At 37.7% G+C, this 129401-nt stretch overlaps 1 protein-coding gene across 1 annotated transcript; it reads right to left on the reverse strand.

Annotated features, from left to right (window-relative positions):
* Positions 1 to 54701: 54701 nt before the first annotated feature.
* Positions 54702 to 120917, reverse strand: COG6 (component of oligomeric golgi complex 6; the record flags this gene model as incomplete). Its single annotated transcript, XM_079721910.1, has 19 exons — positions 54702 to 54849; positions 79673 to 79752; positions 82639 to 82692; positions 83722 to 83829; positions 86548 to 86715; positions 87270 to 87401; positions 93860 to 93977; positions 95409 to 95500; positions 96617 to 96681; positions 98555 to 98646; positions 98725 to 98853; positions 103592 to 103685; positions 106640 to 106710; positions 107094 to 107176; positions 107545 to 107656; positions 113421 to 113479; positions 114767 to 114838; positions 118840 to 118983; positions 120765 to 120917. The coding sequence occupies 19 exons, from the start codon at positions 120915 to 120917 to the stop codon at positions 54702 to 54704; spliced, it is 1974 nt and encodes a 657-aa protein (XP_079578036.1).
* Positions 120918 to 129401: the final 8484 nt, after the last annotated feature.

Here is a 129401-nt window from a genome sequence, read left to right on the forward strand (position 1 = left end):
GAATTTAAAATCAGGGTTCTTGGGTTCTGGTTCTTCAGGAATTTCACATTGGGTCTTTGGATGGTTTGTCTCTTATCCTCACTGGGAGTCATCTCGTGATACTTGAGACTCTTCCTTCCGCCAGAGCCATATTTCTTATGGGTGTTCCCTTTCTATAACTACATCAGCCTCTAAGATTGTAGAGGTCTGCTTCAGGGGTCCAAAGTCTAGGGTACATATCTGAGTCCTTTAGTGTATTCTTCTCCAGGACAAATATAAAGAGGACATAGTCACCTTCTTCCAAAATGTCTAATATTATATATCACCAAGCTCCTTATTTTTCTGAGTTAGAATTTAATCTAGCATCATCATTCCTCATCTTGCTTTCTCTGTTTCCTCTTAGATCTAGCAATCTCTCAAAAATGCATCATCGTATCTTGAACCCTACAGAGGGAACCTCCACCTCCATTCCTTTTACTTTTTATGAAGGTTCTGGAAGAATTGGGGTACGGAGAAGAAGGACAAAAGAAAAATAGAGGGAACAAGAGTCCTGCAAACAGGTCCTTTAAAAAAAAAACAGTCGCCTTTATAAAGTGGTCACTACTGTTATATAAAAAATTCATCATTAAAAAAAGTGTAGGGGACTTCCCTGGTAGCGCAGCGGTTAAGAATCCGCCTGCCAATGCAGGGAACACGGGTTCAAGCCCTGGTCCAGGAAGATCCCACACGCCGCGGAGCAACTGAGCCCGTGCACCACAACTACTTAGCCCGCGTGCAACAACTACTGAAGCCCGGGCACCTAGAGCCCGTGCTCCACAACAAGAGAAGCCACCGCAATGAGAAGCCCGCGCGCTGCAACGAAGAGTAGCCTCTGCTCGCCGCACCTAGAGAAGAGCCCGCGCGTGGCAACGAAGACCCAACGTGGACGAAAATTAATTAATGGATTAATTAATTAATTAATTATGAAAAGTGTAATACAGATTAGGGGCCATATAACCATAAAACTTTTAACACTTTCCTTTTTAAGGCAAGAGGAAAATAATGTTTGAGAGCCAATAATTTAGAAAAATTGGTCTTAATGAATAAGTGCCCCAAACAATATTGTATTTCAGCGGTTCTCTGCCAGGAGCGATACAGCTCTGCACCCTTACCCCAGTGGGCATTTGGTAATGTCTGGAGACATTTTTGATTGTCACAGCTAAGGGGGCGCTACTGACATCTAGTGGGTGCTAGCCGGGGACGCTGCTAAATTTTGTTCAATGCACAGGGCAGCCCCCATGACTAAGAATGATGTGGCCCCAAATGTCAGTACTGCCAATGTTGAGAAACCCTGCTCTATGTTCCTGACAGACAAACAACAAAAAGAGGAGGAGCTGACTCATTAGGAATTGGCTTCACAGTCCTTAAAACGGGTGGTTTCGGGCTTCCCTGGTGGTGCAGTGGTTGAGAGTCCGCCTGCCGATGCAGGGGACACGGGTTTGTGCCCCGGTCCGGGAAGATCCCACATGCCGTGGAGCGGCTGGGCCCGTGAGCCATGGCCACTGAGCCTGCGCGTCTGGAGCCTGTGCTCCGCAGCGGGAGAGGCCACAACAGTGAGAGGCCCGCTTACCGCAAAAAACAAAACAAAACAAACAAACAAAAAAAAAACAAAACGGGTGGTTTCAACTCCAGAGGAGTTGGCTGCTCGGGGCTGGACTTACGGACACAGACGTCCAGAGTCCAGTCTGCCTGCGCCTCTCTCCTTCACTCTTTGTCTCCCTAACTACACGTGTTTCTAGAGCCTCCATCTTCTCCATCAATAGGACACACTCTGCCCCCTGTCTATGACTTAAACAGCTGGAAGCTTGACGTTGATACACAGAAATCAGGACTCCTGAAGCTCGAGGAAGCAAAAGTCTGTGCAGATGCTTAAAAATAGCTTGGCTCAAAGAGTGTCAAGAGGTAGACACTCTAATCATAAACACCTGGGAGCAGATTCTAAAACTGTTCCAAGTAGAATCTTAAATCTGACAAGTCCTTTCTTGGTTTCATTTCACATGAAAATCAGAGTTTGAGGTGGTTGAGTTTATACCACTGATTTGTAAAAACTTTCAACAAGAATGCTGTCTTCCTCACTTTAACTTTTAACAATCACCCCCTCAGTGTTTTGGTTCTTTTGTACACATTTACTACCATCACACGTCTGCTTCTGTTTTTTTCTCTGATGTAATGTGGGGGAAAGACTTCTGTGGACATTCCTACTGGTAATATTTGCATTTTTGAACATTATCTGAATGACACCATGTTCCTCACACAATTGAAATCACAGAGACTTGCAGGTAGAAATCAGGATAGTTTCATACAGATAGAAATTATTACGCTGAGCAGGAAACCATAGTAATGGCACTCTAAAGTAGAAAGGAAATCAGCTGTAGAAGGGCAATAAGAAGCAAACGTTTATCTAAAACAAACAAACAAACAGAAAAATTAATTTAGAGTTCTATTATTCTACTGGAGCCATTTGTATTTTTCTTTTGTTTTTTAAATAACAACAATGGTATTGAGCACATAGTATTGTTATTTTTTTAATTAATTAATTTATTTATTTATTTTTGGCTGTGCTGGGTCTTTGTTGCTGTACTCGGGCTTTCTCTAGTTGTGGCGAGCGGGGGCTACTTTTCATTGTGGTGCGCAGGCTTCTCATTGTGGTGGCTTCTCTTGTTGCAGAGCACAGCTTCTAGGCATGCGGGCTTCAGTAGTTGTGGCTTGTGGGTTCAGTAGTTGTGGCTCGCGGGCTCTAGAGCGCAGGCTCAGTAGTTGTGGTACACGGGCTTAGTTGCTCCAACACACGTGGGATCTTCCCAGACAGGGCTCGAACCCATGTCCCCTGCATTAGCAGGCAGACTCTCAACCACTGCGCCACCAGGGAAGTCCCTGTATTTTTCTTGTATACAAATGTATGTTTGTTTATACATGTGTGGATATATATGCATGCAGACTATATATATATATATATATATATACACACACACACATATATATTCCTCTTGAAACTTCTCAGTTATTGATATTCATATTCTTATCAACAATAACTGTAGGGCTTCCCTGGTGGCGCAGTGGTTGAGAGTCCGCCTGCTGATGTAGGGGTCGCGGGTTCGTGCCCCGGCCTGGGAAGATCCCACATGCCGCGGAGCGGCTGGGCCCGTGAGCCATGACCGCTGAGCCAGCGCGTCCGGAGCCTTGCTCCGCAACGGGAGAGGCCACAACAGTGAGAGGCCCGCGTACCGCAAAAAAAAAAAAAAAAACAATAACTGTAAAATATGTAGTTGTGGGCATTATAAAAATGAGTCCCTACTTTAATATTTCCATACTAAAGTAGTGTTCCCTAAAGATTATGTTTTCTTTTCTGTCAGCCCAGAACCCAAAGAAGGTAGTACAGTTGACCCTTGAACAACACAGGTTTGAACTGGGTCCTTTTACATGCGGATTTTTTTCTGTGGTAAATATTACAGTAGTTGGTTGAATCTGAGGACATGGAACTGTGGTTATGGAGGGTGGACTATAAGTTATATGTGGATTTTCAACTGCACGGGTGCTGGCGTCCCAACCCCTGAATTTTTCAAAGGTCAACTGTATAAGTAATCAATTCTCAAGTTTCTGCTGTCTCCCTTAATCAATATCAATAATAACTGAGGTAACTCTGCCCAAAAGAAAAAAAGAAAATATAAGAGATGAAAAGAAATAGCTGTGAGAAGAGAGTGATGTCCAGTAGGACCTGATATTAAAGAAAAGGCCACAGGGCTTCCCTGGTGGTGCAGTGGTTGAGGGTCCACCTGCCGATGCAGGGGACACGGGTTCGTGCCCCGGTCCGGGAAGATCAGAGCGGCTGGGCCTGTGAGCCATGGTCCCTGAGCCTGCGCGTCCGGAGCCTGTGCTCCACAATGGGAGGGGCCACAGCAGTGAGAGGCCCGCGTACCGCAAAAAAAAAAAAAAAAAAAAGAAAGAAAGAAAAGGCCACAAAGTCATAGGGAAAAGTTTTCTAGCATAGATTTCAAAATATCTGTATTTTACTTCAGCTTCCCCACCCCTTTCCTTTTTTCTTGGACAAGCCACTTCTTTGAGTCCTAATTTCCTCCCTTGTAAATAGGATAAGTGAATATATGTGAAAGTGCTTTGAAAGAGCAACACACACCCACGAGGTTACATTCAACAACCTGAGATTATTGGAAGAATATGAACGCATGCCTCCTGCACCTCATAGCCAGCCTTAAAACACTCTGCCGGCCAAACTTCATTTCACAAAATCAGCATTTCCATTTTAATGGGAAGGGTGTGTCCAATTCCAATTTTGAGGACTCTCATCTAACTACCTTACAAGCCCCAGAGGCATCAGCCGCTGGGGGTCGAGCATGGGGGGGGGTGACAGATACCTGAAGTGTGGTGGCAGAAACAGCTCTCTCCTGGCACAGACCAAGACCAGCAGGACCTGTGGGTCCTCCCCAGACGCTGTCATCTGCAACTTATCTTCTCAAGAAACACAAGGCGCAGATGTCCTTCCTCAGTGGTGACCTCTGGGTGGCAGGGGCGCTGTGTAAGAAGCAGAGGCAACAGAGGGCTCAGGGGCTTCCGATGGGGAGCCTTGGAACTTTGTTAGACTCTGTCACTTGGTCTGGGGGGCGTGGCGTCACATAAAGAATGTGGTCATTGAAGTGGCCTAGAGAAAACTCCCTAACCTCGCTGAGACATGAGGTGCCCTGCCTCGGACAGGCAGCTCTTCAGAAGGACTGAATGTGACAGCGGACGTACAGCCCCCGGATCGTGATGATCACCTGGGGACACCCCAGCCGACACTGGGCTTGGGCTTCTTCATCCGCATCTTCCCCTTATGCACTAAGCTCGTTTTAAAAGGACCTGTCTCAGGGAATAGCGAATATCAGGGCGGCTCATGTACTGGGCCCGCTCTCCACGAAGGCTTGCGGAGGCAGGAGGAGGAGGTGGGTGTGAACTTCCTGGGATAAAGTGAGTGGTGATGGGTGAAGACAGCTGAATCTTCCCTGGTGGCTACAAGGAACGCAGGGAGAACGGGCTGAGCCTGAGGAAGCGCCCCGCAAGTAGCACTATATCCTGCTGGGGGAAACCTGGGATGCCTAGAGCCCACACCCATGTCTCTATGTACATGCTGCCCAGGACTTTCTTCCACTTCCTACTTCCTCCTTTGCTCCACCATGTAGCTTTCTGTGCTTGTCAAAGGACAGGTTGGGAAAAAATTAAAGTACGGTGAAACTCCAACTAACGCACTAGTCCAATGACTCGCTGCTCAGTTAAAAAGATTTACTGAGTCAGGAAGGTCAAACAGTGGTCATTTTTTAAAAAGTTATGTATAGATATTCTTCATCAATGTTTTCTCTCTCTTTACATCAAAAAAACAAAGGCTGGTTTTATTCCTTTCCACACAAAGCATCTGTAACAAAGCAAAAGGAGGATTTCAAATGACAGTTTCACCGTGGGGAGTGGCGGGTCTTTCGAGGACATTTAGCTTTTATGGACAAAACCCACTGAAGGTAAAACACATAAGGGCTTAGATACATAAAAATTGCCAGCATCAAGAAAAAGGCACAGGCTCATATTATCTGTGCTTATTTGCGGTATTACATAATTTATTGTACTTTTCATAAATATGCTGGCCTTGTGAATTGTCTTCATTTCACTATAGAAATTATATTGAGTCATTTGCTATCTTGGTGCAGGATTTTCTTTTCTCTTTTCATATTTATACATTTGTCCTCCTGGAAAATATCAAGGTCAATTTCTGCCATTTGTTGCAAAATGTAGAAGATTTAACTGAAGGTGATGTTGATTATGCATGCATTCAAAGGTAGATCTGGGTCTTAAATATTTATTTAAAAACTGAAAACACTTAGATAGGAACACATACAAAGGAACAAAGTAAACAAAACAAAAAAGTGGAAAATGAAATCTGAAATATGTTTTCTTAACCCTCAGTGTCATGCTATCTCAGGCGGAAGGATCTAATCTCTGCAAACACTGGTTTTTGGTTAATAATAACAGTCTAAGATGAAAATTATGAAGGTAGCATAATAGCTAACAAGTTAAGTTTTCAAACAAATAGAGGTTTTTATTTAGTTGCTGTTTTGTCCTTCTGGGGATCTACTTTTAAAAAAAATTTTAAAGACCAGAAATAGCAAATCCAACTCCAAAGCTATTCTGAAATGAAATAAAAAGTCAGGGAGAGTTAAGACTATGGACAATTTACAAAGCCGCTTTTTATACAGTTGGGTTATAGCTCTGGAGTTCCAACGATTTCCTGGGCACAGCAGGGAGCAAAGGATTGAACCCAGTAGGTAAACATGGGAAGAAAACATCAGTGAACGGTATTCACCAATTGTCTTGTTCATTTTACAAAAACATGTAGCGGGACACAGTCTTCAAGTCAGAAATCAGATTCACTAAAACCTACAAGATAGAGATGATGGACAGAGGTTGAGGCATAAGGACAAAGGGGTGATGGAACAACTAAGAAAGAACTGCCTTGGAGGCTAGAAGTAAATGGAGAAGTTCTGAGGAAAACCGAACCACAATTTAGCTAAGGGCAAAAATAAAGACATTCTGGAACACACAAGGATCCAGAAGATTAAATACCCATGCATCCTTTCATAGAGAATATTATCCACCTAAACAAGGAAATAAATCAAGAAATAGATTAAGGAAGCAGTGGCCCCAACAATAGAGCTGGGCAGGGGAATCCCTGGATGACCACTGAGTCTCTGGAGATCATTAATGCATCCACATTAGAGAAAAGAAAGGAGGCCCCCAGGAGCAAGTTTTCCAGGAAAAAAAAGCAAATTTGATGGGTCATCTGATCTAATAAAGCTCTTTCTTTTTAAGATTTGACTCTTTTCTGGCATTATTAATTTTGGGGGTAAAATATACATAACAAATTGTACCATTTTAGCCATTTTTAAGTGTACGGTTCTGTTGCAATAAGTACATTCACATTATTGTGCAACCATCAATTACTATCCATCTCCCAAACTTCTTCATCTTCTCCAACTGAAACTTTCTACCCATTAATCATTAACTCACTATTCACCCTTCCCTCAGACCAGAGTAACCACCATTCTACTTTCTGTCCCTAAGAGTTTGACTACTCTAGGTACTACACAAAAGTGGAATCATATACAAATTTGTCCTTTTGTGTCTGGCTTATTTCATGTAGCAAAATGTCTTCAAGATTCATCCATGTTGTAGCATGTGTCAAAACTTCCTTCCTTTTTAAGGCTGAATAATATTCCATTGTATGCATATACCACATTTTGTTCATCCATTCATCCATTGAAAGACACTTGTGTTGTTTCCACTTTTTGGTTATTGTGAATAGTGCTGCTATGAACATAAGTGTACAAATATCTGTTTGAGTCCCTGATTTCATTTCTTTTTCATATATATCAGAAATGGAATTACTGGACCATATGGTAATTCTATGTTTAATTTTTTGAGGAATCACCATACTGTTTTACATGACAGATCCACTCTTAACATTCCCATCAGCAATGCACAAGGGTTCCAACCACTCCAAAAGCTTGTCAACACTTGTTATTTTCTGTTTTCTCAATAATAGCCAACCTAATGGGTATTAAGTGGTATCTCATTGTGGTTTTGATTTGCATTTGCCTAATGATTAGTGATGCTGACCATCTTTTCATGTGCTTATTGGCCATTTGCATATATCTTCTTTGGAGTGATGTCTATTTAAGTCTTGTGCCCATTTTTTAATTGGGTTGTTTTTTGTTGTTATTGTTGAGTCGTGAGAATTCTTTATATATTCTCTGTAAAAATCCTTTATCAGATATTTGATTTGCAAATATTTTCTCCCATTCTGTGGGTTACCTTTCATTCTGTTGGTGTACAAAAGTTTTAATTTTGAAGTCCACTTAATTATTTTTTCTTTTATTCTCTGTTTCTTTAGTGTGATATCCAAGAACTCGTTGCCAAATCAAAAGACACAAAGATTTTCCTCCATGTTTTCTTCTAAGAGTTTTATAGTTTTAAATCTTATGTTTAGGTTTTAATCTATTTTGAGTTCATTTTCATATAAGGTAAGGGTCTAATTTCTTTCTTCTGTATGGGGGTATACAGTTTTCCTAACACCATATGTTGAAAAGACTGTCTTTTCTGTTTTTCTATTCCTTATTTTATTTATCTCTGATTTAATCTTTATGATTTCCTTCCTTCTACTAGCTTTGGAATTAGTTTGGTTTTTTCTAGTTCCTTAAGGTATAGAGTTAGGTTACTGATTTGAGGCTTTTCTTCTTTTCATGTATTTATAACTATAGATTTCCCTCTTAGAACTGCTTTTGCTGCATCCATTAAGTTGGTATGCTGTTTTTCTCATTTTCATTTGTCTCAAGATATTTTCTTTGTAATTTCTTCCTTAATCCATTGGTTGCTTAAGAGTATTTTGTTTTATTTCCACGTTTGTCAATTTTCTAGCTTTCCTTCTGCTGTTAATTTCTAGTTTCATTCTACTGTGATCAGAAAAGACACTTTGTATGATTTCAGTCTTGTAAGACTTGTTTTTTGGCCTAATATTGTCTATCCTGGTTAATGATCTATGTGCAATTGAGAAAAATGTCTATTCTCTTGTCACTGGATAGAGTATTCTGTAACATTTTTATTAGGTCCAGTTGGTCTATAGTGTTGTTCAAGTCCTGTATTTCCTTTATAGATCTTCTGTCTGGTTGTTGTACGCATTATTGCAAGTGTGATATTGAAGATTCCTACTATTATTGTAGAGTTGTCTGTTTCTCTCTTCAATTCTATCAATTTTGCTTCATATACTTTGAAACTCTGATGTTTGGTATATAAATGTTTATTAATATCTTCTGGTGAATTGACCCGTTTGTCATTATATAATGTCCTTCTCTGTGTCATAAGTTTTTTATTTAGTGTGTTTTATCTAATATTTGTATAGCCATCCTGCTCTCTTTTCATTACTATCTGCATGGAATATCTTTCTCCGTGCTTTCACTTTAAACTTATGCATGTCCTTACATCTGAAGTGTAGACAGCATAGAGTTGAATCTCATTTTTTTATTCCAATCTATGTCTTTTGATTGGGAAATTTAATTTCTTTACATTTAAAGTGATTATTGATAATGAAGGACTTACTTTTGCCATTTTGGTTTTTGTTGTATTTTCTTTTTTTAAATTTATTTTATTTTATTTTTAATACAGCAGGTTATTATTAGTTATCTAATTTACACATATTAGTGTATATATGTCAATCCCAATCTCCCAATTCATCCCACCATTTTGTTATTTGTTTTCTGCACGTATTATAGCATTTTCCCCACATTTCCTCCATTTCTGCATTTCTCTGTGTTTAGTTTTTTGTAGTGACACACTTTAATTCCCTTCTCATTTCCTTTTGTGTGTATTCTACAGATATTTTCTTTGTGGTAACAATCAGGATTACATATAACATCCTAAATTTATAATAATCAATTTTAAATTGATACCAACTTAACTTCAATCACATACAAAAACTATTCATTTATAGCTCATTTATAGTGGTCTTTTATTTCAGCTTAAAGGACTCCCTTTAGCATCTCCCGTTGGGCAGGTCTAGTGGTAATGAACTCTCTTAGTTTTTGTTTGTCTGGGAATCTCTTAATTTTCCCTCATTTTTAAAAGACAGTTTGACATATATAGAATTCTTGTTGACAGGTTTTTTTTTTTTTTTTTTTTTTTTTTTTTTTTTTTGCGGTATGCGGGCCTCTCACTGTTGTGGCCTCTCCCGTTGCGGAGCACAGGCTCCGGACGCGCAGGCTCAGCGGCCATGGCCCGCGGGCCCAGCTGCTCCGTGGCACGTGGGATCCTCCCGGACCGGAGCACGAACCCGTGTCCCCTGCATCGGCAGGCGGACTCCCAACCACTGCACCACCAGGGAAGCCCAACAGGTTTTTTTTCTTTCACCACTTTAACTATATTATCTCACTGCCTCTGGCCTTCAAGGTTTCTGCTGAGAAATCTGCTAGAAATCTTACTGAGGCTCCCTTGTGCATGATGTCACTTTTCTCTTGCTACTTCCAAGACTACGTCCTTGGTTTTTGACAGTTTAACTATAATGTGTCTGCATTTGGATCTCTTTAGATTTATCCTACTTAGATTTCAATGAGCTTCTTGAATTAGTATAACCATGTCTTTCCTCTAATTTTGGAAGTTATCATCCTTTAATTCTTCAAATAATCTTTCTGTTCTCTTCTTCTGGAGTTCTCATAATGCATATATTGCTTTTTTATGGTATCCCATAAGTCCCTTAGGGTCTGTTCAATTTTTTTATTCTTTTTTCTTTTTGCTCCTCAGACTCAGTAATTTCAAATGACCTATCTTCATATTTGCTGACTCATTTTTCTGCCTGTTTGAGTTTGTCTTTGAATCTCTCTAGTACATTTTCCAATTCAGTTATTGTATCCTTCAGCTCCAGAATTTGTTTTTTAAATCATTTCTATCTTCTTGTAGATGCTCTCATTTCATTCAAATATTGTCTTCCTAATTTCCCTTAGTTCTTTGAGCATACTTAAGATAGTTGTTTTAAAGTAAGTCTGAAGCATATGCTTTTTCAGGGACTGTTTCCAGATATCTATTTTGTTTTTTTGAATGAGTCAAATTTCCTTGTTTCTTTGCATGCCTGTGATCTTCTGTTGAAACTGGGCATTTGAAAAAACAGCTACCTTTTCCAGTCTTTGCAGACTGGCATGGAAGATCTTCACCAATTTGCAGGCCCCTGAGCCTTGAGATCAGTCTAGAATGAGAGCTTAAGGTCTGCCATGTAAGGACACAGTGAAAAGGAGGCCATGTACAAGCCAGGAAGGGAACCCTCACCAGGAAGTGATCACGCTGGTACCCTGACCTTGGACTTCCAGCTTCCAGAAACCATGAGAAAATAACTTTCTATTGTTTAAGCCACCAAGTCTATGGTATTTTGTTATGGTAGCTTGAGCCAACTAAGATAGTGTTTATTGAGCACTTTCTATGTGCCCAGTACTGGGTTAAACCATGAGAGTGAAAGAAAAAGAAAACATAGTCCTTGATCTTAGAAATCATGGAGTCCAGCTTGGGAAACAGACATATAAACCAATCATTTCAACATAAAATGATCAATACTTCTGTAGACACAAAACATAGAGCACCATGGGAGTACTGAGGAGGAAGGCTTTAAATCTGCTTATCATTGAATGGATCTATTTCATGTTTGGAGAGGTTCTTTTTTTTAAAAAAAGAATTGTGTCTTATTCTTTTTTTTTTTTTTTTTTTTTTTCTGGCTGCGTTGGGTTTTCGTTGCTGCACATGAACTTTCTCTAGCTGTGGTGAGCGGGGGTTACTCTTTGTTGTGGTGCGTGGTTTTCTAGTTGCAGGGGTTTCTCTTGTTGCAGAGCACGGGCTCTAGGCACATGGGCTTCAGTAGTTGTGGCACGTGGGCTCTAAAGCACAGATTCAGTAGTTGTGGCTCACGGGCTTAGTTGCTCCACAGTATGTGGGATCTTCCTGGACCAGGGCTCGAACCTGCATCCCCTGCATTGGCAGGCGGATTCTTAACCAGTGCACCAACAGGGAAGCCCTGGAGATGTTCTTAAGCCCTTTACATTTATAAAATCCCAAGGTCCTATGTAATAGTGAGTTCCCATGTTGTGAGTTTGGGGCTGTTCTCTTCCTGTCCTTTAATGGGAGGTGCATCGGTGCAAGAGTCAGCTGCTCTGCATTTTCTTGTCACTTTGGCATTTGATTTAACTCTGGGACACAGTCAAACCTCTCCAACTTTTTGTTTCTCAGTTTCTCCATCTATAAATTGAGACGCTGATACTTGTCATGAACTTCTACATAAGAGTAAATTCAATAGAGGCATAATGCTAGAAGTGAAAGGGAAAAACAAATGTGTGTTCTATTACAGATGATAAAAATGACACGGGACTATTACTAACAAGTATAATCAATAAGGCTAATTCTCTAAGTCAGTGCTTCTTGGATTATAGTGGTCACAAAAATTATATGGGGATCTTGTCAAAATGAAGGTTTTGATTCAGAAAGTCTGGGTGACCCCAAGATTCTGCATTTCAAACAAGCTCCTGGAAATTTTATTGCTCCTGCTACATGGATTACACTTTGAGGAGCAAGAACTTTAATGATTTTAGGCCCTACTGTGAGTGCAGATGTAAGTTTCACAATTTCTAAACATGTATTTACTAACCAAAGCCACCAAAGCATCACTTAAGGTAGCAGTTCTCAAACTTTTGGTCTCAGAACCTCTTTTATCATCTTAAAAATTATTGTGAAACCAAAAAATCATACCCATCTGTATTCGCAATATTTGAAATTAAATCTGAGAACATTTTGAAACACAAGAATACATCAGCATATATCCTATTATCTGTCAGAATGATAATGTCATTCTACAATCTCGAAGTCTCAGGAAAACTCCACTATCCACTCATGAGAGAATGGGAATAAAAAATCAAATAATGTCTTTTTACTTGACAAAACTGCTCATTTAAGACACTGATTTTTTTTTTTTTTTTTTTTTTTGGTGTACACAGCTGTACTACAAACCCTACTAAATGAATCAGATAACAATTTAGTTTCTAATTCATTTAAAGATGTACTTATTGGGGACCTAATATACATAACTCAGCATGTTAGGTGCTAAGGCTGTTTCTCAACCCTGGGAACTTTTAAAAAATACCAGTTGGAGCCACATTCAAACAGATTAAATTAGTATCTTTGGAAATTAATACTGTTTAAAAAGTTCAACAGGTAATTCTAATGTGCAGCCAGGACTGAAAACCATTGGGTTCAGAAGGCAGGGTATAAATAACAGAAGCCCAAAGTAGAGGAAGTATACACACAGGGTAGGCATTGCTTAGTGGGGTCATACGGGCAGGTTAGACTATTGGTTCTAATGCTAACTAGCTTACAATGTGCTTATCCTCCCTCATCACCAATTTCCTTAAATCAGAGATTTAATTTCCATAAATTGGGTTGGTAATGGTTCCATCTTAATAGAGTTGTTCTGAGGATCAAATGAGGTAAGGCATGGAAAGCACAGCTCCTGGCACACGGTAAAAGCTCATTAAATGTAAGCACTAGTAATTGCCCTGCAGAATCTTACCAGATAAGATGTGAATTAAGCCAGTCTTGCAGGGTGGAAACATTTCATAAGAACACTGGAGGAAGATAGAATTAATCTGAATGCAATCAGAACTCTCATTCTCGCCCCAACAGAAATGGGCTTAACACAGCTCAGGGGTGTGATTCAATAGGGTGTTTTTGTTTTTGTGTTTGTTTCTTTAATCCTTGATGGAGGAAAGGACCCAAACTAGTACATGTGGCTGGATGGAGAGGGTTTTTGGCTACTGTTGATGGGTTCTGAAAGAGTTTATTAATCTCTTAACACTAGAGCTTTCATGTCCTGAGAAAAGGGCTCCCCTGAAACCATGACAAGCCAGTCTGGCTATACTGCATAAACAGTCCAGTTTACTGTTAGTATATAAACAGTGCTTTGGCATTAACATAGAAAATCTGAATCAGAGTGTCCTATTCATAAATAAAATATTTGGATAAGAAGTGAAGCCACCACAGAGTTAATTTTTCTGTAAAGTCAAGAAGAAACAAGAGGAATAAATAGAAGAGCTGGTGTCAGCACCAGGTAATACTTTGGATATATGGCAATTACCTGGTTAATGTAGTCAGCGCAGAAAAATTCAAGAACGCCTCCAAATTGGCTATCCACACAGACTGAAGTATTCAAACAATGAACAAATCTCTACTTTGTGTTGGGTAGATGGGTAATGTTCAAAATATGTAACAAAATAGTATGGTACAGAAACTAAAAATCAGAACAGATACTTGCCCAATCCAATTCAATGTCATCTGTAAACATGTGGTTCATCTGTACCTATGTGTACCCACTGACTATCAGCTCTGGGGTAATTACCCTCTCTTGTCGCTTTTTTCTTACCACTCCTCCATGAAAATTGACTCTTCAAGATGTTTTACCTAAAATTTTGATGATCCCAGCTGCCTCTCCACACCCATCAGTTTAACCACTTCACATCAACAAAAATTTCTCCATTTTTTTGTTGCAGAGATATCTGAGAGAGGAAGAAAGGTTTTTTTAAATTATTAATGTTAATGCTCTGGGCCCTTTCAAAATAGGCCACTTAGAATAACACTGGAATTATAGAAAAAGTGCAGAGGAAAGCAACAAGGAGCAGAAATAGAAATGCACACTCCATTGATGGCAAACAAGGAGGTATAGTAATCCTGAAATACAGTACGTAAAATAAGCTGACAAAAGCAATAAAGATCAAGTACCAAGCTGGAAGGTTCACAGCTGCAGTTCTCAGAGAATCAACAGAGTACAATTCTAGGAGGTTTGTCCCTTAGAGGTACAAAACCAGCCATCTCTTGTTTGAAACAAGAAGCATAGATACTCTTGGTAGCTTCAGGAAGCATGGAAGGTAAGATAAAATGAGGAATCGCAGAGACAAGCCACCTTCCAGGAAACAGTCTATGAGACAAGGAGGCCGAGTACTGAGTTTCTGAGTAGTTAGACAGACACAAGGTTTCAACCTTTATTCACTCACAGACACACACAACCCTGAGTATTAGGAAGACTTTCCGCTAGCCTGAAACACGGAACTCACGCATCTTCCACATAAAACGATCACAAATAGCTGGCCCAGAAAGAATTCGTCTCCTTCAAAGATACCACAAAGGGGGGCAGATGGATTAAACAGAAAGTTAAAGTATACAGAAAGCACTTACACCAGGAAAAAAGAGGTGAATTTAACAAATGAAAATGTCAACCAAAGATATCACTGAAACAATTTTAACTCATGAAGAAGCAACCACATCTCTAAATCAAAGGCATAAAGCAGAAATGTAAGAGCTCAGAGAAGTCATGGTTGGACAATAGAAGGAGGTGACACATGAGCTGATATAACTCAGAAAAAAGGGAAATCAGGAAAAAGAGAAATTAAAAACTAAAATTCTCCCATAAACAAAGCCTAAATTGAAGCAAACAAATGAGAAATACAACAAGGATTATAGAGAGGAGAATTGAGAAAAGCAAGTTTATATCCATATATATATAAAATTGAGGAGGGTCGAAAAGGTATAACTGATGTCCTTAAAGAAGGGAAAACCTAATGGAAGTGGAGAATATTTATTGAATGTTAAATTTTTTTTAACGTTCAGGAATTAAGTAAAGATTTGATTCTACAATTAAGGTGATATAGAATGCCCCAGGAAAAACTGACATAGCAGAATTGATTTTGAGACAGTAAAGTTACTGATTTTAAAGATAAAATGTCAAATCACCTATAGTGGAGGAAAAAGACTCACACCGTTCTCAAACTATTTTATTGTTATGTTCACAGCTAAAGGTCAGCAAGGCCTACAAAGTCTTCAATGAATGACAATTACCTAAGAATTTTATTCTTAAATAAGGTGACCAACCTGCCCTAGTTTATTCAGGGCAGTCCCAGCTTTTGCACTGTTAGGTCTTACGTCCTGGGTACTCTTTCGGTCCCAGGCAAACTTTGGTCTCAAGTGTCCATGCAACACTCACTACAATGTCATGTATTAGGCCACAATGAGAAAATCCATTAATTCTAACATGTAGAAATAATACAAATAACATTCTCTAATTACATGAAATAAATCTAGAAATTAATATAAAAACTAAAAAGTAGGAAAATATCTCTACCACCTGCCAATCTAAAAAAGAGAAATTTAAAATGAGAATTGCAGAATATTTCAGAACATAAGGATATAAAAACACCATGTAGGGAACTTCTTACTAACAGGTAAAGTAATGCTTCATAAAAAAGATTTGTGACCTTAAATACAAATAACAAAAAAGGAGAAGATTAAAAATAATCATTTAATGTTCCTCAAACAAAGACCCAAAAATTTTTAATAAAACATTAGCAAATAGAGCTCAGTAACATATACAAGAATGATACATCAAAACTAAGTAGAGTTTATCTCAGGATTGTAAAATTGGTTTAAGATTTAAAAATCAATCAATATATGATCATTTTTAAAATGCAAAGCAAAGCACTGAACAAAACTCAACACCCATTCAGGATTAAACAAACAAAACAAAAACAAACAAAATACCTCTCAGCAAACTAAGACCTTAGAAGATAACTTCCTGAATCCCTCATTTTGACAAAGGACATATGCCAAAAGCCAACAGTTAACATCACACCTAATGGGAAATTTCAAAACTTTTTCTCCCCATAATATTGAGAACAAGGCAAGGATGCCCACTCTCACCATTTTGATTCAACTTTGTATTAGAGGTCCGAAACTTTACAATACAACAAATAAACAAGCAGAGGCATAGTATCAGAAAGGAAGAAGAAAATCTGACTGCATTTTCAGGTAGCTCTGTTTGTATAGAAAATGCTTTAAAATCTATAAAACTATTACTAAAAAAATAACAAGACTAAAAATTATTTTACCAGAAAATAAGATAAAATAAAATTCCATTTATCTTAACACCAAAAACAAAACCCCATAAAATACTTAGGAATAAATTTAACAAAAGGCATGCAAGGTCTCAATAATATAAACTACAAAAAATCCCTAACAGAAAGTAAAAATGCACAAAAGACTTGAGCATACACTTTACCAAGAAAGATACATAACTAATCATTAAGCACATGAAAAAGTCCTTAACATCATTAGTCACCAGGGGGTGCAAATTAAAACAATGAGATAACATTACTCTTCACCAGAATGACCAAAATGAGAAATTAAAAATTAAAAATACCACAGCAAATGTTGGTAAGGATGTAGAACTGGAATTCTCATATATTGTTGATGGGAATATGGTAAAACCACTTTGGAAAAAGTTCTGGCAGTGTCTTGTAAAACCCCAACTCCTAAGTTTTGACCTAAGAAAAATGAAAAATATATTCACAGACAACACTGTTCACTGTAGCTTTATTCATAATAGTCACACTCAGGGAAAAGCTCGGTGTCTGTTAATAGGATACCAGGGAATACTACTAAGCAATAACAAGAAACAACTACTGATATGGGCATCAACATGGATAAATCTCAAAAACAGGTTGAGTAAAAGAAACCTATGCAACAGAGTACATGCTGTATGAGTACATTATATGAGTTTCCAAAACAGGCAAAACTAAGCTATCTTGAGAAAAGATCAAAATAATGGTAGTCTCTGAAAGGGATGTGAGGCAGTGATTGAGTTGGAGGGGCAGGAGGAAAATTCGGGGGTTATGTTCATATTCTACATCTTGATAGGGTCTTAGGGTCTTAGTTACACATATGTATATATCTGTCAAAACCCAGCAAATGTATATTTAAGATATGTGTTTTTCATTGTATGTAACTCTTACACCAAAAGGAAAAATTGTAGCAAATGTTTAACCATTTTATGATATGTATGTGAAACAGGGGAAGTGAACTGATTTCTGTAATTTACTTTGAAATGAGTCAACAAAGTAAGATGGATTGCTGGATGGATAGACACCTAGGTCATAAAATGAGCATAGAAAAATGTTCTTGGTAGACTCTATGAGGTGAGTAAATCTGTACATTCCTTGTAAAATTATTTCAACTGTGTTCTATGTTTAAAGTTTACCACAGTAAAATTTTGGAAAATAATTTATCTCAAGAAGCTAGAAAGTAAATGACAAAAGTAGAGCAATAGGAAAGATTGGATAAGTATGAAAATTGAAATTAATCAATTCAAAACAAAAAATAATACAGTTAATAAATTCAAGGGCTACATATTTTAAAAGCAATAAAGTGAATAAACAATTACCTAATTGAATAAAGAAAATAAGTATTAAGTAGAACTAATAGAAAATGATCACAGATACAAAGACTTCAACGGAATCATAGGAGAGTATTTCAACTCTCTGCAAATAAATTTGGGAACCAAAATGTAATGCATGATTGTTTATTAAAATAAAACTTTCCAAAATTGACACCAGAAGAGATTTTAAAAAACCTAATTAATTTAAAAAATGTTTCCATTATTTTAGTCAACATTTTTATGTGCTCTGTAATGAGAAGTTATTTTCAGATATGGAACACACCATTTTTCTTTTTTTAAGTTTTTTGGCCACTCTACACAGCACACAGGATCTTAGTTCCTGGACCAGGGATTGAACCCGTGTCCCCTACAGTGGAAGCATGGAGTCTTAACCACTGGACTGCCAGGGAAGTCCCACACCATATTTTCATAAATAGAAGTCTGTAAAAATTTCCTGCAAAGCTAAATTACAAAAATTCCACAAAGATGACATACAAAGAAAGGAAACCTAGACCATGCTCAATTATGAATACTGATGCAAAACCCTAAATAAAAGATCAGCAAACAGAATCCTCCAGTAATGCCCAGATCATTAAATATTAGGAAATCTATTACTATATTAATATAGATCATCATATTAATTGGTTAAAAGAGAAAACTCTTATTATCATCTCCATAGATGCTTAAAGACCTTTAATATAATATCCATTGTAGATAAAAAATGTTAAATACTAAAAATAGCTACTTCTTAACATGAATTACACACACATACACATATCTATATCTAATGTCTATTTAGATATAGATATAGTATATATCTAGATGCAGAGATAGAGAAAAAGGGAGAGGAAGGATGTGTGTATGAATGTATTTATGTACGTATGTATGTATGTATGTATACCAGCCTCTTGCTAAAGCATTATCTTTAAACTCTGCAACAAGAAAACATGTCCTTTGTCTGCAATATCGTTTATTTTGTTCCATAGCTACCAGTCACTGCAATTAGACCATAGGTAAAAACAGAGATATAAAATTTAAGGAGGCAGAATTATTTTTGCAGGTGATGTGATTGTTTTTTTGGAAACAACTGTTTTCTCTGGAAAACCTAAGGGAATCAGCTAAAAAGATATACCATAAAAAGTAAGAGAATTCTTCTGGGGGAGAGACTTTGATGACTAAGGTTCTCGGTGAGGGGGAGGCTACATTTTCACTGTATATCCTTGCGTACCTTTGGAATTTTTTGCAGTATACATGTTATTACCTACTAATAAGTAATAAAATTTAAAGCCAAAAACTACAAGTGAGGATATTTTAATCATCCCCTGCATAATACTATCTCTGCCAACTGAAGTAACTTTTGTGATAACACAAAAGGGAATTGTGATGTTTAAGAGAAAAGGAAGAAGTGACAGGGAAAAAAAGGTTGTTCGATAAATGGATCTCTAGGGCTTAATTTTCTGCAGTTCATTCTATCTTTTAATAATCTATGAAAATTAAAGTCATTTAGAGAACAACATACATTTAAGACAAGAATATCAATAATAATAATAACGAATGTTTAATTAGTGCTAACAGTTTGTCAGACACTATGTTCAGTGCTTTTCGTATGTTTATTTGTTTAATGTTCACAGCAATCCTACATGCTGTATCCTACGTGCTGTATGTGCATATTATTGTCTGTCTCAGTAAATCTGAGTTTCCATTTGGTTCATTCCCATCAGAGTACAGTGTAGACAAAGGCTGATGACAAAACCATCTGGCCACGTTTCTACAAGCCAGGGCACCGAGCAGAGTTTTCCAAGACCTCATCACCTCCCACACCTGGAACGGTTCCAGAAGCATAAGGTCCTGCACAGGTCATAAGATGATGATGATGGTCCCTGGGGTGGCCTGACCTTGAGCAAGTGTCAACATTCAAAGACAATGTTGCTGATGGTGCAATTTCCTGCATGGAATGCTCCACATTCCTGAGCACTCACAGTGATGGCTGATGGAAAGGCTCATCCAGGACCATGTACTGAGGGCCATGTGAGGGTGGACCTGTGAAGATGGAGAGGGCAACTGGGCGCTCTGCTTACAGCAGTTATTGGGTAGTGGTGACAGCTGTCACACAGGGGAAGCTGTAAGCATGGCACTTTGAGAAAATCCCACTCTATCTTTTCTCCAAACCTCTGTCCTGAGTGCCTGAAATTCCAGAAGGAAGCATTGTTGTCTGCCAACTCCACTATTTAAATAAAAATAAAATTATATACATGTGTGGCTAACGCTAAATAAAAGAGTGAATTATTTTAAAAGTGCAAAAGCATAGAAGTCTGTGTCAGATGTTTGTTCTAAATCTTACTAGTCCTTTAATAACTCTGTGCCACCAGGCAAGTTTACTTAATCTGAGTTTGTCTCCTCATCTGTAAAATGAGACTACTAGTTCTCATTTCATAGGGTCGTTGTGAGAATTAAATATAGACACACACACTCCATCTGATACAGAATCGAGTTAAATGCTAAAGCACCCAGTTAAATGTTCCACTAACATCAGTTTCCTCCTCCGCTTTCCTACCTAATTAGCCCCATCTTCTTGGCAGGCAATGCAAAAGCCCTTTGCTGAAACCAAACTTGACCCCCTTGCCAGGAGCTGGTCCTTTGTGCAGGGACCACCACGCCCTTTTGTTCACTCCACTCCCCTGACCCTTGACCCAGTCTACTCACTTCAGTTCATAGAGTGGTGAGCCAATCTTACAGTGAAAAGAGACATTTCCTACCTTTGAAAAAAAAATGGGCAGAGAACCAGCAGACTTGTGGTGCCTTCCATTTCCCATCTGTAAATTTCTCAAAATACTTTCCAGTAAGCAATCTCCAGGGGCTCATAATGTGATTAATAATATTGTGTCTCAGTCGCTTCTAGTATTTCAGATGAAACAGTGTCTTAAGAAGGTACAGTTGGTGAATTGTGAGTGGGAGGCTATGTGATCTGTCTTCTTTCTATTCACATCTATGCTAGACGCTCAGAGGGGTGAGTGGGAATCGACTGGTCATTCAACACGTTAAAAGTTTGCTTGAATCTACCAATGAATTAAGAGTGCTGCTGTGGGTAAAATCCGATGTCACCTCGGGAATCTGGAGACCTCAACTCAGCGGGGCTAAAGAGAACGGACATCACAGAGCGGCTCTTCCTGGGGGCGCTTTAACACATGATTCTCAGTTTCATGTTTGTCTGAAATTCTATTGCCGGAAAGTTGAGTCTCGCAAGTGCAAGCGTTGAGTACGGTTTTCTCTCTGCAAAGCCTGTTTCAGTATCACTGACGGGAAGGGGGTGGTCGTTTTCCGGAGATGTGATTCCTAAAGCTTCCAGTCCGAACACCCGCGCCTCCCGCCTCCCCTCCCCCCGCCCCCTCCCCCACCACCGTCGTCAGAGCCGCATGCCCTTTTCCGGGCTTCCACTATTCTTCACTCCGTGTCAGATGGACGGGAACAGGCAGAGCCGGCGTTCCAGCCACCCTCTTTATCTGCCTTCACACTTCTTCCTCTGCCTATTCATGCCGCTGCGGAGGTCTGGACCAGCTTCCTGTAATCTTGGAGGGGAAAACTTCTCCCTTTAGCACAGCCTGTGAGCCTAGTTGTTTTGGGTAGCAGGTTTCCTCCTCTCTTCTCCCTTGAGTTCATATAGCTTCCTCTGCTCAGCCTGCTAGCCCTCCTCCAAGGGTGAGGACTCCCCTCTAAGCCCTAGGGTTTCAGCGAAGAGCGCAGGATTTCCCGAGCCAGGGATGTATACACAGAGGAGGCACTGCTGGGCTCTACCGTGACGGCACCTCGCAGGGATCATCCCACTCTCTGTACAACACGTCGTATTGCTAGCCCAGGGCACGGAGGCCGGTCCTGGCTTTGATATACCATTTCCTTCATTCCCCGAAGCTGAGCAAAGCAGAAAACCCTTCACCCTCCAAGTACGCTAGCCCCCTACTCTCTTCCCGCTTTGCCTTGCTCTTCCTGCTTCAATCCCTAAGCTGGAGGAATTAGTTAAAATTATAGTCGAGTTAATAGCTAGAAAATCAAAATGCTGCATGAGATATAATCTTCCAGCTGAAATCTCTTCTGAGTACCGTAAATATTTAAAACATCAAATAATTTGAAAATAAAAGGGTTGGTAGATATACTTGAATTAGGGTAAGTTCTCTGATCCTTTTTGATTCAGACGGAGAAGTTTAGGTAGACACACCAATTTAAAATAGGGATGGCGTATATGAAAAAAAACTCCTGAATAGTCACTAGAAAATGATCATAGAGATAAGTCCACTTTAAATCTGGAAAGATAACATTTACCAGTGGAGACCCATAATAAAATACTGCATTTCTCACGTGGAAGTCCAGTCTCATTACTTCCAGCCATCCTACATCCTGTCCCCTCATCTCCCTACCATATACCCTGATACAGCCCAGAATTCCCCGGTGTTATTACTAGCAGTTCCTGGTTTTCCAGCCTCACGACCAGAGCAGGGACTCAGATGCATCCCTCAAGGTCACCTTCAGCGCCATTGCAAGATAACCACGCTGCCACTGGACAGTCCAAAGAGGTCTTCTGTTGGCCGTGCAGTGGCCATGAGGCTGAAACATTGCAGTTGGTCCTGACCAAAGCTATGGGCCTGAAACGGGGTCTCTGCTCCAATTCCTGCCCAATCCACGGCAGGTCATGAAGCTCGACTCCAAAGCACCACTCCTCCTGCAACAGCCAGCTCAGAAATGACTCTCTTTCTACCCTCTCGGGGAATTTACCTGGAGGGACTCACTGTTCTCTCCTGGGCCTGGGCCTTGGTTAAGACATCACCTTTATCCACACAGGTTTCCTTAACTTTGAATCTAAGAAAAAAGGAGTTGGAAATCTTACAGGCATATGGACAACTGCTGTATGAATCATTCACTTTCTCACAGTAAACTTAAAACTCTGGTTATTTACAGTTTCAACTGATTCCAACTCAGTGGAGAGCCTGCTGTGTTCTAGACTGTGAACTCCTTGAAGGCAGTCTTCTTGACTTCTGGATCCAATGCTTACAACCCCTAGAGCAGAATGTATGTTCAGCCAATACTGGATGCTTAGATCTGGTGCCCAGGGGCTACCTGCTCCTTCCAGGTGGCTGTGGTCTCGTCCAACTCTCTGCTGGAGTCTCCCAACTAATCTAAGCCTCTACTTCTCCTGGATTTGACCACTCACTTCTCACAGCTATTATCAGCAGCGCCACTGCCCTTGAGGTATGTTTGCCTGAAAGGTCCTGCAGCTGAGCCCTTCTTTGCTGGTGAGGTCAGATGGGCCGTACTCTGACCTAGGCAGACTGGTGCTTACAGGTATCTCCTAAGAGCTCCATGAATATAAGCTCCCAGCTCACCACGAAGGTAATGGCAACTTTTCCAGGCACAGCCTTCTCATTACCCTTCCTTGACGCTAGATGTCCTGCCTAGAATGGACCAGATTGCGCCAGCTCTAAGTCAAGCCACATGGCAACCACCTTGCTTCTCTGTCGACCACACTTTCAGTCCCCAGGCTCCATGCTGTTTGGGAACACCTCCAGCCCAGCTTCTGCTTTTTCTAGGCTAATATGAAAAATAATCTCACCTGGCTTGGGGTTACTTTTATTTCCAAAGATCTTCAACAATATAAGCATGAAAAATTCCTCTCTCTAAACTCAGAAGTCGCACTTGTATATGAAAATTGTATTATTATGTGTATGGGCTACTCCTAACTTGAGGGGGACCCAGGTCAACAGATAAACCATGTCCAGATGTCCTGGGATTAAACTGAGATAGATTCTAGGTAATTTGCTGGCATGGAATCAGAATCCAAACTGGAGACTGTATTGCATAATATGGAATATCTGGTTAGTTTGGATTGGTCTGTAATCTAAGAAGCCCTCTGGGAAGTATTGTTCAATCTCACAAGCACATGAGTAACACTGCTAACTGTGGCATCATTTTGAAACAGAAAAGACACAGTTCCTGACTTTAAGAATTTAACATGAAACACAGAAGACAGTAAAACAACTTTAAAATAAGATATTGTGTTCACTTATAACATTTGGAATGAAAAAAAGAAAACTAAAGAAAAAAACCCAAACGAATATTAAATAAATAAATATTAGTCATGCAGTAATTGAAAAAGCCAGGTTTTTATGTTGCCGATCATCAGTAAATTTCTAAATAATCCCACCCCACTAGCCCCATGGCCACCATGCTCTTGTTAGTGAGAATATTTATTTCTGTTTGAGAAGTAAAAGTTTCCTAACAAAGAGCACAGGATAGAATAATATAGCTTTGTCTCCACCTGCAGGAATGAAGAGACTGAATTCTTTTGTTGTTGTCGTTATCTGAAAATACGTAAGGCCTTTAGAATCACCATTAAAAATATGAGGTAGAATCAGTACTCAAGCTTTACTACACATTCTTCTGTAATAAAGTAATAATTGGATCAAAACAGGGTCAGTTAAAAGAAGTACATAATTAACGTGAACGACTGTGCTTATTTCTATAACTTCTTTTTTTTAAACAAATTTTATTTATTTATTTGGCCATGCCACTCAGCTTTCAGGATCTCAGTTCCCCGACCAGGGATTGAACTCGGGCCGTGACAGTGAAAGCACCAAATTCTAACCACTAGACCACCAGGGAACTCCCTCTATAACTTCTTAATGAACTTATACACAGAGAAAAGTTCACCATGACCAGTGTATACCTTGATGAACTATTTCAAAGTGAACACACTGGTAATCATCATCCAGAACAAGAAACGGGTCATCGCCAGCACCCCAGAAGCTCCCTTACAAACTGCACTTATTTTTTTTTTAATAATTCTTTTTTAAAATTGAAGTATAGTTAATTTACAATGCTGTGCCAATCTCTGCTGTACAGCAAAGTGACTCAGTTATACATATAGAGACATTCTCTTTTTATATTATTTTCCATTATGGTTTATCACAGGATATTGAATATAGTTCCTTGTGCTATAGATAATGTAATAATTCTTGAATTCATCTTATTTTTTAAAATCTTTTTAACTCATATTTTTAAAATTTACTTAACATCTTTATGGGAGTATAATTGCTTTACAATGGTGTGTTAGTTTGTGCTGTATAACAAAGTGAATCAGCTATACGTATACATATATCCCCATATCCCTTCCCTCTTGAGTCTCCCTCCCACCCTCCCTATCCCACCCCTCTAGGTGGTCACAAAGCACCGAGCTGATCCCCCTGACTGCACTTATTTTTAAAGCCAGATTTGAAAACCTTAGCCTTTAAGCTAGTCCGCCTAAGAGAGAGAGGAAGCCACAAGCCACAGACAGACTCCTGCTTCCCAAGCAGCCTGGTCCAGGAGCTGCCCCTGAGAGGCCCATCGCCAGCCCTGCTGTGACGGTGAGAAGGCAGCAGCTCCTGTCTTTCACCAGGGCTCCAAACCCAATCAGCTCATGGTCATGTCCAAGGATAGGTCTGCCCTCATCTTCATTAAGCTAAGGCCCTATGAAAATGAAGCAGATCGAGGTTTGTCCTCAGAAAACCCCTTCCATGTATACTTCTTGCAGAATATTGGTGTGTAGTGCTTGGGGAAGACTCCTCTCTGATTTGGACAAGAGTGGAGGTGCCCACTGGTCACTACAATCAGCATGGGCAGCATTCTACACCCATGCCAAGTAAGAAATTAAACTCTTTTATTTATGACCCAAACTACAACTTCTAACTAAAATACATCTCCATCTGATTTAAATTACCCTAAGCTGCCCATTGTCTCGAAACTATTATTTCCTATAGTTTTTTTGGATTTGGAGTTGTTTCAGACAGGAGGGTACATCCAGTCCGTGTTACTCCATCTTGGCTGGAAGCAGAAATGTGAAAAGTTACTCTCTAACAGTCCTCCAGCCTCCAGAGAAGAATAGGTTTTTAGAAATACAAAGCATGTGGTTATTCTTATGCTTTGCTATATAATGGGCACTGTTTTTTTCCCTTTACCACATATGTGTGGTTGCTCGTTTTGTGACCACAAAGTCTGTAGATATTGTCAGGATTAGATTTAAAAGCAATTAACCATCCCACCGGTTCATCCGGGGAAGAACAAATTCACATCTTCATGTTAAGGACCTAAGGGAAAGGGACACCAGAGCCAGGCAGAGTGGAAGGGAAATTATAAAACTGAACAAACCATGACAGGATCGATTTTCTTTTTAGGTTTTAACGGGTTTGTTAGTCTGTTTCTAATATTTGTTAAAATCACTGTAACATATATATTTGGACATCTGTCACTCAAAGAGTTAATTAAGCCAGACTCCACCGCGGAGCTCTGGAGGCTGGTGACCCCGCCAGGTGCTTTTAGTAAAAGGGAGGTAACAATGTGTCTAGTACATACATATTGTGGGCACACTTCGGCTATTCAAACCCAGACAGAGGAAACGGGGGAATGGAGGTAGGGAAGGGGGAGGGCTCAGAAAAGGAATAAAAAGAGAAAATGGCCCAAAACTCTCTGCTGTGGCTCTTCATGTGATGAAAGCCTGCATTGTGTGAAGCTGTGAGTCAAAAGAAGAAGGTTATTCAGCTATTGCAGACTGCATCTAAAATATGAAATAGTTCTCTTCCAGCCTCTTTGCTTCTCATGCTACAAAAAAAGTCCTTCTCATTAGCTACCACTTTTCTTCTACGGCACAAAGTCATTTCACATTTTCAGGGAAAAGAATTTAATTTTTTAAAACCTCTCTTCTCTAACCTGTCAACCAAATTTGCACGTTCCAGTGAATTGGGGTGAATGCTTGGTCCTAATTTGATGTTTGCCAAAAGCGTCCTCCAACCCTAATAAGCATCCATGGATTCTGTGGGGAGCGGTCCTCACGGCCCCTTCTTCTCTAAAGCAGCTCCCCTCGGCGTCCCCAGCCCCCAGGTCCTTCACCACCATCTATTTTCCTTGGATGAGAGCCTCCCAGTGAATAGGAAACATTTTTAAGAGGGGGTGGGGTGATGTGAAAGAGATTTAGAGGCCAAATGGGGCCTTCGGAGGAAAAAGAATTCGGCATCCCTGGTATAACTCAATGGCATTCACTGTTGCAGAAAGTAACGAACTTTTTACTTAGTTAGCAGCAGTTCACCTCGCGTGCTCGTCTAATTGGAGAACGTTTTCCAAGAAGAAAAGAGGGGTCGTGGTTCACAGCCACGCATCTGTGCGTGGTGCTGAGGGGCCACCCGCCTTTTCTTGTGTAGACTTTTGTGCAGGGAAAAGACTCTTCTCTTTGTGTCTCTGCCTGGTTCCTTGTGTGGCATCCTTTCATGGGAATAAACACCAGGGGAAATTATGTAGTGTATAATCCATTTTCAAAAAGGTAAATTTTGCCTGAAAATTCTGTGCTAGCACTTGATCATAATATTCTATGTCCAAATAGCTTCAGAACTCCCTAAGTAATATTTGAGTGTATATAAATTTTCCAAATATTCATCCTGAAGCTGCGTCTTCTATTAAATTAGCTGAAAGCGTAATACCTTGAGAAACTACATTAATATGAATACCCGACCAGAAATAGCAATTTTCATTTGTTGTATTAAAATCTATCAATTACTTCACCCCGATACCACCTTTGAATAGAAGGGACATTTCTTTCAGGGAAGGGTCAGCCCCAGTGCATGCAGGCCTGAGGGTGACTTTTCTGCTTCCTGGGGGTCTCACCTTCCATGGAAACAAGTCATTCTGTTGCTTTATATATTAAAAGTTCTGAACTTTTAACTTTAATTTGGTTAGCTATCAGACTTGGGATATCTGTACACCCTATCAAATTTCTTCTTCTCTCTTTTTGAAGGCAAGCTTGCTGGTGTGAGGGCTGTTCCCGTGAGGAGTAGGTAGTGATTTGGGTTTCTAGTTTGAACAGTGTGTTTGTAAGTAAAAAATTCAAAACTCTCTCCTTATTTAACTTCCTGACACATGGTCTTGGAATATCTCTGTGAATTTGACTGTGGCAGACAGCAAATTAATCTTTCTAATATCCTACACAGGTTAAAATGCTAATCATTCTTTGGCCTTCAGAAAGTTTCTTCCAATTTAGGAAACACTGTGACTTACTCATACTAGAGACCTAATAAATACTTATTAATTTGATTTAATCTAGGATAATATCTCTAAGGACTATTTGGAAGCCAGATTATTGAACATTCCTGCAATGTTTTTTCCTGATAGCTCAGTTCTCAGGAACCGAGGTGGGTAATTTTGAAGTGATTTCTGGCCCTGGATCCCTTTCCTATGATGTCAGAGACACAGCTTTCTGAGGTGACTTCAGGACAGAGCTCTGGAGAGGCCCTTCCTCAGGGAAGCCACCCTAAGAATCTGATAGGATCTATTTAAGGGTTCTTGGGTGGCTCCTGATGGCTCAGCTGAGATTTATACCTTTGGTTTCAGCAGGACCCCAGGGTGCCATTTGGTTTTCCTCATCACCATGCCATTGAACCTGAGAAGCCACACAGTCTGGCTGGCACCTTTCCAGACCACTTCCTCTGGTGAGAAAATAATAAGTCGTTTTCATAACAAAGAAGAAAACATACTGCCTGTCTTGAATCCCCAGCATAGGCAAGAACAGTGTTGAGGTTCATCAAAGCCCAACAGAAGGGTGTGGAGATAACTCTCTCGCTAGTAGGAAGGATCAGTTTAAGGGGAAGCCATGACTGGTGCCAGCATACATTTCTCTTGCTTTCAGATTAGCTCCATCCCAGGCTAGAGGGTCTGGAATAGAGTTAGTGATCAGTGTAACAGCTGCTAATACTTATTGAGCACTTATCGTATATCCTGCACTGTTTCAAGGTCTTTCCACTAATTCATTTTATTCATACAACTCTATAAGGCAGATACTAATATCATTTCTATTTTACTGATAAAGAAACTGGAGCACAGAGATATTAGATATATTGCCCAAGGTTACACAGTGTGATGGTGTAAAATTGTGTGCACAATTCTTGGAAAGTCCTCTTTTCAAAAAGCGGAGTATAATTCTCCCCCTTGCTTGGTTTGAATCAGACTTAGAGACTCAATTCGAATGAGTAGCATGTGGTGTAAGTGATGGAATATACTTCCTAGGTTAGGATAAAAGACATTGCCCCTTCTTCCCAGCTCTCTCTTGGATTGCTCACCCTGGGGAAAGCCAGCCATCACATCTTCAGAACTCTCCCCACGTGGGAAGACCAACAACCAGCACCGTGAAAGTGAGCCACCCTGGAAATAGGTCCTTCTGCCTCAGTCAAGCCTTCAGATGACAGCAACCACACGACAGACCTTGAGCCAGAACTGCCCAGCTTAGCCACTTCTAAATCTCTGACCTATAGAAACTGTGAGCTGTTTATTGTTTGGAACTGCTAGGTCGGGGTAATTTGTTATGCATCAACGGATAACTAATACACATAGTTTCTGAGGGTCAGAGCCAAGATACCAGCCCAGGGGGTCTGAAGGCAGAGCCCACAGTTTACCACTGTCCCATTCCATCACTGCTCACACAAAGGAGATTATCTGATGAGCTCAGATTCCAGAAAAAGTGTTCAATAATTGGGAGGGCAATTTAACCCAAGCTCCTGAACATCCTGTGTTTCTAGACCCTTAGAAACCCAATGATGGCAATGCACACATCAGCTACATACAGTCACTCCTTTCCTTGGATGTTCTGAATGAATCCTGATAGAGACCTTTTTTTGCCTTATCCTGCTTTTTCTAAACTTCAGACAGACATTATCTCTCTACTACTTCAGACAAGTTTGTTACAGTATAATTTATCAGACTGAAGCTTCCTTTAGTGCCATTTCTATCCTGAGGCTATACCATAATCACCTTAACCAAATTGGATACTGACCTCAAGTATTAGGCTTCTTTTATCTTCTATTACTTTTAGGCTGGGAGGAAAATAGAAACAACTCATCTCTTAGATCCTACCTAAGTGATCTTAGATAGGATCACTTTTGCAAGTGGTTGTTTCCCATTATGTGTTGATTAGGACTGCTTAACTTTCAGAAGGTTGACCTTCTGCTGCCACCTTGCTGATACAATAAATGTTAATGCCCATAGCACTGGGCTTTGCACAGAGTGGATGCTTAGGAAGCGGTAGTTCGTATCTCTCTCCCATCACACCTCACATGTGCAATCAAGAGAAAGTTACTCTTCCTCAGAACTTGTTAGATAATTGTCAACAAATCACCATCATTTGACATAACCCCACTGGCTGCAGCAAATATGTGTTCTCCATTACCAACTTTTCAGTATCAAGGTATCTGGAGCATCCATTCAGGGATTCAGAAGGGACTTGATTACTTAGAGTCAAAGGCGACAGGCGGCCTTAAATATATTCCAGCCAAGAACAGCTAACCTGACCCTGGAATCTCAACACTCATTGCATCTCACCAGGGCAGAATCCACAGTCACAATCTCCTGCCCCCACTCCTGGAGGCTTTCGGCAGTCACGTCATTTCCCTGCTTAAAATCCAGAACAAAGTTCAAGGTTTTCACACCAGGTAATACAGAGTTTTCTACAAGTGGACCCTGGCCTAGCTCACCTCCCAACAATCCTCGTGATTTTCAACTTAAAAACATTGAACTCTATGTAATTTCTCTCCAACTTCACACGCCCTTTCTAACTCTTTAAGGATTCGGTGTAGAGTTCGTCTCATCTGGGATATCATCCTCTCACCCCACCTGACCTCCACCTTTGTCCCCTTCTCTTCACTGCTGGACTGGACATCCTCCATGTTCCAACAATACTCTGAAGATAGCCCCATGTACTGGGTACGCTATGCTGACATTACCTGTTTGAATGCTTGTCCCCTCCAGTACATTATAAGCTTTGTCAAAAATGTAGGATCATATTTAACTTTGCATTCCTGGTATCTGGCGAATAGTAGGTACTTAATAAATGAGATAATGTATACAAAGTATTTAATACGACATCTGACATGCGTGGTAAGTGATCACTTCACATTGTTGTTGCTGTTGTGAATTTGTTGGATGATGGTTACTGCTCACCTATCCACAAGCAAAAAATAAAAATCTTTGCTCCCTTCCAGGCAAAAAGTGAAGAGAGAAAGGTGAAAGAAATGAAAAACACACTGTTTCATAGAAAACAATGAAGAATCTAAAGACACTAAAGATGAGCAATTAAATAGGCTAAATCAAATGAGATTAATGAGAAAATCAAACAAAGCAAGGGGAATTTGTCAAACTTTCCTAGCAGGCCAGATAGTCTCCACTTGGAAAGCAGCTTTGAGGGAAGTGGTAAATTCCCTACAACCTGAGTCACTAAAAACTAGACCAGACAAACCACTTAAAAGTATACAGCAGTAGACTTCAGGGTACCGGCAAGAGTTAGTGGGCTTTTCATCTTTAATTTATCTGATTCATTCATAAAATATTTATAATAAGGCTGCAAAACATTTGTTACATCTTTTCCCATTGTTCGCCTTCATTTTTCCAAGGGGAAAATGAACAGTGTTAATGTTTACTCAGCTAAGACTACCAGGCAAGGGGGCTGTGCAACTCCACAGTGGCTAGTATTTAACAATAACACTGGAAAAGATAGAGACAACCATTTTACTGGAAACTTTTTTGACACAACCTGATTATTTTGATTAGGTCTATATTGGGGAAAAAAATCTTGGGGCAGATTGCTACTTGGTATTTGTTGATTTATTCTTTGAATAAAATTGGTCAGAATACATTTTCTTAAAATAACAACCACACATGACACACAAGTTGTACTTTATTTCTCTTGTTCCCTCACTCCCTCCTCCTCCTCTTTCCTCTGCTTGTTTGTTTCATCTAATGGTTCCTAGAAACAAAGCCAGACACTAGAATAAAAGAGCTGATATTACTATTCCCTTGCAGTTGTTTTCTTTAGCTTTTTAAAAACAGTCATATTTTCCCAACTCTCTGTTGATCAGAATTTTGCCTGAAAAATATCTTTCAGAGTATCTCTGAAAACACTGTTTTAGAATATTTCCAGCTCTCACTTTAGCTGGCATCTGGATGCTTTTTTTTTTTTCCTCTCTCCCCACCCCACTAGCCCACCTGGATGCTTTGTTTTGATGTATTAAGATGTAATACTACATGAAAAAATAATTAAATTCTTAGGGTTTTTTTGACCCACTAGAGCACTACCTTAGATGTTAGAGGTGAAGGGAATGGATCTCCACTACAATCCTCCCATTTTAGTGCTAAGGAAACCAAGCCCCTGGATGTGCAGTAGGGTCACAGAGCTAGAGTGAGTCAAAGCCAGGACCAGAACCCAGATGTCTTCACTCTTTGTCTAGACCTTTGTCTGTTATACCAAGGACTAAATGGGTAGAGATCACTGAGTGGTGTGTGTTTTTTTTCTTTTTCTCCAATCCAAATTTCAGCAATATAACTGTAATGAAACTAAGAACAGCTAATATCTCGTGCACTGCATTATTCTACACTTTTTATGAGTTTTAGCTTGAGTCGCAAAACCATTATCCCCATCTTGCCAATGAGGAAAATGAGGCACAAGAAGGCAATGTTACTTTGCCAGGGTAACCTGCCTTAGGTTACCCTGACAGAGAGAGGATGGAACTCTAAGGCCTGAGCTCCAGAGGCTGTGTACCCACCACTACACCTGATGGCTTCTCAGTAAAAGCAGACCTTCCTTGGGGGCTGGGAAAGCAATGGAAATGCCTATTCCCCTGTCTAAGTGTTGATATTTCATTGATGCTTCAGTGTCATTGTTGTAGCTTTGCATTTTCATAACCCCTATTTTACATAATCATTACTAATGAATTTGCAATCTCACTTCTTCGGAATTTCCTGAATATAACTATGGTGATTTCTCAATAATGTGAAAACACAAACTTTGTAAATTTTGCATCTTTGTAAACTTTCTAGGTGTAAAATATTAAAAAGTTTGCCCCAAACTGCTGATAAAAATAATTATAAACAAGAAGACTGACAAAAGAACCAGTATAAAAATGTATAGGAAATAAATTTCTTAACATCCAAATACACAGAGCAAAGAGAAGAGCTTTTGAGAATAATGTAAGTTGTACCAAACACTAAACATAATTCTCAGAGTTTTTCAAAACCGTATTTAAGGGCTTCCCTGGTGGTGCAGCAGTTAAGAATCCACCTGCCAATGCAGGGGACATGGCTTCGAGCCCTGGTCCAGGAAGATCCCACATGCCGCGGAGCAACTAAGCCTGTGCTCCACAACGACTGAGCCTGCGCTCTAGAGCCCGCGAGCCACAACTACTGAAACCTGCGTGCCTAGAGCCCGTGCTCCACAACAAGAGAAACCACCGCAATGAGAAGCTCCCGCACCACAATGAAGAGTAGCCCCTGCTGGCCGCAACTAGAGAAAGCCCACACGCATCAATGAAGATGCAACGCAGTCAAAAATAAATAAAATAAATTTTTAAAAAAATCTTTAAAAAAAACCGTATTTAATGTGTACTTTATATTCTGTTCTAAGCAACAGAAATGATTGGTAACAACTTATAAAAAATAACTTTCTATTAGAAGAAAGGAGTCTTCAAAATGTACACTACATTTATAAAGTTTTAAAATTATATGAAGTTTGGGAAAAAATAGAGAATATGGAAGACTTTGAAAGTCGAGACTAAGGTTTTCCTTTGGCAGATATGAACTTGGGGCTTATTGGTGAGCATTCTATAAATAGAATGCTCTGGTTTGCCCTATTAATACAGTTAGGGAAGCAGTTGGCTGGGCCCTTTCCTGCAATTAGACAATCCCGCTCTGGGAACCGAGGGACCACTTTGGGGTTTGTCCACTCAGCACACACCACACACACGTGGGTGTTCACCTTACCATTTTACAGTAATCCACCCAAACTCCTTACCACCTTCGTGGTCCCCTTCGTGATTCATTTTTAGGTACATTTCAGCCAATAGTTAGATATCATGAAGCAAACAACAATGTCAGTAGATTCCTAACTTCCATTTCCAGCTGGACTGACAGAGTACAGCATGATAGGTTTTACACAAGCTATCACAGCGTTTCTTATTCTAAGGAATGCATTTACTTTTAAATAATAAGCAGCTGATTATTAGGTGGATGGTGCTCAAGTCATAGGGAAGAATTAACCTAGTTCTACAAAACTACCAGCATTAAAAGTATCCTGATTGAAATTAGGCTGGGGCAGAATTTCTATAGTCCAGTGACTACTATACTCCAGATAACGGACCAAAGATAGTGGCCCGGCTCTTTACTGACTGGGCACTGCCAATCTAAAATCAGACAATCTTCAGTTCAGAGTTTGTGTTTTGTTTTCTTTTCCTCCTGTTCTAATCAAAGCAGACGTGGAAACAGATAATCAGCTTCTAATTATTGAAAATCATTGTGTCCCGGCCTCTTCGGTTGTTAGTGGGAAAATATATAAATGGCATAACATCTTTTTTTCTTTGTCAGAAGAAAAAGAAAGAGCCACTGCTCAAGGCTCTCACCGTTAGGGGAATCCAGATCACACGAAGCTCTCTCCCCTCAAACAGCCTGGGAAGTCCGTTTGGAAAGTGCTCATTGCTGCTTCAAGCCCAGCCCAAGCCTCTTCCCAAGAAACAAGTGTACATAAATATCCCAAATGAGCTGCACTCTCGGAAGGCCACCCTCCTTCCTCTGGTTGCCTTGGAGACAGATTTGCTATTTCTCCCTTCCTGTAGCTAGGATGGAAGAGTGGAGAGGTAAGAAGAGCAGAGAGGGGACAGAATTGGCTTGGATCCCTGCTCTGCCCCTGGGGAACGAGCCTCAACCTCTCGGACCCTCCTGATGCTCACTGAACAGCAGCAATGCCGATGTCTGCCTTGTGGGGTTTAGGTGACGGTGAGACGTGAAATATACAAAGTGCCTGGCCCCAAACTGGTGATTCAAAATGGCAAGTGTAGGGCTTCCCTGGTGGCGCAGTGGTTAAGAGTCCGCCTGCCGATGCAGGGGACACAGGTTCGTGCCCCGGTCCGGGAAGATCCCACATGCCGCGGAGCAGCTAGGCCCGTGAGCCATGGCCGCTGAGCCTGCGCGTCCGGAGCCTGTGCTCCGCAATGGGAGAGGCCACAGCAGTGAGAGGCCCGCGTACTGCAAAAAAAAAAAAAAAAAAAAAAAAATGGCAAGTGTATAGAAGGAATTTGGTCCCTGGGAAATTGACAGGAGTATAGGTCTTTACTAGCTGGTTGCTGGTCTGACACTAGGACCTCTGGCTAGAGTAATTGGTTGCTTTGGAAAACCCTTCAGGTCCTCAGCAGGGGCAAGAGAGCCCAGGGTAATTGGAAGAGGGATGTTTTTCTGTTTTCTAAAGGGACTGTAAGTGGAGTCAAGTACTTGTTTACTGGAACCATCCATAAAAGGTCAAGAACTGAGTTCTCAGGCCAGGAAGGGGAGTGTGAGAAGGGTCTCAGAGACAGGAAGTAGATGGTAAATTATGTGACACCACAGTGCCAGGGATTAACTTTAGCAAAGTCCATTTCAGGTGTTTATTGAGAACTTCTCTGAGATTCAGAGACCAAGTCACTTCAGCTAGTATTCAGGGGCTGGTGCCCCTGCAAAGAACACAAAGTAAGAGCCAGCTCTTGCCCTCAAACAATGAAGAGCCGGGGAAATAAAGACGATAAGCTCCTTGAGGGCAGGAAACATGTCTGTAAGAACAGAAAGGGCCAGTGAAGTTACATTTACTCAAATCAGGGCTTAAATCAGGACTCTCCTGCAGAGACAAAACCTGGGCCAATGCGCTTCCTCAACTCCTTGCTCCAGGGTCCAGTCACCGCTCTCTGTGATGACCATGTGACAGGACTGACAGCAGGGCAGGGTCTTACTGGGGAGACCTGGGGGAAGACTGAGGCTCACCGCACACTCTACCTCCATCTGGATGCCTCTGGGACAATCACACCTGGCTGATCTTGCTCGACATCAAGATGGTGCACAAAGAAGTGCCTGGAAATCTTGCAGTGTGACCTGAGCGGGGCGAGTGCCTTTCAGCATCTGTGGGAAATAAGCCAGAAAGGCTGTTGGATCTGTGACCTGCTGAGTGAGATTCCGGAGGGCAGGCGGGGCCCTGAGTCACTGGGAATCGGGGTGGTTCTCATCCCTCAGTCTTGAGTGGAATGACCCAAGAGGTGGCACTGTGTCCTCTTGCTGGCCTGTGCAGGCGGTAGAGCAGGGCAGAGCCACAGCTGGGCCCTCACCATCTGAACGGCAGCCAGACAGACATGAGGCCCAGTCACTGAGGAGCAGCTGATGCCTGAGCCCAGAGAAGTTTTTTTTTAGTGAAAGTGAACATTAAAAAGACGATTAAGATTATCAAGTGAGGTCTTGTAGAAACAAGAGGAGAAGATGATGAGGCGGTGGTGAAAATGCCTGGTGAAAAAGCTCCTCGTGCAAAAGCCTCCCAGCAATAAAGATGCAGCAACTACTCGTTTCAGCTGTTACCAAACTTTTCAGTCATTAAAACTTGGAGAAATTAAAGCCCGTGATCTGAAGCCTTTTTCATTATGAATGAGCCTCTCACAATTTAATTCTTGAACTGTTCTGAAAGCAAATTTGACAGTGAACTTTGTTCGGTATCCTGGCTATTGGCTACAGCCACCTCCACAGACACAAATGGATTTCTTTTTGTTTTTCTATAATCGAGTGGGTTATATTAATAACATAGAAAGGAAAAATGAATGCACACGTACTAGGAGCATGACACAGTAAGACATAGTGAGGAGGTGGGGAAAGCACTGGATCCAGCGACAGAAGATTTGGGCCTCAGTCAAGCTTCTGCAATTTACATGACACAAGTCACTTAATTGCCTCTAATGCTCAGTTTCTTTATCTGTAAGACATGGGGAAAGAAATAACATTTAACTATGGGGACCTCAGTGGGGGAGACAATGATAGGCCTTACAGAAATGTGCTTTGTAAAAGCCCGGTCCTAACGTTACTGCTTGTAGCATCATCACTGGCTGTCTCTGAGGGCAGCTCCAATGAGAGGGAGTCTTGGTGTAGCTCGCGCTGTCTGTGGGGCTCTGAGGGCACAGGAGTTCCACTGACAGCCCAGAGAGAAAACCCAACTGATATGTACGAGATACCAGCAGTAGTGGTGGGTGTTAATTAGGTAAATCACCAAATTACCACCTCTGATACAAACCAGAAAATGTTTATACCTTCTGATATCTTACTGATCTCTCATTTTCTTTGCAGGACAGATTTAAATTGTGAATGATACTAAGTAGCTAATACCCTGAACAACAGCGCAGGGGATTTTGGTTTGCTCCACTTGGCACTGGGTTGCTGGGGGATGCTGCATTTTCATTAAGGCAAGGAGTTTGCCAAGGTGAACTGTACTCAAGTATTTCCCCACACTTTACAGATGAAAAAACTGAGGCTTAGAGAGAACAACTAATTTTTGCAAGGGCCCAGAGCCAACATCTGGAATTCATTATCCAAATAATGCTCTTAACCGTTGTGTCACATTGGACATAGAACACTTCGGAATCTGAAAAAGCACAAAAGATACTGCCTGGCTGGAAGGGCCACGAGTCGGTTGAACCACTTTAGAAAACAATTTGGCACTCCTTTATAATTTTGAACATTTTCATGCTCTACAACCCAGAAATTCCAGTCCAAGAGAGAGGAATTCTCGTGCATGTGCACTGGTATATGTACACAGGAATGTATGGAAGCATTGTTCATAATGAAAACTGAAAAAACAAAACAAAAAATATCAAGAAAAGCCAGAAGTTCCTTTGATGGGAGAATGGACAAATAACTTGGGATATTATACAGCAATGAGTATAAATGAACTGCAACTCAACACAGCTGCAAAGATGAATCTTTAACATTACACTATGTGGAGAAGAGTAAGTTACAGAAGGCTACCTGTAGAAGGACACCATTTCAATTAAACTCAAAGCAAGCAAAACTAACAAATAACGAATGCAGATACATACATATGTGATAAAAGTTTGAAAAAAACCAAGTGAAAGGTAGGGACAAAATTCAAGCAAATGGCTCCCTCTAAGCATAGGCAAGGGTGGACTAAATGGCCACAGGTAGATGCAAAAGTATTGGAAATATTCTAGTTATTAAGCTGGGTGGTTAAGTCCATGGGTGACCGCTTTGTTATACATTGTGCTACCACATAAATTAGATATATTACTCTGCATGAAGCAGATATAATTAAAACCTTCTTTTTTAAAGTTGCTACTGGGACTTTCCTGCAAAGGTAGGATGGCCATACAGCAGCCCCCGTCCCCCACCCTCACTCCTAGGTACCTAAAGCCTAGATGACTATAGAAAAAAAACCCCAGACCAAGGTGCATGGCTCCGATTACCCAAGTCTGTTTTTCTGGTCCCTCCAAGCTTGAAGGCTACCTGGGGCTCTGGGGCCTGGATAAACAACCCAGCCAGCACAGCAGAGCAGATGGGAAAGATCTAGGCCACCCACACAGCAATCAAGAGCTCCACTGGGTGGGCCAGAAACTGCAGTTGTCCCTGCCCTGTGGTAGCACTGAGCCACCTGTGGAGAGTGGCGGGGCGGGGGGCAGTGGGAGTGTCCGCGTTCCAGCATTCAGAGGCCCAGCCACCAAGCTGCCCCCAGGGGCCAGCAAGCGAGTGCCAGCGGGACCTCAACACCAGGCTCTCCAGCTGAGGCAATTGAAGTGAGTGGATAATTGCACATAATAGAGTTAAAATATAATTGCCTCATTAAAATGGGTTACTAAATCTCACTGTGCCTGGGTGTGAAAGAGAGAGATGGAGATGCGTGTGTTAAACTGCAAGAAAAACAAAATTGCATAAATGAATGTGAGTGGGAGCGATCCGAGAATGCCTGACTGTGCCACGAGGTCAGAGGAAACCCTGGTGACCATGGGGTCCTCTGAAGGACTGGTGAAGCCCACAGCTGGTAGCTGCTTCAGGCAGTGGTGACTCAGAGCGGGACCAACTAATGGTAAGCAGGTCTCACCTCCTGCTGGGGCGTCTCCACTTTGGAAGATAAAGCTCTAGTCTTGTAGAGGAGAGATCCCTGTCCCTCCACTGTCTCCAGAGTTCCTCCTGGTGTAGCTACCCAAGCAAGCTGGACAACTGGCACTTCTCCTGCTTTCCTGGCAGAATTCAGAGCAGGAATGGGAGCCGTCTGCCTGTGTGAGAGGGAAATCTAAGAATCAGAGAATGACTACAGGGGGAAACACCCCCAGGTAGAAGCACAGTCCTTGCCAACCTGTAAGGAAGCCCCTACAAGTGACATCTTCCCCTCCTGCCCTGGAAGTGTGCACACGACTCTGGTGAGATCCGTAAACGATCCCCCCATGAACACACAGAGAAATAACACTTTTCTTCCGTCACAGGTGGGCACTGACCACAGTGCTTCCTGCTGTTGCCCCCTCCAAATCCACCCCCCAAATCACCAATGCCCCATTGAAGAGCTCCTCTAGGGAGAAGACCCCAGCTCCTCGGCACTTTTAGAACACTTTAAAGAAAAAAACAGATATTTGTGAAAATAACTCCAAGTTCTTATTACCCCAAGAGCCGCAAGTGGTCATGCCTCACTTTGTTCTTAAGTTTCTAACATGCATTCAATCTGACAATGAGCACAACTTAGTCCAAAGGAGCAAGTTTAAGTTTTTTCTCAGAACACACACACATTAAAATATCGAGACTAATGACTTATTTTATTCTTTTGCGTTATGCAGGCCTCTCACTGTTGTGGCCTCTCCCGTCGCGGAGCACAGGCTCCGGACGCGCAGGCTCAGTGACCATGGCTCACGGGCCCAGCCGCTCCGCGGCATGTGGGATCTTCCCGGACCGGGGCACGAATCCGCATCCCCTGCATCGGCAGGCGGACTCTCAACCACTGCGCCACCAGGGAAGCCTGACTTATTTTGAGTATTAGAAAGCAGATAAACATTAACAATCTGGTGTCAGTGTCACTAACAAGACCCAAAACCCACTTCAGAATCCTGCAGTCAAGGGGTGTTTAGTGTAGGCGCAGCTTAGGTGAGGGACTGAAGATGCAAACAGAGGGGAAGGGGTGTGACACACCCCAGCCCTAACCGTGCAGAGAACACTGGGTGTGCCCCATCGTCCTAACCAGCCTGCGTGACTCATCTCTGCTGGTAAGCCCTTGACTTCAAATGCAGATCTGCACTTATACGGACAGATTTGTCTCTATGCATGATTAAACCCTCTCTTGATTCCTCAGATAAGTTCAGAAGTGCAAAAGAGGAGGAGGAGAAGCTTTTTAATTACAAGCCAGTCAGCCTGGCAAATAGAACTCTCAACCTGTCCAAGTCCTGGACTTCCGAACCTCGCCAAGATCCCCATCTGCTTCTTCTATGGGGCCTGGGGTGGCGGGTGCTGATTCAAGTTCCCACAGAAAGAATCAGACAGTCTTGGACCAAATGCTTAGCTCTAACAAACAAAGAGCCTCAGTTCTGGATAAAAGTCAAATTGTTAAGAAATTGCACCGCTCTGTTTTTGTTTTTTTTTGGGGGGGGTGACGGTTGTGGGACAGGGCAGGATGGGGAAGTGACAGAACCAGACTTCAGCTCATCGTGATATAATTTTGGAGTTACAAATGCTACTCTCATTCCGTCTCCCCAGGTTTTGTTGGGTGCAGGCCAGGGCTTGCCTGGATGTCCATAATTTCCCGTGTGACTCTCCCTCTCCCACCCCCATGCTCAGTTTCCTTGAGTGCCAGGATACTCCAGAGCCTCAGAATGGAGCCCTTGAAATGTTATGAAACAGGAATTGGCAATCCTTTCCTTTCAAGCTGCCAAGCTGGAGAAGGGGCTTGGGGGGTATGGAGACACAGGAAAGGTGAATGCAATGTGTCAGCTGGTGTCATGACTCAACTTGTAAGGTGCCTCCAACTGTGTGCCCACCCCTCAAGTGGCAGCCACATGGAGGGCAGATGGGCAAGAAGAGGGAGGACAGAGGCAGTGATGGGGAGAGCGTGTAGAAGCCAGCAGCAGCCGGGTGACAGCTGCTGAGTCTCAGCCAGGCTGGCACGGCGATCAGGAAGCCTGGAGTGCCCCCCTCTGGTAAGTGAGCCAGGGGTTGGTTGCTAAATCCAGTAACAGAACCCTCCCTACAGGCACTTGGCATTTGAGCCTTAATGGTTTTGGCACTTGGCCTAATTGCTCAGAATATGTGCTCAGTTAGATAGAGAATGATTCCTTCATCACACTCAGTAAGCATCTGCACACAGCACAGAAGCTGTGATATTTCTATTCCAATAAGTCCTTTGCCGACCACCAAAATTCCATGGAAAACTCTCAGAAGCTACTGGATATAAACCAAACTGAATTTTACATTACGTGTGTGCTTCAGGTTAAGGAGGATTTTATAAATAGCAGAATGTCCACCAAACAAGAAAACTGCCTCCTTATTTTGTTCAAGAAACCATCTACAATGAATATTACAATGTTCAGTGATAAAAAGGATTCACATTTTATTATCTCAAAAAACTGGGAGCTGGAAACCAGTGTGATATACTTGCTTATACTTGTTAACGTTTTTATTTACCATAACTCACTTTGAGATGAGGTCATTTTGGTCAATTAAATCAGATTATCTCTAGTATATAAGATATCAAGATCTCTTAGAGATTAAAGTCATAGGCTAGTATTCAAAAACCAGTAAAAGCCAACAGAATCCACGTCACCCAACCCAGGGTTTGAGAGAGAAGGATAGAAGTGAACAATACGAATGTGAGGATTTAGCTGAATTCATCATGGGATCATAGTGACTGGTGCTGCCACCAGTTCATACATCAGCTTAATTGGTAAGTCTATAGTTTACGTTTATAACTGCGGAGTAGGACACAGCCAGCGGATGCCAAAGGAGCGTGGCAGAAGGAAATCGACATCATCATCAATAATTCTTTTTTTTAGATTTTTTTTTTTTTTTTTTTTTTTTGCGTTTCGCGGGCCTCTCATTGTTGTGGCCTCTCCCGTTGCGGAGCACAGGCTCCGGACGCGCAGGCTCAGCGGCCATGGCTCACGGGCCCAGCCGCTCCGCGGCATGTGGGATCTTCCCAGACCGGGGCACGAACCCGTGTCCCCTGCATCGGCAGGCGGACTCTCAACCACTGCACCACCAGGGAAGCCCAAAAATTCTTTTTAAGAAATAAATTTTACTGCCTCATTCCCTTGCTAAAAACTTTAATAGCAAAAATGCAAATAACGTATTTCTAAGTAACTAATGGTTCAAAGAAAAAATTATAATGAATAAAATTTAAATATTGAGAAATAGCTTCAAAGCATATAAAGCATAAACTGACAAAACTAAAAAGAAATATAAGCCAATCCACAATCACAGTTAAAATTTTTTTAAAAAAATATCTCTCAGTAGCTGATACAACATGCAGATCAAAAATCATGACTATAGATGATCTGCACAAGATTAACAATGTTTATCCTCTTAACACATGTGGAACGCTGCACCCAATAACTACAGAACACATCATTTTCAAGTGTAAGGGGGATATCGTTCACTTAAATAGGTCATATGCTGGACCCTAAAGCAAGTATGAACAAATATAAAAGGACTGATATACAATATATATTTCCTGGCTACAGTAGAATTAAGCTCAAAATCAATAATAAAAAGATAACCAGGAAATCTTCATATATTTGTAAATACATTTCTAAATAATTCATGAGTCAAAAAAGAAATCACAATGGAAATGAGAGAATACTTTGAAGTGAAAGATAATAAAAATATGACATAAAAAGTTATAGATATAGCTAAGTCTGTGTTAGAAGGAAATATAGATGAACATATTTAAGTGAATATATTACAAAAGAAGAAAATTTGAAAACTGATGATATAACTTCCACTTCAAGAAGGTAGAAAAAGGGAATTCCCTGGTGGTCCAGTTGTTAGGACCCCACACTTCCACTGTAGGGGGCATGGGTTGGATCCTTAGATCCTGGAGAACTAAGATCCTGCAAACTGAGCAGCATGGCCAAAAAAAAGAAGGTAGAAGAAGGAGAGCAAACAAAATACCAATAAAGTAGTAGGAAGGAAATAATACAGATAAGGAAAAAAATCAACAAAACAGAAAACAAACATAATCAATCACATCAAAAACAGATTCTCTGACAAGACTAGCAAAGTCCATAACTCTTAGCAAGACTAAAAAAGAAACAAAAAAAGAAATAAAGAAAACACAAATTACTATTACCAGGTCCACAGACATTAAAAAAGATAAGAGGATGACAATAAATTCAGATGAAATGGACATATACCTTGAAAAACAGAATTCAACAAAACTAACACAAGAAATAGACCATATGCATAGTCCTATATTTTTAAAACTAATCCTGTAATTTAAACCCTTCCCACAAAGACATCACCAGGTAAGCTGGTTTCACCTGGAATTCCTCTAAACATTTAAGGAAGAAGTAATAACAATTTTACACAAACTATTCCAGACAAGAGAAAAAGAGAAAACACGTCCCACTTTGTTTTAGGAGGTTTGGTTACCAAAACCTGACAAGGACATTGAAAAAAAAAGGAAAATTACAGAGCAATCCTTCTCATGAACATGATGCAAAAATTCTAAATAGAATATTAGTAAAACAAATCAAGAGATATATAAAAAGAGATTGTACATTATGCCCATTGGATTTATTCCAGGAAGGCAAGGTTATTTTGACATTTGAAATTCTCCACATTAAGCAAATAATGGGGAGGGGTACCATATGGTTATCTAAATAGAGAAAAATTTTTTTTGATAATATTCAGTACTCATTCATAATTTAAAGTAATTAGAACAGAAGTGAACTTTATTAATTTGATAAAGCTTATCTACAAAATATCTACTAGTGAAAACTTTCCTTCCTTCCCCACATTTTAGAAGGGTGACTACCCTCTAAAGGGTAGTCAAGGGTGACTACCCTCACTGCTTCTATTCAACACTGTAACATCATACTGGTTAAACATTATACAGTACCATAGAGCTAGAAAAATTAAAAGAAGAATCAAAACTCCCATTAATCACCGACTATGTGATGGAATGTATGGATAAAGTTTACAAAAGAATCTACAGATAAAATTTAGAATTAATTGGTAAATTTAGCAAGGTCACTAGTCAACATACAAAAATAAACAAAACTAAATCCAGTGGTTTATACAAAAAGAGAAAATAATATGATCAATTTAGGATTATCCCAGGAATGCAAGAGTTCTTTGTCATCAGAAAAAATATGAATGTCATTTACCAGATTAACAAGTAAAAGAAAAAAGCGACATGCACATCTCAATAGATTCTGAAAGTCACTTAATAAAATTCAACACTTATTCGTAATTAATAACTAAGAGCATGTAAGAATATAAAGAACTTCCTCTCTGATTAAACAACTAAAAACCTAATTCTTAGAGGTGAGATACTGCAAGCATTACCTTTAAAATCAGAATTAAGTGTCTATTATCATTGCTATTAGTTACATCGTGCTAGAGGTTGTAGTCAGCACATTAAGGCAAGGAAAAGAAATAAAGGGCTTATGGATTGCAAAGAAAGAAACAAAAGTGTCATCTAGTCTCAAATAATATAAATGTCTATACAGAAAACCCAAAGTAAAATCATCAGAAATAAAAAGTTAGTTAATGCTTCGATCTAATGTAATCAAAACATAAAAATCAATTCCATTTCTATATACAGCAACCAATAATTTAAAAATGTAACTTAAAAATAGATACCACTTACACTATAAACAAGACCTATAAGTTTCTTAGGAAAAAATATAACAAAATTTTCTTAGATTTATATGGAGAAAATTATACAAATTTTTCTAAGGGACACTAACCCTACCCTAACTAAATAGGGAAAATTCAACAGGTTCATAAATTGAATTATTTAAGATCATAGAGATATTAATTCTATCCAAATTTATATATAGATTCAAAGTAATCACAACCATATTCCCAATTGCTGTTTGAGAAATATAAAGTTGATTCTAAAACCTAAGTGAAATAGCAAAAAGCCAAGAATGGCCAAAGCACTCTAGGTGAAGAAAATAAAATGGAACACCCTACCTGATATCAAGATTTATTATAAAGCTCTGACAATTCAAATATCAGTTATTGGTGTGCAGGAATAAATACACCCATGAGAAGAATGCAACAAAGATCCAGAAATGTATCCACATATGTGGAAATTAGATATATGAAAGAGATGGCACTAGCCTCACCCCACCATGATGACATACAGAAAGTAGGAAGCAATACTAATTCTGCACCATCCCTTAGGACCTGCGGTTACCAAGAGCAACACCACTGCTAATGATTTACCACTTGCAAAAAGAGAGTCTTTCAGTAAATCATAAGAGTGAATTTGCACATTTTTGGTTTCTGCAAATTCCATCATGGTTTAATATTGTATGATTCATTACCTTAACCTGTTACTACTCAGTGGATAAGTGATTTTCTTCTTTGTAAGATTCAGAATAAAAGCAGGGTACCTTGATGTTTTTCTTTTTGTTGTTTACTTTTGTTTTTAACGACAGCCTTTTGGCTTTTGAATGCTTGCTTTGCTTACATTTTTGTTTATGAAAAGGAACTAATACAGTTGTTAAGCAAGAAAGATTCCTGATCTGCTATTAAATACATATTACAAGTCTGTGGAATACTAATCAAATCTTTGGTTTCCTTTTTAAGACGTGGCTTCTAAGGCAAGTGCATTTTTCTACCTCAGTTCAGTCCCCATTACCATTTTATATTCCATCAGAGGCCTGGCTAGCAACAGTAGCCAGCTCTTGTCTGAATCCTGCAAACTAGGCTCATACATATGACACCTGTAGAAGGGCTGGGCTCTACAGAGGAGACCTAACTTTTGATGATGGCTTGCATAAGGAAAATCACTCTTGTTCCTTGTCATTTTGCAGTTAGTCGGCAAAAAACTAATGCTTGTTTCCAGGGGAATTTCAGATCTTGACATTAATGGAAATAAAGAGCATACTCAAGTAAATTAATTTCCTGGTGGCAAAGCTATAAACTTTGAAAACTCTAGATTGGCTTGGACTTTCCCTCTTTAAAATACACAATGACAAAACACTTTGTCAAAAAATGATATATCCCCTCAGAGCAAGCAAATATTTCATATGGATATTTTTGGCCCTATCAAAAATTTTCCCCAATTCATCTCATTTTTATAAACTTAGTACAATTTATTTTTACTTATTATGTTATCAGTGCTAGGAAAGTTTTTATTTTTTAATATTAACTGGCATTAATGTTAGTTGAATTTGATAGGCTAGCATGCTGTTATTAATATGATTATTATATTCATTTCATAGCCAATTTATGGTAGTTTTATATTTGGATCCATAAAAATAATTATATTATCCATTTCCAAAAGCACATTCTCTCTGAGGAGGAATAAATATGTATTTTCCAGATAGTTGTGCTTAAATACAACTATAGCCCAAAAGTAACCATATGTAGGCCTATCTATTTATAATTGTTAACAGCATATTTAACTAATAGGAAAAATAAACTGACCTACGGCAAGTATTCAACATTATTATGTGACTCTGCATTTTACTTATATTTTTATTTAAAAATCCATTATTGTATAAAAGATGAAAACTTGTTGCTTAATACAAGGCCACAAAGATTTACACCTATGTTTCCCTCTCAGAGTTTTAGTTTTTAGCTTTTACATTTAGACCTTCAATTTTGAGTTGCTTTTTGGATATGGTATGAGATATAGGTCCAGCTTCAATCTTTTCCATGTGGTTTTCCAGTTGTTCCAGTGCCATTTGTTAAAAAGACTATTCTTTCCCCATTGAATGGTCTTGGCAGCCTTGTAAAAAAATCAGTTGATGATGGATGCATGGGTTTATTTCTGAACTCTAAATTGTTCCATTGAACTATATGTCTATCCTTATACTACTATCACACTGTTTTGATTACTGTGGCATTGTAACAAGTTTTGAAACTGGGAAGATTCAAGATTGTTTTGGCTATTCAAGGTCCCCCGTATGGCCATATGAATTTTAGAATCAGCCTGGAACACAAAAAGGCAGATGGAATTTTGATAGAGGTTGCACTGAATCTATAGATCAATTTGGGGAATATTGCCATCTTAACAATCTTCAGTCTTCCAATCCATGAACATGAAATATCTTTCCATTTATTTAGGGCATCTTTAATTTCTTTCAACAGGGTATTGTAGTTTTCAGTGGAAAAGTATTTCACTTCTTTGCTTAAATCTACTAAGTATTTTATTCTTTGTGGTGCTACCATAAATGGAATTGTTTTCTTATTTTCAGATTGTTCATTGCTAATGTTTAGAAATACAACAGACTTTTGCATACTGATCTTGTATACTGCAACATTGCTACATTGTTTATTAGTTCTTACAGTTTTTTTTATTCTTTAGTATTATATATAGAGAGAGACTATATATATATATATATATAGAGAGAGAGAGAGAGAGAGAGACCATAATCATCAGCAAATAAACATAGTGTTTCTTCTTCCATTTCAATCTGTGTGCCTTTAATATTTTCTTACCTAATTGCTCTGCTAGAATTTCTGGTATAATGTGGAATAGAAGTGGAAAGAGTGTACATCCTTATCTCATTCATAATCTTGGCAGGGGGGAGTCCAGTTTTTCATCACTAAGTACAATGTTAGCAGTGTGTTTTTCATAAATGTCCTTTCAGTTGAAGAAATTCTCTTCTATTCCTGGTTTGTTGAGTGTTTTTTTATTTGAGCATGAAAGGGTGTTGGATTTTACTGCATCTGTTGAGGTGATCATGCATTTTTTCCTTCATTTATTCTATTAATATGGTATAGTACATTGACTGACTTTCATGTTAAACTGACCTTGCATCTGGAATAAATCCACTTAATCATAGTATATAATGCTTTAATATGTTGCTAGATTGTTTGCTAGTATTTTGTTAAGGATTTTGTGTCAATATTCACAAAGGATATTGGTCTGTAGTTTTCTTGTGGTGCCTTTTCTGGCTTCGTCATACCAATAACAAATACTGGGCTCATAGAATATGTTAGGATGTGCTCCCTGCTCTTCTATTTTTTGGAAGAATTTGATAAGAATTAGTGTTAATCCTTCAAACATTTGGTAGAATTCACCAGTGAAGACATCTAGTCCTGGGCTTTTTTTAAAATTAGAAGTGTTTTTATTATTGACTCAGTCTCTTTGCTATAGGTCTCTTCAGATTTTCTATTTCTTCCTGAGTCAGTTTGTTTTTTTAATAATATTTGTCCATTTCATCTATATTATCTGTTGACATGTATTTATTTGTAGTATTGTTATCATTTTTATTTCTGTGAGGTAGTAATATCCCTTCTTTTCATATCTGATTTTAGTAATTTTGTGTCTTTTCTTTCTTTGTCCAGCTAAAGGGTAGTCAATTTTTAAAAAAATTTTTTTCAAAGAACCAACTTTTCTGTTCTGTATTTTCCTATATTTTTAAATATATAAACACCTCTCTACATGCAATACTGATTGGTCAGCACATCCAGTAACTGAAATAACATTATTCTTAACATGATGAGCAGGGTGCACTCCTAGAAACTTCTTCTTACATGTCTTTAAACACCTGTCTGCATGCATTACACAATGGTCAGCCCATACATTCTCAGAAATAACGCCCTTTTCAACATGCAAACAATTTTTGAAACATCTTTTTTACATGTGTACTCAAACACATCTGTACATGCATTACAGAATGGTTAGCACATCCATTTGCTGAAATAACACTGTTACTTCTCTATTCTATATTTTCTTCTGTCTGCTATAATCTTTACTATTTCCTTCTTGCTTTCCGTTGTTTGCTTTTCTTTCCCTAGTTTTTTAAGGTATAAAGGTAGGTTTTTAATTTATTTTTCTTTAATGTAAGCTATAAATTTCCCTCTGAGCACTGTTTTTGCTGTATCCCATAAGAATTGATATGCTGTTTAATACCAAACTTTTATCTCAAAGTTTTCTCTAATTTCCTTATTTCTACTTTGACCCATTGGTTATTTAAGAGTATGCTATTTAATTTCCACATATTCATTTTCAAAATTTCCTTTTGTTATTGATTTCTAATTTCATGTCATTGTGGCTGGAGAACACACTTTAATCTTTTTAAATTTACTGAGACTTGTATTGTGGCCTAACGTGTGGTCTTAGATAATACAGCATGTGCCCATGAGAGGGCTGTATACTCTGTTGCTGGATGGAGTGTTCTGTAGATGTCTATTAAATCTAGTTGGTTTATAGGGTTGCCCATGTCTTCTATTTCCTTGCTATTCTTTATTTCTTTGCTAATTTGAGTTACTGTCTAGTACCATTTCAGCCTCAAGAACCCATAAACATTCATGTATGGTAAGTATGATTGTTTTTTTATCTTAGAATGTCTTACTTTCTCCTAAATTTTCAGTTTTGCTGGATATAGAATTCCAACAGTTGTTCTTCCATCATTTTGAATGTCATCCAGTGCTTTCTGGCCTCTGTGGTTTCTGATGAGAAATCAGGTGTTATTGGGGATCACTTGCAAATGATGAGTTCTCTCTCTTGCTTTCAAGATTCCTTCTTGGTCTTTGGCTTTTGATAGTTTGTGATGTGTCTTGGTGTTATTTCTTTGAATTTATCCTACATAGAGCTTGGTGAATTTCTTGAGTGTGTATATTAAGGTTTTCATCAAATTTGTAGTTTCCTGCCAATATTTCTTCAGATATTCTTTTGGTCCTTTTCTCCCTCTTTTTTCTTTCTGAGACTCCCATTGTGTGAATATTGTTGATAATATCCCAAAGGTCTCTGAGGTTCTGTTCCTTCTCTTTTCTTTCTGTTCCTCAGACTGGATAATCTCAATTGACCTTTCTTCAAGTTTGCTGATATTTTTTTTTCTGCCTGCTCAAATCTGATGAACTCCTATAGTGAATTTTTCATTTCAGTTAATATACTTTTCAACTGCAGAAGTTTTTCTATAATTTTTATAAAATTATGACTAAATTATTTTTGATTATAAATTTATAACTATAAAAACATCCTTTTTGAAATTTCTACCTCTTTATTGATATTCTCTATTTGGTAAGATATTGTTCTCATACTTACTTTCAGCCCTTGAACATATTTAAAAGAGATGTTTTAAAGTCTTTTGTCCAGTAAGTCTAACATCTGGGCTTCCTCAGGGACAGCTTCTGTTGACTGTTTTTTTTTTTCCTTCTGTGTATTGGCTATACTTTGAGCACCTTGCCTTTTTTTTCCTTCTTGAAGCATAAGCATTTTTAATATTATGATGTGACCATTCTGTTGGGAAATCAGATTTTCTCACCCCATCCCTCAGAGTCTGCTGTTGGTGCTTTTCGTGGTTGCTCTTGCATGTTTCAGTGACCTTCCTGAACTAATTTTGTAAAATCTATATTCTTTGTTGTGCATGACCAGTTAAAGTGGTCCATTAGCTTAGTTGTCAGCTAATGACTGGAGATTTCAATGTCTGGAACCAAAAAAATCTCCCAGTCTTTGCTGAGATGTTGTGTGTGAGAGTTGGGGCATTCCTTCAACATTCAGCCAGGTAGCTTCTAACTTTGCTTCAGCCTTCACTTTCTGCTTCCACAAAGCCTCAAGGTTACCCAGAGGTGAGTGCTTAGGGTCTTTCTGGTCTTTCTTGAGCATGCACAGTGCTAGACATGTGCACTAGATTTCTAGATTGCCAAGAATGTCAGAGTGTTTCAAAACCCTTATTAAGTATTTCATTTCTAACTTTTCTTCCCAAGCTTTTACCTTAGTCTACCATTTCTCCTAACTTCAGGCAGCAGAGAAGTGTCCTCCCCTTGACTGGCCCCTCCCCTCAACTGGCCCCTCCCCCTGGGTAGTGGCTTTAGCACTGGGCGAGTTCCAAGTTAGGCAAGAGAAAAATAAGCTTTCAAATGGGTCTCCCAGGGAGGCAAGTCAAATAAGGACAATCTTTGCAAACGTGGTCCATTCTGCTTTCTCCAGTACCAGGAAATGTGCGATGCTGTTTTCAAGGCTATTGCTGAGTTTGGGAGCAAAGTATAGGACTAGCCTAAGTTAAATACCACAAAGCATACCAAGACTCAGCTTGTTTTGCTTAGTTTTTTAATAAGCACAATCTAACTGCTATTAGTTTTTAGTTGGTTTCTAGAATTCTGAAAAAGTTGTCTTGACAGTTTTTGAAGGCCAGTTTTATTGTTTCTTTTAGGGAGAGGCAGAATTTTGGAATTCCTTAATCCAACGTTTTTGTTGATGTCCCCAACCTATAAGACAATCTTGCATCTTAATCAAATAGCTAATTAATGTAACCCAGTCATTATGATCATCAAAGAATTAAAAATGTATGGTTGTGTTTTAAAACTTTCTTTTCTATGCTCTCAGCCTCTTCAACCTCAAGTACATACATGTGGCTTTCATAAAAAATGATGTTAGTTCATTTTATCCTCTTACCTACATGCACAAACACCCTATCAAACTGCATTGTGTCTACTTATAATACATGTGATATCTGTGCAAGACAGGGAATTCAATGACAGAAGCACATCTTAGTGGTCTTTTAAAACCTTGTTGCTTATCACAGAGACTGCCCCAGTTGGTACATAATAAATGTGTTTAATAACAAGCACAATGAAAAATATTAGCTAACACATATTGAGTTCTAACTTTACCCCAGGCCCTGCGTTAAACAATTTTTTTAAACTCTTTTTAAAATTGTGGAATACATAGACAAGAGTTCACGTCACATATATGTAAATTTTAGAAAATAACAAAATAAATATACATATGCCAACACTCCATTGTAAGAACAGAACATTAGTAACTTCTAAAGATCCTGTGAGATAATCTTGAATTCCGTGTTAATCATTTCCTATATTTCCTTATAGCTTTACCACATGTGTATCCATGAATAATGTATAGATTTGTTTTATCTTTTATTTTAAAATTCTATAAATGGACTCATACTATATTATTCTGTGATTTTTTTTTTTTTTGTTCAACATTATGTATTTGGAAATTACTTCATTTTTCACTACTGTAGAGTATTCCACTATATGGATAGACCTAAGGACGTGAGCTAATAGCAGTCAGAAAAGGCCAGGCTATGTGAGATAATAAAAAACTCCTAAGGCAAGGAAAAAAATTTGAGGATCAAGCCCTAGAGTATGTGAAATTTTAAAGGTCACAAAGAGGCAAAAGAACCAGGGAAGGAGGTTGAGAGGGGTTTGGCTAATGAAGTGGAAAGAAAACTAGCAGAAAGTTGTGCTGTGAAAGCCTAGAAAGTATAGTATTTCAGACATAAGTGTGTGGAATACTATTGAAAGTTTAATAAAATAAGGAATGAGAAGAAACCATTGGATTTGACAACATAAAATACTATGGAGATCTCATCAGGGTTAGTTGTGTTGTAGTGGTGACGCTGAAGCCATATGGGGCTAATTTAAGACATAATGGCAGCAGAAATGTAAGACAGCATGCATAGACAATCATAAAAAAGAACAGCTGAGAAATGGAGGTGTGAGGATCTGGGAGGTGGGAAGTTTTAAAAAATACTATCAACACTAGAGCATTGTGTATGCTGTTGAGAATAATCCTACAGAGAAGTCACAAGTTGCTGAAGCAAAAGAGAGGGATAACTCAGAAACATCTCTGAGAAGGTGAGAGAATGGAGTCCAGAGTCCAGATGAAGGGAACAGCCTGTCACAGGAGGAGGGGGACTGTCTCCAACACAAAAGGAGGAAAGATGAAGATGAGTGCAATATATAAGGGTAGAAAAATGCAGATTAGCCTAACAGCTGTTTTCTCAATTAATTATGAAGGTCATTAACTAAGTGAAGGTGGAAAAGTCATCTTGAAAAGTGGGGAGGTGAGTTTACCAGAGACAGAGTAGAACTACAAAGCAATATTCAGTGCCATTTGAAGACTGTGATCATGAATTTAAAAAGTCAATCAGTCTATTTGTGTGATTTTTCTCAGATAATATTCACCTGTTCAAGTACAAGCACAAAGAAAGAAATGGAAACGTTCAACCAGAGGGGGTTTTGGTCAGGCAAATACCTTTTCTCTCTGAAGGAAAGGCTGACACGCATTACCTTAGGTTATACTTACTCCATCTCAAAACAGTTCAAGATGCAAACTATGAAGTAAATAGCAAATACAGTGTTAAGCTAATGAATTAACACTTACAATGGTTTATTTTAACTATGTTTTCAAGATCACACTGATATCACATTCTGCTCATCAATCTTTCATTGGTTATCTCAATTTGGTTATCTAATTGGTTATCTCAGATGTATAAAAATACTGCAATGATTGCTGCTCTAAAAACAGTTTAATATTTTATTTGAAAAAATTATGTAAAAAACTAAATATACTTTTTTCCTAGAAATCAAAGGAATTCACTAATAGTAAGTAAGCAATCTTTTCTCACGATATAAATTATATAAAATTTAAGCTCTTGATTTATATCATACTTTATTTTCTATCTTTTATATATCACATATACTCATTGAAGGAAAAAGACTAAAAATACAGATTAAATACCAAAAGAGATGATACATAATCAATCACTCTTGCTCCAAAAAAATCATATTTCAGATAGATGAACATGCCATGTTCTGTAAATACTAATTTGTTATATATTCTGTATTTGCTATATAAATAGTAATTTTATCTTACTACTTTTCAAAATATTTTAACCTAGTCAATTTTTTCCTTATGCCTCATTTTCTCATTTATAATTTAGAGACTTAGCTCTTTTTATGGATTTACCAGAAATTAAGATATTTTGCTAATAAAAATCTGTCCTCAAAATCTTACCAACAAAGCCAAAGTCAAGTCACATCAAACACATTTAGATGTTTTTTTAAAAAAAAAACAAAAATAAAAACAGTGATTTTGAATCTTACTCTTGGTACAGTTCTAAAGTCAGAGCCCAAACAAGGGGCCACAATAGGGCTAGACATAATGTCAATTAGCAATCGCTACTCTGGCATTTTTCCTGCAGGGTTAGAGTATACCTTATTTCTTTGGTTTGAACACCAAAGTGTGTAGATGGTTGAAGTTAGAGTCCACATTGTACCACAAATATTCTTTTTTAAACACTAGATTTACATGCAGCACAGGATGCCTACATCCCATATGAAGTGCCAAACTTCACCTTGAATTCAGTCTAGGGCAGACACAGAGTAGAAGTCACCTTTAAATTACTTCTCTCTTTTCCTATTTTTTTTTTTTTTTTTTTTTGTGGTACGCGGGCCTCTCACTGTTGTGGCCTCTCCCGTTGCGGAGCACAGGCTCTGGATGCGCAGGCTCAGCGGCCATGGCTCACGGGCCCAGCCGCTCCGCGGCATATGGGATCCTCCCAGACCGGGGCATGAACCCGTATCTCCTGCATCAGCAGGCGGACTCTCAACCACTGCGCCACCAGGGAGGCCCTCTTTTCCTATTTTTGCTGAACGTACATTTCTGCTCCTCAGTTTAAGTATACCTACTCACAATATCTAGCAAAAAAGCAAATGAATTTTTAGGTAAAGAGATATTTATTAGGTCATATCTTCAAACTAATTCCTAAGTTTATTTTTTAATGTACAGTTAATTTAGAACTAATCTTGTAAAAAAAAAAAAATCCCTCAAACCTCTCATACTACTCTTTTCCCACGTATTTATATTCCAGAATTGAGAGGAACTGCAGAGCTGGAGAGATGTGGAGTGCAGATACAGAGCAATGCCAACTCAGGTCAACACGTGTTACTTACTTTCACTTTACTGTGACCAAAGCAAAGCAATTATTGGGAGCTGCATTCTTATGATACAAAGAAAACTGTAACCATCAAATTTCAAAGTAAAGATTAAAAGACTAAAAACCAAGAAAACCTTCAGTGTTTTAGGAATGCAATATTTTGCTAACATATTCAAAGATAATCAGGAGAGAAGTGTCTGCACTTGCTGCGGCGATCGGTGTAGAATGCTCTCTGGATCTTTGTATTCATTGACTGGATTCATCACAGCTGCATACATTTCACCATAGGCTCTGCAGACTAATTCTGTAGACTGTTTTATGATCTGCTCTCTATTGATAAACAAACAAAATGTGAACACATAATCTGAGAATGAAACACTAAGCATTGTAAGAAAGCTCAATACATGAACCAACGAATTTCGTTTTCATAATTATCACATATATATTATTAAAAACCATTGTACAACTACATAAGTTAGTTATTTTGGTTTGGGGATAAAAGGTTTTTTTACATTTATTATTTCTTTATTAAATCTTCTCCATTAGTATGCAGGTTGCAGGAGGGCAGGAGCTGTGTTTTGTTCACTGCCTTATCTTTAGGGCTAGAACAGTGCCTGATATACTGTGGATTACTAAACAAGAAACAGAAACCGTGACCCACCATCAATGTACTGATTTTGCAAACATGACTGATAACACATTAACCTTAAAGAGGCTTATAATTATTCAAATTTATCAATACTTCAAATCTCAGAATACCTTACAATATACTGTCCTTTCACCTATAGCTCCTCAAATTTATCAATACTTCAAATCTCAGAATAACTTACAATATACTGTCTTTTCACCTATAGCTCCTACACTAATAACCATATCTCCTAGATTTCTTATCTCTCGCAGAAATGTGACACTTGCTACAACAAATCACAGCATTTTCAAATACACATTTCTACATAAGTACATAAAAGAATAGAAATAGTTTAAAATAAACTGAAGCAAATGTTTTTAGAAAATAATAACACTGGGCTCATTAAATCTGCATTAACCCCTTATGTTTTCATGACATTTACTTCATCATCCCCAGCTACTTCTATTTCTATATACCTACTGATGAAAACATCTTTTTCTGATTTTTATAACTAAATTAAAAATGTGTCTTTAAAGCTTTACTCCCAAACCTACTTCCCTATGTCTCCTGCTTCTGTCAATGGCATAACTATGTCTCATCACCTCAGTTCAGGCCCTAACAAACTTTTGTTGCCTGGGGTATCTAAGAAAAACTCCTACCCAGTCTTTCCCCATCCAGTCTGTTTCCCATTTAACATATCATGAGCACTGCTCTTAGATTAATCTTTCTAAAGCAAACCTTTTATCGTGTCTCCCCCCTACCCAGGGCCTTTCTTCAAGGAGGCTCCACGGCTTCTTCTGGTTTCAGAGAAATCAAAATTCCTTACCCTATCACTCAGAACCCTTTATAACACCTTCTGCATCACTATTCTAATGCTGCAATCCAGCGCAACTCCTGACTGTTCTATCTGCCCTGCTCTTCCTGACCTCAATTCCCTTGCTTACTCACGTACCTCCATTTGCATAGAATGTCTGTCTCATCCACTTTAAATGCCCTTAATTCTCAGTAAAAATGTACTCTCTCATCCAAGAAGCCTCTCTGATCTTCTGAGCTAGAAATAATCCATTTTTAGAACATCCATGACCAAACTAATACATTTGTAAAATTATCTTCAGAAATAAGTGGATCTGTGTTCTAAAAAAGAACAAAACTAGTTAGATGGAAAGAGAAGGGGAGTCCACTTGGATCTTGAGTCATCAGCACACTGTTCTCATGGGCTCTCAAACTCTTGATTTAAGCAACTTTGATTTGTTGGAGCAACCTAACATTTTCCCCAAATTGCTAAAGCTCCCAAAATGAGACTGGGTAGAAGGAAGATATGCTGAGCAAATTTTCTGAGCAGAGTGGAGTAATGCTATTGGCTGTACCACCTTTTTGTTGGAAGGGAGGATGGTAGAAACTGGTTTGGAAATCTACTTATCCAGATGAGGCTTTGAGATTTTTTTTTAATCTGTTGATTAGTGATTGTTCCTATAACTAGAACTAGAGAAAGAAGAACAAACAAAACCCAAAGTTAGCAGAAGGAAAGAGCACATAAAGATCAGAGCAGAAATAAATGAAATAGAAACAAAGAAAACAATAGCAAAGATCAATAAAACTAAAAGCTGGTTCTTTGAGAAGACGAACAAAATTGATAAACCATTAGCCAGACTCATCAAGAAAAAGAGGGAGAGGACTCAAATCAATAAAATTAGAAATGAAAAAGGAGAGGTTACAACAGACACCACAGAAATACAAAGCATCCTGAGACTACTACAAGCAACTCTATGCCAATAAAATGGACAACCTGGAAGAAATGGACAAATTCTTAGAAAGGTATAACCTTCCAAGACTGAACCAGGAAGAAATAGAAAATATGAATAGACAAATCACAAGTAATGAAAGTGAAACTGTGATTAAAAATCTTCCAACAAACAAAAGTACAGGACCAGATGGCTTCACGGGTGAATTCTATCAAACATTTAGAGAAGAGCTAACATCCATCCTTCTCAAACTCTTCCAAAAAATTGCAGAGGAAGGAACACTCCCTAACTCATTCTATGAGGCCACCATCACCCTGATACCAAAACCAGACAAAGACACTAGAAAACAAGAATATTACAGACTAATATCACTGATGAATATAGATGCAAAAATCCTTAACAAAATACTAGCAAACAGAATCCAACAACACATTAAAATTTAATTGATATTTATAGGGTTAAAAGGATCATACACCATGATCCAGTGGGATTTATCCCAGGGATGCAAGGATTCTTCAATATATGCAAATCAATCAATGTGATACACCATATTAACGAATTGAAGAATAAAAACCATATGATCATCTCAATAGATGCAGAAAAAGCTTTTGACAAAATTCAACACCCGTTTATGATAAAACTCTCCAGAAAGTGGGCATAGAGGGAACCTACCTCAACATAATAAAGGCCATATACGACAAACTCACAGAAAACATCATTCTCAATGGTGAAAAACTGGAAGCATTTCCTCTAAGATCAGGAACAAGACAAGGATTTCCACTCTCACCACTATTATTCAACATAGTTTTGGAAGTCCTAGCCATGGCAATCAGAGAAGAAAAAGAAATAAAATGAATACAAATTGGAAAAGAATAACTAAAACTGTTACTGTTTGCAGATGACATGATACTATACATAGAGAATCCTAAAGGTGCCACCAGAAAACTACTAGAGCTGATCAATGAATTTGGTAACGTTGCAGGATACAAAATTAACGCACAGAAATCTCTTGCATTCATGATGAAAAATCTGAAAGAGAAATTAAGGAAACACTCCCATTTACCATTGCAACAGAAAGAATAAAATATCTAGGAATAAACCTACCTAGGGAGACAAAAGACCTGTATGCAGAAAACTATAAGACACTGATGAAAGAAATTAAAGATGATAGCAACAGATGGAGAGATATACCACGTTCTTGGATTAGAAGAATCAATACTGTGAAAATGACTATACTACCCAAAGCAATCTACAGATTCAATGCAATCCCTATCAAATTACCAATGGCATTTTTTACGGAACTAGAACAAAAAATCTTAAAATTTGTATAGACACACAAAAGACCCCGAATAGCCAAAGCAGTCTTGAGGGAAAAAAAATGGAGCTGGAAGAATCAGACTCCCTGACTTCAGACTATACTATAAAGCTACAGTAATCAAGACAACATGGTACTGGCACAAAAACAGAAACATAAATCAATGGAACAAGATAGAAAGCCCAGAGATAAACCCACGCACCTATGGTCAACTAATCTATGACAAAGGAGGCAAGGATATACAATGGAGAAAAGACAGTCTCTTCAATAAGTGGTGCTGGGCAAACTGGACAGCTACATGTAAAAGAATGAAATTAGAACACTCCCTAACACCATACACAAAAATAAACTCAAAATGGTTAGAGACCTAAATGTAAGACCAGACACTATAAAAGTCTTAGAGAAAAACATAGGAAGAACACTCTTTGACATAAATCAGAGCAAGATCTTTTTTGATCCACCTCCTAGAGTAATGGAAATAAAAACAGAAATAAACAAATGGGACCTAATGAAATGTCAAAGCTTTTGCATGGCAAAGGAAACCATAAACAAGATGAAAAGACAACCCTCAGAATGGGAGAAAATATTTGCAAACGAATCAACGGACAAAGGATTAATCTCCAAAATATATAAACAGCTCATGCAGCTCAACATTAAAAAAACAAACAACCCAATCCAAAAATGGGCAAAAGACCTAAATAGACGTTTCTCCAAAGAAGACATACAGATGGCCAAGAAGCACATGAAAAGCTGCTCAACATCACTAATTATTAGAGAGATGCATATCAAAACTACAATGAGGGATGACCTCACACCAGTTAGAATGGGCATCATCAGAAAATCTACAAATAACAAATGCTGGAGAGGGTGTGGAGAAAAGGGAACCCTCTTGCACTGTTGGTGGGAATGTAAATTGATAAATCCACTATGGAGAACAGTATGGAGGTTCCTTAAAGAACTAAAAACAGAATTACCATATGACTCAGCAATCCCACTACTGGGCATATACCCAGACAAAACCATAATTCAAAAAGACACATGCACCCCAATGTTCATTGCAGCACTATTTACAACAGCCAGGTCACAGAAGCAACCTAAATGCCCATCGACAGACGAATGGATAAAGAAAATGTGGTACATATATACAAATGGATTATTACTCAGCCATAAAAAGGAACATAACTGGGTCATTTGTTGAGACCTGGATGGATCTAGAGACTGTCATACAGAGTGAAGTAAGTCAGAAAGAGAAAAACAAATATCGTATATTAATGCATATATGTGGAACCAAGAAAAATGGTACAGATGAACCGGTTTTCAGGGCCAAAATAGAGACACAGATGTAGAGAACAAACGTGTGGACACCAAGAGGGGAAAATGGCGGGAGGATGGGCGTGGGGGGGTGATGAATTGGGCCATTGGGATTGACATGTATACACTGATGTGTATTAAATTGATGATGAATAAGAAAAAAGAAAACAAAAGTGCTCATAACTTAATAAGAAACAAAATCCAGAGGATAGAAATGCAATGGAAATAGACATTCTCCAAGTGAATCTGAGTCAAATCCAAACTGTAAAGAGCAAGAACTGTGCCTATAGTGATTCCATATTTCTGGACAAATGTTAAGAGTTCATTTATCACTACCAAAGCCAGGTACATGTCCATACACTCATGTTCATTAAAGTCTTTCTAATGAATTATATATGGTAGAGATAAAATGGTATAGTGAAGGACATTACTGTCAGAAGATCTTGACTCTAGTTGAAGTTCTGCTACTTACTGCTGCCTTGAACAAGTAATTTAACCATTCCAGGACTTAATTTCACTATTGTAAAACAAAATACTGACCTCGATAATCTTTACAAGACACTTCCAGCTTTAAAATTATATCATTTCATTGAGAGTTAAGAGCATTTTAATGAACTGTGGTTAAAAAATCTCTATGTGTGAGGACTTCCGGGTAAGATGGCGGAAGAGTAAGACGCGGAGATCACCTTCCTCCTCACGGATACACCAGAAATACAGCTACACGTGGAACAACTCCTACAGAACACCTACTGAACGCTGGCAGAAGACCCCAGACCTCCCAAAAGGCAAGAAACTCCCCACATACCTGGGTAGGGCAAAGCGGAGAGATTCCCGCACAGAGGATCGGTGCCGAGCGGCACTCACCAGCCCGAGAGGCTTGTCTGCTCGCCCGCCGGGGCGGGCGGCGCTGGAAGCTGAGGCTCGGGCTTCGGTCAGAGCGCAGGGAGAGGACTGGGGCTGGCGGCGAGAACTCAGCCTGAAGGGGGCTAATGTGCCACAGCTAGCCGGGAGGGAGTCCGGGAAAACTCTGGAGCTGCCGAAGAGGCAAGAGACTTGTTCTTCCCTCTTGGTTTCCTGCTGCGCGAGGAGAGGGGATTAAGAGCGCTGCTTAAAGGGGCTCCACAGACGGGCGCGAGTCGCGACTGAAAGCGCGGAGCCCAGTGACGGGCGTGGGACGCTGGGGCTGCTGCTGCCGCCGCCAAGAAGCCCGTGTGCGAGCGCAGGTCACTGTCCACACCGCCCTTCCGGGAGCCTGAGCAGCCCGCCACTGCCGGGGTCCCGGGATCCAGGGGCGGCTTCCCTGGGAGAACGCACGGCGCGCCTCGGGCTGGTGCAACGTCACGCCGACCTCTGCCGCTGCAGGCTCGCCCCGCACTCCGTGCCCCTCCCTCCCGCCCGGCCTGAGTGAGCCAGAGTTCCCGAAGAGGCTGCTCCTTTAACCCTTTCCTGTCTGAGCGAAGAACAGACGCCCTCCGGCGACCTACACGCAGAGGCGGGGCCAAATCCAAAGCTGAGACCCGGGAGCTGTGAGAACAAAGAAGAGAAAGGGAAACCTCTCCCAGCAGCCTCAGAAGCAGCGGATTAAAGCTCCACAATCAACTTGATGTACCCTGCATCTGTGGAATACATGAATAGACAACAAATCATCCCAAATTGAGGAGCCAGGAGTCAGTACTGTGCCTCTGAGGTGGGAGAGCCAACTTCAGGACACTGGTCCACAAGAGACCTCCCAGCTCCACATAATATCAAACGGCGAAAATCTTCCAGAGATCTCCATCTCAACACCAGCACCCAGCTTCACTCAACGACCAGCAAGCTACAGTGCTGGACACCCTATGCCAAACAACTAGCAAGACAGGAACACAACGCCACCCATTAGCAGAGAGGTGGCCTAAAATCATAAAAAGTCTGCAGACACCCCAAAACACACCACCAGACGTGGACCTGCCCACCAGAAAGACAAGATCCAGCCTCATCCACCAGAACACAGGCACTAGTCCCCTCGACCAGGAAACCTACACAACCCACTAAACCAACCTTAGCCACTGGGGACAGACACCAAAAACAACAGGAACTACGAACCTGCAGCCGGCAAAAAGGAGACCCCAAACACAGTAACATAAGCAAAATGAGAAGACAGAAAAACACACAGCAGGAGAAGGAGCAAGATAAAAACCCACCAGACCTAACAAATGAAGAGGTAATAGGCAGTCTATCTGAAAAAGAATTCAGAATAATGATAGTAAAGATGATCCAAAATCTTGGAAATAGAATAGACAAAATGCAAGAAACAGTTAACAAGGACCTAGTAGAACTAAAGATGAATCAAGCATCGATTAAAAACACAATAAATGAAATGAAAAATACTCTAGATGGGATCAATAGCAGAATAACTGAGGCAGAAGAACGGATAAGTGAGGTGGAAGATAAAATAGTGGAAATAACTAATGCAGAGCAAAATAAAGAGAAAAGAATGAAAAGAACAGAGGACAATATCAGAGACCTCTGGGACAACATTAAACGCACCAACATTCGAATTATAGGGGTTCCAGAAGAAGAAGAGAAAAAGAAAGGGACTGAGAAAATATTTGAAGAGATTATAGTTGAAAACTTCCCTAATATGGGAAAGGAAATAGTTAATCAAGTCCAAGAAGCACAGAGAGTCCCATACAGAATAAATCCAAGGAGAAATACGCCAAGACACATATTAATCAAACTGTCAAAAATTAAACACAAAGAAATCATATTAAAAGCAGCAAGGCAAAAACAACAAATAACACACAAGGGAATCCCCATCAGGATAACAGCTGATCTCTCAGCAGAAACTCTACAAGCCAGAAGGGAGTGGCAGGACATAATTAAAGTGATGAAGGAGAGAAACCTGCAACCAAGATTACTCTACCCAGCAAGGATCTCATTCAGATTTGATGGAGAAATTAAAACGTTTACAGACAAGCAAAAGCTGAGAGAGTTCAGCACCACCAAACCAGCTTTACAACAAATGCTAAAGGAACTTCTCTAGGCAAGAAACACAACAGAAGGAAAAGACCTACAATAACGAACCCAAAACAATTAAGAAAATGGGAATAGGAACATACATATCGATAATTACCTTAAATGTAAATGGACTAAACGCTCCCACCAAAAGACACAGATTGGCTGAATGGATACAAAAACAAGACCCATATATATGCTGTCTACAAGAGACCCACTTCAGACCTAGAGACACATACAGACTGAAAGTAAGGGGATGGAAAAAGATATTCCATGCAAATGGAAACCAAAAGAAAGCTGGAGTAGCAATTCTCATATCAGACAAAATAGACTTTAAAATAAAGACTACTAGAAGAGACAAAGAAGGACACTACATAATGATCAAGGGATCGATCCAAGAAGAAGATATAACAATTGTAAATATTTATGCACCCAACATAGGAGCACCTCAATACATAAGGCAAACACTAACAGCCATAAAAGGAGAAATCGACAGTAACACAATCATAGTAGGGGACTTTAACACCCCACTTTCACCAATGGACAGATCATCCAAAATGAAAATAAATAAGGAAACACAAGCTTTAAATGATACATTAAACAAGATGGACTTAATTGATATTTATAGGACATTCCATCCAAAAACAACAGAATACACATTTTTCTCAAGTGCTCATGGAACATTCTCCAGGATAGATCATATCTTGGGTCACAAATCAAGCCTTGGTAAATTTAAGAAAATTGAAATTGTATCAAGTATCTTTTCCGACCACAATGCTATGAGACTAGATATCAATTACAGGAAAAGAGCTATAAAAAATACAAACACATGGAGGCTAAACAATACATTACTTAATAACGAAGTGATCACTGAAGAAATCAAAGAGGAAATAAAAAAATACCTAGAAACAAATGACAATGGAGACACGACGACCCAAAACCTATGGGATGCAGCAAAAGCAGTTCTAAGAGGGAAGTTTATAGCAATACAATCCCACCTTAAGAAACAGGAAATATCTCGACTAAACAACCTAACCTTGCACCTAAAGCAATTAGAGAAAGAAGAACAAAAACATCCCAAAGTTAGCAGAAGGAAAGAAATCATAAAAATCAGATCAGAAATAAATGAAAAAGAAATGAAGGAAACAATAGCAAAGATCAATAAAACTAAAAGCTGGTTCTTTGAGAAGATAAACAAAATTGATAACCCATTAGCCAGACTCATCAAGAAAAAAAGGGAGAAGACTCAAATCAATAGAATTAGAAATGAAAAAGGAGAAGTAACAACTGACACTGCAGAAATACAAAAGATCGTGAGAGATTACTATAAGCAACTCTATGCCAATAAAATGGACAACCTGGAAGAAATGGACAAATTCTTAGAAATGCACAACCTGCCAAGACTGAATCAGGAAGAAATAGAACATATGAACAGACCAATCACAAGCACTGAAATTGAAACTGTGATAAAAAATCTTCCAACAAACAAAAGCCCAGGACCAGATGGCTTCACAGGCGAATTCTATCAAGCATTTAGAGAAGAGCTAACGCCTATCCTTCTCAAACTCTTCCAAAATATAGCAGAGGGAGGAACACTCCCAAACTCATTCTACGAGGCCACCATCACCTTGATACCAAAACCAGACAAGGATGTCACAAAGAAAGAAAACTACAGGCCAATATCACTGATGAACATAGATGCAAAAATCCTCAACAAAATACTAGCAAACAGAATCCAACAGCACATTAAAAGGATCATACACCATGATCAAGTGGGGTTTATCCCAGGAATGCAAGGATTCTTCAATATACGCAAATCAATCAACGTGATACACCATATTAACAAATTGAAGGAGAAAAACCATATGATCATCTCAATAGATGCAGAGAAAGCTTTCGACAAAATTCAACACCCATTCATGATAAAAACCCTGCAGAAAGTAGGCATAGAGGGAACTTTCCTCAACATAATAAAGGCCATATATGACAAACCCACAGCCAGCATCGTCCTCAATGGTGAAAAACTGAAACCATTTCCACTAAGATCAGGAACAAGACAAGGTTGCCCACTCTCACCACTCTTATTCAACATAGTTTTGGAAGTTTTAGCCACAGCAATCAGAGAAGAAAAGGAAATAAAAGGAATCCAAATTGGAAAAGAAGAAGTAAAGCTGTCACTGTTTGCAGATGACATGATACTATACATAGAGAATCCTAAAGATGCTACCAGAAAACTACTAGAGCTAATCAATGAATTTGGTAAAGTTGCAGGATACAAAATTAATGCACAGAAATCTCTGGCATTCCTATATACTAATGATGAAAAATCTGAAAGTGAAATCAAGGAAACACTCCCATTTACCATTGCAACAAAAAGAATAAAATATCTAGGAATAAACCTACCTAAGGAGACAAAAGACCTGTATGCAGAAAATTATAAGACACTGATGAAAGAAATTAAAGATGATACAAATAGATGGAGAGATGTACCATGTTCTTGGATTGGAAGAATCAACATTGTGAAAATGACTCTACTACCCAAAGCAATCTACAGATTCAATGCAATCCCTATCAAAATACCACTGGCATTTTTCACAGAACTAGAACAAAAAATTTCACAATTTGTATGGAAACACAAAAGACCCCGAATAGCCAAAGCAATCTTGAGAACGAAAAATGGAGCTGGAGGAATCAGGCTCCCTGACTTCAGACTATACTACAAAGCTGCAGTAATCAAGACAGTATGGTACTGGCACAGAAACAGAAAGATAGATCAATGGAACAGGATAGAAAGCCCAGAGATAAACCCACGGACATATGGTCACCTTATCTTTGATAAAGGAGGCAGGAATGTACAGTGGAGAAAGGACAGTGTCTTCAATAAGTGGTGTTGGGAAAACTGGACAGGGACATGTAAAAGTATGAGATTCGATCACTCCCTAACACCATACACAAAAATAAGCTCAAAATGGATTAAAGACCTAAATGTAAGGCCAGACACTATCAAACTCTTAGAGGACAACATAGGCAGAACACTCTATGACATAAATCACAGCAAGATCCTTTTTGACCCACCTCCTAGAGAAATGGAAATAAAGACAAAAATAAACACATGGGACCTAATGAAACTTAAAAGCTTTTGCACAGCAAAGGAAACCATAAACAAGACCAAAAGACAACCCTCAGAATGGGAGAAAATATTTGCAAATGAAGCAACTGACAAAGGATTAATCTCCAAAATTTATAAGCAGCTCATGCAGCTCAATAACAAAAAAACAAACAACCCAATCCAAAAATGGGCAGAAGACCTAAATAGACATTTCTCCACAGAAGATATACAGACTGCCAACAAACACATGAAAGGATGCTCAACATCTTTACTAATTAGAGAAATGCAAATCAAAACTACAATGAGATATCATCTCACACCAGTCAGAATGGCCATCATCAAAAAATCTAGAAACAATAAATGCTGGAGAGGGTGTGGAAAAAAGGGAACACTCTTGCACTGCTGGTGGGAATGTGAATTGGTACAGCCACTATGGAGAACGGTATGGAGGTTCCTTAAAAAACTACAAATAGAACTACCATATGACCCTGCAATCCCACTACTGGGCATATACCCTGAGAAAACCATAATTCAAAAAGAGACATGTACCAAAATGTTCATAGCAGCCCTATTTACAATAGCCCGGAGATGGAAACAACCTAAGTGTCCATCATCGGATGAATGGGTAAAGAAGATGTGGCACATACATACAATGGAATATTACTCAGCCATAAAAAGAAATGAAATTGAACTATTTGTAATGAGGTGGATGGACCTAGAGTCTGTCATACAGAGTGAAGTAAGTCAGAAAGAGAAAGACAAATACTGTATGCTGACACATATATATGGAATTTAAGAAAAAAAAAAGGTCATGAAGAACATAGGGGTAAGACAGGAATAAAGACACAGACCTACTAGAGAATGGACTTGAGGATATGGGGAGGGGGAAGGGTAAGCTGTGACAAAGTGAAAGAGCGGCATGGACATATATACACTACCAAACGTAAGGTAGATAGCTAGTGGGAAGCAGCCGCATAGCACAGGGAGATCAGCTCGGTGCTTTGTGACCGCCTGGAGGGGTGGGATAGGGAGGGTGGGAGGGAGACGCAAAAGGGAGGGGATATGGGAACATATGTATACATATAACTGATTAAATTTGTGATAAAGCAAAAAATAAAAAAAAAAATAAATAAATAAATAAAAAAAAAAAAAAAAAAAAAAATACCTAGAAACAAATGACAATGGAGACACGACGACCCAAAACCTATGGGATGCAGCAAAAGCAGTTCTAAGAGGGAAGTTTATAGCAATACAATCCCACCTTAAGAAACAGGAAATATCTCGACTAAACAACCTAACCTTGCACCTAAAGCAATTAGAGAAAGGAGAACAAAAACATCCCAAAGTTAGCAGAAGGAAAGAAATCATAAAAATCAGATCAGAAATAAATGAAAAAGAAATGAAGGAAACAATAGCAAAGATCAATAAAACTAAAAGCTGGTTCTTTGAGAAGATAAACAAAATTGATAACCCATTAGCCAGACTCATCAAGAAAAAAAGGGAGAAGACTCAAATCAATAGAATTAGAAATGAAAAAGGAGAAGTAACAACTGACACTGCAGAAATACAAAAGATCGTGAGAGATTACTATAAGCAACTCTATGCCAATAAAATGGACAACCTGGAAGAAATGGACAAATTCTTAGAAATGCACAACCTGCCAAGACTGAATCAGGAAGAAATAGAACATATGAACAGACCAATCACAAGCACTGAAATTGAAACTGTGATAAAAAATCTTCCAACAAACAAAAGCCCAGGACCAGATGGCTTCACAGGCGAATTCTATCAAGCATTTAGAGAAGAGCTAACGCCTATCCTTCTCAAACTCTTCCAAAATATAGCAGAGGGAGGAACACTCCCAAACTCATTCTACGAGGCCACCATCACCTTGATACCAAAACCAGACAAGGATGTCACAAAGAAAGAAAACTACAGGCCAATATCACTGATGAACATAGATGCAAAAATCCTCAACAAAATACTAGCAAACAGAATCCAACAGCACATTAAAAGGATCATACACCATGATCAAGTGGGGTTTATCCCAGGAATGCAAGGATTCTTCAATATACGCAAATCAATCAACGTGATACACCATATTAACAAATTGAAGGAGAAAAACCATATGATCATCTCAATAGATGCAGAGAAAGCTTTCGACAAAATTCAACACCCATTCATGATAAAAACCCTGCAGAAAGTAGGCATAGAGGGAACTTTCCTCAACATAATAAAGGCCATATATGACAAACCCACAGCCAGCATCGTCCTCAATGGTGAAAAACTGAAACCATTTCCACTAAGATCAGGAACAAGACAAGGTTGCCCACTCTCACCACTCTTATTCAACATAGTTTTGGAAGTTTTAGCCACAGCAATCAGAGAAGAAAAGCAAATAAAAGGAATCCAAATTGGAAAAGAAGAAGTAAAGCTGTCACTGTTTGCAGATGACATGATACTATACATAGAGAATCCTAAAGATGCTACCAGAAAACTACTAGAGCTAATCAATGAATTTGGTAAAGTTGCAGGATACAAAATTAATGCACAGAAATCTCTGGCATTCCTATATACTAATGATGAAAAATCTGAAAGTGAAATCAAGGAAACACTCCCATTTACCATTGCAACAAAAAGAATAAAATATCTAGGAATAAACCTACCTAAGGAGACAAAAGACCTGTATGCAGAAAATTATAAGACACTGATGAAAGAAATTAAAGATGATACAAATAGATGGAGAGATGTACCATGTTCTTGGATTGGAAGAATCAACATTGTGAAAATGACTCTACTACCCAAAGCAATCTACAGATTCAATGCAATCCCTATCAAAATACCACTGGCATTTTTCACAGAACTAGAACAAAAAATTTCACAATTTGTATGGAAACACAAAAGACCCCGAATAGCCAAAGCAATCTTGAGAACGAAAAATGGAGCTGGAGGAATCAGGCTCCCTGACTTCAGACTATACTACAAAGCTGCAGTAATCAAGACAGTATGGTACTGGCACAGAAACAGAAAGATAGATCAATGGAACAGGATAGAAAGCCCAGAGATAAACCCACGGACATATGGTCACCTTATCTTTGATAAAGGAGGCAGGAATGTACAGTGGAGAAAGGACAGTCTCTTCAATAAGTGGTGTTGGGAAAACTGGACAGGGACATGTAAAAGTATGAGATTCGATCACTCCCTAACACCATACACAAAAATAAGCTCAAAATGGATTAAAGACCTAAATGTAAGGCCAGACACTATCAAACTCTTAGAGGACAACATAGGCAGAACACTCTATGACATAAATCACAGCAAGATCCTTTTTGACCCACCTCCTAGAGAAATGGAAATAAAGACAAAAATAAACACATGGGACCTAATGAAACTTAAAAGCTTTTGCACAGCAAAGGAAACCATAAACAAGACCAAAAGACAACCCTCAGAATGGGAGAAAATATTTGCAAATGAAGCAACTGACAAAGGATTAATCTCCAAAATTTATAAGCAGCTCATGCAGCTCAATAACAAAAAAACAAACAACCCAATCCAAAAATGGGCAGAAGACCTAAATAGACATTTCTCCACAGAAGATATACAGACTGTCAACAAACACATGAAAGGATGCTCAACATCTTTACTAATTAGAGAAATGCAAATCAAAACTACAATGAGATATCATCTCACACCAGTCAGAATGGCCATCATCAAAAAATCTAGAAACAATAAATGCTGGAGAGGGTGTGGAAAAAAGGGAACACTCTTGCACTGCTGGTGGGAATGTGAATTGGTACAGCCACTATGGAGAACGGTATGGAGGTTCCTTAAAAAACTACAAATAGAACTACCATATGACCCTGCAATCCCACTACTGGGCATATACCCTGAGAAAACCATAATTCAAAAAGAGACATGTACCAAAATGTTCATAGCAGCCCTATTTACAATAGCCCGGAGATGGAAACAACCTAAGTGTCCATCATCGGATGAATGGGTAAAGAAGATGTGGCACATACATACAATGGAATATTACTCAGCCATAAAAAGAAATGAAATTGAACTATTTGTAATGAGGTGGATGGACCTAGAGTCTGTCATACAGAGTGAAGTAAGTCAGAAAGAGAAAGACAAATACTGTATGCTGACACATATATATGGAATTTAAGAAAAAAAAAGGTCATGAAGAACATAGGGGTAAGACAGGAATAAAGACACAGACCTACTAGAGAATGGACTTGAGGATATGGGGAGGGGGAAGGGTAAGCTGTGACAAAGTGAAAGAGCGGCATGGACATATATACACTACCAAACGTAAGGTAGATAGCTAGTGGGAAGCAGCCGCATAGCACAGGGAGATCAGCTCGGTGCTTTGTGACCGCCTGGAGGGGTGGGATAGGGAGGGTGGGAGGGAGACGCAAAAGGGAGGGGATATGGGAACATATGTATACATATAACTGATTAAATTTGTGATAAAGCAAAAAATAAAAATAAAAAAAAAAAAAAAAAAAAAAATCTCTATGTGTTTATTTACACCCATACATACACATATACATACAGACACACACATTACTTTGGAGAATTTGGTTCCCTAAATAATGAGTTGTAGTAAGCATATCAGTTATTTGTATAAAAACGGGTGGTGTTTCTAAAGTGCTAAAGCAATTTTCTTGCCATTTTGCTATCTCCTCCTTCTTATTTATAATGCTAATTACTATGTAAGTTCATCCTTTATGTGAAAAAGTATACACATGTATCTGTATATCTGCCTGCCTGCCTGCCTGGTGTCATGGCCCAAATTATTCACTAATACCATGTACGAAATACAGAGTTCAAATAATGATAAATCATTACAGTGACAAATAAAATCAATATTCAAAATAGAAAAATTCAGGAATTCTATAAATACAAAATGACCAGAAAATCATCTCAGTCTAGTCATGTGCTTCTAAAAACGTGGAATGTCCTTATCTACTGATCACTTCGTCTACAGGTAAAGAATAGCAGTACCTTTTTTTCCCTTTAAGTCATGTATGTTATTTTCCAGCATGGGTACCCACCTCAGATTTTACTTTCTGTATTTTGATCAATCACAGCCAATCACATAGCTGATGGACAGAGTACATTTAGAACTGTTTCTCTATGTCAAAATTCTAAAGGTAAGTTCTGCTTTTCACATGACCAAGAGATATGCAAAAGGCCAGTTAAAATGGAAAAGCAAAATCTGAATGTAAGCCAACATTCATCTATAAAGTTAGACGATTAACTTTCTTGGTCTCTTTACTACCATAAAATTCTCATAGTAATTTCAAAAAATTTAAAAACATGACTCATACAAATAATGTCAAAAATTTAATAACTCAATGAGGAGATTACTAAGATGGTAAAGCTGGTTAAAACATTCTGAGGTCATTTACAGGTATTTAAAAAGGAAGGTTAGAATAAATTAAGTTACATATAAAATGAGTTAACGTCCCATGGAGCAAGAAAAAACACAGGACATGGAAAACCATGGAACCTTTAATCAATAGTAAACAGAGAATCAAACAAGGTGCATTCCTCTAAATAATTAAATAATTTTTGATGGACCTTAACAATGTTTCAGTATGACACTGAAAAGACATGCTGGGGCTTCCCTGGTGGTGCAGTGGTTAAGAATCTGCCTGCCAATGCAGGGGACATGGGTTTGAGCCCTGGTTCGGGAAGATCCCACATGCCGTGGAGCAACTAAGCCCATGCAGCACAACTCCTGAGCCTGTGCTCTAGAGCCCGTGAGCCACAACTACTGAGCCCGCATGCCACAACTACTGAAGCCCACGCACCTAGAGCCCGTGCCCGGCAACAATAGAAGCCACCGCAATGAGAAGCCCGCACACCGCAACAAAGAGCAGCCCCCTCTCGCCGCAACTAGAGAAAGCCTGTGCACAACAGTGAAGACCCAACAAAGCCAAATATAACTAAATAAATAAATTAATTAAAAAAAAAAAAAGACATGCTGTTCTCCCAGACCCTATATGCCTGCCTTATTTTCATGTTTTGGAAAGTCTTTCTTACTTTTGCAAAGTACAGTTTTTCTTTTCCCATATAGTCTGTTATAGCAGTATATATCAAAGATATAGCTAATGTGCTATGAGAAAAAGGAAGAAGAAATAAATGAGGAGATGAGTTTGTTACATAATTTCACATAAAGGCAACATATTTTAGTTACCTATGCATGGGAATTCCATACCTTAAGAAATTTAACTTGTCCAGTTATAAATGTCATAATGCCATAAAAATATGGTATTATAAATTACAAAAATACTAACAAAGATAATTGTATAACTAAACGGAGATACCATTCTCACTTTAAAATATGTTCATTGAAATTATGTATATTTTAAATAATTATTTAAAGTACTGAGCCATGATAAGAAATGAACTGCTTACTTCCAGAATCAGTGAGCTTGTCATTAATCAGTACTTTAGGATTTTGGTTGCTATAACAACGTAATACAACTTTCATCATTACCATAAACCCAGCACTTCTAAAAATAACTTATTTCAACATTCAGGTTCTGTGATCACTAAAATTGAGCTTTATTACAGCGCTACAGTTAAGAGTGCAATTAAACACGCCACAGGAGAAAAGAAGGTGTTAACAGTTTAAACCTGAAAAACTAAGAAAAAAAATATACTTATAATAGACTGGTTTAAAAATGTACATTTTTGATTTCTCTTTATCACAATATAAACACCAAAGGTGCCATAGTGGGTCAGCTTTCTGTCATTCACAGTAAAATTAAAGCATATTTTAGATGAGACCAAGGCACATATCTCGCATAAGCCTTATCTATCACACACACATGCCTAACATTTCTGAGCTTCCTCTAAAAATAATAAAACAATGTAATCTCAACATAGAAAGAGTTAATAAAAATACAGTACAAGCTAGTGTTAAAGAGAATAGGCTCTGGAATACTGGATTCGAATCTTGGCTCTGCTTCTTGCTAATTGTGTCACCTTGTTTCAATTATTTAACCTTTCTAAAAATGTCCTCTTCTGAAAAATGGAGGATTAAGCGAAGGCAACCCTTTCAAGGATCACTCTAGTTGAGATGCTAAGATTAGATTGTAGAGGTTGGTGTGGCAATGATAGAGAGAGCAAGGGCGAAAACAGAATAGATCCAAGGCTAACATGATAATACAGGCACAGATGATACTACCTTGGACCAGAGTGGCAACTGTGGAGATGGTCAAAAGTGACCAGAGTCTCCTCTCATATATTTCTTTCTAGATAAATATTTAATAAAATGGTTCCACGGCAATTTTGACTGGAGTTATGCTGAATTTACAGATTACTACACTACATACCCAGTTAGAGATGAATACCATGTGTTCATGTTGGAACACTGGAAATCTACAACAAACATCACACTTGATGATGAAACAACAGAAACATTAAAGTTCAAAATAAAATATGCACACTCACCATTACATCTACTGTTTACTTTGGAGCACCTAGCCAATACAATGAGTTTAGTCATAAAACTGAAAAAAATTAATGAAACTCATTAACTTTAGATGTCTGTACCAAAAACAAAAAATCAAGGCAAACAATTGATAAATAGAACTAAGAATTTAGTTAATTGGCCAGATTCAAAATTAACATAAAATTTAGTACTTTCCCTGTACATCAGCAATATCTAATCAGAACATGTAATGGAAAATAAAAGACCTTATAAAAGCCACAGAATTGTTTCCTAGGAATAAACCCAATAACATACATGGAAAATTATATGAAGAAACTATAAATCTTTCTTGAAAATTCTAAAAGAAGATCTGGATAAACAGGCATACCATGTTCATAGATGGGAATACTCACTAGTGGCTTTCTTATTTTCTTTTTGTTCATTTTTACATTAGCTTGGTGAATGTTTCATATGCACTTTAAAAGAATGTTATTTTCTATAGTTGTGTGTAGTATTCTTTCTACTGGGCTGAGCTGATTAGTGACATTGTTCAGTTCTTTTACACTGAGCTAGTTTTCTAATTTTCCTATCAATTATTGACAGAGGAGGGTTGAAATATCAAAATGTCCATTTATCTATTCTTCCTCAATTCTATAAACTTATACTTCATGTTTTACGAAGTTCTGCTACTAGTTGCCCATATTTACTATTATATCTTCTTCATGAATTGATCCTATTATTGTGAAATATCCCTCTTTATCTTTGGTATTATCTGTCCATCAGTCTAATTTTTCTGATACTAATATCAGAATATAGCTACTTCAACTTTATTATAATTTTTATTTACATGGTATATCTTATACCATATTTTTAAACTGTGTCCCTATATTTAAAGTGGATTTGTTATAGACAGCAGACAGTTGGGCCATGCATTTTCACCCAGTCTAATACCACTGCTTGTTAACTGGAGTGTGTAGTTCTTTTACATTTAATATAGTTACTTATAAGGATGAATTTAAGTCTATCATCTTGTTAGCTGTTTTATATTTGTCCCATCTGTTCTTTTCTTCTCCTTTTCTGCCTTCTTTTGATATAACAGTTTTTTTAACATTCTATTTTATCTGTTGGCATGTTAGATATTTTAGTGCTTGCTGTAAGGTTTACAATCTACCTTCAAACAATATTATACACTTCATGAGTAAACTTACAACATCACAACAGTATACTTCTACTTCCCTCCCACTCCATCTTTTGTGCTTTTGTAGTCATAAACTTTCTCTGTGTTAAGAACTCCACAATTGTTATTATTTTTATTTCAAACTGTCTACTATCTTTTATATTTAGCATTTCCTGCACTTGTCATTCCTCTGTGTAAATAGGAGTTTTCTTCTGGTATCACTTTCCTTCAGCCTGAAGAACTTCCTTTATCATTTCTTGCAGTATACTGATGTTAAATCCTCTTTTTTTTTTTTTTTTTGCGGTACACGGGCCTCTCACTGTTGTGGCCTCTCCCGTTGCGGAGCACAGGCTCCAGATGCACAGGCCCAGCGGCCATGGCCCACGGGCCCAGCCGCTCCGCGGCATGTGGGATCCTCCTGGACCGGGGCACGAACCCGTGTCCCCTGCATCAGCAGGCGGACTCTCAACCACTGAGCCACCAGGGAAGCCCTATCATCCACCTTTTTAAAGATGCTATTCTATTGTTTTCTGGTTTGAACTCTTTCTAACAAGAAGTCAGTAGTATACTTATCATTGTTCCACACATATAATACATCTTTTTTTCCTCTGGCTGCTTTTTAAGTTTTTTTCTCTTTATCACTGGTTTTCAATAATTTAATTATGGTGTACCTTGGTACAGCTCTCCTTGTTGTGATTTATTTAGCTTCTTCACTCTGTGGGTTCATGTTTTCCATCACATTTGAAAAAAATTCTTTTATGCCTTCAAATTTTTTATGCCTCAACCTCACTATGACACTCCACTTACACCTGTATTAGAATGTTTATTATTATCTCACAATTCACCTAGACTCTCTTCATCTTTTTTCCAGCTTTTAATTTTTTCCTATCTGTGCTTCCATTTGGACAATTTCTATTGTCCTTCTTTCAAATTGACTTATCTTTCCCTCTAGAATGTCCAACTGACAGTTAAGCCTATCCAGTGAGATTTTCATTTTAGATACTGTACTTTTCAGGCCTAGAATTCCCATTTTGTAAAATTCCTAACTTTTCCTCTCAATATAATTTTCCTTTAAGTCCTTGAACACACTTAAATAGTTGTTTTAAAGACCTTACCTACTAATTCTGTAAACTATGTCAGTAAGTCGACAGATTTTGCTTCTAGTTTTGGTTCATATTTTCCTACTACTTAAAACCTAAGTTTTTTTTTTTTATGGCGTGCTCAGCACTATAAATGCTACACTGCTGATTGTCTGTATTCTGTCATACTTACGAGTGCTAAGTTTTGTTCTGGAAGGCAGTTAATTTAGTAAAGATCCACGTGATCTTCTAGAGGTTTGTTTTTAAGCTTTATTAGTGTGAGTCAAAAGTAGTCTTTACTGTAGAACAGACTAGCCTTACTTTTAAGGCTTGGACTTTCCAAGGTCTCTAAAGCACTGTTTGAGACTGTTTCCATTAGTTGTTATTTCTCTGGTAGGCTCACCCCACCCCCACTCCCAAACCTGCGTTATTTTTGTTTATACAGGTATCCCTGAGAGTTAAAGACAGGTGGCTTAAAAGGAGGCAGTTAAAGAGAAGAAAATTATTCTCTCACTGTTGTGGCCTCTCCCGTTGCGGAGCACAAGCTCCGGATGGGCAGGCTCAGCGGCCATGGCTCACAGGCCTAGCCACTCCACGGCATGTGGGATCTTCCTGGAAGGGGGCACGAACCTGTGTCCCCTGCATCGGCAGGCGGACTCTCAACCACTGTGCCAACCAGGGAAGCCCCTACCTCTTTTAAAAAACCAAAGTAATTCTTTTTAAAGATACCTGCTTTGTTTCTAGCATATATAATAGAGGAAGATTCCTGAATAAAAGAACCCTCAAATCATATCCACTTTTCTACATGCTCACTTTAGGAAGTATCTATGGTCTCCTTATTTCTTAAATTACTCATATAAACAATTCTGACTCAGTAAGAAAAGACACTGAGAATATTTTATAAATATGCATAGCTGTGGTTTCTGTAGTCAAACCTCTATTTTTATACCATTAAAAGGTAAATGTTGGAGTCTGGCATTGAAAAAAGAACAACGCCCTTCTAATTCATCACAAGGAAGGAAGAATTCTTTAAGGATATTTTAATTTTCTATTCTTTTCTTCATTATCTATACAACCTCACTTTCTGGCTACCTAAATGTATTCAATAGTTTATGCCAAGGATGAAGGGCTCAGTCAAAATCTCCTTTGAAAGGCAGTCAAACTACAAGACAAGAAAAAGGGAGACAATAATGACAGGTGTCCCAAAGGTACTGCAATCACAGAGACAAGCAAAGTTCAGGAGAACAGAATATTAACAAAACAAAATGAGACAGGAATAAAAAAAAGAAAGTTTTACATTTCAAAGCTCTATTTCAAAGAAACAATTGACATTTTAAATACAATATGAATAGAAAGAAATTGAGAACATAAAGACATGAAAATATTTTTGCTTAAAAATGAATTATCATTTTGAAAAGGTTCAAAATTTAACTAAATGAAAGTTATCTCCTATTATTTCAAATGCTTTATAAATAAGATCAAATATAATACCATGACTATACAGTAGGAGAAATAAGAACAGAAAGTATTTTTGAGGGTAGGACCTGCCATCAATCAAAAAAAGGGGAAAAAGCAGTCAGAATATCTGCTTTAATGTTGAATCTTAAATGTGTTAAATGACTTACATTTTCATAGCAACCTGATTTTTAAAATAAGTAGCCAAACTGATACCATAATTTTTCTTCTTAAAAAAACCTGAAAATACATTCATAGGTTACATTTAATTTTAGAATACTTTGCAAAAAACATTTTAGAAATTTTCTGAATGAAAAAAGGAGTAAATAGGTACTGACCAATTCTTAGTTGCACTATTATTTACATAAACCATATGTATATCTCAATTTTTTAATGTCATTATAATTAGTATGAATTTATAACAGGATGCTAGGTCCATACTATACAATCAAAATACTAATTTAAAAGTTTAGATTTTTAAGTAATGTACCAAAAACAATGTTCATTTGACTCTGTTAATAAAACAGAGTTGGCTACATAACACTTCGAAGTTTTTACAGAAAAAGACAATATAAGCTAAATTAAAATATAAACAATAATGTGAAAAAATATTTGCAAATTATGTAACAGACCAATTATCCTTAATTATATTACCCTTAATATAGAATGAGACCCCACAGAAATTATTACCACATTAAATTATTACTGTTAAACAATGGGACAATAAAAGTAGAAAGCTAAAATATTTCTTCAGTGACAGAACACAAACATTTGATTTGAAATATCATTTAAGCTTTAGAAAATCTCAGAAGTCCTCAGAGATAAAGAATTCAGTAGATCCATATGAAGTGCTTAATCCCACTGCTAATTCAGTAACTTTATTTTAAACTCTTACAAAGAAAAGAAAAAAGATCTATTAAGAGGTATCCTTGAGTATAAGGACATATACTTTTAAATTTTGATAAACGTTGCCAAATTGACCTCTAAAAGGATTATACTAATTTATACTCTCACCAACAGCGTAAAAATGCCTATTTTCCCAGACTATTTCAATTGCCATCTGACAAACTTTTTATTTTCAGTAATTTAATAGGCAGAAATTCTCACTGCTGTTTTAATTTGCATGTTTTGATAATTATCTTCTCATATATTTGTTTGCCATTTGCACTTCTTCTATGAACTGTCCAAATATATGGTGCATTATTTTGTACAGATTTGTAGGATCTCATTCTATATTAAGGATAATACAATTAAGCATAATAGGTCTGTTATATAATTTGCAATTTTTTTCCACATTATTGTTCATATTTTAATTTAGTTTATATAGTCTTTTTCTGTAAAAACTTCAAAGTGTTACGTAGCCAAATCTGTCTGTTTTTTTCTTATGGCATCTGGACTACATGCCATCCTTTGAAACACATTAAAATTTCCCCTCAAGCATTATAGAGTCACACCCCAGTATCCGAGGGGGACTGGTTCCAGGACCCCCTCAGATATCAAAATTCAGGATGTTCAAATCCCTTATATAAAATGGCACAGTATTTGCAACTAATCTCCACACACCCTCCCATAAACTTTAAATCATCTCTAGATTACTTCTAATACCTGATACAATGTAAATGCTACGTAAATAGCTGCCAGTGTGCAGCAAATTCAAGCTCTACTTTTTGGAACTTTCCAGAATTGTTTTTTTTTTGGGGGGGGCAACTATTTTCAATCCGCAGTTGGTGGAATATGCGGATGTGGAACCTGCAGATATGGAGAGCTGACTATTAGGAAAAGAATAATGGTATGTTTTATACTTAGTGATGCTCCAAAGAATTCAACATTCAAATAGTAAGTACTGAAACGTGTGGTTAAATATAAAAGAACTGCAGGTATTTGATTTAAAAAAAGTAACTAAGAAACACATGCAATTTGAATTACAGCATAATGGAATTCGTCTTATAATCTCTCAGGTCTTTAGAATTCTGGTTATGTGTACAGTATGAGACCTTCTAGGATAATAAAATATAAAAGTCAAAAAAAGATTAAAACCATTTACTCTGACCACACCTAATATGGGAATTCCCTAGCTCTATGTCTGGGAGAATCCATTTCCAGCCAATTCTAACTGACACCAAATTCTTCCTCATGTTGAGCCTCCTTGCTCTACGTATTGCTCCCCAGAACAAAAGAAAATAAGTGGACCACCCCTGTATCACTGTCTCCTTTCAGATATTTGAAGCACTTTTTTCAAGTTTGACAGTTCTTTCTTTACCATACTTTTTAATGTATTTGTTCATGCATGTAACTGACATGTCAGACTATAATCTCCATTAAGATAGTGAAAATGCCTTTTAAATCTTACTCTGTAGTGCCTGGTACACAGAGAGTATAATCTCTCACTTTCTTCTAATTGTAATATTCTAATATTTTAATGTATAGTTCTTTGTCCTGAACACATTCCTGATAAATATGTGATACTGAACAATTTCACAATGTATCTACAGAAACTGCTTGGGTCCGAAATAGTCTAAACAGTAGGTCATCTATGTTGCACAATAAATATATTACTGATTCTTTCATGACATATTCAGTGCCATTTTGACATGTGTGTTAATACAAGGGAATTTGGTATTATCATTGTGTGGCTTCAATTATATAATTCATATTATTTTTAAAAATCATTCACTACATGGAGATTTTGAAGCTACAAACATGTAAGGAAAACGTATGAACAGGGTAAGGTCAGATCTCTTAGGGGTGCTAAGGCAGAAAAAAAAGGTTGAGAACTATCAATCTTTAATGACAAATCTCCTATTCTTGAAAATAATTTTTTTTCTTATAAATGTGTTTGGCATTTAAAAATATGTGACTCTTTACCAGCTAATTGGGACCCAAAAATACTTACTTCACTGTGGCACTTAGAAGAAAGTTCAGCTGTGGCATTAACAGGTTGTCTGGGGCTGACAGATAGCGATCAAACTGAACCTAAACAAAACAGAGAAATCCAAAACACAAAGTGCATATATCTGCTAACAGACAGCCCAAATAAGCATCTTTTTTAAGGATTAAATCTTAGTAAAAATCCCATATTCCAATTAACGAGTTCTTCATGAACAAAATGAGTTATTCCTTACACATTTTAACTAAAAACTCACTGAAAGTGTCAACTCTTTAATGCAGTCAGTATCAGCAATACCTACTTTCAAAATTCCAATCCAAGCCATTTATCCTGATCTCCCTCACCAAACTTCTTGGGTAATAATATTAGCAAGAAGTAAAGTCTTCAGATTTCAAGTCTACCTTACTTTCTTAAATCCAATGTATCCCTTAATTATTCACTCCTCTATTCACTAAATTAATATTTATGGAGTACCTGTTATTGGTAAGGTGCCATATAACATAATGTAAATATAATGGTGAGCAAAGGAGGGCAGTCCCTAGCTTCACAGAGCTTATGGCCTAGTGAGAGAGGTAGTAAACAAAAAATAATGTAAATAAAGGAAAAACCAAGGTACTATAAAAGCATCAATCAGGAGGACACAGACCTAATCTGTATGTTTGGCAAAAGCATTTCTGAGGAAAGGTCGTTTTAGCTGAAATCTTAATGATGAATAGACGTTAGGTTAAGTGTGTAGTGGGGCTGGTGTGGAGGAAGGCTTAGGTGAGAAAGAGGATGGTTACCAGAGATCACTCCATGCAGGACTTGCATGGTTTCTAGAAGATTTTAATTCTTACTGTAAAAGCATTAGAAAACCATCGAAGAAGGGAAATAATCTGATCTAAATTTTAAGAAGCTAAATCTGGCTACAGCAAGAAGAATGGAAGGGGAGGTTGTAATAGCAGATGCAAGGACACCACACAGGTAGCTCTTGCGGCATCTCAGACGCCAAGGGCAACTGGGGTGAAGAGAAGATTAGATATCTGAGAGAATCAGAGAGCAAAATCATCAAGATTTGGTTAGTGACAGATAGGATGAAGGGGTTGCCTCCCAGGCTTTGGATCTGTATAATTCACAGCATTATCACAATTCACAACTGTACTCTTTATACATTTATTTAGTTGTGTGATAACTGCATCTCTTACTAGATCATGCCTATTTTCATCCCAGTTCTCAGCATGATACCTAGATAATAGCAGATACTTGGTTAATAATTGCTGAAATAATTAGTGGACAGATGCTCTTATACTTTCTGAGTTAAGAACACTTGGAAAAGGACCTGAGGTTGGGGCTGGTGGGGAAGAGTTAGAAGAGCTCAGTTTGGGATATGGTGAACTGAGGCGCCTTTGAAGCATCCAAGTTGGGGCACCAGACAGTTATAGATAAAACAATGGATCACACATAAAACTCAATCAAGAGTTTGTTTCTTTCGAGAAACCTAAGATATTCAACTCAATTGTTTTTAAAGTTGAGATCAGGCATATACGAACCTGTAATAGGGCTTAAATATATTTTGTGAGTTTATATTATGAACTGGATATGCGCCACTGGAGAAGGAGAAATAGGCGGGACACACACATTTACTGAGTACTAACTAAGGTTACTGATCTCTGCGCAGACCTATATCCTCATTTTGCTGGGGTGGGGGGGGCGGGGGAGGGCAGTAAATACCTTAAAGTGGAATTACTGGGTGGTATGGTGAGTGTACATTTAACTTTCTAAGAAACTTACCTTTTTTAATGAATGTAAAATTTATTCATTTTCATTTATTTTTGCACTTTTCAGAATCAAATCTTCTTTGCATTTCTACAGTTTTTACTGTTATGTTGGATATACACAAGTTACAACTTACTTTTTATATACTGTCTTTTATCATGACATAATGTTCCTTATTTATGATATTTAGTGTTTTTAAAATCTACCTTGTCTAATATTAACTCTGTCAGCTCTGTATTCTTTGCATTTGTTGGGTATCTTGTGGGTCTACCCCTTTATTTTCAGTTAAATTTAGCTCTGTCAGATGATAGATAGGAAAGCCCGGGCATCAAAGAAGTCACCCAAGAGAACTATTTATCAAAGTCAAACCATTGTGGTAGTGAGTATTGAAACACATAGGATAGGCAGTACATATAGTAGGTAAGAGCATAAGTACTGGGTTGAATAGGGTTGTTAGGAGGATTAGAGGGTTAGTACATTAAAAATGTGTGTCATGCTCAATATATGTTAATGGACGTTGTCATTACTTACTGTTTGTTATTACTACCACTAGAATTAGTATCATAAAGCTTCCAAAGGGGATCATTCCTATGAGGACTAAATGAATGTCATCCAACTGATGGCTGTGTGTGTGTGTGTGTGTGTGTGTGTGTGTGTATACACACACGCATATATATGCAAAGTATGTACTTAAGATGTGGAAACATGCTACAAAAAGTGGTGCTCATGCAGAAAGGGATGTGCAAGCAAGCTCATCACTTGAAAAGAAGGTAATAAAGTGGAGGTTCGGTGAGCGTCACAGTCAAGAGTAATATTTTAAGACTGGAATCCAACTTCAGTTATCAACTCAGGAAGAAGTCAAGAACTATAAGCCCCAGGATCACTGACAGATGGAAGTCTATAATGATATATAGCTAACTTCTTCATGTCTCTCATTCCTTTCTCCATGAGGTTAGGAGTAAAACTCTGAAACTGAAGAAAATCTAAACAGGAATATGACACTATTAGGTTATGGTGCAATATTACTACAAATGTATGTCTTGGTCAGATCTCCTTAGTTAAAGGAATACATGTGCAATCATTATGACTGGACCCAACGTGAATACAGCATATGAAGAGATAAAATTCTCACCCAAGACAAAAATTATCACATGGGAAAAAATAAGAATAATGTTCCATAAGGAAACGTATGTTGAAATACTTTGTTATGTACTTACCATCGCAGCCTTCAGTGCCACAGAATCTAGGTTGGGAAAATTAGCTAAAGGGCCCTTAAAAAAAAAAAAAAAAACCAAGATGAAAATAGGTGCTATATGTTACAATTCACTTGTCAAATACAGTCCCTTAGTAGATTGCCCGAATTTGAAAATTTAGCTTATTTCCAAAGAACTCAAGTGTCCTATCTCCAACCTCAATTAAAAGAGGGACTATGATTTGTTCATTTTTGTAAAACTAGCAAGAAGGCACTCAATAATATTTGTTGGAGTGAGAAGCACATAAGTTTATTAACAATGGAAATAAAAGGATACTTCAGATTTAATCATAAGCAAGAAAAAAAGGGCAATAAAGCACTGAGGAATGACAGTAAGACATGGGGGCTTTAAGAGTTCCCTTGATAATTTTAGATAATATAAAAAGGCAGCAGAATTTGCTCCTACTGGTGGAAATTTGCTTATTACCTTATCAAAAGAAAAAATTCAAACCTTGTGGAGTCCCTGGGCTATAAAATATTCTTCATGTTAATGTTATTTAAAAGTTTTTTGCTTTTTAAAGAGGCTTACATGGTTTTCTAGGGTTCCCACCACTCCATTTTCTAATTCTACTGGAGTTCTATAACTTAACAAGATCAGATGTTAGCCCCAGATATTACCTTTCCAAAGTAATAGACCATGATTTCCTAAATTAAAAGGGGGAATGACTGCTATTTATATAGTAATCTATGCACTTAATAAATCAATGGTGATAAAGGACTAAAAAATTTACTAATATGAATATTCTTTATATATTTTCAATACTAATTTTTGTATATTTTCATTACTTGTAACCCAAACTATCTATAGTAAAAAAGATAGTATTTTGGGACACCCTACTATATCTCAGATAGTCCTCCAAGAACTACACAGGTATTATCTCAATCTTAGAACAGTCCTATGTTACAGATATTATTACCCTCAACCTACAGATGAGGAACCAGAGAGAGAAGTCACCTTCCCCGTGAAAAATTGCTGCTAACTGTCTAGCTCTAGATGCCATACTCTAAATTGGTGTATCTCTCTAGTTAGGAAGATCCATGTGCTTACCTGTTCGGGTTTATGTTGCTGTATGGTGTTATAGATATAACTCACGCCTGCTCTAGTTAAAACATAAGAAGCTTGCTCATTTATAAGTGTGTCCAAATGTGCTTCAATCTAAAATAAAACACAATTAAAAGAAAATATTTTAAAAGAAGAATAAGACTGATTGAGAGTAGAAGTAGACTAGCCTGGAGTCTTAGCTCTTCATCATGGGCATGTTCCTTGCAGCGGCTATGAGGCCAAAATATGAGGGATAGGGACTGCTCCTACACAAAGACTTTTCCTTCCCCAAAGAGGAAGTCCTCTTACAAAAGGGAGGGAAAGTCTTACTTGAACATTCCAGGACTAGCCACTAGTCGAAAAATTTGGGTTGCTTCTTAGCTCTTTTAAAAGCTGGTATTAAGCAAAACACAAACAAAAACTACTCATAAACAACAGTGTAAAATAAAATACTTAGAAAGAATTCTGGGAAGATGAGGACCTGATGTCCCTCACATCCACACTGCCTCATGCTCCCAACTTGCTGGACTAACTCAACCAATCAAATACATCATCTGGAGAAGTCTGAAGGAAATCCCATGGGGGCTGAGGCAGTAAGTTCTCCAGAGGAAAGCAGATTTGCGACAACTAGGGGACTGCTGAGGAACCAGCAGAAGGCTGGTCAAAGATGTCAAGTTCAGGAGCTGCCTAAAAAGACCCAGCTAGCAGGTGTGAGTTGTACGTGGTCACCTGTTTTGTGCTATTCTTGGGGAAGCTACCTAACGCTAATGGGGGCAGAAGCCACAGAAGGAGACTACCTGATGGGATGAAGTATTCCCAGGTGGGACGAAGTCGGCTGCTCCTTCCTTTAACCAGTACAGGCCTGTAAGTCTACAGATCTTCCTGTTGTCTCTCACTGGATAGTCCCCTCAGTTTTACCAGCTTGTTTACCAGTGGCATAGTATGCTATTAAGAGATGCTATCTGTTACCATCTGAATGTTTGCCATTGTGCAAGTCACTCCAGCAGCTGAGCCCCTCCCCGTAAAAAACTTACAACTGATTTAAAAGAAGTGAGTAGGTTCTATGAGAAAACCCACCTGAATAATGAGAACAAGTATCTTTTCCTGAGGCAACACTATTGAAAGACGCAGGGTACCTTACTTTTTTTTTAAGTGAATGCCCAAGAAAGTACAATTAGAACCTTAGAACCCTTACTTACTAGTCTTACTGGAAATCCAAGAAAAACAAGATTGCAAATGGAAATATTTAATGAAAGAGTTATTGCTAAGAACCAAATTAGTATCTGAAAGAAAAGTGGAAGAATAGTAATACAGAGTAAATATCAAAGAAATATATTAAAGAGATTTAAACAGAAATTAGAAGGCAAATTTAGGAGATAAAGCCAACTAAGGACAGGAGCTGCAGAATATAAAAAGTAACAGATGGAGAAGTGATAATTAATTACAGATAACAGAAAACTTTACTGAGCAAAAAACAAAAGGGTGGAATCTTCAGACTGAAAAGGCTTTGCAAAATCCAAGATGGAAATAATAGAAAAAGAGACATACCAAAAAATATCCTGAGGAAATATCTGAACTCAAAGGAAAAGCCTTGTAAGCTTCCACATGAATAATAGGTTATCACAAACAAAAGAGAATCAGACTAGCCTAGATTTCTTACTTGAAATACTGGAAGAAGAAAGAATGGAAGAAAATTAATAGACTAGTGATAGAAAAGATCTGAAAATCAAGAATCTTTTACTCGACAAGGAAAACTATCACTGTGGGGCCCGTGCCTTCCAGCATCCACACCCTTGCCCAGTCCTCTCCACACTGACCCTGGCTGGTCCACGTGGCCAGCGTCAGCCACCAGCCCATCAGCAAGAATGATGCAGGCTCAATAAGCACTTACATGGTGGGGCTTGTCCTCTTGGAATGCAAAAAACGACTTTGGAATGTTTGAGAAACAAAGATAATTGGTGATAAAACAGATTACTGGACAACTGATATATGTGCACATCTTGAGAAGAGATTTAGACAAATGGCAGAGTCTCGGGTTGAATTAGTGATAAATACATTAAAAACCAATGACTATTTTTAAAAAAGAGTTTACTAATTATACTTAAACAATTATGCAAAAAAGAAAAATCAATCATACTTCATTATATTTCTTTTAAAATAAAGAATTAGAAAGTAGAAAACATCACAAACTTAGAGGTCTCAAACTCATTCCTTAGAAAAACCCAAAACGACAAATTTTTACTGTAGCCACTGCCAAACTGTTTATATACTTGTGATAACAAAGAAGACTCAGAGTTGTTGTTGTTTTTTTAAAATATTATATCTACCAAAAATCACTATTTCAAAATCAAAAGCCAAGTATCTGGTAAATTTTATAAATGGCCTTGTTGTGACTCTTAAGTGATACCATTTGGCTTATAGGACCAGAGCGATTGGCATAACAAACTGTAATGTTGTGCCTAACACTGATTTACACATAGATAAAAATATATCTGTCCTCTGCAACACCTTCTGCACTAGCTACACAGCTTGAAAAATATAGCACGTTATTCACAGTATGGAAACTGAAACAGTTCAAATTAGTCAGAAAAGCTCCATTCTACCACCACATACTATGGCTTGAATAGAATATCTTACCTGTTACATACTCTGGCTTCTCCAAAACGAAACTAAAATACTGAATATGCATGGGGGCAGGGAGGGGTTCTATCAGACTATAACAAGGGATTCATATAAATCAGGTCACTGAAATTATCTTAAAGCCAGTAACTGAGATCATGTATAGCAAAAAGATTTCATCACAGTGAGCAGTCATTTTATGGCAAAATTAACCTGGAACTGTAGCATTTCCAGACGTCTGTCAGTGAATTCAAACAGAGCTAATGTTGTCTTCATCATATATAGTGAATTGACCATGAAGGTGGCCATGTCAGCTGTGCCTAAATTGCTGGCTGATACAGTACACATCTGGAGGAGAGGATCCAAGACACATGATAAAACCTATAAATGAAAAATAAAATCAAACGTATTCCTTATTTCCCAACCAGTGATACAGCTCTGTGTTAACGGCACTTCAGAATGAATGTCAAACTAATGGGGAGCGGGCAAACTTACAGAAGCGCGTAAGAAAAAGATTAAATGGTACCATAACTGTAATAGTTTTTAAAACAAGCATCACTGAATATATACTTTTTTTTTTTTGCGGTACACAGGCCTCTCACTGTTGTGGCCCCTCCCGTTGTGGAGCACAGGCTCCAGACACGCAGGCTCAGCGGCCATGGCTCACAGGCCCAGCCACTCCGCGGCATGTGGGATCTTCCCGGACCGGGACACGAACCCGTGTCCCCTGCAATGGCAGGCAGACTCTCAACCACTTGCACCACCAGGGAAGCCCTGAATATATACTTTTTAAATTAAAGGGAACTGGTTTAATATTTGAAGGAAAAAGCAATGAGAAGGATTGTCAAGATACATGGGTTATAAAGTGCCAGAATTTCAAAAGAATGTACAATAAAGGAGCAATAAGAATCATTAAAAGTGAATTTACAACATACCTGCACAAAATCGGCTTGACGGGCATCTAATGGTACAACTGAAGAATCATGAGATGCCAAAACTTCACGCAACAACATGAGTGTCTGATTTAATGCAGAACTTGGTCCAAGATCAGGTGGTGGGAGTTCAACCTAAAATGAAGGATGACTTATCCACTGCTTATATTTTTCTACTAAATTTTAGTGTCTAAATAAATGCCAGCTCACAGTAAAATAATTCATATGAAAGACGTAAAGCTTTGCTGACACATTACAAAATCTATAATCAATAGCTTATTTTTTATCATACTAATCAAAATCAGCACAGAAAATGACACAAAAGTTTTTTGTTAGATTATCTCAGAATTAATACATCACAATTAAAAGTACAGAATTTGAACTTTAATTCAAAAAATTACGAGGAAACTTAGCAGTCTTTGAATTGTATAATTATATTTTCATATAGATTTGAAATGGCCTGTTTTGTTTTTTAGCCCAAGTCTTAAGAAAGAAGTAATACAGAGACCAGCACTTCACCTACTATAATATTATTGAGAATCATCACTCACCTGCATGCCCCAATGTCAGATACTGTGGCTCAATATGTATAGGTTCAGAGTCTAGAAATCTATCTTTCAACAAGCACCCCAAGTGGTTTTCAGGACCCTGGTCCATGAGCCACACACTTCACAGAAACAGTACAACACTGACACTAAAATCTTGAATTCTGGAGTTAAAGAGATTAATTTTACATTTTGTAACTAGCACTTACTAGTTGTGTGACCTTGGAAAAGTTATTTAAATTCTCAGAGGGATTCTGTAAAGATTAAATGGGATCGCTGCATCTCAACTACTGAGTATCTGATACTTATTAACTGGCTATGTTCATCATCCCTACTTGACACCATCATGATATCCCAGAAGAGGTGCCTGTGAATTTTTTCAAAACATTTTGCAAAGTACTTATACTAATATAGTCACATTTTGTAAATGAAACGAAATCTGGTACTCAGAAATCCATGTAACACTACACTCTCATGTCAGGTAGATAGAAAGGCATAAGAATTTTATAATATCAGTATTTATATTAAGAATGTTTCATGTATAAAAGTTAATACATAAGTGACATCAGCAGGAATGGCAAAGTATGGACCTCTGAAAATCCTCCCTCCTTCATAAAAGCAACAAAAACAAAAATTATGAGACATGCCAACAAACAAAAAAGTATGATCATTTACAGAAAAAACATTCAATAGCAACTCCCTGAGGAAGCGCAGATGTTGGAAATACTAGCCAAAGACTTTAAATCAGCTCTTTTAAATATGTTCAAAAACTAAAGGAAACTGTTAATGAATTAAAGGAAAGTATGAGAAAAAATCTTACAAAATAGAGAATATCAATAAAAAGATAGAAATGGTTAAAAAAAATAACCAAATAGAAATGTTAGAGTTGAAAAAGCACAATAACTGAAATGAAAAATTCACTACAGGGAATCAACAGGAGATGAGCAGACAGAATAAATAATCAGTGAACTTGAAGATAGGTCAATTAAGGTTAACTGCTGTGAGGAATAGAAGGAAAAAAGAATGAAAGAAAATTAACAGAGCCTCAGACACCTATGCAACACCATCAATATCATCAGTACAATGGGGATCTCAGAAGGAGGAAAAAAGGGGGCATGCAAAAAGAATATTTAAAGAAATAGTGGGAGAAGACTTAGCAAATTTGATTTAAAAAATTAATCTAAACATCCAAGAAGTTCATGAACTCCAAGCAGAATAAACTTAAATAGATCCACACTGGGACACATGATCAAACTGTCAAAAGACAAAGAGAGAATCTTGAAATCAACGAGAGAGAAGTAATTCATTCTGAACAAAGGATTCTCAATAAGCTTAACAGTTGATTTCTCATCAGAAAACATGGAGATTAGAAGGCACTGGATGATATATTCAAGGGCTGAAACAAATATACTGTCAACCAAGAATTCTATATTCAACAAAACTACTCTGTAAGACTGAAGAAGAAATTAAGACATTCCCAATAAACAAAACCAAGAATTCTTTACCAGCAAACCTGCTCTACAAGAAATATGAAAGGGAATCCTTCAAGCTAAAATGAAAGGACACTAGACAGTAACTCAAATTTGCAAGAATAAAGAACAGCAGTCAAGTTTCTGACATCAGTAAATACAAAAGGCAGTTTAATGTACTTTCTGCTTTTAACTTTTTCCTGGATTTAAAAGACAACTGAATGAAGCAATCATTTTAAATCTATGTTGATAAGCACACAATGCAGAAAGATGTAATTTGTAACAACAGTATCATAAAGGAAGGGGAAAATGGGGCTATACAGGAGCAAAGCTTTAGTACACTATTGAAAGTAAGTTGGTATTGATCCAAACTAGTTAGATTATTAAAAAATTAAGATGGTAATTATTATTCCCAGGGCACCACTAAGAAAATAACTAACTACACACATACACATACATATATATTTACATAAACAATAAGGGAACTAAAGCAGTGTACTAGAAAATATTTACTTAACACAAAAGAAGGCAGTAATGGAGGGACAGAGAAATAAAAGCACTTAGAACATACAAAAACATGGTGCAAAATGGCAGACATAAATGCTACTTTATCAGCAATTAAATTAAATGTAAACATGCTAACCAAAAAAGCAGAGGCTGGCAGATGGATAAAAGAAAAAACGGGACTTCCCTGGTGGTGCAGTGGTTAAGAATCCGCCTGCCAATGCAGGGGACACGGGTTCGAGCCCTGGTCCGGGAAGATCCCACGTGCCGCAGAGCAACTAAGCCCGTGCGCCAAAACTACTGAGCCTGTGCTCTAGAGTCCACGAGCCACAACTACTGAGTCCGTGTGCCACAACCACTGAAGCCCGTGTGCCTAGAGCCCATGCTCAACAAGAGAAGCCACCACAATGAGAAGCCCGCGCACCACGACGAAGAGTAGCCCACGCTCGCCGCAACTAGAGAAAGCCCGTGCAGCAGCGAAGACCCAACACAGCCAAAAATAAATAAATTAAATAAAATTAAAAAAAAAAAGTACAGCTGCCTGCCACAGCACTGGGGGTGGAAGATGGGTAGTCGCAACTATGCTAAGAGTTGAAGTTCACCAAAATTGACTGCAATTTATTACTATTCAAGCCTTCCGCTAGAAATTGCAATTCTTCAATAGACTCCAGAGTTCCAAAATAGTTGCATTAGACGAATACTGCTAGTCCAACTGTCATCTAGGTGGGGTGACAGATTCCTGGTGCTTCCTACTTTGCCATCTTCCCTGGAAATGACTGATCTTTGTATATTGATCTTGTCACCAATTACCTTTCTAAATCCATTTACTAGTTCTACAACTTCTCAATTAATTCTCTTGGTTTTTGAAGTACAGTCAGAGCATCCACAAATAATCTAATATTTCCTCCTTTAAAATATTTATATCTGTCATTTCTTTATCTGAACTTCCTATTATTTAAACATGTTATTGGCAAATATTCTTTTCTTGTTCTTTCTTGACTTAAATAGAATACATTACTAGTGCTTCTATGTTAATCATGAGGTTGGCTGTTAGTTTTATTAATCTTTATATGGTTAAGTAAGTATTTTTACTTTTTTATTTACTAATATTTTCCCCTCAACAATTTAATTAAATATGAGAATATAATTTAACACTGAAACTTTTAATATATTTCCTAACACTGAAATATTCTCATATTCTTGGGAATAACCAATACTTGGTTTTAATATAATACTCGATTTATTTTTACAATTATTTACCTTTTTAAAAAACTTCAAAAGTGACTGATTTGAGGTTTTCACTTTTGTACTGTCTTTAAAAGGTTTTTATGTCAGTGTTACACCACCTAAAAGGAACTGGGAAGCTTTCCATATTTTTCTGTGTTCTGGAGAATTCTGTCCTTTGTAGGTGTAAATAAAGCTATCTATATAACATGAATTAAGTCTAGCAGCATGCTCATTAATAATTTTTCTTTCTTCCCTAGGTGTATTCAAGTTTCCTACCTCATTTTGAATCATTTTTTGTCAATTTTATTTTCTTAAAATCATCCTTTTTATATATTTTAGAATAAAATTTATATATTTTAATATGGTATTCTCTAGTAAGTTTAATCCTCATCTCTGGTTACTATCTCTAATTCTGATATTATAATTTTAAATTTTATTTTTTCCTTGGTTAAAGAATTGCTAGAAGGTTGTCAATTTTGTTGACCTTTTCAACAAATAATCAGTTTTGTTTTCCTGTTTCCTAATTTATCATAGAAATGTACTTCCACCTTTCCTTTTACCATTTTGCTTTATTATTCTCTTTCAAATTTCATAATAAGAATGCCTACTACATGTTACTTCCAGTTTTTAGCCCAGATGTTTTCCAATTGGTAAAGCTTTGGGTAACGCGCTCATGTGTGTTTCCCATATTGCAATTTGGCTCTTGTCCCCACCACATGAATAAAACTGCCCTCAGTAAGTCATGGATCATCTATATATTGACAAAGATAACAAACCTGCCACCCCTGTTTTACTAGAACTCTTCATATAGTATCTGTCATCAACCATGCCCTCCTTCTTGAAACTCTATTCTCTTGGCTTTTCTGATAAAACCCTCTTCTCATTTCTCTCTTGCCTCTCCAATCATCCTTCCTCAGCATTCTACCATGGCAGGGCATATTTTCTTCTCTTAAATGTCACTGTTTCTCAAGACTGTGTGTCCTGGAAGCTCTACTCTTATTAAACATGATTCCTAGTGACCTCAGACAAACACATGGATTCAACTATCTTTTATATGCAAAACTCCATAAATCCAAATGTACAGCTTCCTATTAGATCAGACTGATTGCAGAAGGATATCCCACATGTATCTTGTCTAACTTAGACAATATCATCATCTTTATCCCCCCAGTTTTACACTTTCTCTCTATTCCAGATACTTGTGATTAGTATCAATATTCCCAGATTGGTAACTTAGGAATTATTTTAGAACTCTTCCCTCTCATTTAACCACATTCAAGCAGTCACCAACTTTTGAAGGTTTACCTTTAGCCCCCAAGAATCTGTCCGCTTATGGCTCTTCCTTAGAGTATGTATTTTCATAAAAACGACTTCGACAATCCCTTAACTATCCTGTCTGCAACTTGGCTCTCTATCTACATGCCACACCAGTTTCCAACTGATTTTTAATAAATGAAAATTTGTGTATTGATGACTCTTAGCTCGCATATTCTATTCGTTTCCTCTACTTAGGATGACCTCTACCCACTCCTTTTTTACCTATCTAATCCCCCATGTCCTTCAAGTTCAATTCTTATTAACTCCCTCTCTGGAAAGCTCCCTCTCTGTATATGAATATTATTATACATACGCTTCTTATTGTGCTAGCATAGCACCTTGGGCACGTCTTTCGTAAAACATGTATTCTATAGTAATCACCGATTTATTAGACTATTTTCCATGAGAGGAAAAGTAACCTGAGACCAACAGACCTTGATTGTTTGCTTTGTACTCATTAGCAAGCACGTTTGTTCACATTCAAAGTCTATATCATGTATGAATGATTTTAGAAAAATTCTGTCTAAATAAGAACTCATGTAAACATATCTATAATGAGAACTGATTGACAGTTAGTAAACTTCCTGTGATACAGGAAAACACATAAGGGAAATACTCCAGCTCCACAAATTCATGCTGCTTTTCCAAAAAATATGAGTCTTGCACGGGGGTCAGAAAGCAGACTCTTATTAAGGCTTCTCTGAGCTTAGGAATGTAAAAATAGACCAGGTACTTTGGATTGCTACTGACTGTTCCACACTATACTACAAACCTGTATCTAATATAACCAGGCTGTTAGATAGACCAGTATAATTAAGAAAAAAAAAAAAATCCAGAATGGTGATTGTGATGCATCCTTGAAAAACCTGAGTCTTTAATAATGAAATAAAAACAAAGAAGGATTTGATCATTATAAACCCATCCCTTAAGGTCTTTCCAACTTACTGCTGCACAACACAATGCTCAGTTTAAAATATTAGCTCTCACAGAACTCTTTCAGGTTTTTGTTGTTTGTTTTTGTGGGAGTTTTCTGTTACCTTGTTTGTTTTTGTGGGAGTTTTTTTGTTACCTTGTTTGTTTCCATAATTAATTACAGTATATAACTCAAAGGAACATAAATTTCCTAAGGACAAAGTTGGACCAAGACTGTCAAACTTAAGTAAGCTGTTTAGAAAAAACATTTGGTAAAAGTTCAAGTTTTCCAATCTGTATGTCATTTTAGCCCTGACCTATTAAATATAGTAAGTTTGCTCTAATTACAAATTTTTGGTTATTGAAAAATGGTAGTGAAACTAGGGCTTGAGATTCTACCACTAATTATGACTCAAAATTACACTGTTCCAGGAACAGATTATAAGCCTACATCCTGTAAGCCGCTTCAAAATGAATTTTGTTGTTCACAGGAAGAACTCAAAAGAACGCTGAATGGAATGGGAAAAAACTGTCACCAATATGGAAACAGTAAAACAACATTTTTAAATGTGAAAAACTCACATTCACATAGTTCAAGAATTGTATCTTTCAAACGTACCTTGTCCATTAATTTGCTGGCATGAAGACTCAAGCTACTGAAGAATATTTTTTTGCTCAGCAAATGCATTTCTTCAATGGTAGTCAACAACGTAGCTGCACTATTTCCAACAATGCCACTAAAAGCAAAGAATATTTCAGGTTGCAAAACAACCCAGCTCTTTAACTGAGTAGAATTCTTTAAAAAGATCTAGATTTAAATACAAGGTTTTATATAGAATATAACCTGTGAATTAAAAACAATTACTCTAGTTTCATATAAAAATGAGGGGTTTTTTCCTTTTAAGTTAGGTGATGAACAAATGAAAACAAACTACAGTGTTTTAAATATTTCACAATCTCTTAGAAAAGCAGTGGGTTAGAACAAACACTTGTAATATGCAAATCCATGTCTCTATATTTCCTCTATTATAGTAAATGCATGTTTTGATTATCCAAGAAGATCTGATTTTAATTTTAAGGAAGCCATTCCATCAATAGCTCTATTGAGAAAATAATTTTTATTAATACTGAGTTTTTTAAATTAAAACTGTTATACCGTATCAATAACACACCTGTAAATTATAAAGCTTCTCAATTTTTATACAGCTACCTAAATAGCAATATATTTAGACTAATTACGAAAAATCTGATAACATTTTGAAATAATTATTCTACATTCCATAATTCTCAATTTTATATTACAAGGACATTTCTTAGACTTATCCAATGGGGTTTCTCATTTTTGGCAGAATGTAAGACAAACATGTATATAAAACAACTCCCTATTTTATTCTCCTATTCATGTACTGAAAGTGACTCTTCTGTTCCTGATACTGGCATGCTTGATCAAAAGTAATTTAAAATCATTTTTTAATAGGCTAATATGAAAACTATCAAAAACATAGCTTGGAAGAACACTTTTAACACAACTACACATATAACATGGTCTTATAGTGACATCTACAATAAGGCTCAAGTGTATGTATACCACCAAAAGATATTTGCAAGGTGAAAATGAATGCAAATTTTGGAGTTGAAGATCATATTTTATCTGATTAAGAACCACTTGTCTTATCTATAAAGTCACTTTTATTTAGAAAAGATAAGACAGCTATTACTTAGAGGAGATAAAGCTATCCTTCTGTTTTATCACTAATGGAAAACTAAATGTTAAAGAAGAATTTATGTCAACATCCAGAATAGGACATTTTACTAATTATGCCCTACTCTGAGTATAACATATAGTTGCTTTAGGTGCCATGGATCTCTTTTACTAATACAGGAGGACTCAAAAAATACTTATATTATAGACTTACACTGCTATGTGTGTGTGTGTGTGTGTGTGTGTGTGTGTGTGTACTTATGCTTGGAGAAGAAAGGGAAAAGGAAACGATGGACCTCAAAAGTACAGTATGTATAATATGCATATAATGATTCATATGGTGTGGAGGTTCTACTAGTTACACTTAGTCATGCATAGAATACACACAAAAAAATATTACACTGTGTTCTAACTGAAATGAAGTGTCACATGGGATTTAACAAGCACATTTAACCATTCCACTTACCTGATTGTATGGTGATAAAATTTGAGGAGGTTAGAAATTTTATATAATAAAACTGCCCCAGGTTCAGCAACTATTACTTGTTCAATTCGAACCTATTAAAAAACACGTGAGAAAAAACTAAACATTTCCTAAAAGTGTAACTTTTCTTCATTAATCACATGTGGTATGAATAGCATTAAAAAGATTAAATTTTATTATTGCAGAAATCACAAAATTCCTTCTAAATAAAGAATTTCTGAATATTAAATCACAGAGGATGGTAAAACAATACAGAAACTTTAGCACAGATATGCTCTACAAAAAAATGATCCATTACCTACAGATTTTGGTTCAAGGCAATTGCTATCAGAAATAATCAATACAATGAGGTCATCTTGAGGTTTTTCACCCGCATATAATGGAATTTAGTTTAGCACTAAATTGCAAAGCAGCTGTTACATTCCTAAAAACAGATTATCAGTGAAAAGGTACTGCTCTATGAATGAATATTAAGGAAAAAAATGAAAAAAAAATCTTCTCTTTAAACAACTATACCAAGTTTCTTTCTATTAGAGAATAGGAAAGCAGATAAACCCTGAATTAGCACCAACCTATTTGGCCAATTATAATACTGCCAGGGCAATATCTCAGATCTAGTTCAAGATTAACTTGATATGCTCAAGTTTAACTACTAGGAATCTTTTCTAATTCAAATCCATCCCTCACTAATCTTTCCCTTACTTTATATTCCCTAATTAACAAATACAATCTAAACCACACTGAATGTGCTTACTTACATATTATATTACATCTATGCTTATTAAGCTGCTGATAATATATGTGTCTTCTTGTTTCCTAACTGGATTCTAAACACAGACATTGTGTTTTCTGGTTCTCTTACATCTCTGCAGCATTTGGTAGAACAGTACATACACAAGAGATGCTCAATAAACAAATGCTTTTGAAAACATTTAGATTTTGGAGTATGTCATAATACCAACGAATGTGATCTGCTAAAATGATATTTCATAAATACATGTATATGAGTATACAAAAACCTCTTGCATAGAAAATTGGCAATGATTATTTTAAAATGCGTTTTATTACGCTACATTGTGTTAATCGGACAAAATTACGGCCTGAATTCAAGCTGCTGTTTCTTTAAAATCAGAATAAGTCATTAATTTAACCAGCTACCATATAACATATATAAAAACAAAATATTTTACCTTTAGGGGCCTGCATACACCCTCAGTAATATGTCCAACAACTTCTTGAATATTTTCTTCAACACCTACAATTAATTATAACATAACTAAAATTTTTTTTCCATATTATACTTTGCTTCACATAAGTTCAGAAAATTAACAAACACTAATACATATGATTAATGGTATTAATAAACATTTAAAATAACAATTAACAATATTTTATTAAGTTTAATATCTTTAGGACATTACTAATTATATTAATATGAGTCTAAGGCCCTATCAATTGATTTGACTGTTGATTAATGAACATTATTTCTTTGTGAAAAAGAGTAAATGTATGAAAAAAAAGACTGTGAAATTTATTAACTAAAGGAGGTGATGTGAAGATGTATTAGCATTCGTTCCACAAACTCCTTACTCAAGGCAGTAGTGCTAAGCACACAAACTACGGGTATAAAGATGGAAAACATGCCTTACAATCTAATGGAAAAACCGACATTTACTGATTATTGACTATTTATCAAGGTCTGTACCGGGTACTTGACATGTACTGCTTGTAACCACCTTCATTTTTACAGATGGAGAGACTCAGGTTTAGAAGAATTCATGCCATTCCCACAGAATAACTTGTTTCTAACTCCAATTATTTTCTTCCCACTTCTTAATGTTACCTCTCATGTAAATTTTCCTACATCTTTTAACAAATACATTCTTTTAAACTGGGTAATTAGCATAACAGAAAACAACTTTAAAAAGTGCAGACTTTGTGCCAACCTATCATATACGTTGAATCTAATCTCAATATCGAAGAGTTAAAAACGAGGAGGTTAAGTCCTGCACCCATTCGTACACTGGCCTCTCCTGCAGATGACGTGATAAACCAGGATGACGTGGGGCTGAGCTATTCAAAATAGGTAAGTGATACCAGTCACAACATCTCTCTTCACTTCCTAGCAAAGCCAGAGCATCTTAATTATCTACTAACCCCTTCTACAACAGGCATCTTAAGGTAGTCACAACTAAGAAGATTTGAAATTCTGTAAACACGTTTGCAACTCAAAAATAATCATTTTTATTCTTTGAAATCAAGACCAAAATTTTAGGTACATTTAGTACATAGCTAATTACTTATCTATTATTATTATTATTATTTATTTGTTTGTTTGTTTGTTTGGCTTCATCAGGTCTTAGTTGCAGCACGCTGGTTCTTCGTTGAGGCATGCAGGATCTTTTGTTGCAACGCACAGTCTCTTCATTGCAGCGTGCGGGCTTATCTATAGTTGTGGTGCGCAGGCTCCAAGGCGCATGGGCTCTGTAGTTTGCGGCACGCAAGCTCTCTAGTTGTGGCACACGGGCTTAGTTGCCCCGCAGCATGTGGGATCTTAGTTCTCTGACCAGGGATCAAACCTGCGTCCCCTGCACTGGAAGGCGAATTCTTTACCACTGGACCACCAGGGAAGTCCCAGTACACAGGTAATTATTCAAAAAACTTTAAAATAGTCACATGAGAATGAAAAAAGGGGCTGGATAGTAGAAATGAAAGAAGTAGTAGCTTAACGACCTTAAGCCAGTCACTGACCGAGCCTGTGTACGCATAGATAAAATGAAGAGAACATCACCTTTTGCCTTTAAAGGATGGTGGCTGAGATAATGTAAGCCAGGCACTCCAGAGATGCCTTAAAAGTGAACAGAGGGGTCTAGGCTTACAAGGAAAGGTCCCAAGGGTCCAGTATAAAAATGTGATCAGTTGTGTGACAAAATGAAAGTGATGGAAAAGAAAGTCTATCAGCAGAAAAAGGGGGAAACTAGAGACAGGAAGATTAATTAGGATGCTTATTAAATCACCTAGTGTGAAGAGTTTATCTCCATGAAGAAAACAGCAATAAGAACAGAGACAGAGAAGTCCTGCATGATTTACTAGATCTAGGCATGAGCGGTAACAATCAGAGGACCCACCTTGTGTAGTTACATGCTTTAAGAGAGCTTCAAGGTGTTCTTTTTCAGAAGCAGTAGCCTGATGGAGCCAAGCTAACATATCTCCTACATATCTAATGAAAAAACTAAATGTTAGTAAAGATTTCCTTCAGAAAAACATTGAATACTCCAATACTGTCTGACTACTATACCTCAAAGGGTCATGGGAGTGCATTTCAATGGGTCTAGGTGTACCTCCTGGGCCCCCTCTTGTAAGAGCATCGATAAATCCACGAACAACTGTACTTCTTCTGGCTGTTCCAAACTCATCTAAGGTATACCTAGAAGAAACAAGTTATTAACAAACAGTTGCTTTTCTTCCTAATGGTTACATCAAACTATTCATGCACTTTCTAAGATATCTAAAGCTTTTTTACACAATTCTCTCAAGCAATACTGTTTTAAACAACAAAAAATATTTATGAAATAACTTTATCATAATGATAATTCAACCTAAAGGTGCATCTTTTTATGCCTAAGAAAGAATGCTGGGATTTGAAATCAGTAACAGAGGCAGTGGCAATAAGGGATAGAGCAGGGGATTTGGTAAAAGTAAAAATCAAGACAAGGTGGAAATCAGGGACTCTTCAGGTTTCAGTGGCCCCCTTGTCCAAAACATGACATTCCACTGCACACATAAGGCCTAATATCTAGTTCTCAGAGGCTGGTTACAGTTAGAACTCTGCAATCCAAAATATAAGACTTTTCCTTCTACATTAAAAAATCCTCATTTATATTTATTCAATATTATCAAAATTTACCATCAAAATTTGTCCAAAATATACTATTCATATTTAAAAGCTTATTTTGACTCCAATGTTAAACATATGTTCCTTAAATTTACTGACAACTATGCATACAGAGCAAATACTTTTACATATATTTACAAGTTATCAATTATGGTTGGGGGAAAAAAAAAGACTTTCAAAGGTGAGGAATTTGTAGGAAAGAAAAGCTTTGAATGAAAGAATCAGACAATTTGGGATCAAATTATAGGATGGCTTGAGTTACCAACAGTAACTGTTTCTTCGACTAGAATCAGCCTTTGTTTCCCATTATCACCACCCGATGCCCAATTGAAAGTTGTATTTTAAAACTACATAGGAAAACAAAATATTTTTTTCATAGTCCAATGTCAGCAGATTCTAGACCAATTAACTTTTAAATCCCTAAACAGTACTCTACTAAATGTTGAGAATTATTTCATTACCTTACATATAAATTAAAGTTATCAAAATTTCCCAAAGGTTTCCAGAAGAATTTCTTAGGCTATACTGCTTTCTTTAATATGCTACTGATTTAATGAAAAACCCACATTTTTTTTTAACATAAGAAATCTGGAAGATGGAATATTTTAAAATAAAAGTGTAGTGAAGTAACCAATAGCTGTAAATTTTTAGGACTCTGAGCCTTTTTAAAGGACTGTTCACTAGTAACCAGATCATGGTTGTTTGTGGTTTTCTGGTTTTGGTTAAAAAGAAATGGTTTTGAAATTCCCTGCAGTGACATACCAGATATATACGTCAAGATAAAAATGCAGTATCAAGCTAAGTGTTGCTAAAGTACACAATTGCCTTGCATTCACTTTCTATTTTTTAAAACAAATTAGAACCAAAATGCTTATTTCTATTTTTTGCCTCATGCTCTGAAATTATAAATGTTCAGGGTAAAGAATGCATGCCTTTAAATCAGTGGTCCCCAACCTTTTTGGCGCCAGGGACCCGTTTCGTGGAAGACAATTCTTCCACATAAGGGTTCGGGGGGGATGGCTCAGGCTGTAACGCAAGCGATGGAGGCGACGGGGAGCCGCAGATGAAGCTTCCCTCGCTCACCGCTCACCTCCTGCTGTGCGGCCCGGTTCCTAACAGGCCGAGAACCCGTACCCGGGGGTTGGGGACCCCTGATTTAAATGATCATCAATTCCATGAAATGACTTGTGATCAGACAACTCCTTAAGACACCATGAAATTCACAATCTTTTAACTTTTTAAATATGTAAAACTAATCTTCACCCTCTGGACCCAAATGGCTATGTAATAAACAGAAACAATGTAACTTCTGTTTCTAGGACTATTCACTGTGACCACAAGTTATATTAGAAACCAGTGAATCCACTGGCATTTTAAATGGGGGAGGGGCAATTTAAAAAGCCTAACAAACACCAGAATCTGTTTACTATAAAATATAAATAAACAATATTAATGCTTATTTTCCTGCAATAGATATAATTTGAAGAACAGCATGAACTAAAAGGAACCTTCAATGATACCTGAAGACATGAAACATCTTTTCCCAGAGACAGAAGAAAATTTCTTTGACCAAAACAGATTCTCTTCCAACAAAGGTCAAAAACTGAAAACGTAGCTTTACAAAGGTGACTGTTAAAATTATGTAAATATTCTAAAATGCCTCTAGTTAAAATAAAACTTTAAATCTCCATATTTTTATATCTAGCCATAGCAGAAAAAAATTCTGGTCAAAAAGCAAATTAAAAGATGAAAAAAATTGTCCAAAAAAGAATTAAAAGACAAAATAGTGTAGAAACCTCTCTAAGAAATGCAACAAATAAAAAAATGAAGAAAAATCAGCACTGTACACATTACTATGTTCTTTAATAATTTATATACGGAAGGTTTACCAATGCAAAGACAACATCAATTTGTTCATTTCTACTTGTAATAAATTTCTTTTTGAAGAAACTTCTGTACTTGATTTATTAAAAGTCAATAATGCACTAGCATTCGGTTATATAATACCTAAGAAAAACTGAGTATGGCAACTTTCCCCAAAGATTTCAATAACTGACATTTTCTTGTACGTGATACTTACACACGCGAGACACAATAATGAACCGTGAAGCTTTTACACATCACTTAAATCAAGTTCATATAGTGCCATCTGGTGGTTAACATGATATACTATTAAGTTTTCCCTAAATTTAAAGAAACCACCACTTTTGGAAATAGGTGATTACTTAAGATGAAAGGCCCATTTTCTCTTTCTTAGCATTCATCTTATGGTACTTAACTGTCACTAAAATCCTCCCTCTTCCCCATTCAACCCGCAAATGCTTCTTACAACCTTCCATACTGCACTACTGCCCCCATCCCCTGTGTGTCCTTTGGAGATAAATCTTTGCCTATTTTAGTTCTATTCTTTGTCTTTCAAGCATTTTGCCCTACTGTCGTGCAGGCCTTAAATACACTTCTCTTTAGTTGAAAACTTTCCAGTTTATCTCCTTTCAAAATAGAAATAATAGCTAATATTTTGTGATGAGCAAAGCATTATGGTAAACACCTCATGGGAACATTCTAATTTAATCTTCCCAACAACCCGGCAAGACAGGCACTATTTTTATCCTCATTTTACAGCTCAAGGAAACTGAAGCTTATAAAGGTGCATGGGTTCATTAAAAAATCTAACTCAGAGCTCACCTTTTAAACCATTATGCAATATTGCTCCTTTCCAAGTTTGATCAAGAATCAAAATTTAGAAAAAATATGTTTATATGGTAGAAGTCAGCTGACCTTTTCAGATGCCCAAAACAGACAAAGGCATTTTTTTAAAAAGATTAACCTTGTGAACAATTATGAATCTGTGGGCAATATTACACATTATTAAACAAACACCAAATGTTTTAAGTACCAAAAGACTCTCATAATCAAACACCAATACCTTACAGTGAAAAAGCTGGGAAAGAAATTTCGAAGTCGATAAGCTCTGCTGCACTGGTGGTCAAGAGTGAACATCGACTTATCACAGGCACCTGCACAACATGCAGGGCTATTATGATCCAGCTCCTGCTACTAACCCAGCAGCCAGGGAAAGCTTTTGCAGTTTCCTAAAGGTGCATGTTCCTCCTCAATCCACACCTTTGCACTTGCTGCTCCCTCAACCTGGGATGTTCTCTCCTCCCTTTTCGTCCTGGAAAATGCTTATCAACCTTAAGAAGTCATTTCATACCTACTTCCTGAGGGGAATTTCCTCTAATATTCACCCCCTTCCCCACCACAGACTACTTGAGCCACAAAGCACTTGAGACTTGACTTTTAGAAAAGCAATTAATATAGTCATTAAAGTGGATTTGTTTATTTGTTCAATAAAACAAAGCAATTTGAAGGCAATGTTTTATTGATGTTATGTCTGCTGCACTTAGAACGGTGCTTAACACATAGTGAGTACTCAGTAAGTAGCACTGGGATGTTATTATTTTATGTGGCTGTCCAGCATTTGTGTTCTGGAACCTTATTACAGGACAAGTAATGTTCCAGTCAGAAAACAGAGTAAGAAAGAAATCCTCTAAAAATACATATGCATATGAAAGGCATGGCTCAGAGCAGGATTAATGCCTATGCAGGAGTCCCCTGGCTTTCTGTTTCCTGAATTTTAACTCCCCACTTGGTCTTCCTATTTCCATACTATTCCAGGCATTAAAAGTAAAAAGGTATTTACTTCTATTTTATATGAAAAGTAAAAGAAAATTAAAATACAGAATAAAAAATTTATAAGTTAATAATGCATAAAGTTCTTATCCAAAGCATTATGACATAGCACTTGGCTGACATAACTTACAGGATCAAATACCTGCACTCTTTCTTTCTTGAGTCCTACTAATGGAATTCTAATTTTAAATTTTCTTTTTTCATCTCTGGGCAATTATTATTTGTCAGTCTATTCGACCTTCTCTCCGGGGCAGGGTTGATACAGGAGTTTTAGTTACATACAATTCCTAGGTCATTAACGAGATGACAGATTGGGGAAAAGCCCCTTAGCCTCTACACAAATAAGAGGTAGTCTAGATACAGGGACACCTTGGTTTTCATCTCCATGTTGCACTCTACAGCAAGAAATAATATGCAAATAAGCTGATGCCCCAATGGTACCGAGATAAAAACATCACTGTAAATTATTATATTGCTCAAACTATTGTACATGAATTTGATAATACTGAAAGTCAATGTAAATTATCGAAGAAAAAGTAAGTTGTTGTTTTCTTTTAATTAGGAAAAAGTCACCCACTTATATAAGACAGGTCTATCCTGCAGGGCTTCCATTGCCTGAGTCAGTACTGGAGATATGTCACATGATTCTTGTGTCAATGCTCTGCATTCACCTGAAAAATCATTATAACACTTATTGTGTTATATAATCATTATAACATTATAACACTTGTTAAATTAAAATTAGGTCTTTATTATGTCTGTTGTACAGCCAGAGTCTAAATACTGTATTAAAAAAATGCTTGGAAAAGCCTAGAGAACATGCCAATCAAAAACTAGTTCGTGCTGTCAAACTAAAAATGTAAGCTTAAATACCTATATAACTTCAAATGACCACATCTGCTATCTGGTATACCATATATATATATATACACATATATATATATATATTTTTTTTTTTGGCTGTGTTGGGTTTTTGTTGCTGCGCATGGGCTTTCTCTAGTTGTAGCAAGCAGGGACTACTCTTCATTGCGGTGGGCGGGCTTCTCATTGCGGTGGCTTCTCATGTTGCGGAGCACGGGCTCTAGGCGCGCAGGCCTCAGCAGTTGCAGCCCGCAGGCTCAGTGGTTGTGGCACACAGGCTCAGTAGTTGTGGCTCGTGGGCTCTAGAGCGCAGGCTCAGTAGCTGTGGTGCATGGGTTTAGTTGCTCCACAGCACGTGGGATCTTCCTGGACCAAGGCTCGAACCTGTGTCCCCTGCATTGGCAGGCGGATTCTTAACCACTGCACCACCAGGGAAGTCCCCACATATTTTATTATTATAAAAAACTACAGTTCTGAAGAAACCAGTCAATGAACAAACATGCACTAAATAACTGCTATACACATGGCAATGTCAAGGAGGGAAGGGAGTACTAAACATATATTACCCGTTCCTTACCTTGGGAGCAATCTTCAAGGAGTTTGCTAAAATGTTTATATGGGTAACTAATGTATAGTATTAAGATTATAATTTCAAAATTGTTTAGATTTTAAACTGTTTAAAAAATCTGTACATCAATATGTCCTTTATTTTACTGTCCTATCTATAAAATACTTATTAAATGTCTACTCTGCTCAAAAAACTCAGAGCATGTTCAGAAGTTCCCAACCTTTTGGAATATGAGGACCTCATGCTAGCAGTATATTTTTCTGGCATACACTGACTGAGAAAAACATACACGTGTATGGGATTGGAGCTATCTTACGATGACTCCAGAGTCCTTAGGAGTCAGAATGTCAGTTTGGAACTTCCAAGTTAGACGTCATGGGAGCACAAAGAAATATGAGGCAATGTCCTTGCCTTTATGAAAACAGAAATCTAACTGGAGAGCTAAGACATACATATATGAAAAGTAAAGTTATGTTAGAGTAGTAAATTATTGAATACCAAATAAATATATTCAGCAGTTAGTGTTCAGAGATGGGAAAAGCCAATATGATTTAATGTAGTTGTGGAGAGTTCCAGGAAGATGTAGAACCTAAGCCTGACTTTGAAGACTGAGGTAGGATTTGGCTATAAAGAGGGAAAGCCAGACCGTACTCCAAATAGGAGTAAACAGTGCAAACAAGAGAAGCAGAAAAACAAACAAGTTTTGGGGCTTCCCTAGTAGCGCAGTGGATAAGAATCTGCCCGCCAATGCAGGGGATGGAGGTTCGATCCCTGGCCCGGGAAAAGCCCACATGCCGTGGAGCAACTGAGCCCGTGCACCACAACTACTGAGCCTATGCTCTACAGCCCGCGAGCCACAACTACTGAAGCCCACGCACCTAGAGCCCATGCTCCGCAACAAGAGAAGCCACCGCAATGAGAAGCCCGCGCACCGCAACGAAGAGTAGCTCCCGTTCGCCGCAACTAGGGAAAGCCTGCATGCAGCAACGAAGACCCAACACAGCCATACATAATACGTACATAAATAAATATTAAAAAAAAAAAAGAAACAAGTTTTGGAGATAAAGAGTAAATCATCTGAAACAGATAAGGTTTTTCACAGTCAAGTACAAGTATACTGGTTAACTGGATTTACTCCCAACTCCTTCCAACAGTCAGCTGGTAACATCTATTAAAATATCCTGTGCACGTGTTCCATTCTTGAAGTCTTAACTACTTTGTTTTTAACAGGCAATTCTATGAACAGACTACTGAAACATTTTAAGGCAAATCTAAAGCAAATAAACCATTTGTGATAGGCAAAACAATGGTTCTCCAAAGATCCCTAATCCCTGAAACCTGTGAATATGCCATCTTACGTGGCAAAAGGGACTTTGCAGATGGAATTAAGGTGACAGACCTTAAAATAGGGACATTTTCCCAGATAAACCAAGTGGGTCCAAGGTAATCATACAGGTCTTAAAAGTAAAAAAGGCTCGCAGAAGAGTTAGAAATACGAGATGGAAGAGGAGGCAGGAGAGATTCAAAGTGAGAAAGTGACTCCATCTACCCATTACTGGCTTCGAAGATGGAGGAAGGGGCCACAAGCCAAAGAATGCAGACAGCCTCCAGAAGCTGGGAAAGACCCTCAGTGACAGCCAGCAAGGCAACTCAGAGCTCAGTCCTCAGACTCAAAGAACTAAGTTATGCCAACAAACGGAATGAGCAAGGAAACAGACTACTCCTTAGAGCCTCCAGAAATAAATGCAGCCCTGCCGACATTTTAATTTTAGCATGGTGATTTCTGACTACAGAACTATAAAATAATAAATTTGTGTTATTTTAAGTCATTAAGATTGTGTTAAATTTGTTACAGCAGTAATAGAAAAACTCACCATTTGTTATAGTTGTAGTAACTACTACCTGTAAATAACATGTCAGTAAATAACAAGAGATGTCTAATCAACTTTAAGATAATCTGGGGCAGAAATACTGACTTTATTTTTTTATTCCCATCCTTAATCATAGACAGTGCTTGAATGATAGTAGATGTTTATGAGACACATACAAAGACAATATGTTCAAATATAAAGTTTTTCTTTTTAAAAATAGTTTTTGATTACTAAGATCAAAATGATATCAAATAAAGACTAAGTGAAATAACAAAATCAAACACTAATATTCATGAATCTAGACTGCATAGAAGAAATCACTTACTTTGAGCCCACCGGTAAAGTCTTTCATAAGATGTTTCTTGAAGCAAGGCCATCTGTTCCATAATTTCTAAGCTAAAAACATTACAGGTTTATTATAATTTATTAAAAAGTTTTAGCCAATAGCTATTGAATACATCTAAGAACCTAATCACTTTATTTAATTACAGAGTGATTTGGTTATAGCCTATTAACTTTTTATCATCTTGTGGAATAATTTTTCAGTAAATTTTTACAATTAAATGTTGCCAAGTTTAACACCATCACTTAGATACCCAACTGCTGTTTTACTCTAAACGTATCAGGGTATAACTTTCTCCTTATCCAAAGATACATAAAGATTAAACTCCTATTTCACAAAATGTCATAATGTCATATACTTTAAGAAGAACCTAGAAAATCGTTAAATTTTGGAAATATAAAAGGTAACACAATCATGAACTGAAAAGACTACTCACCCTGCTGTTTGTTGGTTTGTACGCAAGAGAACTTTGACATCATTATGAATCTGTTTTACTCTTCCCAATGCCTTGAAAAAATCCTTTAAAATTAAAGCATATTCTTTTTAACTATAGATCTAGAATAGAGAATTTACAAAAGAAGCAATTAACAAGATTGAAAATGGTTGCCAAAGGACTTAGAGATGGGAAGGAGTGGAGTAGGTGATGTAGGTTTTCTTTATAATAAGCCATGTTGTACTCTTTGACTTCTAAGCACAACCCAAAAAAAGTATATGTAGTGCTTTGAAAAATTAGGTAATTTAAAATATGCACCTTAATTGCTAAATTTAAAAACATTTTTAAATCAAAAAAAATTTCAGGTGGTAAAATAAAGCCTTAAAAAAGAATGATTTCTCTATAACATCTGTAACTGCTATGCTTTAAGTGATTTTAACAGAAAGCAAAATACCTCAGTGATAGGTCCTTCTCTTGTACCTCGGAGAAGACTCATTTCATCAGAAGTCAGCTGGAACTTGGATAAGAAGGCATCTGCAACTTGTGCTCTTATTTCTAATGTTTGACTGTAATATTTTAAAAAAGGCAACAAAAAATCAAGCACACTATGCATTTGCATAGCTTTAAAACAAGTTACATCTGACATAACTTTTAAAACAAAGGTGTGGAAGAGTCTCAATATCTTCAAAAGCCTTATTTCTGCCTCAAATATTAGAAGCCCATCAGGCATGTAGGTGATAAAATTGGCTGATATTGTTCTACCTCAGTAGAAGCCACAGTAAAATGATTAATCATTAAGTAAAAGAAGAAATAAGTTCATGAATGGTCCGGGTATTACAATCCTTAGCCACTTAGGTGTACTTGCATAGTTCACCTCTTGAAAACAAAGTTATCTTACAGAAGAGAAATATGCCAGTTAATTTCTTCTCAGTCACTAAAAAAATCCTAAGCCTTTGAAGCTTGCACATGAAGTACACAACAACCAAAAATCAGGTCTATTATTTTTTTATTTTAGGTTAGAAACAGTAGTCAAGAATTCATTTAGTAATCCCTCATTAATTAAAAAAAAATCACTCTTCCACTCTCCCTTCCCCACTTTTTCTGCATATGATCATAATAAAAAAAAGTCTTTTCAATTATATTATCCGGACACAACCTATCTAGACTAGCTGACAATTAGCAAAAGGCACACTCTAGTCTGCAGGGACCTGAAGGACTGAGCAGGATCCCATCTAAGGGCAAGTCAGGAATACAAAAACTACAAGAGCAGAAATTCAACATCCCTGCCTTCTAGATCTTAGATTTGAAGATATATAAATAAAATTATAAGTGTTTCACTAGTAGTATTCACAGGGCAGTAATATTCTACAATCTAACAATATTCAAATGAAACTGAACAAAGATAAACATTAACCCTATCTGAACAGACAGTACAACGCATGCCATCTTTGTTTTGTTTGTACTCGAGTTGTGAGGTTTTAAATTCAGTCAAATGCTCCTGCTGAATGACATAGAAGGTTAGAAAGGAAAAGTCCTCCAGGTGGCAGTAATGTTCTGTTTTTCTCAAATAATGTAGATCACCTAATTAAATTTATACAGATTTAAACAGCCTATGTCCTTAATCATCTTATTAATACTGATACTGATATCTAAAAGTTACCTAAACAGGTTTTGTTTTATATTTTTAGATAAAGCTCAAATCGTTATGATACAGGATTTAAAGCAATTTTAACACTTCATAAAATTCCCTGAGACTATACAAATTAACCATTTCAATGAAAACCTTTTGAGAGTTTCTTTTGGATCTTTATAGTCAATTTATCACGCACAACGGAAAATTCATCGCTTTATTGGTTCATTTTGTTTTAACTAAATCTAGTACAGTTGACCCTTGAACAACGTGGGGGTCAGGGACACCGACCCCAGCCCCCAACCCCCTGCCCTGTGCAATGGAAAACCTGCACCAGCCAGATTCAGCTTTACAGCCAGCCCTCTGCACCAGAGGATTCAACCCACCATGGACTGTGTAGGACTGCAGTATGTAAAACTGAAAAAAACCCCACGTATAAGTGGACCTGTGCAGTTCAAACCCGTATTGCTCAAGGATCAACTGTAAATTCAAGATATTATCTAAATCACATTATTCTTTAGTTTTACCATATATAGTCTTCCCAGGTAAAAGTTCACAACCATTCTTGGCAAAGTTGAGGAGTATTTGTACAATCAAGTACAAACACTTACCTCCAAGGTGTAAAGGCCCTGAGCTAGGGTCTGAGGTGACAAAAGGTAGACATGAGGCAGACCCTGCCCTACTGTACAACACAAATGAAATATGGTAACTTTTGGAGGGCTTTTAGTATCTAAATTAAAAGTATATGAAATTAATGTTAAAATAAAACATATAAATGGTTATTGTAAATTAAAACTTCTAAGAGTATTCGATGTGTATTCATGTAATCAGTGTATATGATGTAAGTTATATAAAACATAAGTGAATATGGCAAATGCATATTGTGGAATAATACGCAGCAAATAAAAAATGAGGTCGAGCTATATGTATTTACAGAAAATTATCTATAAGGCACTTTATAGGTGCAAAAAGCAAGTCACAGAAAAATATGTACAGCAACCACATGTACTTTTAAAAAGAAACTTTACACATACACAGGAATTTTTAGGACATGTATTCACATACTGCCTGAGTATATAAAATAAACAGATTATTTCATTTTTATAATGATTCTTTTAAACCATCCCAGAACATGATTTATGAATCTTGTGGTATTTTTTTTCCCTGAAAATATACCCCTGTCATATTTTAACTCTAACTTCTAAACTCATCTCCACCAAATAATTTCAAAATAATTGAAAAAAGCTAGCAAAAAAAAAAGGGGCGGGGGGGAGGCATAAGATATAGACCAAAACAAAAAAAAGCAAAGAAATATATATGGCAAAACAAAATGAAAAAAAGGTTCATCTACCAATATTCGGTGAAATGTAAATTAAAATAGTGTGATACCATTTTTCACCTATAAAATTGCTGTTTTTAATGACAACATCTAGTGTCTACAGGGTTTAATAAAATAGACATTCTCATATATTGCTGATGAAAGTGGAAACTGGCATAACCTTTCCGGAGAGAAATTTAGGCAATATATATGAAGATACTTTTTAAAATTTCTACCATTTGATTCTTTAATTACAATTAAATTCTAGGAATTTATCCTAAGAAAATAATCTGAAATGCACAAAATGATTTAAAAACATTTACCAAACCATTATGTTTAATAATGGAAACAATATCTGATAATTTAAGAATGCTTGTTCATTCACAAGAAAAAATACAATACCACATTAAAAAACATGTTTTTTAAAAATAAAAGATATAGGAAAATGAACATGAAATTTTAAGTGAGTGAAGTAAAATATAACTATGCACACATACTAACTCTGGGAGAAGATATACCAAACTGTTAACAGTGGCTATGTCTGGGTAGTGAAACTATATCTGATTGTAATTTTCTTCTTTAAGTTTTACATATATAAAAGAAAGAAGAAGAAAGAAGAAAGATGTGATGCTCCCCCTGCCTTCTCCTAACTTTTTACCAGGCAATGAAAGAATATGTATCACATATGCTCTATATTTTTACATGTATATTTGTGCAAAATAAATCCTTTTTATATTTTTATGTTACCAACTTCAAAACCTAAATTAAAATAGTTTATAACAAATAATTAAAATTACAAAACCATTAAAAAATAAAATAGTAAGAAAGAAAGAGGGACTTGCCTGGTGGCAAGTGGTTAAGAATCCACCTGCCAATGCAGGGGACACGGGTTCGAGCCCTGGTTCGGGAAGATCCCACATGCCGCGGAGCAACTAAGCCCACACGCCGCAACTACTGAGCCTGTGCTCTAGAGCCCACAAGCCACATTACTGAAGCCCACATGCCCTGGGCCCACACGCTGCAACTACTGAAGCCCACATGCTCTAGGGCCCGTGTGCCGTAACTACTGAGCTCGCGTGCTGCAACTACTGAAGCCCGTGTGCCTACAGCCTGTGCTCCACAACAAGAGAAGCCACTGCAATGAGAAGCCCGCGCACCGCAACGAAGAGGAGCCCCTGCTTGCCCCAACTAGAGAAAGCCTGCGCCCAGAAACAAAGACCCAACGTAGCCAAAAATAAATAAAATAAAAAAAAAAGAAAAAGAAAAAGAGAAAGAATGAGAACTTAAATAACAGCTGAGGAAAGCTATCGCAATTAAGTGCAGAACAGCCTAAGCTTCCAGCCACCAAAGCCAATGTAGAAACAAGATGTGCTACACAACTTTGTCTAATAAAAGGGAGAAATATGGAGGGTAACACTCCTTGAGGTATGTCAGACAGTGTGTTCAGCACACTATACCCTGTGACATAGTTTATTATTCCTTTTTTCAGATGTGATAACTGAGACTGAGGGAGGTTAAGAAATAACTCGTTAAAGATTAAAAATCCAATGAGCTCTTACCCAAGATTTGTATTAGAATTCAGGTTTTCAAGGTCTACATTCTTTCCACTAACATACTACACCTCAAAAATAAACATAAATATAAGCCAGAGACTATGTTTTTCTGAGTCCAGAGAGAAATTTGGCTGGTAGGCCTTTCCAAGAGACAAAAAAATACATAATAGTGATTTCAGTGGTATTCAAAAAGATGGAGGTATGTTCATCTGGACACAGCCTTTCCTAATCATCAATGAAACCCATCTTCTGACTGTCAATTAAACATTAAGGGCAAATGTTAAACTGCAGTTCTGTGGAGACAGTTCTACACCAAACTTTAGCTATTAGAGCAACAGCTGTCAAAATGACCTCCTTCTAACTCAGCTGGAAAAAATATTCATATCATTTATAAATTTGTCTGAATAAGAGTATCATGTTATCCAAATAAGCCCATAGAATTTCTATTTCTAAAGCCAAATGCTTGTCTAAGTTTCTCGTTAAAAAGGAAAAAGTAATTTTTTAAAATGGAAAAACAACTCTGCCAGCACCCAGGAATGTTATGATTTCTGCTATGTAATTTTCTTAAAATACATTCACACAAATGTTCATTTGGCACATCAAATCCATAGCTCTTGGGATACTTAGAATATCATAAATGTTTGCTTCCCAGAAACATGCCAGGCCAAAACACTTTTTTCATAGGCTTACTAAAATAATAAACACAAACAACCTTGCTTAAATAGTTTTGACAACATATGAACAGAAGGACAATATTCTAATATTGCCTCCTGCAGACATTAACCAGTCCCATACATGTTACGAGCTCCAATAAAATGCTTATTTTTCAGTTTTTATTTTATGTTCCTTTCCTGACATTGGAATAGCTATATTTCATATTCATTCACTCAAAATTATTTATTGAATCTACAATGTGTTATGCATTGGAGACACAAAAAGAGAATAAGAAATTGTCATCGTTCTCAAGGAGCTCACAGTTCAGTAGGAAAGAGAGTCAATCAAACCAATAATTAGTCACGAGACTGTACTACACACTACAGTAAAGATGGCAAGAGAGAGATTTATAACTCAGACCAGAAACTCAGACCACAAACTGTGTATACAGGATCGGTGATCTGTTACTCTTAGTTTTAGTCACAATTTTCAATTGAATCCATATATGTTTTTATAGTCAGCCAACAATAACTTAACAGAAAAATTCATGTGTGGGTCTCTAACTGCAAATTTCTTTTCTAGGAAACTTTTCTTTCAAAAGATAAGTTGTGCTACTAAAAACATTCTAATTCGATGCTCAAGGCACATGCTTAGTTCTGAGTACAGAAATCCAGCACCTGCCTTTCCTTAGAGAGTTGGCTGCTCTGTAGAGCCAACCATCTCTTCACATCAGCTGAGGCTGCAATTTTTCTCATCGTGGTCCATGCACCAATGGGAGAGACCTGTGTGGTGATGGAACGGTTCTGTATCTTGACTGTAGCAGGACGCATAATCAGAAATAAAAAATAAAAGACAATTGTGGAAAAAGATAATAAAATTACTAAAAATTTGAAAAATCCACATTTTAAAAAGCAGTCATTTTTTAATTCTATGGCAAACAAACAATGCATCATCACTTCCAAAGAGGGATAATCTCTCAATCATCCCAATTATCAATGTTCCTAAACTATTGTTTTATGTTTATTTTACTCTTGGATAACTGCTTAGAACCTCATACTTTGTATCATTTTTGAGTCACGTTTTTGATTATTGTTTTAACTTTGAAGTTATCTATAATTTTCTTTCCGAGTTATCTCCAAATTAATGAAGAGTTGATTATGTAAAGAAAAACTTACCTTTCAGCTTGAAGCTTAGTGGTTTTTATTATTAAATCTTGAGTCTGTTCCTTTGCTGCCTAAAATTATAAACGTATCTATTATCAGTACATTTCAATTTTTTTCAACTTCAGAAAACTAATACTGCCACTTACTGGAGTTCAGACTATAGCAAATGAGATCACACTCCAGAACTCAAAAGTTTAAAAAAGGCCCAAGTAACTGAAATAGATGTTTCAAGGCTCATACACTACGTTTAATAAGAACTCACTCAGAATTCTCAATACACACATAATGCTAAGGCTTACAAGAAAGAAAAAGGGATCACAACAATGTTTATTAAGGAATTTAATAGTTCCTGATGCTTTTCAGTGGAACAGAAGCACTGCCAGAGCCAGTTAAGGATGAAGAATAAGACTTCAGCTATAGACATGCTGAGTTGAGGTACCGGGAAACCTCTGAATGAAGTTGTAAGTTAAGTCACTGATACGCTGCTGTGGAACTCAAGAGAAATACCCAAGATGGAGATAACAATTTGAGAGTTGGGATACCCAAAAATAAAACCCTCATATAGGATTTTGGAGAACATTAAAGATAGCCCCATCTAAAGGACAGAGGGCTGTTCCTGACCAAGTCATACTAAACAATCCTCTCTTTCCCAAACCAGAGCTGAAAGGATCAGGAGTGAAAACTTGATGAAAAGGTATTTCAAGGATTAGGAAAATATTTATAAAGTGAATTGAAACAAATAACAAGTGTAACCAATGAGATTCTCTCTCAAAGACCTGAACTGGGAAACACTACAAAAATAAGGCAGTTACTAACGAGAAGAGAAACAAGTCAGTGGTTGTGAGGCAGGTAGAAACAGAGGGCATTAAATGAGTCAGAAGTATGTAGGTCAATGTTAACTCTACAGCCAAACTAGAGGTTTGGAACTGCTTTAATAAACAGACCTAAACTTATATACATTTTCCTGAGATATTTTTTAGGCTGAACATAAATCATAATTAAGCTGGGTCTTTATTGGGCATAGCATTAGTTTGAAATTCCTAAGGCTTTCTACTAAGGAATTTATTTCTGCTGCATTTGTGGAACATTATGGGATTGAAAAGTTTATCAAAATTCTACAGTTATCTCTATACTGGTAATATCAAAATATAAAGGCTTCTGGAGTTAATTGCAAAATATTAGTAAACCATCACCAAAGAGACACAAAGACATTTATAGTTCAAAAAAAAAGCATAATATTTATATTCAAACTTCCTACAGGGCATGATGTATTAGATATCCACACATTTTGTAGACCTATCTAGCAATTTCTGAAAGCTTATCAGGAACTAGGCTAAAATCCAGCCATTATACAGTACCTGTAGGCGACATGTCATATCTTGACAACAGCTGTTCATTGCCTGAACATCTTCATGTATGCTTTCAAGTTCCTGAAAAGGAAAAAAGTAACATCAAGCAGTATATATAGTTAAAGAAATTTCTCTTCTCTTAGCCAAATCCTTATTTTTGTCCCTTTCTTGCCAAAGCATGACAAAAGATCCCATATTTAAGACTGAAAATGATTAAAAAGAATAATATCTAGTATAAGAAAAGGTGTAAAAAAAAACCTAGTATATTCTTTTTAGAGGGTCTGACAATAGGAAAATGGCAAATGCTTTAAGAATATGAATACCTGTTTATTCAGAAATTCTCATACTGAGAATTTATCCTAAGAAATTAATCAGATAAGTGTGCAACAATATATGTAAGAGATGATCAACACAGAGTTGCCTAAAAATGGAAAACGTGAAATGTTTCCAACCATACAATGGAAACCTGTGCATACATTAACAACGATAATATCTGTGTGTGTGTGTGTGTGTGTATGTAAGTTAGCATGGAAAGATGTCTATATAAAGCTAAAAAAAGGCTTATAAAGCAATACATATAATACCTTCCCGTTTTTTTTTTAGAAAAATACATATATATGTGTGCAGAAGAACACAGGGAAGACTCTATGAAGGGCTATACAATAAAATACTGACAGGTTATTTCTGTGTAATAGAATCATAAGTAATATCGATAGTTCCTTCTATTTCTGACTTTATTATTTATCTTTTCTATAATGAATTATTTATAACTTTTAATTAATAAAAAACAAGAAAATTTGAAAACCCAATAAACTAACAATAGTGCCTCCTCCTATATGGTTGAAAGTAATCACATATTAGATCATGCCAAAAATCTGTTAAGTCTCCCAGTAACATTCTTTCCCTATATACTCCCACCTGCAGCCCCCTCCACATATGCAAGAATTTAACTGGTCACTAAGTTCTATCATTTATAGCCCCTATTATGTACATCTCATCCATTTCTTTTTTTACAACCCAAACAGCTACTACTTGAGTTCAGTTCAATTGCTTTCTCCTGTATGGACTGATAAAAAACGGTCTTCCAACAGGCCTCCCAGGCTCCAAACTCTTTACTAAATCATTCTCTACAATCTTTACTGAACCAATCTCTTAATATGAAAAAATGATATCACAGAATTATATTTAACTTCATACTGCACTATTATCTTCTTTTTCCCAATTCAATTCAGTGTAACACAATAGAAAGATATGCAAGGAAAGAAAGTTTCAGTGGTAGACAGGGTCTTACTATGGTCTCTTTCAACACAATGCCCAAACCTTCAAATAAAAACATGACAGTTTTATGAAGGGATGGGCCAATCATAGGGCAAGAGATAAGAAAGCAACCAAGCAGGACTACGAACAAAATGTAAGGATGAACCAGAGTTAGGAAATCACTTACAAGAATATGAGCATACATCCTAGTTCCCGAATTAAATTTTTTCCTTTCTCTATATAAAGTACTTTGAATTATAAAAATCATAGCACCAGACATTTTCAAATGTTACTCTCTGTATCTTACCATTAATAGGATGTAAATCAAACTACTTAAGTGCTAAACTGCTTTAAACAATAAAAGAATGATTTCAAAATAGCAATTAATGTCAGCAATAGCAAATAGGTACTAATAGGCAAATTAATCTATTTCCTTAAATCTCACTGTATAAGACTAGCACTATGACATTATCAGCCAACAAGGTCAAGAATAACTACTCCTAATATTTACTTTAGCTACTATAGTACACTGAATGAATCTGATTTGTAAAATAATAGAAACTACATCTCTTAATATATGACTTAAATGCAGAGATTTGCTAAATTGTAATTCAAGAACCTTTACATTGCTTGTATGTAAAGTCTTCATTTGAACTCAAACTGCCTTTTATTCCCGATTAAATAAAATTACAGGTTGTTAAATACAATTGCAGTACGATAACCTTTAAAGAAATCTTTTATTATGGAAAAATTTCAAAATTATCTAAAAGTTGAGATAATGTGAATGACTATGTACACATCACACGGCTTTAACAATTAGCAACTCATGACCACTCTTGTTTAATCAATCTCTGTACCCACTTTCTAACTCTCTTCCCATCCACTTTCTCCCTCCCCAAGCTGAATTATTTTGAATTCCAGATAGCATATCATTTCATCCATAAACATATCAGTATGCATTTCTAAGAGAACTCAAAAAAAATGCCGTTTACCCATCTAAACATTCAACAATAATCCCTTAATATCAAATTTCTATTCAGTGTCCAAATTTTCCCAGTTGTTTCAGTGTTTTTAATAATTTGTTCAAGTCGGGAACCAAATGAGATTCACAAACATCAATTGGTTGATATTTCCTTTATTTCTTTAAATAAATTGTCTTTCTCTTACAGTTTATTTGTTGAAGAAACCAGTTCATTTGCCTGCACAATTCCCAGCACACCAGACCTGCTGACTGCTTCTTCAGGCTGTTAACATACTCCTCTGTCCCCAGTATTTCCTATAAACTTGCAATTAGATCTAGAAGTTTGATTATATTCTGGTCCAATTTTCTTGCAAGAATTCTTCATAGGTGATGTTGTATACCTTTGTTAGGAGTCACATATATGACTGTTTCTTTTTGTGAGATAAGCAGTTACTGATGATCAGTGGTTTCAACTTGGGCAAATCTGTCCCCCAAGGGGGCATCTGGCAATGTCTGGAAACATTTTTGGTTGGAACAACTTGAGGAAAGGTGGCGCTCCTGGTATCTAGTGGATAGAGGCCAGGATGCTGCCAAACATCCTACAAAGCAGAAGACCACCCTCAACAACTATCTGGCCCAAAATGTCAATAGTGCCAAGACTAAGAAACCCTGAGCTAGATCCTTTAAACAGTGGTTACAAAATCTTCTATCATTTCTTCATTTATTAAGTGGAATATTACTATAAAGGGAAGCCTTGCCTCAACAATTGTATATAGTTGGTACCAAAGACAGGATAAATGCTTGACTCTTTCCTTTTATTTAGTAGTTTTCAAAACGATAAGTTGGTTCCCTCTTATCCACCTAAGATAATCAGTGAGGGTTCTGTTGGGTTTTAGTATCATTATGAACTCATGGATTTAAATATGCTTGATGTGTTTCAGTCCACTGCAGTCTTTCTTACTGATGCTCAAATCATCCTATATTTGGCCAGTGGAAACCTCTTAAGTTAGCTCCAGAGTCCTTCTGACACTTCCCAATAGTCTTAGACAGCTTCCTCACTTTGGTACTTCCCTCCAGGGGGAAATGGTGTTTAGAGAGTACAATTTAGATGTGCTCATCACTACTATCTCTCCCTATTTTTATGAACACTACCAAACTTCCCTTTTATTCTTCCAGATTATTAGCCTTCAGCCAATGAAATCCTACTACACTGTTAAAAATAATCTGTCTCACTAGAACCATGTATGACACTTTCACACAACTCACACAGAACTATTAACTACGTAGTATCACTCAGTAATATTAACATAATTAATGAAGTATTATATAATACATAAATGAAATATAACATAATAAATAAAATTCATTTTCACCCTATGGTGAGTAGACTGCTCACTCAAGCGTAATGAAACATTATTTATTAACTGAAGTCATTGATCTTAATTAATCTGAAAATTTCATAATTTAGGATGCAGTAAAGTAACTCAATCCTAATTAATCTCCAGTGGAGAAGTGGTTATCTAAGGGAGGTTTATTCAGTGAGGGACTATTTCTACTGGAAAACCACTCAGAGAAGTGCTATTTTTTGTTTGTTTGTTTGTCTGTTTCAAAAGCTAAGATTCCTAAAAGAATATCCTGGAACAAATGTTACAACTTTCCAAAAAGCAGCACTAGTGGAGGTTAGAGATTTAGAAATCACACTAATTCAAAGAAAGACCTAGAAGCTGCTTGAGTAAGTAGCTAAATTTCTATTTGAGCATGGTACATGAGTTGCAAACATATCAACTCTATCCATAGAGAAGCTCAGCACAGAGCCAGGCATATAGTAAGTTCTCAATAAATGGTAAGTGAAAAGTTTACATACTTCCTTCACTTCCTTGAAAATGCTTACAAACTCTTCATTGATGGCCAAACTTCTGCGTTCAATATCTCCACGTAAATTTCTTCGAGCGCGCAAACTATTTTCAACAAAAAAGGTTGAGAGTGCCTTGAGAGCTTCCAACATCTCCTACATAATTGATAATAAAAGAACATTATTGGGACCGATTTTCAAATGTTTTTCTAATCTCAAGCAAAAATTTAATGAAATCATTTCCAAATAATTTGTTTCCATTACACAATCCAAAAAATACTGGATAACCTTCACATTACTGAACAGTAAACTTATTTCTGAGACACAATAAGAACATACTTACTTGTGCATTGTGACATATATACGTTATTCAATGCAGAGTTTGGAACTGCAAAGATTAGAAAAAACCCTAATGTCCATCTAAAAAGGATTGGTTTAAACACATTATGATACAGCCATTGAAAAAAAGTGGAAATTCTTGGGACTTCCCTGGTGGCGCAGTGGTTAAGAATCTGCCTGCCAATGCAGGGGACATGGGTTTGAACCCTGGTCCGGGAAGATCCCACATGCCGCGGAGCAACTAAGCCCATGCGCCACAACTACTAAGCCTGTGCTCTAGAGCCCGCGAGCCACAACTACTGAGCCCGTGCGCCACAACTACTGAAGCCCGCACGCCTAGAGCACGTGCTCCGCAACAAGAGAAGCCACCACAATGAGAAGCCCGCACCACAAGGAAGAGTAGCCCCCGCTCGCCGAAACTAGAGAAAGCCCGCGCGCAGCAACGAAGACCCAACGCAGCCCAAAATAAATAAATTAAAAAAAAAAAGAATTAACATGTAACAAGAAATAACTGCTGCGGCACTGTGCTGAGCATTTCACCTGGATTCTCGCATTGAACGCGCACAACCCTGAGGTTACTGGCAGTATTCCCAATTTAGAAACTTAACATAAGCTCACAGAAGTTAAAGGACTTATTGAAACCATAATGCACCAATTTGGTGGTTATATCTAATAAGTGGTGGTCCTAGAGCCAATCTTTCTTACTCATTATAGTATAATGCTATTGTTTACACACCAATTCTTATTGACAGCTTACTGTCAGTTACCTAAAAATTTATCTATAAATTTATCTATAAAAATTAAATTTTTATAGATAAAAATTCTATATCTATAGATAAAAAATTCTATTTTTATCTATAAAAATGTACCTGTAAAATTCTCACTTATACACATCCTTTTTTCTTTATGCCACCATGGCATGACCAATATAGCTAGCGACTCAGTGATACAGAAGAGATAATCTGCTACCACGGGAGATGAAAAGTCCAATCTAAGTTTCAGGAGGTACTTGGGAGAGGATGCGGACAGTTTATCTTGTAAAGAAATACAGCATGAGCCCATACATCATAGACAGTACTTAGCTCACAACAAAAACTAGTAGCCATGAGCAGGTGGTAGCCCTTTCACGCTGCAAATTATTTTAATTGTTTTCACCTGTCAATGGAAAGGCTCAAGGATGCTTAGCCCTGACCTCCTGTTCCTCCTAAGCTCCCCCATTCGCGCTGCCTTATTTTGTAGTTTGCTCTTTTGCATGTTTCTTCTCCTGCCCGGGGGTCTCCTCGCCCCTCCCTGCTCAGACCCCCGAACACCTGCGGGGGCAGGGGACTTCACCGTTTGCCTTCCCGATCCAGTCTTCGAAGAACAGTTTCAATTAAATATGGGGCAACACCCAGGAAACCTCTTTGCTCTTCCAGGGGCTCCCCGGCCTCCCCTTTCTCACCTGCCCCACGCCGGCAGCGCAGCGGGTCCCGCGGGCCTGGGGTCCCCTCCGTGGCGCGGACAAGGGACGAGCCCGAGGGCGCCGGACAGACACCACCCCCAGCCCGGGTCCGACCCGCGGACGACACAGCACCCTCGACCCCTCCAGTCCCGCTCACCTTGTCGTTGTCCAGCCGTGTGTCCAGGATCTTATGCAGCTTCCGCGATAGCGGGTTGTTAGTCTGCGCCGAGGGCCCGCCGGCCCCATTGTTGAGGCCATTGGCAGCCCCGGTGGCGGGCACTGCGACTACTTCCCCGCTGCCCTCGGCCATAGCGCCGCGCGTCCCGCCCCCCAACTCTGCTCCAGCCACCTCAGCCCAGAGAACTACCGCGCGCCGGCAGCCCCGTAGCGCGCAGGCGCGCATCTGCCGCGCATGCGCCCTCGGAAGGCTCTGCTTCGCCCACTCCTGTGCCCCCAGGCTGCTAGAAGTGGTAACAGCTGCTGGGAGGGTAGAGGAGTCGGGGGAGGAGGAGCAAGACCCGCCGGGTGAGAGGAGAGTAACGCGAGATTTTGCAAAGCGGACTGAGAGGAGAGTAACGCGAGATTTTGCAAAGCGGACTGAGAGGAGAGTAACGCGAGATTTTGCAAAGTGGAGTGAAATTCAAATCAGGTTTGGAGTTTGGCGATTACGGTTTATGGGATTAAAGGTACTTCGGGATCCTGAATCTGTGAAAGTCTGAGCTAGACTTAAGTAAAATACACTGAGGCCTGTGCCTGGGCAACTATGTTCAGTAAAAGCTAACTCTAGTTAAATTCACTTTAGAATACTTTGTAACCGTTTCCTGCTATGAAGGAGATTTAAATGCAGATGTGGGAAGAATTCCAAAATATAGTATGTGAAAAAGCAAGGCGAGTTACAGTGTGTATAGTGTGATCACTTGTGTGGTGTGTGTGTGTGTGGTGTGTGTGTGAAATAGAGGTACGTGTAAATTTAGGCTTTTTTTCTTTTTTTTTTTTTTTCAGGATGGCATTCCTTTGGAAGAGAGGCTTCCAATTTTCATTTTGTACCTTTCCAGACGGACTGAATTTTCTGATCTTCCCCGTGGGTTCCTTAATATATCAACAGCGGTTATTAAGGTAAGGTAAGGTAATTATGGCCTACTCTTCTGTGTTTATTTGTACTTCTCTGAGTTTGCAATTGTAAAAAAAAAAAAGGAAACAAAATAATTTGAAAATTAGGATGATATAGTAGGATGAAGACAGGGAAATTATTGTTAAAATTTAAATATATTTAAAGCAATTTGTATATTTTTTAATGTTCACCTATCATTCTTTTATAAAGCTAACAATAAATTCTAAGTTAAGGGCTTGAAATCAATACTTTTAAACAGTTCAAATCAGTATTTTCCCACAGTTAAAATAAATATTCAGGTAAGCCTCATCAGAGACCTAGGTTTTATATATGTATATATTTATATATGTGTATCTATAATATTTATATATAACAATTTTTATTGAAGATAAAGGTTTTCTTTTATTGAAATGTAAAAGATATTTATGTATATTGAACTCCTTAATATAGTAGACACTGAAAGTATTAGAGACAGGCTCTGACCTAAATATTTTAATTTAACGGGCGAGCAAATACATGCATGTAAAAGAGTAAAGCATTTTTATATAACAAAGCATTTTTTTAATATATTTATTTATTTATTTGTTTGATTTTGGCTGCGTTGGGTCTTCGTTTCTTCGCGCGGGCTTTCTCTAGTTGTGGCGAGTGGGGGCTACTCTTCGTTGCGGTGCGTGGGCTTCTCATTGCGGTGGCTTCTCTTTGCTGCGGAGCATGGGCTCTAGGTGCGTGGCTTCAGTAGTTGTGGCACATGGGCTCAGTAGTTGTGGCTCACGGGCTCTAGAGCGCAGGCTCAGTAGTTGTGGCTCGAAGGCTCTAGAGCGCAGGCTCAGTAGTTGCGGCGCACAGGCTTAGTTGCTCCGCGGCATGTGGGATCTGCTCGGACCAGGGCTTGAACCCACGTCCCCTGCATTGGCAGGCAGATTCTTAACCACTGTGCCACCAGGGAAGTCCCTAACAAAGCATTTTTATATAACCACAGAAGAACCATGCTGAAGTGTAAAACGTGGACATTCTTACCTTCCAAGTAGCAGTTGAAAGGAGGGCCACTTCAGTTTCCCCCTCTTCCCCTTTGGTTGGTTATTAAAGCTTTCCTGCTCTTTGGCTTCTGAAATAAGTGGAAGTCACATCATTTTGGTCACTGTGATTTCATCAAAGTGTAATATGGCATTTATTAAAGCCATGTCTGGTGAATCATAGGATAAAATAGAATGCTCAGTCCTCTACATTCTTCCCTGTATTAAAAACAATAGCTTCTATTATTTAGTGTCCAAATTTATTGAGAATCAGACTCAATGCTGGATCCTTTTAATACACTGTTGTTATCTGCATAACTACCCTGCAACATAGGGATCATTACCATTTTATCATGTCATTAGTATTCTGTTTATGATGAGTAATCCAAGGCTACACAAGTCTTTCCGAGGACATAAGACTACCTCACATCTCACCGTTAGTTAAGTTGGCAGTAGTTTTCAAATTCTACTACTGCTTCCTCAGTTTTCATTTTGAGTTGTGTACACCTCTCACTTGGAATGTAGGTGAAAACTTTTGCATCCAAACTTTCAAATGTATTCTGTGTCGGTGTTGTCTTGACACTGTTCTTACTACCTTTGCACTGACACCAGCACTATTTCTCTAAAACAGATTTGGTCCTATCACTTTTTTGCTTTAAAAACCATGATGGCAGTTATTGAATAAAATAACTTTTTAGTATGGTGTACACATACCTTCATAATCGGATCTCAGAGTATCACTGTAGTTTTATTTCTAGGTGCTTGCTTGTGATTACAACACTCAAGCCACCTGTATTTTCTGGGCCACAGACACATCCCAAACTTTTAAGTCCCGATACATTGACTTATACAACTCACTCTTCCAGGAATGTGTGCTCCTGTGAAACTGGTGAAATCCTATTTGTCTTTCTAGCTCCACTCAAATATCACTTCTTTTCTGTACCTTCACATAGCCCCCCATCTGACTTTGGGCAGAATTAATTGATATGTCATGCAAATTCCATAGCACTTAATATAATACAACACCTCTAATAACTTGTGTCATATAATTATTTTTAAATTTACTCAAGTTTTGTGTTCCTCCACTAGGCTCTAAGAACCTGGATGATGGGGACTTTGCCCTCCTGGTTTCCAGCACAATATCTTACACAATATATGTGCTTATTAAAGGCTTACTGAATGAAAAGTATTGAAATGAATTTTTTGTGTTTTTTAAATTTTTTAAATTTTGGCTATGTTGGGTCTTCATTGCTGTGCACGGGCTTTTCTCTAGTTGCAGCGAGTGTGGGCTACTCTTCATTGTGGTGTGTGGGCTTCTCACTGTGGTGGCTTCTCTTGTTGCAGAGCACGGGCTCTAGAGCACAGGCTCAGTAGTTACGGCTCACGGGCTCTAGAGGACAGGCTCAGTAGTTGTGGCACATGGGTTTAGCTGCTCCGTGGCATGTGGGATCTTCCCGGACCAGGGATTGAACCTGTGTCCCCTGCATTGGCAGGCGGACTCCCAACCACTGCACCACCAGGGAAGTCCCGAAATGAAGTTTTACAGCTTTATAAGTTAGAGTTTTTTTCTTTTGAAGTATAGTTGATTTACAGTGTTGTGTTAGTTTCTGCTGTACAGCACAGTGATTCAGTTATATATATGTATATGTATATATATAAATTATTTTTCAGATTCTTTTCTATTATAGGTTATTTCAAGGTATTGAATATAGTTCCCTGTGCCATATAGTAGGACCTTGTTGTTTATCTATTTTGCATATAGTAGTATCTGTTAATCCCAAGCTCCTAATTTATTCCTCCCCTTCTTCCCCTTTGATAACCGTAAGTTTGTTTTCTATGTCTGAGTCTATTTCTGGTTTATAAATAAATTAATTTGTATCTTTTTTTAGATTCCACATATAAGTGACATTATATGATATTTGTCTTTCTCTGTCTGACTACTTCACTTAGTATGATAATCTCTATGTCCATCCATGTTGCTGCAAATGACATTAGTTCATTCCTTTTTATGGCTAAGTTATATTCCATTGTATAAATCTTCTTTATCCATTCATCTGTTGGTGGACACTTAGGTTGCTTCCATGTCTTGACTATTGTAAATAGTGCTGCTATGAACATTGAGGTGCATGCATCTTTTCAAATTAGAGTTTTCGTCTTTTCCAGATATATGCCCAGGAGTGGGATTGCTGTATCATACAAAGATGAACTCAAAATGACTGAAAGACTTAAATATAAGACATGAAACTATAAAACTCCTAGAAGAGAACATAGGCAAAAAATGCTCTGACATAATCATAACGAAGTTTTCTTAGATCAGTCTCTCAAGACAAAAGAAATAAAAGCAAAAATAAACAAATGGGGCTTACTCAAATTTATAATTATAAGCTCTTGCACAGCAAAGGAAACCATGAACAAAATGAAAAGACAACCTACAGAATGGGAGAAAATATTTGCAAATGATGCAACCTACAAGGGCTTAATATCCAAAATATACAAACAGCTCATACAGCTAAATATCAAATCAAACAACCAATCAAAATATGGGCAGAAGACCTAAATAGACATTTCTCCAAAGACATACAGATGGCCAACAGGCACATGAAAAGATGCTCAACATCCCTAATTATTAGAGAAATGCAAATCAAAACTACGATGAGGTATCACCTCACACTGGTCAGGATGGCCATCCTCAAAAAGCCTACAAACAGTAAATGCTGGAGAGGGTGTGGAGAAAAGGGAACCCTCATACACTGTTGGTGGGAATGTAAACTGGTGCAGCCATTATGGAGAACGGTATGGAGTTTCCTTAAAAAACTAAAAATGGAATTAGAGTTCTTACTTGCAATGAATAGGAACTGACTGGGGATGACTTAAGTAGAAATTTATTTAACAAGAGGATTTGGGGTAAGTATCAGAATTAATAGCAAGGATGAAGGACCACACTTGGAAGAGAACATGGGGAAACAAAAGGAAGCTTGGGGACACATTACCATCATCAAAATCACTCCAGAGAACAGCTCATCCTGGACCCCAATGTCATTACTGCTGAAGCCTGGACCGACAGGTCACTTCACCCACTGACCCTGAACTTGAGGATGCCTCCACCGCACAACTGCCGGTGCTGTCTCTGGAGACTGTGTTGTTTAAAATTCTGCCACCTCCTGAGGAGTTGTCCCCATCTATGCTTTTTGTGTCCGTTTCTCTTGATTCCCTGCAGTTCCAGTTTCTTTGTGTCCTCAGGTTTTGTTTCTACATTTGTGTGTCGGGTTAGTTGAACCTAAAGCACATGTCCATGCTCTGTTTTCTACAAAGGCTGAGAAATCGAGTATGAAATTTTTACCTTTCATTGTTAGTTATGTCAATTTCTCCGTGGAAGTCCTAGTAACATGTACTGTCTCTCCTGTGTATTTCTCTCAGGGACTTTGAAGCATCGGTCCCACATTTCCTATCTCTTTTTAATCACGACTCCTTGAGCCTTTTCTTTGCACCTTCTATTACCTGCATTACTGCCTAGTCCTTGATTTTTAGGCATTGAGGCTTCTCACATGGAAATAGTTCCTGATTTCTCGCTTTTCTCTGAAACCTCATGAATTTTGAAAGCTGCTTCAAATATTTCGTTTTCTTTTTTTGATTCAGGCATATTTTCTGCCATAGTTCTCATCCTTCAGTTTGTCCTTAAAATTCTCCAATTTTAAGGTTTCATAACTGAAACCTTAGCAGTCATGAATGTAATGATTTCATACCTCTTTAGCAATAAAATGATTTCAAACCTGCAAATGAAATCTGCAGAATGAATAACTGCGGCTGGTCTGACTGGAGCCTGGGTAAGGGCTGGCTTTCTTTGCTAAGTACACCTCTTTTTCTCATCTGTGCAGCCTCCCCTTGGCTGCCTGTACCAGTTGGAGTTTGGGGTTGCAAAGTAACAGACAGTGTAATTTACTGGAAGGATGTGAAGGCAGCTCAGAGAACTGAAGGGAAGGCTGAAGGTCCAGCTGGGAACCAGCAGCAACTCCGGATCTCAGTAAGTGGAACCACTTGTTGGTTTTTAGGGCACTGCTGCTAATTCTTTTTTCTGCCTTTGCTCAACATTCAAAGTCCTAAAGCGAGTAAACTTTGACCACATGCCCATCCATTGGTCAGGACACCATGTTTTATGGTTCCAACCTATTACCAAACCAAACTTGGGTGCGCTCAGCCAAAGCACAGCAAAGCCAATCTACCAACACCAGGTTGTAGTGAAGAAAAGTGCAGCATTTATTGTAAAGTGCCAAGCATGGGGCAAAGCAAGGGAAATGTGCAGCTCATGCTCAAAAGACCAGAACTCCCCAGTGGCTTTCAGAGAAGGGTTTTTAAAGACTGTGAGGGAGAGAGTCCCAGGGTGCATGATCAGCTTGTGCAGAATTCTCTGATTGGTTGATGGTAAGGTAACAGGGTGATGTTTCAGGAATCTCCGTCATCAACCTACTGGTTCCAACCAGTTTGGGGTCTACGTGCTGGTGGTCAGCATGCAGTTAACTTCTTCCATCTGGTTGGGGTTTTAGTATCTATAAAACGACTCAAGGATATGACTCAGGATTTTATCTATAGCCATTGAGGAAGAATTAAAGGTTCTTGATTTTGTTTTATGGGTGAACTACTATGATATTGTCTTGTTTGACTGTTTTCCTTTGTTTCTGCATTTTTTTCACTTCTCTGATTAAATTTGCTCTTTGGAACTCTGGAAAGGCCTAGGAGGCTAAAGCTTTTTACAAACAAGAGGCAGGGGACATGAGGATGTCTGTGCCTGGGAAGGCCCTACAGGGTCCTGCTTGGTTTCAAACCCAACAGCACACAGTACTGGAGAGGTAATTCTGGTCAACATAATAACTATAAATTTGTGGTCTGTGAGACAGATTAGGAAATAATCTATATTTAAAAGGTGCAAAATCCAACTAGATAAAGAGTTTAGTTACAGCCCCAGCACTGGGGGTAGATGGGACTGTCATGCAGATTTTAATTAGCTTCAAGCAAACAGAGATTAGTTGCAACTCAGTGGGGTGGGAGATAGTGTGAGTATGAGATGTCGTGCACCCAAATTAGACAATTATATTTATGACAGGGGTTATAGTAAGAATTGTGTCAGAAGTTAAAAAATAAAATGGCTAAGAAGTAGCCAGATGAAACCATTTCTAGATGAACAGGATTGGCATATTAACAGGGAGCTCAGGTAGATTATTCTGGAAATTGCCACTAGGTTCCAGGTCTCTGTCCAGAATCTCTAACCACAGCCTGAAATTTTTTGAGTAAAGAGATGATAAAATGACTTAGCAACTCCAGGAATATGTAAAAATAAGCATGGAGAAAATAATGATAAAATCCTTGGAATCAATATTTTTGTACCAGTTTGGAATGTTAAGGGCAAATCTAGGTGACCACAACTGCAGAAAATAAATGAAAAAGAAAATGGGAAATTTGAGCAGTGTATATAATCATCTGAAAAATATAGGTTGTCGTGTTTTTAAATCTGACATATTAAACTTGTAATTTCAACTTGAAAATTTTTTGTGTGTGATTTTAATTTTAAAAGGTATAATAGTATTTGATAAGTTTTAACAGCATTTATAAGTTTAAATAAATCTGAATCATCAAATCTTTATTATTAGGTTTTCAAGTATCATTTAAGTACTTAAGAATATTTTGTGGGTTAGGTTTGTAATTCTACCTGCTTATCTGTTTGAAGTACTTTAGAAAACCAGATATATGAAATATTTAAGTTGAAAAGTTTTAGATAATTAAGTCAATCACAAAAAAATACTTAAATATTTAGGAGAACATAACTTGCATGACTTTAATATGAAATATTTAAAATAATACATGAATTAAATTTATGAGTTGTACTTAAATGCTTGGGGAAATTTAATATCTTAAATTTAGAAACAAGTTGAGTATTAATTAACAATCACTAGGTTTGTAAGTAGATTTACTTAATATTTAAGTTGTATCTTCAACTTACAATCAAAATTGTAAGGTATGAACTATTAGTGAAAATGAATGCAGATGTAAGAATTCCTTTCTACACACAAAAGCTATCTTTATACATTTTTTAAAAACCCCAGAAACCTTAATTATCAAATGATAATTCTCCAGAAAGCTATTGATATGTTGAAACCACTGGTAAAATGGTTGGTTCCATGGTTCCAGAGTCAGAAAGCCTGGTTTGAATCTCAACTCTGCCACTATATGCCCCCGGGCAAGTCATATTTTGCCTCCAATTCTCAATCTCCTCCTGTACAAAATGCTATAACACTACCTGGGTTATTGAGTAATGAGGACTAGATGAAGTAAGATGGGTGTAAGAGGTATTATATAATCAAGAAAGTAACACATAGTTGCCGCATTTATCTGAGCTATTTCACACACTCTCAGTGGAACTATGCAATAATCCATTCCTGCCCAAGTTTCATACAACAGTCCCACATTATCAGATAAATAAAGCATATCTATTTTTTCACACACTTCCTATCTCCTTTCAGCTTCAAGTTTCATCTGGCACTCACGTGTACGCATACATGTAAATACATAGTTTAATACTAAGGTGTAAACATCCATGCACTTTCCAGAGTTTCTTCTGGCCATTCCCTCTTTCCTTATACATATGCATGTATTCTCCAATAACAAGCCTCATTGTGTC

Source organism: Hyperoodon ampullatus, assembly GCF_949752795.1.
Source record: "Hyperoodon ampullatus genome assembly, chromosome: 16".
NCBI classification, from domain to species: domain Eukaryota; kingdom Metazoa; phylum Chordata; class Mammalia; order Artiodactyla; family Ziphiidae; genus Hyperoodon; species Hyperoodon ampullatus.